Source organism: Protobothrops mucrosquamatus, unplaced genomic scaffold (genome assembly GCF_001527695.2).
Source record: "Protobothrops mucrosquamatus isolate PMUCROS unplaced genomic scaffold, P.Mucros_1.0 scaffold351, whole genome shotgun sequence".
NCBI classification, from domain to species: domain Eukaryota; kingdom Metazoa; phylum Chordata; class Lepidosauria; order Squamata; family Viperidae; genus Protobothrops; species Protobothrops mucrosquamatus.
The window spans coordinates 154,907-274,910 of NW_015386686.1; the positions used below are offsets into that span (position 1 = coordinate 154,907).

Consider the following 120,004-nt stretch of genomic DNA (forward strand, 5'->3'; position numbering starts at 1 on the left):
CCCCCCCCCCCCCCCCCCCCCAGTTTGGGAGACTTTCTATCTTTTGTTCTGGATGGAGTTGCACTACCTCAGGCAAAGCCTATGCACAATTGGGGGTCTTCCTCCTGCAGCTCAAAGAAAAGGTGACAGCCATGGCTAGGAGAACCATTGCATAGCTATTATGCACCAGTTGACATCCACTCCTCAGCCAGGAGGCTGTACTCACAGTCCTTCATGTCTTGGTCACCTCCCAATTGGACCACTGCAAAGAACTTTAAATGGGGCTGCATTTTGAAGGTTCAGCTCTGGGGTGTCAAACTGGCGGCCTGTGGGCCGGATGTGTCACGCGCAAGCCATGCCCACCCCACTATGCAAAGGCAAAAACCGTCATGATGCGTCACGTGACGCGATTGAGTTTGACGCCTGTGGTTCATCTGATGCAAAATACGGCAGCCTGGGCAATTAAAGGTCCTTATTCAGCATGTGCTCTGCAAGCTGCATTAATTGCCAGTACGCTTCTGGCTTCAATTGAAGGTTGTAGTAGTTACCTATAAAGGCTTGCAACTGGGTTATTTGCAGGAATGGCTCTTCCCTATTGTATTTACTTTTCTGTTAGATCTCACAGGAGAGGGATGCTTTGGGTCCAGTTCATTAGGAAATGTCATCTGGCAAAATCCAGAAACAAAGCCATGCCCTGTAGAACAAGATTTCCCCAGAGCAGACCTGGGCATTTTATGGCTCCTGGGCCACATCCAGCCCTTTGACTGCCCCGTCCAGCTACATCAGTTGGAAGTTAGAAAATAAGTGTAAACAGTCATGCCACAGAGGGCAGGAAAAAAAGCCAAGTGTGCTCCTTTAGTCAGCTGGTGAGAGAAAGAACCTCTCGACATCTGTGGCAGAGCAGCAGCCAAGATGAGGCAAGGCTCTGCGCTCCCTCCTCTGTCAACATGTGAGTGCCTGCAGCAGAATTAAGTTCAGTCTATTGGTTTGGCCCTCCACAACAATCCAAATTTCTCATGTGGACTCTTGGGTAAAATTAATTGCCAACCTCTGTCCCAGAGATTAGACTTGCCCTGGTTTTGCTGAGTGTTCATAAAACCTTGAAAACCAGCTTTGTTATTAACCCTTAGATCCCAGGTGTGTGGTTGAGCTTGTATCACGGTTGTATTAACTGTTGGTTATTTTTTAAATCTTGCCTGCTGTGTATATTGGAATTGGAAATGTACTTTTGTGTTCACTGGGAGCTTTTTTTCTACTACTGAAAACAGAATATTTAGATTATAGGAACAATATTAAATTGCAGTAGTATTTCAAGATCTTAGAATTGTGCTGTTGTTTTGCGTCTTGGACAGACTTGTAGGAATTATGTAAAAAAATAAATTTGGTTTTGGCAGAATAACAGCATAACTGTTGGAAGAGACCTTGGAGGTCTTCTAGTCCAACCCAATTTCTCCTGCATAATCAGGAGACCCTATACCATTCCAGACAAGTGGCTGTCCAGTCTCCTCTTAAAAGCCTCCAGTGATGGAGCAGCCACAAGCTATTTCACTGGTATCTCTCTGTCGTTTCCATTGAGGTGTGCATAAAACATACAGTTTGCATTCATATTGACATTTGTATTCATAAAGTCAAATTTAGCAGTATTTAGAGGTTAAATAATTAACCAATATTTGTTAGTAGAATGTTGCTAATAAGAATACTGCATTTATATAACACATACTTAGCAGTAGGAGTTCAAAAAACTGATTTGGATCTAGATAATTATGAGCCAAAGAAACATTGGTTGTGTTTGATTAACTCTTCATGGGAAAAAATTCCCAGTCCATTAAAGCAAAATACATGGGGAGGTATTTCTAATGTGAGGACACTGAATATGGAAGCTAAGCTATAATGGATGTGTGGGCTATGAGGAGGTCTAAAGTAATTTATATAAATCATCTTACCTCAATTTTGGTTCACATTTCTCACGTAATGCTCTTCTGCTAGGTTGGAAACAGCCCTTCTGTGGAAGAGGCTTTCCTCTAGTGGAAGGGCTCCTTTGGATCCAAGCCACTGGCTCCAGTGGCCATTTGGAACATATCTAACACTGCACAGGCAGTAGAGTGAAAAACCAGTGTCATTAAATGAACAATGCAGACACAGTTATGAAGCTGAATTTCCTAGAAAGGAACTTGGTAGGTATAATTATTTGCAATTTTTAAAACTTGTCTTTTGTGACTGAGAAAACCTTCTAGTAAGGAAATAGAAATGTAAAGATTAAAGCAGCAATATATTCACTTGGTATGAAATATGTTTTTCACCTACATGGCTTTGCTTTTAACCTTAAATATGTTTCTTAATTGTGAGATTTACAGGTAGTTGTATAATTGATTGCTGTTATTTTCATTAAAATATGTAATATTTATTTAAAATTGACAAATATTTTTCAAGCCACCTAATCTTACTTCATATGGCCTAACGTTAATGTTTTTTCCTCTTCGAAAACATAACTGATTTTTTAAATCTGTTCTATTCAGGAGGAAAAAAAGCAAGAGCAGAAGTCGTAGTCATGATAGGAAGAGAAGCCGAAGCAAGGACCGCAAACGAAGCCGTGAACGTGAAAGAAAGAAAAGCAAGAGTCGAGAAAGAAAGCGTAGTAAAAGTAAAGAACGGAGACGCAGCCGTTCAAGAAGCAGAGAACGTCGATTCAGAGGCCGTTACAGAAGTCCCTAGTAAGTTGTGTGAAACTATTGTTTTAGGTTTCTTTAAGTGTAGGTAAATAGTAAAACTTTTAGCTTGAATATTTTAGAAAATTCAGTTGTAATATAATTATATCAGTGTGATAGTTTTACAATCATTCAGTTTAATGGTTATGATACTACTAAGAATATATCTCTTAATGATAAATGTCAAACAGAATGATAATGGCTGTATATAATACTACTTTTTTCTTTAATCCTAGTTCTGGACCCAAGTTCAATAGTGCCATGAGAGGAAAAATTGGCTTGCCACACAGCATGAAAATAAGGTTTTGGTTTTTTTTGTTTAATGAGGGATTTAATGGTTTATATTGATATTTATTCCCTTCATAATTCCGTATGTTTTTTTTTACAGCAGACGTCGATCTAGGAGCAAAAGTCCTTTCAGAAAAGACAAGAGTCCTGTAAGGTAGGCATTTGAATCTTGCTTAATGTTAAATTTCCATAGCATATTGAATGTTCTACACATTTGCATTCTACACTGATATGTCATTTAAAAATTCTGTTCTCTGTAATTGGCTGCTCTTGAAATTTGCAAAGATTCTGCTAGAAATCAGACATACTGTGAGTGTAGAGATAATTGGCAGTGGGATTCTTCTAGACTGGCGTTGCTAATATGCAGATACGTGAACATTTCGGAAAAGCAGTTTAGAAAACTTTTGCTGAGAATGGGAGATCTATTAAATAGTACATTGAAGTTAAAAGTACTTTTATAATGCTGTAAATAGGTGAGGTGCCTATACTTGAAATATATATCCACTGAAACTGCAAACATCACTTTAGGCATAGGGCTAAAGAGAGTCAAAATTTCTTGTTATATCCAGTTCCTTGTCCCATGCTTGTATGTCATTTTATATGCACATTTTGCATGTTGAATATTTATTTATTATATTTATAGGTCACTCATGTCAACTGAACAGCATATAAGCAAAAAGAGCTAATCAATCAGCATGTTAATACATTTCCCACAGAGAGCACATAGTTCATAAACTAGTACCTGGGGAAAGCTAGGGCTTCAGAGTCTTAAGATGGCAGGATCAGGGCAAGTCAAACCTTCAGGAAATTGCTATTCCAGAGGCAGGTCCTGCAATAGAGAAGGCATGAGAGCTTAGCATTGGCTATAACCACATTCCAGTGCAAGAGTTAAAAGCATTCAAGTGAAGCTAAAATAGGAAGATGTCCAGGAAATCTCTTTCACTTCATTTGCAATATAGTCCATGTGAAAATACAAGGGAGATAGTTATGCAAACCTTGGGACAGAATTTATATATTGCTCAGGGAAAAAAACAGTGAAGACTGAAATGATTATCCTGATTCTGAAAGGAGGAGGGTAGATCTTGTGCTTTTGAAACACAGGGTACTTTCCCCCCGTCTTATAAAAGCAATTTAATGAATATCTGTATTTGAATATAGGTGATCTTAAAATAAAAATTAAATCTGGTCAAGCTATCTTGTTTAAATGTGTTTATATTGATAATAATATTAATAATAATTTCTTTTTTTCAGAGAGCCTATTGATAATCTTACTCCAGAGGAACGGGATGCTCGAACAGTATTCTGTATGCAGCTTGCTGCAAGAATTAGGCCAAGAGACCTGGAAGAATTTTTCTCTACTGTAGGAAAGGTGCGATATGGAGAATTTTTGACACTTTTTAAAATACCTTCTGGATTGTTCTGAGATATTTTATTATTTTATTTATTAATATCTACATCACCCATCTCATCTAAGTGACTCTGGGCATTTTACAACAGCGTAATAAAGCCATATTAATACATGAATGAAAGCATAGTTTAAAAACAGTTAAAATGGGTTAAAACCTGCAAGTGAAGATAAATCGGGTTAAATATTCAAAGATTAGGAGATAATCAAGCCAGCAGAAGAATCCTTGAACCACCAGCCATCACCAGGACTGCATCTTACATCTATGTGTAGGAGAAGGAATGACAGAAACTGGTGGCAGAGTGAAAGAAGAATCCCCCTAAAGTGTGTGTGCAGCCACATTCCGACTAAGTTCACCTTTTCCTGAATTCTGTTGGCCTTTATCTAGTACAGTGGTTCTCAACCTGTGGGTCGGGATCCCATTTGGGGTCGATCGACCATTTCACGGGGGTCGCCAAGCAAGGCTGTCCGCCATTTTTTTGTCTGCCATTTTTTCCCCCTTTTCCGGCGGGCGCCTTACCTCCCTTGGGCTGGGCCAGCTGGTGGTCGGCCTGCTCCATTTCTGCCGCTTGCCAGCTATGCCTCGGCCGGCGCAGGGGGCGGAACCACGCATGCGCGGCGCTCCCGGGCAGGGAAAGTCCTCGACTTTCGACCGGTTGGGTAGTCCTCGACTTACGACCGGTTTAGTCCTCGACTTACGACCGGTTGGGGTCGCGGCATTAAAAAGGTTGAGAACCACTGATCTAGTACCAAGATAGTGCTAATCTTAGATTCCTGTGCATGGGCATCATTAGCAATAAATCAGTTTAATTGGAACTTCATTTTTGGTCTTGATCTTTTGTGCCTCACACCATGCTAAGCCATGTCTTAACAGTCTTCTAGAAAATTAGAAGAGTAGCAGCTCACCTCATTTCTGGGGTAGGATGTTCCATTGGGTGGGAGCAGCAGCTGAGAAGGTCCTTCTGGATCCCATTAGTTGACTGACAGGACATGCAGCATGCTCTCCCTTGCTTAACCTGATGGCACAGGCTGATGTAATCAGGAGGAGACAGTTTCTCAGGTATTCTGGTCCCCATATCTTGAAGGGCTTTAAAGATGATAACTAACACATTGAGTTGAACCCAAAAGCAAACTAGCATCCAGTGCAGCTCATTTACATCCGTCATCCTAGAGGCACAAAAACTGCTCATGCTGCTGCTTTCTGCATCAGTTGCAGCTTCTGAATAATCTTCAAGGGTAGTCCCATATAGAGCACATTGTAGTTGTTCATCTGGGAACTGAGTAGGGGCATGAGTGACTGAAAGAACAGCTTTTCAGTCCAGGAAAGTGCATAGCTGGTGTACAACCTAAAGTTGAGCAAAGGCCCTCCTAGATATGATTGCCATCTGCTCCTTGAGCAGAAGTCATGAGTCCAGGAAGACCCTCCAGATTACTTACTGGATTTTTCTAGAGCAGTGCTATCCTATGCAAAACCAAGGATGGTAAACCCCCATAGCCACTCTGTTTTACCAGGTTCAGTTGAAGCCTGTTGTCCTCCCCCCCCAGGTTCGCAAAGCCTTGCTACAAGCTGTGTTACTAGCTCCCAGCTCCGGAACCAACCCAAAAGGATACCATGGTTGATGGTATCAAAGGCAGCTAAGGGTCAAGAAGAACTAGAATGGATGCACTGCCCCCATACTGCTCTTGCCAAAGGTCATCCAAAAGCTTCTATCCCATATCTGGGTCTGAATCCTTCCCTAAAACGATACAGTGGGAGACTGGGCGAAAGTTGTCCAGAACAGTGGGATCCAGTGCCAGCCTCTTGAGAAAATTAGAGTCTTCTATGTATCAACGTATTTATTTTATATATAAACTAGCTTGTATAATGTAACTGTTACGATATTATTACTTTTACTACATGGACATGGTTCTTCCATTTTATGCATACAGTATAGTGTATTCTTGGAAGCTCCCTACTGTGCATATATAGTGCAAAATAGATAAGTTATCTGGATGGAATCTTTTGTTAAAATCTCAGAAAACTAAGTAATTCTGTATCAGATATGAAAATTTCAGGTAGTTTGATTTTATATATAGTGGTATATACATAGCAAATCCATTAAAGCCTTCACTATATAAAACAATATTTCACTTTTTTTCTAGGTCCGTGATGTACGCATGATATCAGATAGAAATTCAAGGCGTTCAAAAGGAATTGCTTATGTAGAATTTGTTGATGTCAGCTCAGTTCCTTTAGCCATTGGATTAACTGGACAGCGAGTTTTGGGAGTGCCAATTATTGTACAAGCATCTCAGGTAAGTTTGACTTGAATTATTTTCTTAGTGCTAATAGATAAGACTTGATTTGATAAGACTAAACGATTCCTCAGATGTTGACCATATTGCTTAGTGTGTTGTTTCTATGTCTATAGTCAACATTATTAAAACTAGCTGTATTATTTTCACGATTATTCAAAACCTTAATTGAAACCCCAGCTGCCTGTTATGACTGATAAGGAATAGTTTGTCAGATCCTAGATTACATCATACATGCAAATTGGTGGAGATGTTTACTGCATCACTGATACTCTTAATCCTTTTCCACCTTGGCTGATTATATCCAATAGATCTGGCTTATGTGAGAAATAAGATTGTGAAAGGACGAGTGGTTTCCAGTCTCTTTAGAAGAGACAAGGAGCTGGCTTATTTTGAAGACAACATGAAAAGATCAGTAACAATTGTTTTTATTTGGTGGAAGTAAGGAGTCAAAGGTTGATGGAAAATTCTAGGAATTTTGGATTATCCTGAAATTGAGTTTAGTTTAATTTTGCAGTAGACACTTCCCTGCCAACTTCTCAATATGAAAGACAGATAATCCTTTCCAGTTAGAGTTCATGATTTTCTTTAACTTTTGATGCCAAACCAATCATAAAAGACTGTTCATATGACAAAACTTTTAGCAGAAAATAGAACCAAATTTTGAAAGAAAAATAAAAGTATCAGCTGTGTTAATTCTCAGATAGCTCTCAAATATAAATGTTTTTATTCTCTAGTTTGTTCTCTAGCTTATATAACTGAGAAAGATTTGGATTTTGCATATATTTAAGAATGTTTCATGGTAGAATGCAGCATAGTTTATATTACTGTATATAGTAATCTATAGTATTTCCTGTGTATATAATTTTTTTAGGCAGAGAAAAACAGAGCAGCAGCAATGGCTAATAATTTACAAAAGGGAAGTGCAGGCCCCATGAGACTCTATGTAGGCTCATTACATTTCAATATAACTGAAGATATGCTTCGTGGAATCTTTGAACCGTTTGGCCGGGTAAGATTTTTTTTCAGTTCAATATCTCTGTGCTTTAATATTCAACACAAACAAGTATCTTTGTGCTTAAAAATCCTCTTATAGTATCATAATTTTTAATGTAATACAAACTCATTATAGAGCCAAGACAGTCTAAGCCCAAAGTTGAAATACAATAGGAGAGTAGGGAAGCAAATATTCCATGCGAGAGGGATGTTTATAAATCATGGGCTTTTCTCGTGGTCCAAGTACCGTTAACCTCTAACGTAGAGAACCTGTCTTCCCTTATTATTTCAACTGAACAGGAACATGGAAAGGAATATAGCCTAGCAACTATGTAGGCTTCTGTAAGTGATTACAGGTACTTGAGGTTACGCCCAGAAGCCTATTTGGTTACCAGTTGAGCATCCACAGTGCTGGTGTTTTCCTACAGTACTGTGCCACCACCATTAGTAATCAGACTGCTACACTCTCTATCAGCTGCAGTTTCCGAAATATCTTCAAAACAGTCCCAAACAGAACACATTATAAATATGATTTTATATGATTAATAGAATTTTAACATCAGAACAACTCAGATATAAAGCTGAAATAGTAATAGGTCTGTTTAATAAGTGCATATTAATTTTTTTAACATTTCCCTATTAAATCTGGAGTTATACTGTACATGTAGGTTTAAAAGGTGACTTTCTGAAAATTTAAATTGAGATCTTTAAAAATTGATCTTAGAAGCTGATAAATCGAAGTAATTTTATAATGTTTGATTTAGGTTTTATTGGTCAAAATTAGCATATTGAATTGGGCATTTGTATGTACAATTAATGTAATTAATATAATGGGGTTGGGGACGCCTGTTATAGCTAAAATGGCTCCAAATAAACAGTTTCTCCATCTTTTACTGTTCCTAAAAAATAAAAAGCAATATTGAAGGAGGTAGCATGTATTTTCTGTGTTTAACTTTCACCCTACATTAATTTTTATATATATATAAAATACTAATGGGTAATCTTTATCTTTTTCAGATTGAAAGCATTCAACTAATGATGGACAGTGAAACTGGGAGGTCCAAAGGATATGGATTTATTACTGTAAGTTTATATAGTTGACATATATGGGTTTGGAGACAATAAACTAACAGTTACCATGATAGTGCATTTATTATCAATCATAACTAGAAAATAATTTCAATGCATATAAGTAGCTTTTATATTGCATAATATGTGTGTAGCCCATTGTTTTAAATGGAGGCGGCATATGTTCTTGAACAGAAATCTTTCTTGTCACCCATCAATTTGTTTTAATTGATGATATTGAGATTAATCTGGGATGTTCTACAAGATCTCCCATGTTTTTTAATATTTTTTTCTGCGTGCTGCTGTGAGCCTTTAGAAATACGACAGCATAAAAATGTTAGTATAAGAAGTCCTCACTTAATGACTATCCTATTTAGCTATTGTTGAAAATTATGATGGCACCGAAAAATAAATTTTATGAACATTCCTTGCACTTAACTATTGCAGCATCCCCAATTGTCATGATCACCATTTGCACACTTTATAGCTGGTATCCAGCACACAGAATTAATGGAAAAGCCGGCAGTGAAATCAAGAGCCACAGTCATGTAATGTCTCGCTTAACAATCTCATTGCTTAGTCCCAACTGTGGTCAAGCAAAGATTACATGTAATAAATGCATGAACAGACATAAATGTTTTTGTCTGTTTTCACCCTTTTTATACCCTTATCTGTTGTTTAGGCCACCTCTATTAGTTTGTATCTAAATTGAATGTAGATATTGTGCTGCAACAATTGCTTCAAATGATAATTATATATTTATTTCAGTTTTCAGATTCAGAATGCGCTAAAAAGGCCTTGGAACAATTAAATGGATTTGAACTGGCAGGTAGGCCAATGAAAGTAGGACATGTGACTGAACGTACAGATGCATCCAGTGCCAGTTCATTTTTGGACAGTGATGAATTGGAAAGGACTGGAATTGATTTGGGAACAACTGGTCGTCTTCAGTTGATGGCAAGGCTTGCTGAGGGTAAGTGAATTAATGTGTACTATATACTTCTTTTTAACCCTAACCCTAACAGTTCACGAGTTTGCATGTCATCCTTGCTTATTTCAGTATCTGACATTGTATCATATTTTTCAATATTTCAATGAAATGAAGAGTTTATTAATATGATTTTCATAGTAGATTTAAACACAATCACATTTATTCTCAGAACTTTATAAAATGCATGTCCTAGTTAAAAGTAGATCCAAAAATAGAGTCAATGTTTTTTTTATTCCAGGTACTGGTTTACAGATTCCTCCAGCTGCCCAGCAAGCACTGCAAATGAGTGGATCATTAGCATTTAGTGCTGTAGCAGGTAAAATTAATTTTTAAATTATTATGTGGATATTATTCTAGAAAAATATAACTTTAAATAACAGTTTTGTGTGCTTCTTATTTGGAAGCAGGCACTCCTTTTCTAAAGCGTTTTCCTTTTGCCGAGATATACATCATGAATTTATATAATGAAAAAGTTACTTCAGGCTAGGACAGCAGGTGGGACTGGAATTGCTGTCGCTAAGTGATGCAGTTGTAAAGCGGGATGTCCTGTGAAAGTACTGCTTAGCAACAGCAGTTCCGGTTACTGTCATTAAACAAGGACTGCACAGTTGTTAATTGAAGACCTCATGTGACCATGACTTTCTGCCCACTTTCCCATTGACTTTGCTTGTGGGAAGATAGCAGGGGATGTCAAATTGTGATTGTGTGACTGGCTCACTGCTAAATGCGAGCTGGGCACTCAATGCTTGGATCACAATCACATGACCATAGGGATACTGGTCGTGACTACTACTTGTTCAACACCATTTAAGTTTGAACGGTCACTCAATGGCCAATGGCCATAACCAGAAGACCACATGTACTTATAATTTTCTATTGAGTGTGAAGTCTCTTCTCAAGATGCAATAGTATTAAAATTTTCCAATGTTCTTTTTCAGATTTACAGACAAGACTGTCTCAGCAAAGTGAAGGTGAGATTTAATTTGAATATTGTACATCATTTAGGAACTGGTCACCATTAGTTTGCTTGCCATTTATTAGAAGTAATCTCAGAATTTCAGACATTCTCTTCTATTGGATAAGAAAAGGGAAAAGCATTTATTCTACCATTTTGCCAGTTAAAGGTTACAGATACGTGAGCCTTATTTATAATTATTTATTTGTGTCTTGCCTTCATAATTTTTACAAATAACTCAAAATGGCAAATATACGCAACACATCTTCCTCCTCCTATTGTCCCAGTCACTTTGGCATATTCAGGAAAAACAGTAACACAACCAAACATTTGTAATACAGCCCATGGACCTCCACAGTAACATTGCAATATACAAGCAGTATATCAGAATATGCCAGTGCATTACTGCAATCACTTGACCCTGAAACCCATAAACTGAATCTTGTGTAAACTGAAATCTTTACATGTCATCAAGAATGAGCCATCAAAGGTAGAAGCAACTGTCTGGGTTATATATCTGGTAGTATATAGTCAGACAGAATGCCAGCTACATTAAAAAATGAAAGAACACACAACTGAAGCAAAAAGCCAGGATCAGAAATATCTAACTACTTGCTTATTACTTTTATTTATTATTAATTAGTCAATTGAAAGCAGTTTAAATACAGTTAAATAAGTTAATGACAGCTTCATATTATCCTAGTTTGATCTATTAGAAGACTTCTCAGTTGGACGGTCTTAACTATAAACTTGATCATGCTGGTAACAGACAAACTTAATCCTTGGAGAAAATAACCCAATAATTTCTTTGGAGGAAATAAAACAGTTGAATGCAAGATATTCAGTATTTGTTTCCAAGAGTTTGCTTAAACATTTTATTTGCCTGATCTGAGGTTAAGTACTGAATTGATAAGCCATATTGTAAAATATTTTTGATATATGTGACATATCAATCTGTTGCTCTAAAGTATTATTTTGGATAATCTGCCAGATTAGAAAACATCCTCCACCAACAATTTCAATCTTTAATTATAGAACAACTTTGTATAGGATAGGCCTGTTTCAGGTCTAACTGAAGAATCTTGAGTATACTTGTCCCATTCCCAGATTTGTGATTGAGTAAGGGGCTTTTAGTAGATTCTGTAATTCTGCAATTTACATTAATACTGGTGCTTTTGCCTTATAAACCTTTAATATAGTACTCAGTGAGCCTGCAGACTTATAATTCATTAACTTAAATAAACATTTTGGATTGGCCATGATCCTCATTGAATTTTTGAAAAAGCTTGTCTATGTTACTAAAAGCCACCCATAATTATGGGGAGGAGTTTTATGGGCTACCCATCAGTCACCCATTCCCTCAAAATGAACCATATATATGTAAATGGGAAAATGTAGAAACAATTGACCACACAAAAACAGCAGAACGGCTAGAGAATTCCTTTTCGGAGGCAATGCCTTCACTGATACTATTTTTGCCTTTTGAGTTAATAGACTCCTTTCATGGTTAGCTTGTGGATTCAGAATGAAAATCTTTGCTTATGAGGAATTGCATTTCATAACAGAATTATATTGTATATTTTTAAAGCTGATAGGTAAACCAAAATAAAAATAACTGAAAAGTCATTCTATGTTTTCTTCTTCAGTCTTAGCTGCAGCTGCTTCTGTACAACCACTTGCAACACAATGCTTTCAGCTGTCCAATATGTTTAATCCCCAAACGTAAGTTAACCTAATGTAGTTTTCTAAAATATTTCTCTATTTGGTATAAAGGCATAGGTTTATTGCCTTCTTAATTTATTCTGCAGTGAAGAAGAAGCTGGCTGGGATACAGAAATTAAAGATGATGTGATTGAAGAATGTAACAAGCATGGAGGTGTTGTCCACATTTATGTAGACAAAAATTCAACTCAGGTATGCTTTTAAAATCCATATCTAACGATAGCATTATGCTCAGGCCCTTTATAAAGTTTTATAAAAGTGTTCATGCTATTAATATATCCAATATATAGATTCATTTTTCACTGTTATTTGACTAAAGTATTCTAACATGAAGTGACACAAACATTTGCTTGTGTTTTTTGACATTTCGATATGTAAACAATTCCCATTTCTAATAATTAAAAATTTAAGACACAAATATAATAAAATAGCATGCAACAAAATATCATTATGACTGCCACATCCTCTCAGGATTGGGAACAGTGAAATCATACATTGATTACATCTACAAAAGCCTTCCAGATGGAGAGGTAACAGAGTTATAGGCCCTGTATAGTTTTATAGTGATAACTAGCACCTTGAATTGCATCTGGAAGTTTACTTGACAACCAATGTAGCTCTCCCAAAGGTAGCATAAGTACAGCCTGGGCCACACAGTATGTGTCTGCATTTTGAATCATTTGTAGCTATTGAATAATCATCAAAGGCAACCCATGTAGACTGAATTGCAAAAATCTAGATATGAAGAAGTCATGACTGTCAACAAACCTCTAATTTTAGGAAAAGCTGCCATAAATCCAGAGGTTTGACCATGGCTTCCACCTAATCTGCCAGCAGGAGCTGTGAGTCCAGGAGAACATTGGATGACTCTATATAGAAGTCAAAGAGTCAAAGCTTTTGAATCAACAGCCACTCTAAGTCTAAGCCTGTTTCTTCCCAACCAGTATCTAACTACTTTCAGGCACAAGATAGAATTTTATTCACATCTAATGTCTAGCCTGGAGCAGAGATGTATGTCTAGGGATCATCAATGTACTGACAGCATCTCATCCTGTACTGGGTGGATATCCCAAAAGTCCTTTTTCAAAAGTGAGCTGGACTTTTTTGTATTTTGTTGAAGATGTTTTGCTTCTCATCCAAGAAGCTTCAGTTCTGAAGAATCTTGGATTAGAAGTGAAGCCTCTTCAAGGAAAAGTCCAATTGCCTATTGAAAAAGCACCTTTGGGACAACCATGACATGGATGACTGAGAATCTCCATAGGCATATACTGGTGGATAATTTTTCCCAACCGCTTCATGTAAATATTGAATAGTAAAAATAATTTACTGTTCAATAGTATATATTAAATAAAAAGCCACACTTCATGATTCTTCATTTTGGAGTGCCCTGGGGGTATGATCTTTCCTTCCCTAACTGACTGGAACAGCCCACTCAAGAGAAGAACCACTGCAACATATGCCTTAAAATCTAAGTGCTCACAGTTGATGGTACCAACAGCTGTTAAAAGGTTCAACAGAACCACATCATACTTCCTCTATATAGGTCCTACCACTAGTCATTCATAAGAGCAACTTATATCCAGACCTGAATCCTGATTGATAGGAGCCTGCATAATCTCCTCATTGTAATTTATGTCCTTCCACCTTTTGTTGAACATTTCCATATTAAGGAAGGGTTGAGCAGATCAGTATATCAAAAGAGTTTGGGTAAAGGAAAGAGATATTCAGGAAGATATCCACTAAACCGTGGCTTTTGGTTTTAGGGCCTTCTGTGTTTGGGGACTTATCATCATCAGTGCCAGATGGTGTTACCCTGTCCAAACAGACCTAGGGCACAATCTGGGAGTTCTACTGGTCTCACAATTCCTGCTTGAAGAATTGGGCATCAGTTGTGCCCATTCCTGGATCAGGAGGCTCTACTCTCAAGCCTCACCGTGTTTCCCTGAAAATAAGACCCGGTCGTCGTCTTAATTCTTTTTTGCCTCCAAAAGAAACACCAGGTCCTATTTTCGGGGGATGCCTTACCTGCTTAGGACAGCTGCAGCCAGGCCTCCCACACCCCGACACCTGCCTTGCCGGCCCAGTTCTTCTGCGGCCGCTTGCCACCAGTTGCATGCGTTCTCCCCCCCCCCCCCCCCCCCCCCCCCCCCCCCCCCCCCCCCCCCCCCCCCCCCCCGTTTCGTCATCAGAGGCCTTCCAGAAAGGCTGGGGAGGTTGGGGCCTGTGCGTCAATCTGGAGTTTGTTTCTTGACTGCAGAGGCTCAGCCTGGTCATCTCCTACAGATATACTCTAAGATATATTTTTTTGCTTTTACTTTAGTCAAAAAATTTTGCCAATTGTTTTAACCTTTACTGATTTAACACAAATTCTTTTTAAAATTAAGCAATTAGCAAAGTCAAAGTATTAATAATAATAATAATAATAATAATAATAATAATAATAATAATAATAATAATAATAATAATATAAGTTGGAAGGAACCTTGGAGGTCATCTAGTCTAACCCCCTGCTCAGGCAGGAAACCCTATACCATTTCAGATACATGGTTGTCCAGTCTCTTCTTAAAAACTTCCAGTGTTGAAGCATTCTGGAGGCAGGTTGTTCCACTGATTAATTGTTCTGTCAGGAAGTTTCTCCTTAGTTCTAGGTTGCTTCTCTCCTTGATTAGTTTCCATCAGTTGCATCTTGTCCTACCTTCAGGCGCTTTGGAGAATAGCTTGACTCCTTCTTTGTGGCAGCCCCTGAGATATTGGAACACTGCTATCATGTCCCCCCTCGTCCTTCTCTTCATTAAACTAGACATACCCAATTCCAGCAACCGTTCCTTATATGTTTTAGCCTCCAGACCTCTAATCATCTTTGTTGCTCTTCTCTGTACCCTTTCTAGAGTCTCAACATATTTTTACCAATTGATTTTTTTCTTAAAATTTCTATGCCAATATCTGTTGGTTTACAAATAAAAAGATCAATTAAATATGTTTGTCTAAGCATTTAAATAGAGAACAGCAACTTGTTGAAGAAAATAGATTACTAGGTAGAATGAATCTATATTGTACTAGGTTAAAGGCATTGCAGGGCAAAACATTTTGAACCAAGATACCTCACGTGGGCTAACTTACCTATGAAATCCAGGACCCATGATTCCCATGAAATTTAAATTTTATAAAATGTTTTATGTTTTACATTGTTTTAAAGCATTTTATGACATAGTACAAAATGTCATAAAACGTTTCCTGTGGTCAACTGCTGAAGCTTGGCTGCTATACAATTCAACATGGGCTACTTTCCAAGTGGAAGCCTATTGTCTGCCATCCAGATATGGAGAGAGGACATCAACAGCATTGCTTAGTTCACCAGGATGAAGATATACTGTATAACTGGATAACATGAGCATACTGATGTTAGTTCACTTCATGGTGACATGATCTCACCAGGCTGAGATGGTAGACTAGATTCTTGTGAACACTTCATCAGGACAAGGGGGATAGTATCTGCTGTGACATTACTGAAGGCATTGAGGAAATGGTTAATGGGCTGTCTAGTAAATACTGTTTTTTTTTTATACTTCAGGGCAACGTATATGTCAAATGCCCTTCAATAGCTGCAGCAATTGCAGCTGTCAATGCATTACATGGAAGATGGTTTGCAGGTAAGTCAATATTTACTATTTTGCTATAATATAACTAATAGGTATGAATTAGGGATGGAAAATTTGCTCTTCCAGATGCATCTTCCATCCTCCCATCAGTATTTGACCTACTATCACCAACTCATTTGGGCCGGGAGTGGGAGTCTATAGGAAAAGGTGCTCTTAACTGGTGAATGCTTCTTAAAATGATGTAAAAGTATATTCCCCAAATTTGGTTTTCAGTGTTTTCAACTCTTAACCATATAGTGACTAACACATGTACGACTGTCAGGAGCCAATGGAAGTTGCATTTCAAAACAAAGGAAAACTTTTTTTAATAAACATAAAAGATTATTTGATGTGATTTCTGCTAGGGGTTAATTTAAGAGATGATAAGTTGATAATTCCAAATTTAGGAGTTAACAAAAGTAATGAATTGATTTGAAGAGTATCTTTGATCGTGCCTATTTTGTATAATGAAACCATTTCTTGTTTGTGACAAATTGCCCCGAGGAAATTTAGTCGATAGGCAGATGTTTCTCATTTTACATTTGGCTGACACTTGGAGAAACATGAAATCTGCTTGCTAATTCCAGAGTTCTACACAAGGGCACAGCAACATTACCTACTGACCAGTGTGACCTACGTTATCTTTGCCATACTTAGTGCAAATTGATTTATCTTTATGGATGGGAACCAAATGTCCAATTGTTACAAGCATTATAAAATTCTTTAATTATCCTATGTGACATTTTATCTCCTGAGGGATTGCTTTTTAAATAAATGTTTCATATTGGGTCTTGTGACTGTAATAAACATATTGAATATGTTTTGGTTGTAGTTGAGTCATACTGAATGATGGATATTCATTGTAGGAATGAAATGTGAGTTATCTAAAATAAATTAAAGCTGGAAGCTATTTCCTATATTTTATCGGCATTGTACTTTGTCCTATTAGATGTTAAGACACTTTGTTTTCTTCTTTTACAGGTAAAATGATCACAGCAGCATATGTTCCTCTTCCGACGTACCATAATCTTTTCCCAGATTCTATGACCGCAACCCAGCTCTTGGTTCCAACTCGGCGATGAAGAAGGATTGAGTCAGTTTTGTACATAGCTATTTTTGAACGAAGACTTGAGTTACCTTTATTTAGATGAAAACAAAAGGAAAAAGATGTAAAGTCCTTTTGTGTACATTTCCTGTTACCTTTAAAGAAATATATATAATAAGCAGGAATGCTGTGATTATTCTCATGATTAGCATTCCCACTGTAAACAAAGCTGACTACTTGTTCTGCCTTGTAATTCTTGTACATTTAGACTTTTGGCTAAAGTATGGTGTAGGAACAGACATAGGTTATAGAAAAGTTTTTTTCTGTAAAAGATGGAGAGGACATTTTTAATGTTTTGCGAGCCTTCCTTTTAATGCAGAAATTGCATTTTACATTTATTAAAATGAATATGCTCTGCTAAAGGTTAAAATCAGATTTAACTGGACATATTTGGTGTGTTTTGTATGGATTGAAATTTGAAGAGGCTACTGAATGATTTTCAGTCATCTGATCTGCCCAAGTAATGTTGAACAGCTGGAAAGATTGAGAGGATTAGAAGATTTTATTTCTAGATGGTAACTTTTGATTGTCTCTGTAAAAGTTTCTTGTAAATAAGGTGTAAGGTGTGTTTAGAATTCCAAACAAAGCTATCTCTGCATTTCCAGATTAAAGTTCCAATGATTGCAGGGAATGTACTTAATTAAAAGTTGAAGTAGGAAATGCAGGAATATATTTTGTCTGGTTGCATATAATCTCTGCTCTTTTTTAAGCTCTGTGAGCTCTGAAATATATTTTTGGGTTACTTCAGTGTGTTTGACAAAACAGCTTAATATTTCTATCAACAAACAACTTTCATATTGCAACAATCTTTGTAAGAACCACTCAAATAAAATTCTCTCAAAGGCCTCCAGAAGAATTATTTTTTATAAAACTGAAGATTAACTTTAGTCAACATTAAATCTCTTTAGGTGAGCCAGAAGCCTGATTTGTAATTTACATTTACAGAATGAATCAGCAGTATAGTTAAATTTTAGAGCAATCCTTACGCTTAACAGAAACATCTCCTACATATATTTCCTTATTAAGACTTTTCAAGTATCTGTTTGAGGAAGTCTCCTTTGGTGCTTTTCTTCACTTTTCTTTTGCTGCACAGAACCATTCAAAGAATGTCTTGCATTTTAAGAACAATTACAGTTTTCAAGATATGGGGGGGGGGGGAAACCTGCATATTTTTATGGCCAGTTGAGGAGGACTTCCTTTATTTCCTTCTATAGCTGTTGGTCAGGTAAACTGATTTCATTTCCAAGTTGAATTTGATTTAGATGTTTTGAGTCTTAAAGAAGGAAGGTTCTAGTGAATCTAAAAGTCAAAAGTTGAAAAATCCTGATTCAGAAGTTTTATTAAAAACAATATATTGTTTAAAATAAGATATGCCCATGACAAAAATAATAAATTTCTGAGCTCTATTGCTATATTTTGTTCATTGCATAAGGAAGATTGCATATTTTAACTAATTACCCACTTGGATTTAAAAAAGTTATGGGTGTCAGTATAAGAAAAAATAACATTTTGAAAAACACTTGAAACATACTTGAGATTGACAGATTTAAATTTCTGACATACCTTGCAGAATATGTCAGTTATTTTTGGGGAACAACATGGAGTAAAGTGCATTATTTGTTCGAAGTTTGTTTTGGGACTGAAAATCATTTTCAGATCGCATTTTTATCCAAGAAAGTGCATATCTTACATATTTGGTGGGCAGTATTCTGTTGCTCAATTCTTGGTACAAGTTGATCGTGAGCAATTGAAACTATATTATGTAAATAGATAGTATAGGACATGATAAAATTATTTATTTAAACAGGTTTACCACCAAAATTACTGCTGTGCTAAATTACAAAAAACTAAGTTTGTTGGAAGGACTACCCAGTTTGAAGATATATAAGAAATGCATGCAGTTATATATCCAATATTCCTGCTAGAACAGTCTGTTTCCATCGCATACCATTGACATCCTTGCCTTGAAAACCATTGAGGCACACTGTAACGCAAAGCTTTCTAAGAGACAGAAGAATCAATAGCTGACTATTTTAAGACCTATACAGTACTAATTTGGCCTGAGCTCATAGATACCAGTGCTGTTATGAACCCGTCTCATTTTCTTTACTACCCACCAGTCAGCTCATTGCAGATACTGTAACAGCTTTGTTTTTTATGGTGTAAATATTAATAGTTAATATTAATGACACGGAGAGATAATGAGAATTTTATTCCAATTTTCATAACCCTTGCCCTTTAACAACATATTTCTTTTATCTAACATGATTCTCCAATGTTTTTCAAATTAAGATTATTCTTGTTATTTTCTGGCTCATGCCCATAATTTTGTAAATACCTCTCCTGTTTGTATAGCTCAGTAATAAGCTTATTGAAGGTCACATGCTTACCAGAAAAAAAGAATAATCTTCAGATAGTGGGCCTGAATGTCATAGTGTCTGAAATGTTGATAGAATGAGGTCTAGCTTTGTAAATACAAGAATACTGTGAACGTTGAGTTTGCTGTAATCAACTTAATATTCCTACTCCCAACTCTTTCAAAGGGAAGTATTTTTCTAAAAATGTGATCACTTATCTTGCTTTCATTTTAAAAAATCTTTTCATTCAGTTACAAATGTTGCTTCCTTACACCTTACTGTCTTACGACAATTATTTAATAATAAATAATTAGTAAGTTACTTATGACAGATTCGTCATTCTGGTGACTTCAAAACTAGAATGAGGACAGACAACAACTGGAACGGAAGACATGCATTGGGAAAACTAAATAGCAGTGGCTGATTTACAGCAAATGTGCTGAGGACAACCTGCATCGCTAACACAATGTTAAGACTTGTAGACTATGACATACTTGATTAAATCATAATATGTCAGTGTGATCTTAAAAAACATCACCATCAATCATGTTGTGCAAGATGCTGAGTGCTGGGCAGGCTAATTTAGTCACTCTTCAATCTAAACATAGTCCCTTTGCATCATAAACAACCAAAGACTGTCAAGTGTATCAAGCATGATTTGATGAAAACTACAAGACCAAGAATAAGGCCTGTGCAGATTAGTAGAATGATCCATCATTTGTCTCAAAGACATACAAGTTTAAGCACCTTCAATCCAAAGTATATGTGCTGGCGCCATGCACATGGGCAAACAGCTATGCACCCCCGTGGCAGGTAGCAGCCTGTTTGCGGATGTGCAAATGGACCATGGACACCCATCCCGCGCTAGCGTCGTTTGCGCCCACACATGGGCAAACGGCCATAGGCACTAGCCACGGGGGGGGGGAATGCACACCCACACGTGCACGCACCGGCCAGTCATCTCCGTGGCCCGCTGGCCAAGAGCCCACAGCCGGTCCCGGGCGCAGCCCATAGGTTGGGGAGTCCTGCCCTAGACCTCACAGTATTGATGAGATCAAGAAAGTGATCTTGCAGCTGAACTCAAAACAGGACAGATTAGCATTCCTGCTGAGATCTACAAAGCACTAACCCGAAACGCCTTGTAGATGTTTCAAAACATCACGGAAGGAGATGCCTACAGTTCTACAGCATGTGTGATGTAGCCTCCACCGATGGGTTATCAATGCCTCCTTGCTCAGTTTAGACTAAGATCAAACTTTGGCCACGCCTCCCTGGGCTGTCCTTCCCCAGTTCTTAGTCTCGGCTCAGTTAGGACACACTTTGATACTCCTCTGATAAGCAATTAGATTTAGGCCTTAGCTTCAGTAGAGATATTTTATTTCATTATTTACTTTGTTTTCTTCCCTTTGACTGTTTATTATTACTTTTAAAAATTAGACTGATTGTGGTTTTTTTGTAGCCTTTTGGGGGATTCCCGGCAAGGACGCCTCACTGAGGGCCTCACCTTCGCCGTTTTGGCCTCCGATCGGTCGCCTTTGAGCGCTGCGAAGGGGGTTTTCCCCGAACGCTCCAGCCGTTTTTCATCTCGGGCTGGCTGCCGGCTCCGTGAGGGAAAGTTTCCCTCAGCGTGGGAGGTGTTCGACTAGGCCGGCGTCGCTGGGGGGGGGCGTTTTTTTGCCCCGAGAGCTTGCAAGCCTCCGTTTCTTACGATCGGAGCCTTGCCGTGGCGCTGGCCTTTCCCCGCCGCTTTTCGGCTCGCCATTTCGTCAGGCGCACAGAGAGGGAATCCCCGGGCGCCAGGAGCACGCCGATCGTCAGGGAGTAGGCCGCAAACGGAATCTCCTCTCCTCGCGGCCACGAGGCTCCAGAAAAGGACAGGAGCGGGCCGTTCGACAAAACGCAAGTTTTTTGTGGCTTGTTCGGAAAGGGGGTGAAGACTGGGTGGCAGAGGCCCTTAGGTGCCCTTGTCCACCTCACATTCCTCTCAGGTCGCCATTAAGACGGCCACGAGGCCTGCGTCCGCCATTTTGTCGTCAGGCTAGGTGTGGCCGCCATTTTGTTGAGGCCTTTACTCCGGCTGAGGCTGGGCCTATTAATACAAGTCATAGCCTACTGTGTTAGGCTCTCAAGGGGGTGTTCCACTATCATCCTGATCCTTGTCTGGACCTTTGCCTGGAATAAGGGAGCCCCTTATCTCCTCACTCCTGGTATAATTCACTAACAGTAATCCTGGTATTTCCATTGGGAGTTTTCATTCCACCTGTTCCCATTAGCTCGCGGCGCTGTGCCTGCAGGGCCTGAACAGGCAGTTTTACTAGGCTGTCTGGCTATTTGCCATTGTGGTTGTCTTAGGGCGCGGGAAATATTCCCTCCCGGACAACTTGATCTGCGTGTTTACCCCCACTGCAGGGCTTCTCCTATTTGGAAGGCCCGGCTCACAATGGCAGATAGTGTTTCTCCTCAGACTTTGCAGGGTTCGAGTGCCCCCCCCGCTCAATCAAAGCGCAGATCATCTGAGGTAGGCGCGGGGGGAAAGAAGAAAGCCAAAACCAAACATCTGTCTACAGAACCCTCCAAGGCTGCTGAGCGAGAGGCCTCGAGACATCTGGCATTGGAGAAAGAATTCTCCAGAGCACAAAGACTCATGTCCAGTGAGGCTGACGTGGTTCCCCCTGCCTCTGGGTAATTCACCATTTGAGATTCCGCCAGTACCTTCCTATCAAGCCCCTTTGGCTTGGTCTCCTCAAGGGGGAACTGAACAGGTCGGTCTCCCTTCTCCCCAGCCAGGGGTACCGATACATCCTTCTGGCCCTTCGGTTCCAGTTACCTCAAACACCCCTCAGCCCACTGAGGCCTCTACTTCTGGTGTTGCCCCCACAGACCAAACCTTCTGGGCACAACAATTTAACTCATTTATGCAACAGGCCTTCACCCAATTTGTAGCATCTTCCATGGCTCAGGGGTCTGCCCAGGTCCCATTCGCCTCACCTCCAACCTTACCAGCAGGTCGCGCTGAGGGTCTTCAGCCCACGGGCTCTTGTATTTCGGAGACCTCCTCTCACCTTGGGGAGGCGGAGTCGGTTGACTTAGACGCTCCTGACCTGCCTATGTCTGAGGATGAGGAGGGGACTTCGGATCCGGCTCCAATGGCCGGTCTCTTCGATCCTTCTCTCTTCAAGTCCCTTTTACTAAAGGCCTGTGCTACGGCCAATTTGGTCACAGAACAGGAACCTAAACCTTCAACATCGACTCCGCAGGAGTCAAACCCCTTATTTGTGGTGAAGGTTGCGGAGGAAAAACATATTCCTTGTCCTGTAGTGTTCCACGACACGGTGGAGGAACAATGGGCATCACTGTCCACTTCCACTCATCCAAGCAGCACTGAGAAGAAACTAACGTTTCCCCTAAATTTTCTTCCCTCCTTGAGGTTCCTAAGGTAGACGCCCCGTTGACGTCTTTATACTCCACGTCCACGGTTCCGGGAGACATGGCAGAGAACTTCAAGGCGGAGGACAAAAGGTTTGAGTTTTCTCTCCGCAGAGCTCATCAGGCCTCTGCCTGGGCCATCAAGGCGGCGACTTCATCCTTCTTTGCGAGGACCTCCATCATGTGGCTCCATGAGTTACAGGCTTTACTTTCCCCCGATCAGGTGCGTGCACAACAAAACCTGGGGAAGCTGCTGGCTGCTGCGGAATATATGGCAGACGCGTCCCTCCACGCGGTCAAGCACTCTGCAAGATCTATAGCGGCCACGGTAGCGTCTCGTAGATTCTTGTGGCTTAAGCAGTGGAGGGCAGATCTCAAGTCGAAATGGCGTCTGTCTACGGACGCGTATAAAGGTAGTCAACTATTTGGGGCAGTTTTAGAACCACACCTGGTTGAAGGTAAGGATAAAAGGAAGACATTGGTTCACCCCTCCAAAAAGGTGGACAGGAGACCTCAGCAGGAGTTTCGCAGGCAGTCCTTTCGGGCTGGAACTTCCTGGGACTGGCGCCAGCCCTTTTGAGCAGGGCAGCCCTGGGATGGATCCAGAGGTTCCCGATCCTTTTCCCTCAGACAGGATCGACAACAGGGCCGCCAGAGCGCAGGAACCAGAGGACAATTCCAGTATAAACGCCCATTTCGGGGAACTGGAGGACGTTCTTTCAAGAGGCCCAAGTGACGCCATTGTGGATCCTCCCATAGGCGGTCGGTTGTCTCTGTTCACCGACGTTTGGGAGGCCACCACCAACGATGCTTGGGTACGAGAGACCATAAGGCTAGGACTAGCCTTAGAATTCCACTCCATTCCCCCAGACAGGTTTGTCCGGTGTCCAACCTTAAAACACGCAAACAGGGCGGGACTAGTCTCGCAGGCCGTCTCCCACCTGTTAGAAATAAAGGCCATAGAGCCGGTTCCTCGGGATCAAAAGGGAAAGGGGTTTTACTCCATCCTCTTTGTGGTCCCCAAGGCATCGGGAGGTTGGAGAGCTATCTTGGATCTGAAGGGACTGAACCATTTCATAGCCNTAGGCTGTATTTTCAGGAGGAGTGTTGTGTCAAATCAAGTGTGCTTCGCCTCGTCAATCAACAAACTGGGGAAGGACAGCCCAGGGAGGCGTGGCCAAAGTTTGATCTTAGTCTAAACTGAGCAAGGAGGCATTGATAACCCATCGGTGGAGGCTACATCTACATGCTGAGAAATGGCGTTCAGGTAAGACAACGCCCAATCTCTATGGAGGAGGTGCCTGATGACTTCCGTGATGCCTTCATTAGGGGTTTCTAAAATCATTAACCTGACAGGCATTTGATATTGCAATGGAGGCTTAAGGATCATCCTGAAATGTTATGAATGCCCAAGAAATTTGTGAAATCGATTCAGCTATTATTCCAACGGAATGATAGGATAGGTTCTCTACAATGGGAATTGATTGGTTGCATACACCATTTCCAATGAGCTAAAACAGGATTGCCTGCTATTTCCAGTCCTATTCAATCTGTTCTTTGCTTGCATGTTGTCAGATGCTGTGCAGGATTGGTCAGTTCTCTTACTCTCACCACTCGAACACATGGATTACAGCCAAGGTAATTAGAAGCTACAGCTGTTGACGACCACTGGCAAGTCCTGTGCTTTGAAGTCTCCACTGGCTTTGAAGATAGGTGGTACCAAAAACTGATTTAAAACTGAATGGTGTCAAAGAATAACATCCACAGCTACTATAATAATGGACTTTCAGTGCCCCCATTCTTATACTCGTGTTTCCAGATTGAGACTGCAGAGCCACCTTTGTGCCCACAGATAAACTACACAACAGCATGTCTTCATAACGGATCTCTGATGAATTTTAGAATATTTAAAGATATATATATATCTTTATAAATATTCTAAAATTCATTTTCCAAGCCCTAGATGATAAGATGCAGACGTTCCAATCTGCAGAATTTAGTAACAACACTTTTCTTCTGTTTTCCACTGAACAGGAATAATTCCTGAAAAAGTGTTAATTCCCTATTACATTTGCTGCTTGAAATGATTTTATATCTGCCACTGTTAAACATAGGCAGCTATATTATCTTGCCAGCCATCACACACTATATGGACATGGAGCAAGATTACTGCATTTACTATCTGCAGTAATAAAAGGAATTAAAAATGCTAGGCAAGCAACCCAACATTTGATTAAACCATAGTAGTTGCAAAACAAACCATAAAAATACTATTTTTGTGCTATACCTGACGTGTTTCATTTTTTACATTGAAGAAAAGTTGTTAATATTAACTTTCAAATTTATAAGCGGTAAATAAAATCTAAATATTTGCAGCTTCTTCAGCAGTCTATGGTGCTACCTGCTGAATCTCACTATATTCACATCTTGTATTAAATTGCAAGCTAGCCAGTCAGCCATGTTCAGCCTTGCATGTTTTATAAATCTATCATGTGAAATTAGTTCAGTGTCATGCATACCCAGAAAATTGTGTTAAGTAAACCATTGTTAATGATATACCAAAAATCTTATGTGACATCTGTTAGGAAGCTATGGTATTTAAATTGCTTACCATGTACTTTGGACTTGCATACAAACTTAGGGTGAAAATCCATGTCAATATTAACTTGAGTCCAACCCAACCAAAAAAGGGAAATTATTGGGACATGTAGTTCTTCTATACTACATAACTATGCTACTTATGCTCACATCCAGGGTTTGTTATAGAGAATTCTTGCTCAGAGAAATAATAGCAAATCAGTACAGCAAGAAGGGCTGAGATACTTTTATCTTATTCCTGGTACAAAGTTTTATTTTACATAACAGGATCTGGACTAACAGGGGCATTAGTCTTCATGGTAAAAAAGAATAAAAGAAATTCAAGTTAACAGCGGATTCCCATGCCAATAGCCATAAAAGTCCCAAATGTTCCACCACTCTGCATCATGGTTTTGCCAACGCCACCCATCAGTTCTCGTCCTCTCATGCCAATCCTAAAAAAGAAACAATATTGAACAGAAAGTTATTTTTCAAAATAAGTAAAAGAAAATCATCAGTAGAAGATTAAAAAGTATCAGGATAAAGAACATCAAAGTTGCCTGCTGGATGTGGATGCCTGCTTCCTCCCTAATCAAAACATAGTTTCAAGGACAGACCACAGACAACCAAGCTATACAAATTAATGTTTTTCATGATTTCCTTTAGTCATTATATTCAATACTTCGTAAACATAATGAAACATAGGAGTATTTAATAAGTCTTAAAAAGTACATCCAAATATTCTACAAACCAATGTCAAGTTTAAGATATTAAGTTATTAATATACTATTAATATACCTATTGTAGTAAGCTGGCAGCATTGTTTGCCATAAAGAAGATTGAGTGTGTCATACTGCATAAAACTATGGAATTTGGTCTCCAAACATACCTGACACAAGAAAACGTGCCAAACAGTGCACCTGCTGCCATGCCAACAGCAAAGCCCATCATAAAGCCCATTTTTACTCTGTCAAAACAACTGGGCTGGGACTGGCCATAAGATCCCACTGTCACAGGCATCTAGGAAGAAAATTGAGCACAAATGTAATAAGTATTGCTTCTAAAAACACCAAGAGGATCCCATTTTCAATTTGAAGGAATATTTATTTGTGTTGCTAACAATATTTGAAGCATGTTAAAATCATCGGTGATCTATTTAATGAGAATTTTAGCTAGATCTTTATAATTTCAGCCTCATATTTCTAATAAAAATACACAAATATGCATGGCTATATCCATCAGACCTTCACAACAAATCATTGTGGATAAGCCACAATTTCTAATAAAATATTGTAAATGGTTGCCTAGAACCAGAAAGAAATAGCTATTCTTTTCCTGTGGTTTATAAAATAGTGCACAAATATGTGCCAAAATAGATACAGATATAAAAATTAAGTTATATGTCCCAATCATGATTAATGAAATTTGTAAGTTAACCTTTGGAAGTGTAGGAATGTCAATAATCAACTACACATTTTCAGCATGATTTTCAAGATGTATTTTAGATAAAGCCAATTTTGGCTTCTCTATGGACATTAGGGAGAATAACATGGATAGCTACTCTATGAATTTTTTCAAAATATTTTGGTTTAGAATTGTAAAACATTAAGGTTGCAAGTGATCATTGAAAAAAACATTCGGAGGACTAGTGCAGAGGGTAGTACTCAGTCAACCTTGGCCAATTTCAGTAAAAGCTGTTTTACTGAAAGAATCTCATATGATTAAAAATAGTACAATAGCAACAAGGAGAAGCATAGAAACTGCAAATCACATTCATATTGTTGCCAAAATTGCATGAAGTCCTGAGAATCAAATTAAATTCAGGAAAGATTTTAAGAACATAAAAACTTGTTAAATTGGATCAACAGTTAATCAAATCTAACATTCTGTTTTCCCCAGTAAACAATAAAGCTAGAACAAGCGAATCTTCATTTATCTTTCCCTAGCAGCTGGTAATCGAGATATATCTCAATCTAAGGTAAAGAGCCATTTTGGTATACTGGTAAAAACATCAAGCTAGAAACTAGGAGATATGAGTTCTAGTCTGGCCTTGGGTATAAAGCCAGCTGGGTGGGCGACTTTGGGACAATCATTCTCTTAGCCCTAGCAAATAGGTAATGGGAAACCATTTCCAAAATCTTGCCAAGAAAATCGCAGGTAATTGCAGGCTGTTCAGGTAATCATTAGCAGTTAACATTGACTTGAAGGCAAAAAACAACAGACAGTAATAAGCAGCCATCAAAATTACAAAGTATAAGCTATTTACAGTCCGTTCCTCCATGAATTTGTCCTGTCCCATTAAAGCAGACTAAACCAGTGTTAAAATGATATTCCGTATCAAGAATTCTCAGTCCTGGGAGAGTATGAGAAACAAACTCAAAATAACTGTTATTCATAGACTCTTCATAAACTCTTAGTGACTCATGTTTCATGATTATCTGTAGGATAATAAGTATGATAATGAGATAAACAAGGATAATATGGAAACAAACATATCCCAGTTATGCTGGATCTCTAGCAGCCTTTGATACCATTGATTATGGTATCTTCTGCACCGACTGTGAAGATTGAGAATAAGAAACTCTTCAGTAGCCCCAAAGGTGCTTTTTCAAGAGGAACTGGACTTTCTTGGTTTTCTTTGAAGATGTTTTGCTTCTCGTCCAAGAAGCTTCTTCAGCTCTGAATGGAAGGATTCAGACAGCTGGTCATTTGCATTCTTTTAGAGAGTCGTTGATGCCACTTGGGGGTTTGTCTGTGTCCTCAGAGTCACCTGAATAGTGCAAATGGGTGTGGAGCCCTCTTGGAGCTGGTGAACTGCTGAAAGGACTGTGTTGTGGAACTGTGCTTTCTGCAGGTTGTTTTCTGCCCTGTGTCCCTTCACTGTTGAACACAGGTGCAGGCTGTTGGGGATGATTCTGTGTTGTCTGCATCTCAAACTTAAGTGCAAATGGTTTCTGTAGTCTGCAATTTTTCTGAAAATCAGTTCATACTCCCGTACCATTTGAAGGGCATTTATCCCAAAGTGCATAGCTAAATGTCTATGTAGATTCTCAGTCATCCAAGTCATGGCTGTCCCAAAAGTGCAAATTTCAAGAGGCAACTGGACTTTGTTTTTCTTTTAAGAAATTTCCAGAAAAATTGCAGACTACAGGATACATTCAAACTATCCCAGTTTAAGAACCACTGCTTTAATGACTCACCTATAACACTTTGCAGTTGGATTATAGAAATAGGCTCTACATGGGGCTGCCCTTGAAGACCATTCAGAAGCTTCAAATGGTGTAGTATGCAATTGGCATGGCTAGTAATTCTCACGTAATATCACTAGTATGGGAGTTACATTGCTGCCAATTAGCTCCTGAGTGAAATTCAAGCTGCTGTTTCCTTACATGGGTCAAGTCCAGGTATCTCTATGACTGCATTCTCTGAGTGGAACCTGTTAATCAAGACTTGCTGAGAGTCCCAGTACTGAGGGAATCCAGTTACATTGGATTGATGTTTTATAATTGATTGTATTATATCTCATTATATTAATACCATTTTGGGGGGAAAGTAGCATTTATGTAATAGGAATGCATGAATTATCCTTCTGAAAGATTCCAAGCATGAAATTTCCTTTTTTAAAAAAATTACAGCATCTAAGTCAGTGATGGCGAACCTTTTAGAGACCGAGTGCCCAAACTGCAACCCAAAACCCACTTATGCATCGTCGGGTGCCAGGTGGATGTGGCCCATTGGGTGGGCGTGGCTGTGATGGTAACAGCAGATTGGGTGGGACTAAAAAGTTCAATCAATCAATTCCAACTTTGCAAGATCTTTTTTTTCCCGTGAGAAGTTGAAATTAACTGATTGATTGAACCTTTTTTTTTGTACACGGCAGCGGAGGCTTAAAGCGAAAAAGTTTTATAAAACCCAGCTGAAGGCCTAGGACTGGGGCGACGGCGCGTGTGCCCACAGAGAGGGCTCTGAGTGCCACCTCTGGCACCCGTGCCATAGGTTCGTCACCACTGATCTAAGTAGTTAGTTAACATTTTCACTAATACGCCACCATGAGTCCCTGATTCAAGACTGGTTCCATTTTGTCCAACAAAATGTGTTCCACTACAACAGGGGTCCCCAGTACCGTGGACCGGTACTGGGCCGCGGCATGCCAGCAACTGGTCCGCACAAACAAGCAAAACCCCATCTATGGGATGCAGGCAGCACACAAAACCACACACTCTCTGGTCCATGGAAAAACCTTTCTCCATGGAACTGATTCCTGGTGCCCAAAAGGTTGGGGACCTCTGCACTACAAGATTGTGAAGAATAGGATGAAGGGGTGGGACTGAAACTCGAGGCTGACAGAAATATGTTTAAGAGAAACATATTTAATTTCAATAATTTCCAAGACTTAATAACAAATAGCTTCTTAAGAAAGAATTAATAAAAGAAATAGCCGTGCTCTGGCTGAATCATATATTATCTTTAAGAAATCCTACAGAACTGATTACCTAAATGACTGAGGAATGGCAATTGTTGTCCCTATCTTCAAAAAGGAGAAAAAGGAGGATCCAGGGATCACAGATTCAACACTGACATCAATAAAGGGGAAGACTCTCCTAGAGAATGGTTTTCGATTCTGGGAATCATGTTATAGGAAGGATTTATAAACTCAAAGAATGATTTGGGGATTAGAAATTAAGATCTATTTAGAAAGATTAAAGGAACAAAATATATTTAGGTCTTGAGAAAACGCAATTGAAGGAAAGTAGATCAAGACCTATTCCCTTTTTTTCCAAGGCACAGAACTTGGAATAATCAATCTAAATTGCAGGAAAATTGTTTCCACTTCAACACTAATAGAAATTATCTAAAAGTAAAAACAGTTCAACAGTGAAACCAATTATCCAGAAAAATAGTATCTGCTTCACTAGATATATATTCAAAAGGAGGACTAAAGATAATCTTTCAAAGATACTTTAATATGGATTTCTGCAGATTGAACTTGATGCTATAAATGATCCCCTCCAGCAGATCTGTTTAGCAAAAATAAATTAAAAACTTTAAGCAGCTTCTAAATAAAACGATTAACACATTTTAATATTTGTTGGAATGCAAATACTAATAAACTAATTCAGGGAGCCTAATTTAATTATTTTAATTTACTATCCCCAACATTCAGATATGTATTTTAAATCTGCAGATGTGACACTGATATGCAGTATTAAACAATTTATAAGACAGTGATACAACCTACTGTATAATTACATTAATATTTGTACATATTATGAGCATCAAATTTGTTCTTAAGTTTATATTCAATCCATAAACAAGCAAATTTCTTTTCTCAGGAAAAATTATCAACTTCTAAAGCTCTTCTTTTAAAAGGGACAGTGAATAATTGTTAGGGGAAAGAAAGCTAGATGAACTACAACGGCCTACTACATTTCTGCAAACTAGCCATACCATCTTGAGATTTTAAAATATTATGAACCTGGTTTTTTCCCCGTATTCTTTCACTGTGAATTCCTGAACTCCTATGTCTTAAAAGTGATTGGGTTACCTATAGTAAGCCACAACGACCATACATATATAACTGACAAAATCGGGATGATCACTAGGTTACCGCCAAGACATATAGAAAACCAGGGTTTCTTTAACCATGTTTTATAGGCAAACGTTCAACTGGCTAGCACACTAAGATATAACTATGGCTGAGTTCATAAAGCATTAAGCCCGAACTAAGTAAAGAACTTGATGCGTATTTAGGCCAACACAGCTAAGGCACTGGTAGCTGTGACTTCACATTATTGTGTATACAATAATATTAAATTTATATGCCGCCCGGCTCCTAGCGTTTTTGGTCGGTTAGCTTTAATTAAGCTTGGTAAAATAAACAAATACATTTAAAAGGCCTCTCCTCAGAAACTGGGGCAAAAAAAAATCAACCCGGAAGCGCTTCAAATGTTGAGCCGCCTGACATAAAATCTTCGGCCCAGTTATCGGCGAGGCCGTCTCTCACCTCGACCCCTGAGAAGTCTCTCCAACGACGATCTCTTACCGTTCGATCTGCTTCCGGCTCAGTCTGATGACGAAACAGGAAACAACCTCAGACTAGGGTGAAAGGTTAACTGTAGGCGCTGCTGAGCTTTGAAGCTGCGTTGTGTTATAGTTAAGGAGCGTATAGGGGAAAAAAACCCGAAAAGAGGGGATGATGCTGATATTACGGCCGACGGCATTGTGGGTCTCGAAAGGGCGGGTGGTTTTCCAAGGAAGGAGGTTTTCGGGGGCTGTGCACCAACAAGGTAAACTCATTCTTTTGAAGGGCTGACCTAACTGGAATTCAGCAGATCTGAGTTTGAAGCAGCAATAATATACAGGCATCTTCTTTCTCAGATTTAATTATATCTGCCTGCTGCGCGGCGTTTTCCTAAGCGTATCCCCTGCAAGGATAAAGTAAAAAAGATACGACACTCGCAGGGTGTGACGTTTGAGCAGCACTCTTGCATTTTGGAGGCAGGTTGTCATACAGTGAGAAGCTTAAGAAGTTGGGGTTCAGAGTCGTTTCCACTCCCATCCCCCCCCATTCCCCATTTCAAAGTGCATTTCTTAGAATTGTTTTGTTGTCTTTTGCTAGGTAAAGACCATGTTGATGAATCTTTACTCCGACCACTATATATGGATGTCCAAGCAACTACCTCTCTGGTATGTCAACTAAATTCTGGTTTGGGATTTTGTTCTTTACTAACAGAAAAATAAAACTAACCTGTATTTGCAGGATGGTTTATGCACACTTGTTTAGGGACCTGTCCCATTGCAGTCAAATGTTCTTTAGGAATAGACAATATTCTCATATTTTTCTCCAAGAGTTTAATGTGGATTATGTAAGAATCTCCCTTTATTCTTTTACACAATGGCAACTCTGTGAGGTAGTTTGGATTTGGCTATCCCAAAATCAGCAGAGTTTCCATTGCTATAAATGGCCTTGAATCTGAAGGTCCTTGTACAGGATTTTTATCACTATATGGCACTGGCTATTTGGTGACTTCCATATGTTTTATACAAAAATTATCATCATAAATCAGGGTGGTGAGAATAATAGTTGTAATCCAAAATATCTGGAGGTCTCCAAGTAGCCTACTCTGATTCGTAATGTTTGATTCATACACTCATCTACACATCTATGCTATATTAAACCTAATTAATGAATATATGTATAAATTTGAATGTTTACATCTTTATGTTAATTTTTATTTTAAAAAGTGCCTAAGGCTATCTCAATATTATACATCAAAGCTGAATTCAAAGGGGAAAAATGATTTGGAGAACAGAGACTACTAATATTACATCTGTCAGAAACTTCTTAAACTGGCCATGCAGTCTCAAAATCTTTTCCCTTTTGAATTAGGATTACTACACTGCCCTTTTATATATGCATCTACATGCACTTATGTATTGCATCTCTGTTAAAAGAACTGGATATATTCCTGACATTCATGGGAATCAAATAAGAGCAAAAACAAAGTAAAATGGCTTGCTATATATCTTATATTCTAGGACCCAAGGGTTTTGGATAGCATGCTGCCTTATCTTGTGCATTACTATGGCAACCCACACTCTAGAACTCATGCATATGGTTGGGAAAGTGAAACTGCAATGGAAAAAGCCAGACAGGTGAGAATATTATTTTGTTCTTAAAATTAAATAATACATCTGTTTCTGCTGTATTGTTAAACAGTTTCGTTCTGAAAAATGTTACAGATTTTTTCCAAACAATTCTGCTCTAATTTACATTTGTGCATTCCTTTGTTTCCCTCCAGCAAGTTGCATCATTAATAGGAGCAGATCCTCGTGAAATTATTTTTACCAGTGGGGCCACAGAATCAAACAATATAGCAATTAAGGTAAATTTATGTGTATATGTATGTAACTCTGGGCGGCTTACAGTTACACCTAAGTTAAAACATAAAAAGTTAAAATCAAACCTTAAAACCAAAGACCCATGGGGTGGAGTGGGGGGGGGAGGTGGGATTTGTTATTACTCAATCAACCACCTCCATTGCTCTGGTTCCCCCCTGGGGCCCCAAGCCAGCTGGCAAATCCAATATATTGCAGTATTAATTGAAAATGTTATAAAAATAGTAATTTCTCAGTACTATGAGAATTAAACAATTGCTGTGTTTCCCTTTACTTGTAAGGAAAGACGTATTTGAGTAAAGCAATAGCAACTAATGACATACCCATATTTTTTTTTCTGGACTATAAATAAATAGGTACTCCAGCTTGAACTGTATATATAGAAAAGATGGGATAAAAGTCTAAAAAAATATTTTTTTCTTTTTTCAGCAAAAAGCCCATAATGGGTTTCCAGTCACTAATAAATGTAATAATCTTTTCTCTAAACAACAAGTTCATCTTTTGGAATGGAAGCATACTTTATTGTTGATGTTGCTGACATTATACTTACTAATTCAAAAATCTCTTCTAGTATTTGAACTGTTAATAGCATTTTGTGTCATTTTATAAATTCCTGTAATAACTAAAAACTGAATGCAATTTTTCACTTTTTTTTCTTTTCTGCCTCAAGTCTTTAGTTCCCTCTAGTGTCCAATTTCTGAAATCATAGTCTCAGATACACATTATGCCTTAGGATAGTAAATAAACAATTTCTGAAAGTGATTAGAAACTGAGGTTAGTAAACTTGGTGTTCAAAAGACTCAGCTGCAGCTGATGCCTTTATCTCCCAGAGTTCTAATCCACAGGAGACCACTTGCCTGCATCTTATCACAGGGAGCAGCATTCCAGAGCACCTGTGGGCAATCTCTCCTCCTCTCCTTGTCTGGAGAGGTTCCGAAAAACTGGTCTAATTGCCAGTTCAGGTTTTGCCACAGTTGTTGTTTCTGCTCTTTCCAAGATATACTAGTTTGCCTGGAAGTTGTTTTTTCTGTAGATGAAATATTCTGTGATTCATTTAACTATTCGTCCTATAGCTTCATTTCCCGGCCTTTCATCATCTTGCTAGCCTTCCTATAAATTTGTTTTAATTTGTCACTACCGTTTTTGAACTGAGGCCCAGAATGATCACAGATCATCTATCATCTGGATTCTGTGAGCTTGTTAATACATCCCAACATAGCATTTGTTTTATTAATGCTAGCTGATGTTTAACTTATGGTTAGCAAAAATACCCAGCATCCCTTTACATATATACATCTAGCCAGTCTCATCCTGTACTTCTGCCTTGTATTTTTCTTGCCCAGATACAATGTGTTTCATGTCTCCCTGTTAAATTTCATCCATTTAATTCCATACATTACTCAGATCTATCTGTATCTTCTTTTAATCTTCTCTCTTTCATTTAAATTATTACCCATTCCTTTGATTCATCTACAAACTTTATAATTTTCCCCTTTATAAGTTCCTCTTCTCTCAATCAAATCATTGATAAATCATTGACACTAGAGACACTCAATGGCTGAATTGAAGCTATTAATGAACTCCATTAATAAGTACTCTCTGGGTATGATCATTGCACTAACTGCAAGTTCATCTAACAGTATTATCATCTTGTCTGTATTTTACCATTTTGTTAAGGATTATCATGAGGCACTATGTCAAAGACTTTATACTAAGGTTCAGATTTACTGTGTCTGTGGCATTCCCCGATTTACTTAGCACGTACCCCTGTTAGAAAAAAATCGAAGTTAAACTGCATGATTTATTTGTGACAAACCTATGCTGAGGCTTAATCATAGTTTGCCTCTCCAAGTGTTCATAGACTCATTATCGGTTCAAAAACCTTGCCCAATATAGATACCATGCTAACAGACCTGTAATTTTCCTGGTGATCCTCCTTGTTGAAGATGGGGATAACATTTGCTCTCCTCCAGTATTCTGCTTGACTAAATTAAAGCCAAAATCATAATTTTATACTTGAAATTATACTGAGTGTAATTACTTCCATATATGTGGAGAACTGCAGCATGGATATTTCATTGGAAACAAACCTTATTAATGTCAATAGAATTTATTTCTGAATAGGCAATTTCAAACTTTTGGTTACAGTTGCCTGAAGCCTTAAGGAAAACGAAAATTTTATATTTCTAATTTAATATTCATGAAAACTATCACTTGTCATCACTTTTGATCAAAATCTTGTTTTTTTCTTGTATCAATTTAAAAGGGTGTTGGAAGATTTTATAAATCCAGAAAGAAACATATAATTACAACACAAACTGAGCACAAATGTGTGCTAGATTCTTGTCGTGCCTTAGAAGCTGAGGGCTTTCAAGTCACCTACTTGCCTGTAAAGAAAAATGGCCTTATAGATATAAAGGTAAATGATTTTCTTTCAAATATTTGTACATCTGAAGAATAGAGTGCTCTTTCAATTTTTTGCTGTCCTCATTAGCCTTAGTATAGCTTGCTGGAGAGAATTTCCTCAATAAAAACAAACAAAATGTTTGTAAGGTAGAAGGTTAGAACTGATGTTCAGACTGTTAATCATTTCCAGTAGATCTAAATACATTAGTAAATGCAATTTAAAACATAGTAACCTTGTTGTTCTCACATTGAGGTAGTTTGATTAAATGGTAATAGTTTACTTGTTAAGGTGTAATTCTAAGAATACTAAGACCATAAAGTACTCAATTTAATGGAACTATTGAGTATGCATACATAGGATTGTATCAAATAACATTCATTTGTTTGTTTGTTAAAACTTGCTGCTTTTTAACCTCAACAAGAATTTTGACCTGGGATTCCATTTAAAGATAGAAATTATAAAGTCACCATAATTTTAAAGAGAGTAGGAAAAGCTTGAAGAAAATAGCTTCTTGACTTGTTTCCATATCCTTACCAGGTAGCCATAGGAGGCATATATATTTTATTTGTATAACAAAGTAATATTCTGCATGTGTCGGTATGTATATTTCTATTGTCTTGTGTTGTCTCTGTATTTGTGTATTTGCACATTGGGAAGGCTACTTATGCTTTGTTCTAAGTCCTATGACTAGGAGGGAAGGGGGTTAGAATAGCAATCACCAACCTTCTGAGCCACTGCACAAATACCTCTCCCATAGGAATATATTGGGGGGATTTTTTTTTCCTAGCCTCCAACCTTTCAGATTTTGTCTACTGTTTCCTACATACAAGTCTTTACCCTATTTTGTTCAGCTTTCAGAGAGGTATCCTGCTGAAAGGCAAATAAAGTCCATAGATCCTTTATGCAATTTCTTTCCAGCTTTAAAAATTAAAGTAATCAGGATTTGATGGGCTATATGTGGTCTTATATATTAATACACAGATTTGTAGCCATCTTTTATCTTTTTTAATATAATTCTATGTAGTGTATGTTACGCTTCTAAAATAGTTGTTAACTAATTGAACAAAATCCATGAAAGCAAAAGGTCTATCAAGCAGTAGAATATTGCAATGTGGGAAGAAATATTTTGTTTTCCTTGATTTTAGACATTACTTGACCACTCAGAGGCAATGTATGACTAATTTCATCTATATTGGGATTCATCAGGTATACCAACCATTACAGTTACTTTCTCTCTTGTGGAGTGGTGGAATTGTGGGGCCTGTATTATGAGGGCATGACATAAAATGATAGCTCTGTCTCTGTAGTCTGAGAATACAAATAAGAAAGATAAGATGTATACAATGCATAATTTGTTTTCCTTGGATTGCCCAAGGCTATGCAAGGCTATATCAAACTTGAACTGATAGAATGAACTTAGAATAAGCTATTTTAACATTTTAGTGGCCAGTTCTGATGATGATGGTGGTGGTGGTGGTGGAAGGGACCTTGGAGATCATCTAGTCTAACCCCCTGCTCAGGCAGGAAACCCTATACCATTTCAGACAAATGGCTGTCCAGTCTCTTCTTAAAAACTTCCAGTGTTGGAGCATTCATCGCTTCTGGAGGCAGGTTGTTCCACTGGTTAATTGTTCTAACTGTCAGGAACTTTCTCCTTAGTTCTAGGTTGCTTCTCTCCTTGATTAGTTTCCATCCGTTGTTTCTTGTCCTGCCTTCAGGTGCTTTGCAGAATAGTTTGACTCCTTCTTTGTGGCAATCCCTGAGATATTGGAACACTGCTATCATGTCACTCTAGTCCTTCTCTTCATTAAACTAGACATACCCAATTCCAGCAGCCGTTCCTTATATATTTTAGCCTCCAGTCCTCTAATCATCTTTGTTGCTCTTCTCTGTACTGTTTCTAGAGTCTCAACATCTTTTTTACATCGTGGTGACCAAAGCTGGATGCATATTCCAAGTGTGACCTTACCAAGGCATTGTAAAGTGGTATTAACACTTCACATGATCTTGATTCTATCCCTCTGTTAATGCAGCCCAGCACTGTGTTGACTTTTTTTGGCAGCTGCAGCACACTGCTGGCTCATATTTAAGTGATTGTCCACTAGGACTCCGAGATCCATCTCACAGTTAACTACTATTGAGCAAGGTACCACTTATACTGTACCTGTGCATTTGGTTTTTCTTCCCTAAACATAGAACTTTACTTTTTTCACCATTGAATTTCATTTTGTTAGATTGCACCCAATGTTCAAGTCTGTCAAGATCTTCCTGTATCTAAAGGAGTGTTGGCTATTCCTGCCAGCTTGGTGTTGTCTGCAAATTTGATGAGTTCCCCATCAATCCCCTCATCCAAATCATTGATAAAGATGTTGAAGAGCACTGGCCCACTACACACTTCCCTCCATGTAGATGCAGTTCCACTGAAGACCACATGCTTATGGCCAGTCAGCCAACTATGAATCCATCTGGTGGTGATGCTGTCTAACCCACATTTTTCTATCTTACAAAGTAGTAGGTTGTTATCTATTTTATCAAATGCCTTACTGAAGTCCAAGTAAATTATATCCACAGCATTCCTCTGGTCCACTAATTTTGTCACCTGGTCAGAGAATGCAATAAGATTTGTCTGACATGGTCTGTTTTTGACAAACCCATGTTGGCTTTTGGTAATGACTTTGTTTGCCTCTAGGTGTTCGCTGATTCGTTGCTTCATTATCTTTTCCAGAATCTTCCCAGGTATTGAGGTCAGGCTGATAGGTCTGTAGTTTCCTGGATCCATTTTTTTCCTTTTTTAAAGATGGGAACTACATCAGCTCTTTTCCAGTCCTCTGGTAGTTCCCCACTGCTCCAGGATCTTTGAAAGATATAGTTCAGTGGTTCTGAGATCACATCTGCCAGTTCCTTCAAAACATTGGGGTATAATCCATCTGGTCCTGGTGATTTAAACTCATCTAGGGTGGACAGGTGCTCACTTACCATTTTCTTGCCTACCTTAACTTCTGTTTCTAATCTGTTTTTTACAGGACTGTTTTTGATAGGTTGGACTGTTTTTTCCCTTTGTGTAAAGACAGATGCAAAAAACGAGTTAAATAGTTCTGCTTTCTCCCTGTTGCTTGTCACCTTCTTGCCATTTTCTCCCACTAATGGACCAATAATTTCCTTAAACTTTTTATTGTTTTTTACATGTTGAAAGAAGCTTTTTTTTTGTTATTTTTGACTTTTGTCGCAAGCCTTAGTTCATTTTGAGCCTTAGCTTTCCTCACTTCATCTTTGCAGGCCTGGGCTATTTGCTGATATTCTGCCTTAGTTATGTGCCCCTTTTTCCACTTTTTATACTTGTCCTTTTTGTCTTTCAATTTATCAGAGAGTTCTTTATGCAGCCATGCTGGTTTCTTTTGAGAGCTGTTATTTTTCTTCTTAGTTGGTATTGTGCTAAACTGGGCTTTTATAATCTCACTTTTCAAAATTTGCCAAGCTTCTTGAGTTGTTTGCCCCTTGAGGATTCTCATCCATGGAATCCTTCCCAAGCTCTCTCTAAGTTTATTGAAATTAGCTCTCTTAAAGTGCAAGACTCCAGTTTGACTGTGTTCTATTGCTTGTGCTTGCATAATGTTGAATTCCAATATTGCATGATCACTCCCTCCCAAGATTCCTGTGACTTCAATACCTTCTATCATTTCATCTCTGTTAGTGAGAATTAAGTCCAATATGGCTGATCCCCTAGTTCCCTTCTCTACTTTTTGGGAAACAAAGTTGTCTGCTAATTTGTCAGGAATTGTTTGATCTTCCACTTTGTGCAGAGTTTGTCTCCCAGATGATGTCAGGATAATTAAAGTCCCCCATTACTATTGTGATGTGCTTCCTACATCCCTTAGTTAACTGACTAGCAAAAGGTTCATCTATTTCCTCTGCTTGGTTGGGTGGCCTGTAGTATACACCTATGGCAATGTCATTTCCCCCCCCCTTTTATATTGACCCAAATGCATTCAAGACAGTTTTCATCATTGTTGTGCTCTATTTCTGTAGAGATGTAGTTATTTCTTATATAGAGAGCAACTCCACCTCCTCTTTTATTTGGTCTGTTTCTTTTAAATAATTTAAATCCCTGTAGCTGTGTGTTCCATTTGTAGGTTTCAACCCACCAAGTTTCCGTAATGGCAACAATATAATATCTGCCCTCATTTACCTGAATTTCTAATTCACCGTTTATTGCTCATACTCTGTGCATTGGTGTATAGACATTTGAGTCCTTTATATAACTGACCCTGTGTTTACTTTCTACATAACCTGTATGGTGCACCTGTTTGATTAGTGCACTTTGTGTGGCACTCACTATTAAAAGCTTGATTTTGCTTGACAGCAAGGCTGATATTCTTATACACACACACATCTATGTTACATGCACCGATAATTTTTAGATTGCCGGGGACAGGAATGTTCTCTATCAATTAACTCACTGTCCCCATTGTTCAGTTTAAATATTTCTCCAGAAAATCTGTGAATTTATTGCCAAGTAACTCAGTCCCTTTCTTTGATGGATGCAAACCATCTCTTTTGTACACTTTGTCATTGGACCAGCTGCAGACATTGTGACTAATATAACCAAAGCCTTCCCCTTTACACCACACCTTTAGCTACTACATATTGAATTCTGCTATATGCTGGCCTTTTCCATTTTGTTCCTAATACACTGGTAAAACCTCTGAAAAAGTAAGCCTACAGCCCATTATATTTCACCTTTTGAACTTGAACTGGTTTGTATATATGTAATTATTTCCCTCTTTTATGATTTTTGCCAGGAACTGAAAAATGCAATACAACCTGATACAAGCCTAGTGTCAATAATGACTGTGAATAATGAAATAGGAGTGAAACAACCAATTAGTGATATAGGTATGTAGACATGAATTGTGATCTGTGCTCCAAGTAATGTCCTGTGTAAAACAATGGAGGACTCATCATATATAGGCTAACCTGGATTAATTGGTTAAAACTAGTCACAGTTTTATTACATACCTACAGACACAGTATAGGTAGTCATTGATTTACAATAGCAAAAGGGCTTGGAATTGTTGTCCTTAAATAATGCAGTCACGAAGCATGACCACATCACTTAGCAACAACGATCCATGCAGCCCTAGTTAATCCCATGGCCATTAGCTAAGGCAGCTTCTGGCCAGCTTCTCACAACAAAGTCAGCAGGGAAACAGACAGGAAATAGCAAGTTTAGGCAGCTGGCCGTCTGCAAGTAAGTGGGTACTGCTGGGTAGGGAAGGAGATAGGGCTTGGGGAAGATACATAAAGGTGCAAGGGAAATGCAGTGAGGATTGGGGAGGGTGCAAGGGAGATGCAACAAGAGTTGCAGAGAGTGCATGGGGATGCATGAGGTATGAGGAAGGCACAAAGAGGCTCATGAAAGATGCACAGGAGTATGCAAGTGGCTTGCACAGTACAAGCGCAGAGGAGTTGAGTGAGTGGCATGGTGGGGGAGATTTACCCTAACAACTTGCGATCTACCTGGCTTCCCCATTTACTTTCTGGGAATGACTTTCTCCATAGAGAGGGAAAGGTTGCAAATGGGCATCACATGACAGCAGGACCCTGCAACTGGTCATAAGTACAAGCTAGTTGCCAAGCATCCATATCACAATCATGTGTCTGTGGGAATGCTGGAATGGCTGGAACTCTGCAGATCGATCATCACCACCATTGTAACTTTGAATGGTTGCTCAATGAATGGTGACAAGTTGACCATTAAACTGTATCAGTTTATTGCCTCCAGCTTCCGTCATGAATTCTGCCAGTAAGTAAAATTTGTCTATAGCCTTACTGTCTAATGGCTGACTTCTCTATATAATACAAGAAAGAGTCTGAGGTTTATGAACTGTAGGTAGGAGAAGTTAACTTAGAAAGAACCAGGGGATATTTCTTTCTTTTCTTTTTTGGTAGCCTTTCTTTTAGAGCTTCTCACTAGCTTCCAGGGCAGATGCTAAACACAACATTGAAGAAAGTGAATTAGTTAGTGAGCTGCCTACCTCCCTATATTAGAGACAAACACTTCCTATAAATGTGAATCGAGTTATACATGAGGAAAAAACAATTCTTTTGATTAATCCTCCAAATTATCCTTTGAAGATAAAATATTCGTTTGTATACTTAAAATACTTATTTTAAGATGACAGAAATAACTATACTGTGGTGTGTGTTTTTTTAATTCCAGGTGACATTTGCAGTGCCAATAAAGTATTTTTTCATACAGATGCTGCACAGGCAGTTGGAAAAATCCCTCTGGATGTCAGTGATATGAAAATTGATTTAATGAGCATAAGTGGCCATAAAATTTATGGTCCCAAAGGTATTAATATTTTGTGGGTCTCTGTATTTAAGCAAGAAAGAGTCATTATTGTATTAATGTTTTAATTGCTGAACTGTACTTCATTATAATTTCCCTAAGATTATGGAGTGATTAATACTGAAGTAAGAGCTTATTGTTCTTTATTTACTTTTTTAGAAATATTTAAAGACTTCTTTTGAAAAAGACAATCACATATTGAGGCATTATTTTAATTGAATTGTAGGATTTTCTTTGTTATAATTCTTAAGCTTTTTATGCAGGAAAAGTATGTAAATATTTTAAAATTATGTGGAAGCATTATTTATTTTAAGATAGCATTGATCCAATTATTCTGTATAATCTAGGAAGTATTTAGATTTTCAGCTCTTTTGGGTCCATCAATGCCTTAGGATTTAGCAATGACTGAAAGCTTAAAGGAAACAGACAAAGAAGAATGGTTAAATAATTGAAACAGATTGCCACTTTATAAACATAACCTGTCCCTATGGTAATTAAATTGAAACTGCTAAAGATTCTTTGTCTCCTCTGTAATTTTGAGTGTTAATTTCCCCCACTGATTTGTAGCCATGAAATTCAGTGTGAAGTGATTATACAGTAAAGTCAGTTTGTTAGAAGTCCAATTTGCATTTGAATGTAACTGAATTTCTTCTAAGCAGTACAATATTTCTGCAACAAGCATAGCTTGATTTTCTGCATTATGGTTTTGTTATACAAGTAGTCCTCAACTGATAGCAGTTCATTTAGTGACTGTTCAAAGTTACAATGGCATTGCAGCATCCCTGAATGGTATAAGGTTTCCTGCGTAAGCAGGGGGTTGGACTAGAACACCTCCAAGGTCTATTCTATTCTATTCTATTCCATTCCATTCCATTCCATTCCATTGCATTCCATTCCCCTGGTCACATGATCAAAATTCAAATGCTTGGCAACTAACTCATATTTATGACAGTTGCAGTGTCTCACAGTCATGTGATCACCTTTTGCGACCTTCTGACAAGCAAAGTCAATGGGGAAGCTAGATTCTCTTAACAACTAGGTTACTAACTTAATTACTGCAGTGATTCACTTAACAACTGTGGTAGGAAAGGTTGTAAAATTGGGCAAAATTCACTTAAATATTTCCCTTAGCAACAGACATTTTAGACTCAGTTGTGGTTATAAGTCGAGGACTGTATTAGGAGAATGAAGCTTTCTAAATCGGGGTAACAGTTTGAATTCAGAAGTTGTGTTAGTCTGCCTATTCACATATATTATATCAGATAGGCTTTTCTTTTTCCAATCCTTTTTTTCTTTTCTTTTTTCTTTTCTTTCCAAAGTGTCTTAATATTCGTGTAGTCGGAAACTAAAACGTACCTAACTACGTCATTATGTGAACTTAAAATCTAAAGACTGTGATACGAATCTTTTGCAGACGATCAATCTTTACCTTAACGATTCATTTTAATTCTTAGGACTAATTTTTAATATAAAACGTGTAAATATTCGGAGACTTTATATAACTTGACTTTTTTTTATTGTGTGTTCAAGGGGTTGGTGCAATTTATGTCCGGCGGCGACCAAGAGTAAGAGTGGAACCTATACAGAGTGGAGGAGGTCAAGAGCGAGGATTACGTTCTGGAACTGTGCCAACTCCATTAGTAGTTGGCCTTGGGGCAGCTTGTGAATTGGCACAGCAAGAAATGGAGGTAAAAAATGTGATTCAATTTCTCTGTACAGGTAGTCCTCAACTTACAACTAGTCACTTACTTACCATTTGAAGTTACAACCTACCCAAAGAAAAGGACTTATGACCCATATCTAACATTCCAACGGTCTGCCCCCCATGATCACATGACCACACTTCGGGCACTCAGCAACATGGCTTCATTTACAGCTATTTGCAGCATAGCCTGGTACTTACTTCTGGCTTTCAGCAAAACTGTGTCCATAGCAAGCAATGGGTTCACACTTATGATTGCCACATTCACTTAATGACTGTTGCAAAAAAGTTGTAAACTCAGGCCAGTCATGTGACTGACCCATTTTATGACCATCATGACATACAATCATAATGGGCAAGCTCCACTATGGCCGTATGTTGAAGACTACCTGTGTAGTCTACCCACAGCATATTTAGGACTCTCTGTTTTTGACATATTCTTAGCATGATGATTTAAATTGAATGTCTACAATATTGTTACCAGCATGTAGTGATCTAAAATTGGATTTAATATGTCTTTTACCTATTGAATTATTTTGATCTATTTTTCATTCTTAGCGTTTTTTCAAAAAAATGTGCAGTGCAATTTGTTTTAATAATAACTAAAATTCAATTATTTGTTGAACTGTCTTAATTTGTTTAATGTATCTATTATATGTCTTGTGACCCCTCCCATTTTAGTTCACAGGCCTTTTCTTATGAGTCTCAGTCTTGATACTGGTAAGAAAAGAGGTTTGGCAGTTTTTGTGATCACCAGTATTGAGGCAAATTCTATTGGATTTTTTCTTTTTCCTTTTTTTATAAGTGTCTCTGTTTTGCTTAGCTAGTGAGAAGCTCTAAATAAATCAACATTTATATTTACATTGCCCTTTGGGTAGTCTTTATTATGCAGAAGCAAACGGCATACAGGTAGTCCTCAGTTAACAACCAATCATTCAGCGACTATTGAAAGTTATGACACTGCTGAATGAGTGGTACTTACAACCAGTCCTTGAAGTTGTGGCCAGTGTGGCAACCCTGTGGTCACATGATCACAATTTGGATGTTTGGTAATTGACTAGCCCTTACAACAATTGCAGCATCCCATAAAGTCAAGGGGGAAACTGGCAGATAATGTTGCAATTTGCTCCCACTCCTATCACATTTTCTCAAGGATTCCCACTTTGGAATATGAGATCCTGGGGATCTTGTACTCTGTAGCATTTTCCTGCCCTTGCTTGCATTCCATTGCTTATCCCCCACCCAGTGGAGTTAATGCTGGACCATAGCACCCACCTGTGTACTTACCCACACTCTATAGCATGCACATCCCTGCTCAGCCACAATTGTGCCAGGCTACAGCACCTACCTGCCCATCCATACTCTGTAGAACATACCCACCCACCCATTGTTCTGCTTGCGAACCACCTAAGGAATGGCTCGTGACTGGGACCTGCAACTTCTTGTCAGCTTTTCCATTGCCTTTTCATGTTGGAAGCCAGCAGAAAGTCACAATTTGTGGTCATGTGAAATATTTAATTGATTGTTTGATTGATTGTTTATATGCTGCCCATCTTACTATCAAGCAACTCTGGGGAGTATATACATTTAATAAAGAAAGAAATAATGACACATAATCCTTGTTTAACAATAGCAACTGAGAATTGCTGTCACTATGTGATGCAGTGACATACTTCATGCTTTATAACTGAATTGCTTAGTGAAAGAAATTCCAATCCCAAATACTGTCATTTAGCAAGGAGTATACTAAAGTAATATTACAATAATAACAAAACTTTTATGGTTAATGTATATGAATTTGGATGAAGAAATGTATGTGTTATTATTTCTAAGTTTTGATGGTGTCAGTGTGTTCTGTTTTCTACTCCTGTTTAATAATAAAACTAGAAATGATTGAGGTAATTAGAGTAAACTGGTCAAAGTTCAAATCCATTGTGATAAATTAATTAGTTTTTGTTTCTTTTCTAGTATGACCATAAACGAATTAGCTTATTAGCTGATAGGCTAATCACAAAAATAATGTCAGAAGTTCCTGATGTTGTAATGAATGGAGACCCAGTGCATCGTTATCCAGGTATAATTAGCAGAATGTTGACTTTTGTCATTATTCAGTTGTTGACAAATATATATTAATCTTTAATCTTAATTTATTGAGGTTCACCATTAAACACCCTATAAACTATAACTTTGTTAAGACATCACTATAGAGGAAATTATGATTGATCGACAACGAGACATTACAGGTTACTGAATACCTGACGTGTAGCAAAATTAATACAAAATATAGAGGTTTTTAATGAAAATTTATCCCACGATCTTTAACTCCAGTGTGTGGAAATGAAGAGCAGAGAAGAATCCTCTTATAGTCAAGGAAAATCTTGTTTCTTTTTTTTTGTGCCATCTTCATAACTGACTGACTCTGAGGGTCTTATAATGACAGCTGCAGCATAACAGATTGCTTGAGTATATAACCACATTAATTTTCATAGCTGCTGTATGGCACTTCAGAAGACATAAAAAATAAAATTCCTGTAAAGAAGAATAGTTCTAAATACTGGAAGTTTAAGATTATTAAATAATCTGACCTTGCTCTGTTAACAATGCAGGCTGCATCAATTTATCATTTGCGTATGTGGAAGGGGAAAGCTTGCTGATGGCCCTGAAAGATGTGGCACTCTCTTCTGGAAGGTATAACTTTATATGCAAAATGGCATATGATTCAGCTTAATCTGTTTCTAGAGAAAAGATTGCTTGGAATTTCCAAAGAAACTGGAATTTTGAAAGAAAATCAGAATAAAAGAGGCATATAACCTAAAAATCTAGGTTGCATCTGTATTCATTCTATTCAGAATCGTCTTCTTAATTATGAATGGCATTGACTGGCTTCCACTCATTTCACTTAAAAAATGCTGTTAAGATTTCAGGTTCCTTTTTAAAAACAGTAGATATGTGCTAAACTGGAGAAACTAGCAATGAGGTTTTACTATTGAGAATGGAAGCCATCAGCTAATTCTTTTTGTTTAATCTTTTTTCTTCTCAATTATTTTAATAATTTGAATGTGCCAATGAATTCATGAGATACTTCCAATGATCCAGTTCACGTATAATCCTCTTGACTATATTGTCTTATATTTGGCTCTTTTTTCTTTTCTTTTTTTTTCCTTCTCCATTCCTTCATTGATTTTGCAAAATAAATCCTCTTTTCAGAGAAACATGCCACTTTCATTAGAACCAGGTTTCCAAAGTGATTAAAAGAAGGTTATTTATTTATTTATTAAAAGAAGGTATATTCAGAGTATACCTAACTGTAACCTGCTGCTTTCATGCTTACTCTTGCTTTGCATTAAAACAAGTATCATATTATTTTCTTGTTAGTGCTTGTACATCTGCATCTTTGGAACCGTCATACGTATTGCGTGCAATTGGAACAGATGAAGACTTGGCTCACTCATCCATAAGGTAAGGGTTATTTTGATAAAAGGAAAATTGCATGTCATCTTTGTATATATGTTTTGTGCTTGATTTGTGTTTTACTTTATTTCAGATTTGGAATTGGACGTTTTACTACTGAAGAAGAAGTAGATTATACTGTAAATAAATGCATACAACATGTGAAAAGATTAAGAGAAATGAGGTAAATATTTTTTATTAAAAATAGCATTTTTATTTGTTTAAAATTAAATTTAGATAAAGATTATGAAGAGAATTAGATTATTTGTTATCTCCTTCAGTTGTGCCTGCTGTGAAATTATCAGATCTATATAGCTAATTTAAGTGGCTGTTATCTAGGGCCTGTATGTATGCTTTGTCATTAGAATTATACTAATAGTATTATATGTTATATGTTGTATTCAGATCTAACATGGGTAACAATGTTTTGGATGAATCACAGGTATCTTTGCTGTATCTGTCAGTAGCTGTCTGTAAAAAAAAAGTATTATTTGTCTTATAACAAATATAATTTATAGTTCTGAGGAACTGAAATTTAATTTTTCTTCTTATTTTACAGCCCACTGTGGGAGATGGTACAGGATGGAATTGATTTGAAAAGCATTAAATGGACACAGCATTAAAATACATACAGTATATATCAGACTGCATGGTTGTGGATTAAATGTTTCTGTACATTCCTGAGAAAAAGTATATAGTTTCAAGTGTGCAATCCGTGGGTAACCAGTGAAATGCTCTTTTTAAATACAGAACCTGAAAACTAATTCTAAGGCAGAGTTTTGTTTTGTGCATTAACTTTCACATAAAGAAGTATAAATGGACATAAAATATGTTGACACCAAAGAAACTGCAGTACTTTTATTTTTAGGTGATTTTGTTGCAGCTTGGTATAATGAGATTTCAGAATTGTATCATTGTGGAAAAATGATTGATTTTGTTTCTTCTGTAAGTATCATGAGGCTATTTTGAATGTATTTTATCAACATATTACTTTTCAGAAACATACATTCAGGAATAATGTTTCTTATAGAAAGTTTACTTTACTAAATCCTACGTCTTATGCTTACGCACTAGTGCTTGTTATATAGCAGTGAGCATGCTAAACTAAGTAAATCTATAGGTAGATTTTCCTATATAAAATTCAAGTGAAAGTGAAAGAATTAATGTTATGTATTTCATACAGTTATGTATTTCATGTAGAAGCTGCACAGATGCAATTTTTGTGCTTAAACAACTAATAGAAAAAAATATGGAATACAATAAGAATTTCTTTGTTGCATTTGTAGACCAAGAAAAAACATTTGGTAGAGTTCATAGGAAACTGTTATGGCAAACACTGAGCCAATATGGAGAATGCAAAAGCTTATATAATGATTGCAGAACTGTAGTCAGAACAAACCAAGGAACATCAGAACCCTTCATATCCGGAGTAAAACAGGCATGTGTACTATCACTACTATTGTTTATCACCTACATTGACAGCATAAGCAAAGAAGACAAACCCAAGAATGGAAATAATAACAAAGTACTCTGCAGACAATTAGGCATTGATAGCAAGTACATCTAAGAAATTGCAACAACATCTTATGGCCTTGAACCAAGAATGCCAGACAAATAATACAAGAATCAGCAAAGAGAAAACAGAAGTAATGCAGCTGGAAGAAAAAAGCATATCCTAAACATAGTAATAGAAGGAACAAGCATAAAACATGTATCAAAGTTCTAATATCTAGGAACAACATTCACCGAAGATGGTAAAATGGACAAAAAGATTAACATAGGATGCACTAAGGCAAACCAAGTATTAGGACAGCTTGCTCTGGTCCTACAATATAAGGCAGTACCGATCAACACAAAGAAACATCTCATGCAAAGCATATTCATCCTCACCCTATGTTACCAGTGCCAAACATGGACACTTCCAACAAAACAAACGAAAGTTAGTCACCACGGAAGAGGAGGAGGAGGAGGAGGAGGAGGAGTTCATGCAGTCAACATGTTGATTTTTAAAAGTAATATAAGAGGATGCTGGGTTAAAAGAACAAATTTGTTTGGAAATTGCCTGCTTTTGTTTTCTCACATTCATTAAAAATATTTGTTCCTTTCCTTTCTCACATTCTGAGATTCTATTTGCCTTACACTGAATCTTCTATTATTCTTCCTCCAATAATGCTGCTCCACACTATCTCTGGAAGCTGAAATATTCTAGCTACATGGATAGCAGTCATCCTGATTGGATTCCAGGATATTTTTATGGTGCCATTCAAGTTATTACATCCATGTTGTGACAGACAGGGAAAAAAAGAAGAAATAGTGGATTAGTTTTATGGTCGTGTTCTATCTGAAATAAATTGAACAAATATGATGTATTGCTTATGGTTGGAAATCAGAATGTCAAAGATGAAATAGTGGGGAAGAAAAGCAATTGGACCATATGGCCTAGCAAACAAAAATGAAGCAGAAAAATAACTTATCAGTTTCTGCTAATTGAATTATTCCTTCATTGCTAAGTTCTCAAGAGGAGGTGCTAACCTCGAATTGGTATGTTGAAGGACACTAATGAAGAGATAATAACTGATTTAAAGATCAAGTAAAGATGGAAATAATAATGTAATTTTGTACAGTAGAAAAATCAATATCTAAAAAAAATCTTAGAAAATATTGCTTATATACAAGAACCTTTGGTGTTAGGATATGAAATTAGATTAATATACTATTCATAAATTTAAAAGACCACAGAATTTGATGGACTCTATAGAAATATGGCAAGAAAGAGGAGAAGAATCAGAAAAAGATTCCAACCAAACTATATACCAAATCTGGAGAATGACACAGTGACCCCCAGATTGAAGAAGTCAATCTACATACCAATATCAAATAAATATTTAATGAAGTATTCAAAGTATTCTTAATTTCACATCCTAGGAAAACAATGGATGGAATCACCCAATGCAGATTAGAGAACTACATGGTAGAGATGCCAAATGTTCAAGATGGGTTTTGCAAATGTTGAGGGACAAGACTCATTATTGCAGATGCATGCTAGACAATTGAGAAAACCAAAGAATAGAGAAAAAAGACAAGGCCTTTGATCGTATTGACCATTTCAAGCTATAGATCATCCTTAGGAAAATGAGAATTCCAAAATAGATCATTGTCCTCTTGTGAAATCTATATCCAGAATAGGAAGCCGCAGTCTGGATGAAATATGGCAAAACAGACTGGCTTCATAATGACAAAACAGTGAGACAAGGCTTATACTATCTCGTTAATTCAGTCTGCATGCTGAATACATATTGAGATAGGATTGATTAGAAGAAGATGCACATTTAAAATTGATGGAACAATGTAAATAACCAGCACTATACTGATTATACTACTCTCATATGTAAAAATGCAAATCATTTGTAAGGTCTAATGAATTTAGGAAGCACAGAGAAAAATGGATATAAGATTAAATGAAGACAAAAATACCAAAGTGTTGACAATTTTTTCCTTTTAGGATCATCAGTAAAGGAAGCAGCATATAACAAATACGCTTTGTATTAATACATAGGATATCTATGAGAGCCTTGGAAAAAATGTTCAGATGTTACGACATACCTGTATCTACAAAGATTAGCACTGTGCAGGCAGTACTTTCCTTGTGATGCTCTATGGAAGAGACATCTTGGCTTTGAAGAAGCAGGATAGAAAGTATTGCTGTTTTTGAATTTTGGTGTTGGAAACTTGTGAAAATACAATAGCCAAGAAAATAAACAAATGGATCACAAAAACAAAACCCAAAATTCTCACTCAAGCCTCAGATTGTATTTTGGGTACATTACATGAAGATCTAGTTTTCTTTAGAAGTCTATAATGCCTTACATCTTGTGTTGTATAACACATATAAACAAGATTATAGTCCCAGTAATATAACTGCCTCCAGGCACTGAGTTATATCTTAATCCACATCTGCTGCTTGGCCAGATGTATTGGGATGTGAGAATAATTTTGAGGAACAAAGGACTACAACCAAGACAACAATAAAATAAAATAAATCTGAGGCCAAACAAATGTAATTTGAGGAAATATCTGACTTGACTGCCTAGTTCTGTTATAGTTAAAGGCAGGGAGGGCAAAGGCACTTTCAAACTTGAAAGATTCTGTTACTATAACTCCATAATAAGTAGTTTTAGTTTTCATAACTTTAATTTTCTAGTCTGGTCTCTACCTCAAAGGACTGACATGCTAGCAGGATACAGTTATGTACCAAAAGCATATTGATGATATCTTATCCCATACTATTGGATGATCTCTCCCAATAGCTTCATGTAGATGTTAAATAATAGAGGCGGAGGACCCAAGGGTTTGATCATTAGCACAGAAATCAGCTCTTCAGAAAGGATTTCCAGTGGGGCATAGCACATCCCATCTCCAGCCGAGTTAACACATTTAATGGCATTGAAGACAGCAAGATCAGGATAGTCAGCCTCTCCTTTATTCCAGACCTTATTACAGGTCATCCATAACAGCAACTAATGTAAAGGTAAAGGGTTCCTCTGTCCAGTTATGTCTGACTCTAAGGGGCGGTGCTGATCTCCTTAGCCGAGGAAGCCAACGCTGTCTGAAGATATTTCCATGGTCATGTGACAGCATGACTATACACCAAGGTGCACAGAACACTTACCTTCCTACTGAAGTCGTACCTATTTATCTACTCGCATTTGCATACTTTGAATTGCTAGATGGGCAGGAGCTGGGTTAAATAACAGGAGCTCACCCCTTGTGCAGCTGTCAAAGGGCTGTCAGTTTTCCATCTGACAAGCTCAGTGTCTTTAACCACTGAGCCACAGCAACTCATGTAGTTCTGTCCTATACTCAAGCCCGAATCCTGATTGAAAAATTCAAATCTGTTTCATTCCAAGCTTTCTGTAATTGTAGACTTACCATCTTTCCAACAACTTTTAAGATTTTAAGGTAGAAGGCCATGTGAATAAATTGCATATGGTTTCTAAAATCTGGAAATGTCTATTTAAAAAATGTGTACTGTCCTGCAGCTTGTCAAATATCATTAGTTTTGCAAGTTTTAACTTTTTTATATTTTTTATATTTTTTATATTTTAATCCTTAGAATTTGTGGACTCAGCATAAATACAACACTTGCAATAAAGCCCAGAGATTTAGCCCTAGCTACTGGTGGAATTGCATAAAAAAGCAATATTAACAACTCTAGTTCAACCATATATGTATCAGATCCCCCCCACAAAAAAAAATCCAAAAGTAAAACCCCTAAGGATTTTTGGAATTAAAAAAGGATTTAAGAAAATAAGGATTGTTCCAATTGTGAGCTGCCTGGGATTATTAAAAAATAAAATTAATACACTGACACGGAATGCAAAAATTACCTAACTGTTCAGAGTCTAATACCCCATCTTATTAGAAAATAACATTTATTTGTGTATGATGTGGTGTAATTATATATTACTGTTATCATGTAAAGGGGGTTTATATCCAACTGAACAAGCCATTGGGGAATACCACTGGATCCATGAAATGCACAAATCCAGAAGGCGATCTGAAGGCAGCACCCAACCAAGCTTGGCTGATCCAAAAAGCTAAAAAAGATGGTACTGTTACTGGGCTGAGAGATTGGACCTAGATTTCAGAACTGGAAATGGATGGGGCACTCAGTCACAAAATCATTCTCAGGAAAGCACCTGCAAAGGAATTTTTTTCTTACGAAAAAAACAAGATGTGTTCATGCGCTTGGCAAAGAGTCAAGCTGGACTGAGGGAGGAGGATTTTATTTTCACCTGGTGCAATTAGTTTGGTTTTGGAGTAGCGTGAATTCCTCCGCTAGTTTGAAACATGTAGCTTACTACTGTTGAAGGAAAAGTCTTCACCATGGTTCAGTCCAAGCCGGGAATAAACAACATAGCGACTGCTTTAGAAAGAAGGTTGCAGTTTATTGAGCAGGGCTTTTCAACCTTTTCACCCATTGTACCACTTTTAGGATATGGCAACATCTGAGTACCACCAATTGCCTAGCAAGGTGTCAAAAACCTGATGACCAAAAAAAGGAAAAAAGTTCGCTTAGTGACTGTTTGAAGTTACAATGGCACTGAAAAAAGTGCCCCCCAAGCCACAGCCGAGCAAGACACCTGCCTGCCCGCCCGGCCGCGCTCTTCCTCCTGTCCGAGGTTTTCATCGTTGTGAGCATTTCTGTTGAGGATTGGCGGTGGGGTGGGGTGTGTTTGTTTTTTATTCCCCCCCCCCCGTCTGCTGGGTGGTTGCAGCAGGTTTTGGTCACTTCACATGACCCTGGGACACTGTGACCGTCATAAATATGAATCAGTTGCCAAGTATTTGAATATAAATCACAAGACCCTGGAGATGCTGCAACATTTCAGCTGATCAGTGCTTCTTCTGGGCTCAGAAGCGTCAGGATCAACACCGAGCTCCAGCTGGAGCCTGGCGCTGATCCTGGTGCTTCCGCTGAGCCCTGACAGCCCTGCAGCTCCAGCCATCTCTGGCTCAGGCTTGTGCGGTGCTGCCACCGGTTCAGCTCATTCCCCTCCCCCGCTACCACTTTTCTAGGATGGTCATGTACCACCTGCCAGGTGCCAATGTACCACAGGTGGTACCCGTACCACTGGTTGAAAAGCCTTGCAAGTCTAGAGCCTTTTGTTTGGAGTTGTTCCCATGGCATGAACTTTGACCAGACTCTGAGTGTGCCCTTTGACATCTGTGGATTAATCCTATTATGTCCTGTCTTAGAGTTTGGGTGGGGTATGTAGATTTTAGGTGTCTGTCTTCTTAAGCTTCTAGCTGGGGGCCTCCAACCTTCCTGGATTATTTACATCTGCATTTCTACAGATACGTTTCTGCTTGGGGGAGGGAGACTTGGGGCTATTAAGAAAAACTGGGCATGCTTTTCTGCCTCTGGTGGGGCCTGACTTCCCACACTACTTTATTGGAGCACAATGTGGAGGCAATTGTGGCTCATTCAATCGACCTTGATGAAACGAGTCATGCTTTAGCGTGAAAGCTGAATGTGTCTATGTGTAAAACGGGGGGGGGGGTCGATATCGCTGGGATAAGACCTATTGGTACCTGTTAAGTGTTGCATTTTATGCCCTCTTGGTTCTAATGTTCACAGAATAATTACCGGTACTGTGCAAAATGGTGCTTCGTGCCTTTCGTGAAGGTTAGTAACCGAAGCGCTCGGCGCAAAGGAAATATTAATTTTTAGAGCACTTAGCAGCTTTGCACCACACTTCAGCAGAAAACAGTGTTTCTGAGGAGGCGCTTTTAGCGCGACGCCTCGGTGCCTTTAATTTTCCCGAAAAGTCTCATCGCATCACCTTGGTTTGCTTGGGGTGCCGCCCATTATAGACCCTCCTTCCCTCTCTGTCTCCCAACAGGGGACGGGCAGGAAGGCGGTGCGGTCGGGCAGCCATTTTGTGGCGCTGCTCGGTGGCTGGCGCCGGGCTCGGCGGCGAGTTGGTTTCACTCTAACCCTTTTTTCCCCCGTACAGGCTCCTCGGTAAGAACACGGAACTCTCCTGCCTCGCTGAGGAGCGGGAGGGAGACCGGGCTTACCCACCCCGGCTGCAAGCGAAACATGGCTCTCTTTCACTGCGGCTGCACAAAGGCGGCGGCTCGGAGAGGGCGGGAATTAGGCCTGAGGGAAATTTCAGAGCCTCGTTGCCTTCTTTAGATCCATAATGCGGGATTCTCGGTACGATTTGTTCGGAGGATGTGTAACGTCCCCATAGTATATTAGCCTTGGCGCGCAGGTTTGTGTTGTTTCTATGAATGGCTGAGCTGGCTCCGGGCAGTGAAGATTTGCCTATGGGCCTCGTCGTTTTGTAACCCCGTTTTTTGTGGGGTAGGTGAGTATTAGTGCTGTTACCGTAAATTGGCTGCGTGAAGCCAGGCTTCTCCGGGGCCTCCTCGGGCCTAATTTGATGTCGCTGGTGGCCCAGCCAAGGAAAAGTGCAAGCCCCCTTGTTAAAAGGGGGAAGCGAAATGAGGCTGTTTTTGGATTTTAAGCCAAGATAGCCTTGGCTGCGGAAAACGCTGCAACGATCACAGCTACTACAATACGTCTGCTTCTTTCTGGGTTGGAGTCGAATAAAATTGCTCTCTTGCGCATATTCGTAGTGATACTTGGCTTAATCTAAAAACGCTATTGCTACTTTTTGATCTTTTCGGACTGATAACGAGTGTCATTTCGTAAAGTTCCGGTATTGGTGTGTATTTGTTTTTGTTTTTGTTTTAAATCGTGAATGGTCTTAAGGTATGCATTGACTGCATTTTTTCATTACGTAAATGCGAAATCTGAAACTGGTCCTTCCTGGATGCAATTTTGTGATGTGATAACAGGTGAAAACTGAATGTCAGTATTGGTTAATGTGATTTAAAGGAATTTTTTTCATAAGGTTTGGTGTATATGTTCAGCGTGGATATTTTTTTTTTAAAAAAGATCTATGTTGAAAAAGAGATAAATCAATTTGTTCTGGAGAGATGAGGGCCAAAGTAATTATATATAGAATTTAGTCATATGTTTTGAAATCTTGATAATATAGAGCTGTATTGGATACTTTATTATGTTGATTTATTTTTCATGTTGGAGAATGGTATAAATGCAAAAAAATCCAAAGCAGAAGCAATAATTAATGTGAATTCACTAGATACTTTAAAAAGTCACAGAAATTTAAATTTGTTGAAGTACAAATGGTTAAAATAGCTTTATAAACGTTTTCAGAAATAAGATTTGGTATTTTGAGTTTGGTTAACTTCAATTGGAAAGCTTGGCTGTCATTTGTCTTAATATTGACTTTTCAGCTGTGTGAATTAATTTATTTTTGTTTTCTTATCCTGTTCTCTTCCCAGATGTTGGGTAAGCAATTATAGTGTCTAACCGAAGGATCCAAGAAAATGTTGAGAAGCTGTTTTGTACTTAAGAATATTTTACTTTGTCATACTTCCACAAGTATCTTAGTTCCTTAGGACTTTGATGTGTACTTTCAAAATTAAAGTGCAGATGTTGGAAGTGATATTTGTGAAAATAATTAGCCCAGTTACCAGCTTTGGAATAATGAAGATCAGACACAAACAGACACTGCAGAAAGTTTCAGCATATTAATTTTTCTATACACACGTGCACGTCACATATTCTGATGGTTTTAATATGTAGTCATGCATGAAGTTTATACAAAATAGAAAAAGGGGAAACAGCATGTTGACAGGTTCTTTTTAGTAGAAATATCAACAAGTAAACTGCAGCTTCTAACATGTCTTATGGACAACTTCTGAATGTTATATGAAAATGAAATTATTTGCAAAAAGTTCAAGATTTTCGTTTCAAGTGAACAAAAGTACAATTTGTGCCAATATATTCTTTCATGAACCAACACAAATATTTTACAGCCTTGTTTAGAAAGCCAGTGAATATTCTTTTCAGTTTTCTAGAGTTGGAGGCGTGTTTTTTTCCTTGCTAATATTTGAGGGTTTAATTTGAATTTGGTGGAAATTATTAATCATGTGATTATATTATGCCAGTTTTAAACTCTTGATAAATTATTGGAATACAGGTCACTAAAAAGTTCCATTCTGTAATGCTTAAATACCCTTGGTTCACATCACTACTTGCTGAGGCATTCATGACATTTTTATTCTATTGTTTGTTTGTTTAGTTTTCTTTTTTTAAATAGGATATTTTAGATTTTGTAATTAATGGGTGCCAGATTACAGATCTTGTAGTAAAGGAGGTATTCCTAAGGTGCCAAAATGGACAATCTTGCTGAATGTTTGGTATTTTTTTGATTGTGGAATAATATTTTGGTTTACTCCATTGAGAATGGAATTGTCCTGTTTCTAATTTGTATTGGATTATACCATTTTTTTGTAACTTTGAATTGGTCAGTGATAGTTTTATAGAAAAATATGTGACGGGAAAGTTGATGCATGGTATTGAGGATTTAATATGATTTCTGCAACTGTGGCAGAATCTCAAAGATTATTACCGTATGTTTAGAGAGGTTTTTCCTATATAACTGGATGAGAAATTACTTCTAGTTTTTCTTGATAGGGGAAAAATAATCATCTTTTTGAAACCAGTATTGGCAAATTATATATCTAATGAGAATACAAGTTTGAGAGAATACAGTATGTTATGGTTTTTAGTTTATTTTCATGTTTATGTTTGTACTTTGATATAAAATAAATACTAATTGCAGTTATTGTGAACTAGTGTGAGGGATAAACAGAAGTTTTAATTTGGGCATACCCAAACTTGTGGTTTGCTGTATGTTGGGAGTACTTTATCATGGTTTTGCCCCCAAGGTTTCTTTAATGCACAGTTCAGAATGGACTGTTAACTCTAGCTATATGTTGCTTGCATTGATTCTTGCCTCCATTTATTCTTTATTGCAGTCTAAAAGTTGGTTTTAATTGGTTGCCCACAGGATTGACTTGGCTTCTACTACTTGTTAAGGAAAAAAAAAAGTCTCACCTTGCAGGTAAGATGCTCTCAAAATATATTTATCATTAATGAGCACAATTTGACAATTAAAGATTATTTTGTGGTGATTTTGAATATATGCATTGATTTTAAACATTTCAATCACCAAAACAGTACAGATTTTTTCTCTACGTCCCAGTTTAATATTTATATTTATTTACTTTAACAGATTTTTAGAACATTTCTTGAATATATGGACAGGCTGTTTTTCTGGAGAATGCAATATGCTGCTTGTATGTGCTGGTGGTACTTTCAATATGAAGAGGCTGATTATGTACAGTCATTATGCTTTGCATTTCAGAAGAATGTTTTTTTATTTCTTTACATTTTAAATTGTTCTAAATAGGTACCCTATGACAAAAAACCAGTGGTTTTAGATATTAGAGCTTTATAAAGTTGGTTTATCATAGTTCCCTTTATTTTTATTTTGCTCTATCTGAAAGGTAGAGTAGCTATCAAAATATAAAATATTACTGCATGCCAATAGCATAGTGAAGATATTAAAACTAGTAAACGACTGAAGTTAATGTACAATTTTTAACTATCGTTATGAAGACAGTCGTGTGATTTTTTTAAAGCTATATATGTCTCTCATATCTATCCAGTATTCATTTTGAAGTATAGACGAAGGTAACTAATGTCTATTAGTACAGGTAGTCTTCAACTTACAACCACAACTGACCAAAAATTTCCTTTCCTAAGCAAGATGGTTGTTTTGCCCCATTTTACAAACTTTTATGCCACGGTGAATGAATCACTGCACTTAGTTTAGTAACGTGATTGTTAAGTGAATCTGGCTTCCCCATTGAGTTTGCTTGTCAGAAGGTCACAAAAGTTGATCACATGATCCTGGGATAACGCAATTGTCATAAATTCATGCCAGTTACCAAGAATCTGAATTTTGGTCATGTGACCATGGAGATGCTGCAATGGTTCTAAGTGTGAAAACTGGTCATAAGTTACTTTTTTCAGTGCCTTTGTAACTTTGGTCACTAAATGAATGGTTGTAAGTCGTGAACTACCTGAATTTTGAGAAAATTTATTTTACCGAATTATTTGATTACAAAGATGCACCTATCTGCATTGGTCTCAAAATTGTTTATGGTTGCAGAGAAAGTTTTGGATATAACTCTTAGTAATTGCTTTTTTAGATGATAATTGCATTTTGCTTAGTAATTGTAAATGTAGAGTAATTTATGTGTTACATCAAAGGATATAAGTATGATGTACTTATATGGATCAAAGCAGTATTCTTCAGGTCTTGAGAAATCTCCAGCTTATCTTCAGCCAAAGCCTGTATTTGGAGATGTATTGTAGAGTTCTTACATATATTTTATATATTTTTACAATAGTTGGCCTGCTGTTGTGACTTTCCTTATATTTGACCTATCAGGTGATGGCCACAGAGAAAGGCAAATAGCTTTGGCTAGGTTGTCAAACCTGTAATTTGTTTAATAATCAGAATAGTTCTTAAAAACTGAATAAAAGCATCAGTAGGATTTGAATATTTATTTGATTGTTAATACCTGAATCTTTGGAAAATGAATATTTATTGGATTGTTAATGCAAAATAAACCCCTTAAGTCTTTATAAACACAAGAAAAGGCTAAGGCAATTATATCACCTAAAAGACTGAGTAGGCCACTTGGTTTTACCACTCAACTTACAAATTTATTCACAGTAGGTTCTACATTGAATGTATGGTTGGTTCAAAGCCATATATGTCTAAGCATATGTCTCTTTTATTCCTGTTTGATCAATGATGATCAATGTTATAGTAGGTAATTTTCTAATTTCCTATTAAATGCTCACTTTTGATATTAAATACATTTAATATTGAAAATTGGACTGCTTCTAGTGTTTTTAACTTTTAAAGCATTAGGCATATTTACATGTGACCATTACATAGGAACTCAATTTAAAACTCATTCCTTGTTTATGATATACATTAGCCTTAAATTATAATAATTATAATTTATAATTAATATAATATAATATTATAATTATAATTAACTAGTTTGTGTGGATTTTGAACTGTCTTCCATTTGAGTAACTTATATTTTTTGGATACAGTATTTCTCCCATTGCAAACTTGGAAATACATTTTTTACTAATATCTGTTATGGCGTTTGGAAGATTTTATTTGCTTTCTTTAACAGTATTGGCCAATAGTGATTTTAATACATATAAAGAATTTGCTAGCAGGAAAAATTATTACATAAAATAATCTTACATTATTACATAAAATAATATATATTTTTATACTAGATGGTGATTTTGGAAATAAAAAGCAAATATCAATCATGATTAGGTGAAAAAATGGTTTAAAATTTATTTGTAGGGTTTGGCATTAGCTTTAAGTAAAGAAATTACCCACAGTACACTTACGATGTGGCATTAGCTATAGTTTGCCAATCATTTTTCTCCCAAGCTGCCTCTCTTGACAGTTTTTACAGAGGGGAACCAGTAATTCCTGATTTTTGAAAACAATAGGTGTTCATAACGCTAGTCAAATTTTAAATCATCAAGTATGAAGTAAGAGATTGCTAATTCTTCATCCCTTTGTTTTCACAACGAATATCCTTCAATGTTAAAGATGAAGAAATAGATATGGTAGGAGTATCTCTGTTTAGCATATGCTTCACCATTCTAGCTCATTTTCCAAGTTATTTGTAAAAATAATAAAAGCAGGATAGAAAAATAATTACATCTGGCTTATAAGTCTGGGTAGATATGACATGCTTGACATTCTGATTAGTGGCCATGTGAGCACCATCTGGTGTCACTCTTTATAATCATATAGCCTTCATGTAGGAAAGCATGCTACCAAATCCAGAGCAGTTGCCAATTCCAATTTGACAAAAATATGAAAAACTAATTACTGTTACACATACCTATTGTTTTAAAAATTAAGAAGATGCAGGCTTGCCTCTGCATTATCAGTTGGCAGTTTGATTAGTGTTAAAGAAAATGGCAGGTACTTGAGAATTGAATTAAATACTTAATCATAGAAACTAACTGGGAGCTGCATTCAGTGATAGTAGCACACCCATTCACCAGGAATCTGACTAACTTTTAGAAAAGGCAGATATGCTCACATGGGTTTATGGTTTGATGATCTAGCCTGAAGAAAACCATAGTAAGGTTCAGATATGATGTAGCTTATGTTGTGAATACAATACAATACAATACACCCCAAATAAAGATAAGATAACCTTTATTGTCATTTTTTTTACTGTGGGCACAACGGCACACATCAAAAATGAAATTTAGTTGCCTGCTCTCAAAGTGAAACACATACATGACACACACCTAAACATACTATGAACAACATATGAATGCTTCTGCCGTAGTTCTTCTGATTTGGCACAACCTTTTGTCCATAATACAAGGAACCCCAATTATGTTGTATAAGGTGACACAAAATTGCCTCTCCAATTTTGCCTTGTCATTAAGTTTATTTAATTATTATACATTTTTCAGGTATGGGAGTATTAATCTTTTAATAGCAGAATTTATGATATTGCCAGTGATTGTGTGTCTACATATTCTGCAGAATTTGTAGATCATCATAGCCCTACCACTCCCAATTTCAATATCTTCTCAGTGTATCCTATACAGGTAGTCCTCAACTTATGACCCCAATTGAACCCAATTTTTCTGTTGCTAAGTGAGATATTTGTTAAGTGAGTTTTGCCCCATTTTACGAACTTTCATGCCACAATTGTTAAGTGAACCATTGCAGTTAAGTTAGTAACATGTTTATTAAGTGAATCTGGCTTCTCCATTGACTTTGCTTGTCAGAAGGTTGCAAAAAATGATCACATGACCCTGGGATATTGCAACTTGTCATAAATATGAGTCAGTTGCCAAGCATCTGAATTTTGATTATGTGACCATAGGGATGCTGCAACACTTGTGTGAAAAATGATCATAAGTCATTTTTTTCAGTACATTGTAACTTTGAACTGTCATTAAATGAAATGTTGTAAGTCGAAGATTACCTGTATTGATGAATGGATGGCTTTGTTGCATCATTAGTTTTAGTATATATAGAGATACAAATGCATACACATATTTTAAAGGAGAACTAAACTAAATTTCTTTTGAAGATTCTAGCAGCATGACCTTTTATTAATTTCCTGTTTTATTTTATCTGTGTTATAAATTCTAAGGCATTGGTTGAGCTTTCATTCTTAGAACTATTAGTTTTTGGTGGTTTCAGTTAAAATAATATTCTCTGCAACCATAAGGAGACTTTAGTTTTATTTTTTTGTCTCAGTTTTCTGTCTATGTAAAATCCAAGGCAAATTGCAGCAATTAAAAAGTACAATATTAGAAATGCAAATTATAAAACATAAAATAATTAAAAACAAGGCAAATTTAAAATCAAAACTCAGTCAAGTAAAAGCTTGATGAAAGATGGGTTTTCACACTGTTCTTAAATTCTACGGTAATATGGCCTGAACAAACCTCCTTGGAGAATGTATTCGATAGCTACGGAACTGTGCAGTAGAGGATTCTCTCCTGTGTATTGGATGGGTAAACATTTGATAGTTTTGGAGGTGGACTTTCAAAAGATCCCTTTCTGCTTAATTAAGTAACCAGGCAGGCAGATGGATACAGCAAAAGGCAATCCCTTTCATGAAAATGCTTTTAAAAAATGGGATTTTTGAAATAATGAAAATCCTAATAGAGCAGATTCTTGGAATCCCAGCATTCTTTTTAATGTTTGGGAAGATTTTCATGTTAAATCATACGTTAAATAATAATTCTTGATAATGTATTCATTCATAGATATTTCAGACCTTTTATTATGGAAATATTTGTATCATTGCTACTTAGCTGAATCAGAGATGTTGATGACTATATTTTAATACTGTCAGTAGTAGAAAGATCTAACATTGGTTTTATAGAGACTGAGAAATAAGAGTGAACTGCTGGTTTGTAGCCTATTCCTAAAAAAGAGAAGGTTCTATAGTGGCTAGGAATTCTAGAGTTTTTTGTCCAAATACAATGTCAGATCCTCTAGCTTACACAAAGAAATTACTGTAGGAGAGAAAAGGAAACTTTAACAAGGGATGAAGAGGAGCCGTGATCAGGATGCAAAGATGCAAAGTGATTGGATATCTAGAATTGTGGTTTTAATGCCCACTTATCTTTAAAGAGTTATTTGTTATAGTTTGGGCCTGAAATATAAACTTTGATTATAATTTTTCCAGCCTGCTTCAAATACAATTTGTGGATTGGATTGTGTAAAGTTCTGATTTGATACTCTCTTGGAGGGTTTTTTTTTCTCCTGGTGCCAGTTCTTGGCTGGATTCATGCTAACAGCTTTGGCACTTCATGTTGCAGTTTACTTGAAAGACTTGTTACGATCTTGCTTTTACATTAGTCTTTGTAGAAAGTACCATGTAAATAGATGTAGAAAATAGAATTCTCATTCAAGACCTTCAGCAACATTAAAAAGTAATAATTTCTAGGTTAAACATGTGGTGTCATGAATAGTCTGACCTAGTCGTTGCTTTTCTCATCTGCAGGTGTGTGTATTTCAGCGCAGCATGGCTGTGGTCATCCGCTTACAAGGTCTCCCAATTGTGGCGGGGACTATGGACATTCGTCACTTCTTCTCTGGATTGACCATTCCTGATGGGGGCGTGCATATTGTAGGGGGTGAGCTGGGTGAGGCTTTCATCGTCTTTGCCACTGATGAAGATGCAAGGCTTGGTATGATGCGCACAGGTGGTACCATTAAAGGGTCCAAAGTCACCCTGTTGCTAAGCAGTAAAACTGAAATGCAAAACATGATTGAACTCAGTCGTAGGCGTTTTGAAACAGCAAATCTAGATATATCGCCAGCAAATGCTAGCAGATCTGTTCCACCACCTAGTTCTGGAATAAGTAGTAGGGTGACTCTTTCTACTACAGTATCTAATTTTAACAGCCCTTCTCCTAGTGTAGTAACTGCAGCTACTTCAGTTCACGAAAGCAACAAAAACATACCAACATTTTCCACTGCTAGTATGGGAACTGCACCTCCCAATATGGGTGTTACTTTTGGAAGTCCCACTTTTAGCTCTACTATATCTAGTACTGCATCGCCAATGAACACAGTTCCACCTCCACCAATACCTCCTATTCCAGCTTTACCATCATTGCCCCCAATGCCTTCTATTCCTCCCATACCTGTTCCGCCTCCTGTTCCTACATTGCCTCCTGTGCCTCCTGTCCCCCCAATACCTCCTGTTCCTCCGGTCCCACCTATGACATCTCTGCCTCCTTTATCAGGAATGCCTCCTATGAATCCCCCACCTGTTGCTCCTTTGCCTGCTGGAATGAATGGGTCTGGAACAGCAATGAATTTAAGCAGTAACTTGAATCCAATGTTCATGAATCCTATAAATGCTATTCAGATCAATTCTCAAAGTAGCATGAAATCTCTTCCTATCAATCCAGACGATTTGTATGTCAGTGTTCATGGAATGCCATTTTCAGCAACAGAGTCTGATGTCAAAGATTTTTTCCATGGACTCCGTGTGGATGCAGTACATATTCTGAAAGATCATGTGGGACGCAATAATGGAAATGGACTAGTTAAGTTTTGCTCTCCTCAAGATACATTTGAAGCCTTGAAAAGAAACAGGATGCTGATGATTCAGCGTTATGTCGAAGTTAGTCCGGCAACAGAGAGACAGTGGGTTTCTGCAGGAGGTCATATAACGTTCAAGCAAACTATGGCTCCTTCTGGACAAAACCATCCTCCTCAAACTCTCTCTATGTCCAAATCTCCTAATGGACAGAAAAGATCAAGATCCAGGTCTCCTCATGATCAGGGCTTCTGCGTTTATTTGAAAGGTCTTCCCTTTGAATCTGAGAACAAACATGTAATTGATTTCTTTAAAAAACTAGATATTGTGGAAGACAGCATTTACATAGCTTATGGACCCAATGGGAAAGCACTTGGTGAAGGTTTTGTTGAATTCAGAAATGAAACTGACTACAAAGCAGCTTTGTGTCATCATAAACAGTACATAGGAAATCGTTTCATTCAAGTTCATCCCATAACTAAAAAAGCTATGTTAGAAAAAATAGATATGATTCGGAAAAGACTACAGAATTTCAACTATGATCAGAGAGAAATTATGATAAATGCAGAAGGAGAGACGAACCCATCTAAACTCTGTGCACATATATCTAATATCCCCTACAATATTACCAAAATGGAAATTCTTCAATTTCTTGAGGGGCTGGCCATAGAGGAAAATTCTATACAGATACTTGTTGATACTAATGGACAAGGATTAGGACAAGCACTGGTCCAATTCAAAACTGAAGAAGATGCTCGTAAGTCAGAGCGCCTACATCGAAAGAAACTGAATGGGAGAGATGTTGTGTTGAGAGTGATTTCTCTTGAAGAAATGAGAGAAATTGAGAGAAATCCTCCCTCTCAAGGGAAAAAAATGTTGAAAATGCCATTGCAAGGGAGTACAGCAATGCCAGGAATACAAAATGCTGGTGGGGATGAGCATTCTTTCATAAGTGGTAGTTCAAAAGATGCAAAGAGTGGTCCTCCTTTTCATTTTCCTGGCAATTTCAGTGGTTCTAATGTATTTGGTCCTCCTCTTCCACCACCAGGAATAGGGGGAGGTTTTGGTGACTCCAGGCCAGGAATGCCTGCTATCGGAAGCAGTGGCTTGCCTGTTCTGCCTGGCACAGGTATTGATGTCCCAGGTTTTGGAGGTGGGCCTGGTAATTTAACAGGACCCTCTAATTTTGGAGGAGGTCCTCAGAATTTTGGGAATGGTCCTGGTAATTTAACTGGTCCTCCTAGTTTTGGTAGTGGACCTCCAGGTCTTAGTAGTGGGCTAGGACATATAAGTGGACCTCCGGGGTTTGGACCTGGACCTGGAAACATGCATATTACTGGGCCACCTGGGTTTGGAGCTGGCTCTGGTAAGCCTGGGCCTACTGTCATTAAAGTTCAAAATATGCCCTTTACTGTATCAGTGGATGAAATTTTGGATTTTTTCTATGGTTATCAAGTTATCCCAGGTTCAGTGTGTTTAAAATACAATGAGAAAGGCATGCCTACCGGTGAAGCAATGGTTGCATTTGAATCTCGTGATGAAGCAATGGCAGCTGTTGTTGATCTGAATGACAGACCAATAGGCTCACGAAAAGTCAAACTTGTTCTAGGTTAGTTGGAGTATAACATCCTTGTAGACTAGATATTAGTGCTGTGATTTACGCATTCAGACTGTTTTATAGTAGCTCCAGATAGAAACCATAATTTGTTTAAATTACAAATTTGTTTTGATAAAAAAGAGAACACTGGTTTAACTGTTTACAGAACAATTGCTGCAAGAGAAAATATGCACCAGAGTGGATGTGCAGTTCTGCCAGTACAGATACATGGAGAAAGATTCTCATCAATAGAGAAGTTTTTTAATGTCAATTGACCATGAAATATTCATCATGGAGTCCAGATTGGTTTCTTGAAAGTTAGGAAAGTTGAAGAAAATTGTCATGATGAAGATAGTGATCTCTTAGTGGGTGCTGTTGAAGCCATTGTAAAATAGAAACTAGATATTCCTAGAGTTGGTTAAAAGCTGACTGAATTTCTTTGTCTACACAAGTCAAAGATTTTTCTGTTTTTAAAGTCTTACTTTGCAACTGAATAAAGTCAAAGTATATACAGATTGTTTTTGTGCTTGTTTTCAAAGATTCTTGGTGTATGAACAGTGAAATTACAGAGATAGGCGGTTTTCCTATATATGAACAGAACAATCCGTAAAATTCCAGCTTTTTTGTGGAATAATTTTAGTTTTTATTGCAACTGATTATATAGAATATAAGATATTTGCCACAAGTGCAGGTACCCTTGTTGTCGTTCTGCATTTTTATTCACTGTATGATTAAAATGAATACGTGAAGGTGCCATGCAATGCCATAACTTGAAAAAAAATTGTTTGATTAGATGGTTTTGTTAGGATTGTATGTTACAGTTGGAATAGGATGCTTATCATTTGGTTTTTGTATACTGTGTATGTTGTGTATCTTTTCGAATCACATTCTTATAAAATCTCTTGGTTTAATACATGAACATAAGGGACTGATGCGAAGTGTTAATGTTAGTAATCATTTGTGTTACTATTACTTCTTGAACTCTTGTGAATTATTACTATGGATCACTTAAGACATTAAAGCTTTGCAAACATATCCCAGTACATTTGAGTTCTTACAGTCTTTACAATGGCTTATATTTTCACTTTCAATCTCTATGTAGTGTTGTTTTTTTTAGTAGGATTTTCTTAGGAAAGAGAAGATACCATTATATAGAAAAATCAAAGTAGAAATTTGGACTATTCATGATTAAAGTTTAAAAATAAAAAGATTGAAATAAGTTGTTTGAAAAACCCTTTGAAAATCATTGTATTTTAAACAACTTAAAAGCTATTATGTTCCTAGTTAAACAGTGTCTTTTGAGTTGTGTATGATAGAACATTTGAAGTGCACAGCCTGTTTTGATATAGAAATGCAAGTGGCGACTGTTCTATTCATCCAGTGTGTCAGATGGATGCAAAAGCCTATTGAATGCTACATCAGGGGAGGATTTTTGCAGTTCAGTAATTCTTTGAAAGACTGTGTGAAGGTGTTGCAATGAAGAGGTGGCTGCATTACAACTATTGTAATTCATGGATTTGAAATTGCTTTGACAGGAACTGAGATGGTGCACTCCTGAAAAAATGACATGATTGATTGTACTACACTGTTAAACGTACTAAGCCTCTTGTTAATAAAACTGTCTTTCTGAAGATTTGAGCTATCTATTTTTAATTGTTTGGTGTACTTCAACAGCAAAGGCCAATAAAAATACAGAGTTTTGGTTGGTGATATGACTAGGAAATGAAAATTTCTTTTTATTTTGAAAATCGTTAATTATGGGAAGGGGGGGAGTGTTTTCTGTGAAGCAAAAAATCTCAGTTGAATCCAGATTAGATGTTCAAGAAATAAAGCCCCATTTATTTATGGGTGAAAGGGAATGGAGAGACAGTTTCATTGATTTTCTGTTTTGCTACACCTTGAATATGGTCTCTGGTAAGTTCCCATGTCTTCAAAGACACATTTTCAGGAGACAAAGGAATCATTCAGAAATTGCCTCATTGTTTCTTTTCAGTACATGGGGGTCCAGCTCACTGAACAATAAAATTGAGAGGTTGAATCAAAAAAGTTCCTCTCCATGAAGAAAAAGACTTCAACAACTCATAAAACTTACATGAGCTGCAGTTTCTGCTGTGAGTGGAATGGTATCTTTGGCTCCAGCTAGATATTTTAATTGAACAATTGGTTAAGAAAATAGTGTATGACTTACTTGATACTTAAAATTTACATCTCAGCATTGCTTTTCATGGTGTGAAATGCAATTAAAGTGCTCAGTTTCTTATTTAATAATTATATAACTTTCTCATAGTATTTGAGATGGGATTATTAGCATTCTTCTGCATATTCTAGAAAATATTGCAATAGTGAGAGATTCTTGTATACAAGTTCTTTAATATTGCTTTCCGAATGGTGTTGGATATCTCATCTCATTGTTTCAGTAATTTTTAATACATTAAAAATAATACACTAGTATGATTTATCAAAAATGTGTTTATATATATATATAAATATATAAAATCTCTCGAAGAGAAGATAGAAATCAAGAATAAACTGTAACATATGCTTCTGGTTTATTAGGAACCAGAGCGTTTCTTCACACATGGACAAGGATGTCCAGTTATGATTAACAAAGACTGCATCTTAATGGCATAATAATGCCTGATATCAGCCACAGAAAGTTTCTTTTTCTGCATAATGCAAGATAAAGTGGAGTTTGGAACCTGTTGTTAAAGGTTCAGTAAGGTTAAAAGTGTCCTGGAAATTTGTGTAAGCCGGCAATGGGGAGTAGACCTTATCCTTTTCTTCACTAGTAATTTTTGAGAAGCCATTTCTTTGAATCTTGGAAATGATATGGGGATATTGTAAATAAAAATTAAACTTGCTGGAAATAGAAGAATCCACCTTCCAGAGATACGTTCCTCTTGTGCTGGGATCCATTATAGATCTAATTGAATTGAATGGTTTTTTTCTGTTTATTTTTATTGAAAAAATTTAATTTGATTAACTTCATGGAACTTTCTGGATTGAAGGACAGAATATCCTTTACGTAAGAACAGAGGGCATCAGAAGATCAAACCCTCATAGAAGTGAGGCATATACCACATATCAGTATACTAAGGATAATAATGATTAAACTTATTGTCACTCTGAATTTTTTTTAATCATGTATTAGTTGAATAATGCTATTCCTTGCTAGTTTTAATTTTACACATTTTGATATATATACCTGCTTTGAATTGATTGTTAAAGAGCAAGCATACTATAAAACTATGATACTTTCGGAACTGGAAATATGATAATTTTGATAGTTGCAATGATCCCTTACAGAAATAGATTACTTGCTTTGAAATTGTTACTAGTAATTAAGAGTAAGCCTTGTTGAAAATAGTGAGATTGAATGAATTTACATAAAGAGGAGGCAACTTTCCAGTGTATTTCAAAAGTATTATTGGAAATTAGCTAATGGGAGGAAATTTACTTGCTAGGCCACCCAACTTCCAAACCACTCTTTCCTCCAGTCACAAACCAGCATATAAAAATACAGCTGACCAGAAAAACAGAAACCAAACCAAGAGATCAAAACATAATAAGACAAAAAAGGGTGCCACAATTACCCTATCCCTTATGCCTGGGAGAACAGCCAGGTCTTCAGTAGTTTCTGAATGATATAACAATGAGACCCACCCAAATCTCGGGGGAGGGCGCAGGGGGAGAGATTATTTCATAGTGCAATAGAGTATGCTTTCCTTCAGAATGACATTCTTTAATCAACAGGATCCAAAGTGCACTCAACCTGTTGGATCAGACAGGCAAAGAGAACTTGAAGACAAACAGTCTCTCAGCTAGCTACGCCCAATAACATGAAGGACTTCGCAGGTGTTAATTAGCACCTTGAATTGAACAAACATGGAAGCCAATTGCTAACCAGTGCAGCTTGCAAAGTAGTTGGGTCATATGTACATACCATGATGCCCCCATCAATGTCTTCCCCATGCATTCTAAACTAGCTGTAGCCTCAGAATGGTCTTTAAGGGCATCCCCGTGTAAAGCATGCTACCTTAATCCAATCATGAGGTACTATGGGTACAGATGACCCTGAAGGGTCTCCTGGTACAGCTGGTATATATTAGATGTACCTGTTCAAAGGACCTTTTGGCCACAGCTTCCACTTGCTCAATAAGCAGAAGCTAAGAGTTCAAGAGGATCCCCAGATTGCATATAAGTCGTATATAGGGAAATGCAGCCTGATTTGAGAGTCAACAAAGAATACTTTCAGATGGGAATGGGGGCAAATAGACATAGTTCATGGTCAGAATTTGCCAGGAGTGACCTTTAGTCTGTTCCTCCCCATCCAGACCTGCACTTCTTCCAGGCACTGGGTTAGGATTTCAACTGCATCTCTTGGCAAGCCAGGAGTTAGAATAACACAGTTGGAAGGGATCTTGAAGGTCTTCTAGTCCAACCCCCTGCTCAGGCAGGAAACCCTATACCAGGGGTGTCAAACTGCCGATCCACGGGCCAGTTGCATCATATGGAGGCCGCACCCACCCCAGCTCCGGCAATGCAAAAAAGTGACACGTCACATGACGTGGCGAGTTTGACACCCATGCCCTATACTATTTCAGACAAATGGTTGTCCAATCTCTTATTAAAAACTTCCGGTGTTGGAGCATTCATAACCTCTGGAGGCAAGTTGTTCCACTGGTTAATTGTTCTGTCAGTTGACAAGCACAGATAGATATTATGTCTCTGATCCTGTTACTTTATTGTATCGTGAAGAATTGCAGAAAACAAAGTATATTAAAATATGGTTTAAAACAGATAAAAAATTAATGATATTTTAGCTGCACCACATGAATGTGGTTCTAAAACAATTTTGTAAATTTTAATAAGTTTATAGCATTTTCAAAATAGTTCTACTTAAAAATATTCTTGTTGGTATAGAGCAAAAATGTATAATGTTACCCCACGGTATACATGATGATTTACTAAATCACATAAAGAAAAATGAATTATTCCAAAGTGATTATGGATTATATTCCAGTGGGGAACAAACATGATCAATCTGTTAAATGTGTAGTTACAGAAAGTTTTATTTAGAACCAAGATTTCACAACAAATGTAGGATTTAAGGAGAAAACAGGTAATAGTACTGATGCATAAAAGAGAAAAAACAATTTTAAATAGCTGGCAATAGTTGATTCTCTTCTTTTAGGTCATGTTTTGAGAATTATTGGTGAAACCTAGAATATAATTTAACTTTCACTACGTATTAAATATATTCTAAACATGAGGTGCTGACTGGTTTCTAATGTGCTTTGTTTGATTTTGACTCGAGGGGTCCTTAGTGGTCTCTGAGCTTGGTTGTTTTCTTGCAGACGTTCCATTACCCAAACTAGGTAATATAATCATCATTTTGACTTGGTTTTTATGAACCCAGCTGTTGTTTGCTTAATCAAAGTTTGTTTATCACTGATATACAGATAGCCCTTGGCTTAGAATCATTTTTTAGCAACTGCTCAAAGTTACAATGGCACTGAAAAAAAGTGACATGACCAGCTCTTGCACTTAACTGTCACACTGTCCCCACAGTCAAGTGACTGGCGCTTGGCAAATGTTGCATACTTACAATGTTGCCATTTCCTATGGTCACCCGTTTGCCATTTGTGATTTTGTGACAACCAAAGTCAATGGGAAAGCCAGCAGGGAAAGTTGCAAGTTATGGTCATATAATGTCTTGCTTAATTACCATGGTGATTTGCAGCAAATGAATGCAGCAAAAAAAAAGTTGTAAAATTGAGCGTGATTGTGTGATGCTTCACTTAATGAGTGTACCATTTAATAAATGTTCTGGTCCATATTGTTGTAAGTCAAGGACTACCTGTAATGTAATATGTGAACCCAAATAGTTATGAAATTAAGCCACCACTTGGTATCTTTGACTTGGTTGAAGGTTTCTTTGTGTGTTTCAATTATTACATCAGAAATTTCAATATGAGTTGCGTGTATCGAAATTATTATTGGAATGTTATCCAAATCTGGCAATTAATCTCTGGTTCTTTTATTGGAGTAGGGATTTGGGTACTTCAGACACAATTATCCATAAATAGATTTAAAATGCATGCCCAGTATTGGATCATTACAAACATTTTAGAAAATATATTTTGTAAATTCTTTTTAGATAATATTTTAAGGCAGTCCTTCAATTGTAATTATTACAAAGCCATAATGGGTGGGGGGGGAGTGATATATGCAGTTAAACAGTAAGGCACTCAATTCATTATATAATGCACACATTAAAATAACAGAATTCTTATTAGATTTTTATCTCAACTTTTTATATTATATATAATTCTGCTTCCTATTTTTCTACAACAGCAACTCTGTAAGGTGGGTTGGGCTCAGTGAGAGTGATTGGTCCAAAGGCACTCAAGTGGCTTTCATGCCTAATGGAAGTCTGGAACTCATAGTTCCCTGGTTTCTAGACCTGTACCTTAACCATTACACCTAATTGGCTCTCTAAACCAGAGGTCCCCAACCTTTTGGGCGCCAGGGACCAGTTAAGTGGAGAGAGGTTTTTCCGCGGACCGGAGGGGGAGTGGTTTTGTGTGCTGCCTGCATCCTGTGGATGGGGCTTTCCTTGTTTGTGCGGACTGGTTGCTGGCATGCCACGGCCCAGTACTGGTCCACGGACCGGGGGGTGGGGACCCCTGCTCTAAATTATAACATAGATAGGGAAAATTATGCAGCAATACTTCTAGAAACAGTGCTTGCTTCATAAGTGATTCTGTCTAAAGAATATATGTATTGTGTCAAAGCTGAAAAAAGTTTTTTTCTTATTTCATTAAGAAATGACCCTCTAATTTAATTTGTATATAGAATAGAGTAGAGTAGAATAGAATAGAATAGAATAGAATAGAATCGAATCGAATCTGGAAGGGACCTTGGAGGTCTTCTAGTCCAGCCCCCTGCTCAAGCAGGAGAACCTATACCATCTCAGACAAGTGACTGTCTAGCCTCTTCTTAAAAATCTCCAGTGATGGAGCACCCATGATTTCTGGGGGTAAGCTGTTCCACTGGATAATTGAGGGAGAGGTTTTTTTCTTCTATATCAATTTTGACAGTTCTTTGGGATTAACAAATTAAATAGAACTGGTAAATTATGAGAGGTATTTTGAGCTGTGTATAATGTGTAGATCAGCATTGTGAAGCTGGTGGCCAAGATCATCAACACTGGAAAATACCTGGTCTCCCAGTGGGCAAGATTGTAACAAAAGACCTAAAAGGAATAACAATGGTGATACCTGTTTGGGAGATCTTATTTAGGGGTTTTATTAGAGTAGCTTTGTTAAGACAAGTAGTGTTAACAATTAGTTCCCTCTTCTTGATGTTGGTAAGACTAGTTGTACTTCCAAGTGTTAGTGAAGAGGTCAGACTTAAATGGGAGATGGTACCAAACTTTACATCTTAGTGAAAAATATAGGGTTTTTTTTTAGTACTTGCAGAAATGTGTGACAAGCCCAAATCAAATTTATGGTCATTTAAAATTTGAATAACTTTTAATCTTACTTGTTTTTGCTTGTCATGTTTACAGTCAAGGTGCAAGACATTATAACCATATCTGCCTAGAGATTTTAATTAGTCTCATCCCATCAATTACATTACTTCTGTGTATTTGCATTATTTTCTGTACTTTTTGTGCACAGAAATATGACATATAGTCAGTGCTAGTGTATTCTTTACTATGTTTTGTCAAGGAGCTTATGACATGCAGTATTAAACTCAAAGTGTACATTAGTGAAAATATCTTCAACCAAAGCAAGATGTCAGTTATGAGGGATGATGGTTTTCAAAGTTTCTCAACTAAAACTAGGATGCAGTACTTATTTACTTATCCATCCTACAATTTCAGTTATGTCATAAATTTTATTAATGTTGAAATAAATATATATACAAACACACAATTCAAGAAATCACAAACTCTTTTAAAATATTTATTTATTGGATTTATGTGCTGCCCATCTGGTCCGAAAGCAACTCTGGGTGGCTTACAAACAATAAAAATAATTAAAATATTGCAATTTTGGACTCTTAAGATGAAACCTAGCATGGGGTTTTGTTGAATTATTCAGATTCTAATAAAGTTTTTGCATTCATTACAGTAAAACTATAATTATAACTTTATGTACAGTGCTACACTTCAGACATTGAAGCATAAAAGAATAAAGAAAACCAATTAACATTAATATTAAACTACAGACCTGCCAAAATGCATTGTACAAGAAATATGACTACAAAATATTTTACAAAAATAGTATGATCTGTTTTAGAAAATTGTGTTATACTAGTTCATCCAAAAAAATTTCTGATGTTTTTAACCTAAAGGTTCCAGAGGATAGTACTATTGAATATAAATCAGTTTCAGGTAGGTGAAACTTCTAGTGGCAATTGGTATTTTTCAGTTGTGTAGATTAGCTTGCCTGCCTGTTTAACAAAGCATTTTCTTCCTATTTGTATTGTATTGCAAGTGCTACCTGGTTTTGAGAATTTCTTTCAAAGGAATATCATTTTTATAGACATCTAAGGCACTTGAATCTGTACATATGGTGATCCTCATAAATTATTTTGTGAATTGGACAATTAAACTTTGCTCGAGTCCAATAAAATCACTGGCCTATAATTTATAATAGGTTTAAATTATTTAGATTTAAAATTAATAAAGGGATTTCTAATAATTGTCTGTCATCAGAGCAAATCCAGTTGTACTAGTTATAAATATTCCTTGAGAAGAAGAAATTTGAATTGCAACAGGAACAAAGAATGTAGTTTTCCAGTTTCCCGTGAGTTTCCTGTTTTGAATGTTCTGTACAGTAGTGATATTGGATTCATTTTCTTCAAGTACTGCGATCTAAAAAGTTAACAAGATTGTTGGATTTTGTCAAAAATGCAAATTAGACAAAACCAAAGATTTGTTGGCATATTATTTCATCCCCAACAAAAAAATTGAATAGTCAGCAGGGGGCACAATGAAAGATATGTTGTAACTGTACTGAGAAAATATGAGAAATTTACACATTTAAAGATTTGTCATGACCAGCTACAAACAGCCATTGCCTGCTTATGTATTCTAGTCACTTGGGACATTTTGCCACTCCAACAAAGATTTCTGCCTTGGCCAGTGGGAACATTTTTAAACAAAACTCTTAGGTGTAACCACTTGTCATTTATATTTTCTGTGGCTGTATGTAAACCCAAAAGATGCTTATAACTTTCCATTAACTTTTATAATCAAAATGGCCTCTACATGTGCATTAATCAAATCTGAGCTAAGTTGTGTAGTTTTATTGATACTATAAAGAAATTATGTGTTCAACCACTGAGTTGTCATAATTTGGTCAACAAAGGTAATACACTGCAATTGATACATACCCAATAAAATTATTGCAAAGCTATGTAACAACATGCTAAGAATAATGGCATTTTAATTTTGTGCTTGCTAAGGAAAAATCATTTAGAATTTAACTCACAAAGAAAGAACTGATTGATTTGAGCTAATGCAACTCATCAACTATTACTTTTGCAAGCCTTTCACGGAATTAATACAGTATATGCCAACTGTGTGTTAGAGTTCTGAGAAATTACCCAGTACTTTATCTGTATTGGACAGACACATTAAATTGCATTTGTCTTGCATCTGAAAAATACAAGGTTTATTTTACTTTAATATAAGCATTTCAGTTATCAAGCTTATCCTACTTCTAAGTAACAAGGTTAGCTACTTACCTTTCTTAAGTACATATAGATCTTACTTACCTTTCTTAAGTACATATAGATCTACCTTGTGTTGCCTTTAATGGCAGCTTTCCATCCCAACCACAAACTGTTTATAAGAACATCTAAAAAGTTGTTTCTTGCCCACCAAGTAATTGGCAGGAGAGGCATTTTTTTTGTAGAAATGTCAATTCTTATTCAGATATGAATGATGAAATACTACAGGTGTTATCTCTAAAATAAAATATGGTGTGGTATTTGAAATATGACTTTACAGAGAAAACTAAAAAAGAACCACAATTTATGGAAAAGATATGCTAAAAATACATTCTGGCTTTATTTTATTTTTTTTAGTTAGATGGGCCTATGTAATATTCTTTGAGCTTTTAAATAGTAAACATTCAACATGAATCTAAATTGAGCAGCAATCATTTTCTTCAGAACTAATGGAAGTGGATATACTCACCTTCACAAGTGGAAACTGAAGATGTCATTGACGCCCAGAAACAACATATTGATGTTTATTGAAAATATTTCTCATGTAGAAATGTGTCTAGAAAGCATTCTTTGTTGATAGTCTTAATGGGGTGCAGAATATCTTGTTTAATGCAAAAGTATGTGTTCCAATATATATTATGACCTTGTATGTGCAGTTTATAAACTGTTTTTAGGGGAACATTAAAATGCAAAATAGCTCTTTGTCAAGAACTTTTATTTTGGTGATGTCCTATTTATTCTTTTAAAGGCTATTTTTTATACATGCTTTGCAAAAAATAACACTATTGCAGGAGATTAGGATGGAGAAAAATGGACAAGACTCTCAAATATCCAGAAATGCATATTCAATATATATAGCTTTTTCACAGTGAATAAATAATTTACATGTCATCGCAGGGAAGATAGCTTTTTTTTTAACGTTTTTCACAGTATTTATTATTTAACCTAGAGCTAGAGTGTCGTAACAAGGGAAAACGTATCAAATAGTTTTGTGTTTTGCCCAGGAAAGGGGCGTTGTCTTACCTGAACGCCTTTTCTCAGCATGACGATGGAGAATCCACTAATGGATTTGCTTCGTCTTCTGCCCGAATAGACTAAGTCAGCCAAGTTGCCACGCCTCCACTTCCTGGAGCAGGACCCCAGTCTCGACTGAGGTGCAGCTGTTTGGCTATGTGTTGGCTCAATTCTTTCTGACACAGGATCTTGATAGGCCCTAAGGGTGGGAGTGGATTCTCCATCGTCATGCTAAGAAAAGGCGTTCAGGTAAGACAATGTCCCTTCTCCAGCATGACGAGTGGAGAATCTACCAATGGGACGTACCAAAGCTTCACTGTCCCTGTGGGTGGGAAGCAGTCTGGACCTGTGTCCCACTCTCTGATACTACGCATTGGAGGACCCTCCTGCCAAATGAGGCCTCCACCAATGCGAACTTATCTAACTTGTAGTGTCTTACAAAGGGGGAAGGCGCTGCCCACGTCGCCGCCCTACATATTTCCTCAATCGGTGCCTGAGTCGCCCATGCTGCTGATGTTGCAGCACTGCGAGTGGAATGAGCAGTGATTTGTTTAGGAACTGGGAGCACTTGCCCCTGGTATGCTCCTGCTATGCAATTCCTGATCCATCTGCCGATTGTGGATGCCGTGACCCTTCGACCCTTTGAGTGAACCTGGAAGGATACGAACAGCCTCAGACTTGCGGAAGGGTGCTGTTCGCTTTATGTAATGTCTTAGAGCTCTGCAAACGTCTAAGGTATGCCAGTTGCGTTCCAGTTCATGGGAAAGCTGTGGGCAAAAATTTGGTAGCACCACCTCCTGTGTTCTATGGAACAAGGAATTGACCTTGGGAATGAAGGAGGGATCTAGATGTAGGGTCACCCTATCTGCGTGGAAGATGCAGAGGTCTTCCCTAACTGATAGAGCTGCCAACTCTGAAATGCGCCTGGCCGAAGTTAACGGTGACCAGAAATGCAACCTTAAGAGTCAGGTACTGTAGGGTGCAAGTCCGGATAGGCTCAAATGGCGATGAGGTGATGGCCTGTAGGACCTTGGATAGATCCCAGGAGGGATATCTGTGGACTACGGGTGGTCTGTTGTTTGTTGCACCCTTAATGAAGGAACGCACCTTGGGGTGCCTGGCCAGAGGCTCAGAGTTGCCATACGTTAGGATAGTGGACAGTGCAGCCACCTGTCTGCGAATTGTATTGGGTGCTAAGCCCCTCTTAAGCCCCTCCCACAAGTAGTCTAAGATCCTTGGGATAGCAATTCTGGAAGGATCTAAATGCTGTTTTACACACCAGTTACAGTAATTTCTCCACGTGGAATCATAAATTCTGTTAGTTGTAGGCCTTCTTGAGGCCTGGATCGTGTTAATGACGTCAAATGAATAAGACTCCCTTGTCAAGAGGCTCCGTTCAAGTGCCATATGGTCAGTTGGAGCCACTGTGGCTCTGGGTGTTGTAGGGCCCCCTGATTGAGGGAGATTCAATCATGTGGAATCTTCCACGGAGGTGATACTGAAAGACTCACTAGGTCGGCAAACCATGGCCGTCTTGGCCAGTGTGGAACAATGAGTATTACCTCTGCCTGTTCCTGCAGTACTTTTTTGATGGTTGCTTGCATCAGAGGAAGAGGGGGGAAGGCATATAGCAGTCCCCTGGGCCAGGGCCCCCGTAGCACATCTGCTCTCTCTGTCCCTGGAGACGGGAAGCGGGAGAAAAACCTTGGGAGCTGGACATTCATGGGCGAATAGATCCAGCCCTGGATGGCCGAACCTCTCTGATGCCTCTCTGAAGAGATCTGGATGCAGGCTCCACTCTGAGTGGTCTACTGTTGATCTGCTCAGGAAGTCTGCCTGCTGATTTGCCTCTCCTGATATGTGTTCGGCCCTGAGGGAGGCGAGGTTGCTCTCCGCCCAGACTCACACCGATTGAGCCTCGGCCATGAGAGATCTGGATCGAGTATCCCCTTGTCGGTTGATATGGGCCTTTGCTGCCACATTGTCCGTGAAAACTAGGACGTGCTGATTTGTCACTGAGTTGCGGAAGTGGTGAAAAGCCAGGTGTATAGCTCTGAGCTCTAACCAGTTTATGTTGTGTCTCAGATCTGCCTTGGACCATTGGCCCTGTGCCAGCTGTGATTGCAGGTGTGCTCCCCAACCAAATAGGCTGGCATCCGTAGTTAGGATGACTCGGGTGGGTTCCTTGAACATGAGTCCCCTTCCCACCGCTGTGGACGACCACCATTGGAGAGACTTCAGAACTTGTGGTGGGACCCTTACCTTCTGGTTGGAGGAGCTGCTTCCTATCTTCTGAAATGGGAGCAGGAACCATTGAAGGCTTCTGGAGTGTAGCCGTGCCCAGGGCACGATAGCTATGCATGAGATCATTTTTCCCAACAGGTGGGAGAGTGTGGTCAGTGTAGTGGTCCGTTTCTTTTGAATCTGACTGACGAGGTCTTGAATGCTGGTTCGACGCTCTTGAGATAGATAGACCTCGTACTTCAGTGTGTCTGTCACGGCTCTCAGATGAAAGAGGTGGGTTGACGGAACTGTTTGACTCTTTTGAAAATTTACTGAGAACCCGTGGTTTTGAAAGGTTCTTAGGGTCAATGCCAGCTCTGACTCTGCCGCCTGTACGGATGAGGATTGTATGAGAATGTCGTCCAGGTAGCACTGGATACGTACGGGGATGGCTCGTAAGTGTGCGGTGAGCATTGCCAGTACCTTTGTGAACACTCTTGGGGCCGATGAAAGTCCAAAGGGTAGAGCCCTGTATTGGAGATGTTGGCCTGCATAATAGAACCTGAGAAACTTCCAATGCTCGGGAAATATGGGGATGTGAAGGTAAGCCTCCGTCAGATCTATGGATGTCAGGAGGTCTCCCCTTCTGATGCCGGCCAATATAGACTGGAACGTCTGCATCTTGAATTTTCTGTATGCCAAGTGATTGTTCAGACTCTTTAGGTCTAGAATTGCTCTCCACCCCACCCCACCCCCGAACTCTTTGGGACTATGAATAAGATGGAGTAGAATCCCTGTCGCCCCTTTGGTACTGGCTCTATAGCCTGGATGTCCAGGAGATGCTGTATGGTGCCTCTGATGAGGCCCCTTTTGATTGGATCCTTGGGTGATGAGCAAGGAACAAAGTGGTTCGGGGGTTTGGAGGTGAATTCCAGTGAGAGGCCGTATCTGACGGTGTTTAGGACCCAAAGATCCGTGGTGGTGGCTTGCCAACTGTGTGCGAAAAGGGCCAGCCTGCCACCAGTGGGGGAGCTTTCCCCACTGTCACTTGGATTTACGAAAGGGGCGTCCCCCTGCTCCTCGAAAGGGCCGCTTCGACTGGAATTGCTGCCTATATCTGTCCCTGTTACCGGATCTGTCGACCTGTTGGTCTGATCTGGGCTGATAGGGACGGGAAAAGGAAGGAGGCTCTGGACCTGCTTCTGATCGGAAGGGCTGTCTGCAAGGGTAGGTAGAGACTCTCCTCTCAGTCCTCTTCGAGAGGTGGGCCAGGACCTTGCGTTTGTCCTTGTTTTCTATTAGGTAAGGGTTGAGGGCTCACCGAAGAGTAGGCCACCCTTGTAAGGCGCAGTAGCCAACCGCCACTTTGCCTTGATGTCGGCTCGCCATTGTCTGAGCCACAGTAATCTGCGTGCTGTGATGTTGGATGCTATTGCCCTGGCAGAGTAATTTGCGGCGTGTAATGATGAATCTGCCATGAATTCAGCTGCCGCCACCAACCTCCTTAAATCATGGTGGGTTCTCTCCTCCTCTGGGAGATCCTGGCCTGGAGTTGGCACAGCCAGAGCAACGAAGTCCTAGCGAAAAAGATATGGCTGCCTTGATTGCCCACGCTGAGGCCTGGTGTGTTCTGCGGTGAGTTCCGCCTTTCTGTCCTCTGACTTCAGGGCCTCCGCCGTATCCCCGGATACCATGGATGGTGAGAATAGAGCCGCTAGTGGTTCATCCACTGCCGGGACTTCTATTACCTCCGATAGGGCAGGGTCTATGTTGAACAGCTTCTTATCTGTCCCCCCCCTCATTGGAGGGAAAGACCCCGGTGCCCCCAAATTTTTTTTGAATTGTATCAAAGAGAGGAGGACAAGGGATATATTGCTGTGTGTAGGTGGGTTGTGAAAACACCCTGCTGTTTGTGTCCTGACATGCGGAGGGTCCCTCCTGGGGGAGCCTTGGTCTCTTAACCTTTGCGGTGCTGCTGGCCTTGTGGAGCAGGGATTTAAATAAGGTCAGATTGAAGAGGCCTACAAATGGTGGAGGGTCAGGGGATATATCGTCATCCTCTGACAATCCCTGGTCCGTTTGTTCATAATCCCCCGGGGGGGTCCTTCTGCTTCTGGAGGAACAAGATGGTGAGACTGATTCCTGGTATGCTGAAACTTTCTCTTGGGAGAGGTAGGATCGGCCCTTTGAAATAACTGACCCGGTTCTGGACCTATGATGTCTTGTAGAAACCATGGCCTGCACGACAGCCTGAGGTATTAGGGACTGTAAGTGTTCTGATGATAGGGCTCCCTGATTGTTTGAGGGCCGGGGCCCTTCTGCTGAGTGAGTACCGGGTGCCCCCGGACTCTCAGGCCCCTCGCTTAGGGGGAATCCTGACTGTTCTGCCTCGGCCTCTGTTTCCAGAGGTTCCTGAACAAGCTGCTGCGGGCCGAAAATCTCATCCTCTGTGTAAGCAGGGGGAATTAGTCCGTCTCCTGCTGTGTTTAGCCTCTTTTCGGCTCTTGAGAATTGTTTCTCCAGACCCTGGTGCCTTCGTTTGGTCTCCTTATCAGCGGTCTTGGAAGATCTTTTGCCCGATATTGCTTTGGCCTTGATCCTTCCCGCTGCATCCTGATTGGATGATCTTGGCCTCTTACATCCAGGAGGACTAACGGAGGAGTCCTGCGCTGCCTGAGCAGCAATGGTGTCTGCCATTGACACAAGAAATATCTCAGCGTGGGGACTGAGAGGAATCTCAAGATGAGAAGCCTGGTGATAGGCCGGCTTAAATTACAGAGCAACCTGGTTATGACTGGAAGCAGTCCAAAGTGGCAAGGCCAATAAATAGTACAGCCACACCTCTGTGCTCTCTTAATCCAACACTCTGTTGTGTTGTTGTTAGCGGCAACATCAAATTAATGATACGACCCGCACACAATTGTTGGGCAGACAACTCAGGTTGTTATGATTCTTCCTCTTGCCTTGCCTCCCTTTTTCTTTCTTTTCCTTGTTTTTTTTATAAACACAAGGCATGGTGATTGAAGTTGTGTAGGATTGATTGGTGATTCAGTAGGTACAGGGGAATGGTATTGTCCTGTATAATGGGGAGCTTTGTAGCTGGGGAAAGGTGACACGCGTTTCCCTTTCCTCCCTCCCCCCGTTCGACTTGATTCGAGGGGAGGGAGAATCTGAAATTCTGTACCCTGTGCCAATCCAAGCCAGCTATTGCTTATCTGTGCTAAGCCTCAGGCGGCAGTTGAGCCTGTTGAAAACTAGCTGTTGCTTATCTGTGCTAAGCCTCAGGCGGCAGTTGAGCCTGTTGAAAACTAAGCGATCTGGCTAGCCGGTCTCTTTGAATTTCGCGTCAAAAATGGCACCCGCAATTCCTGTATTATTAATGGCGGCCGCTGAAAAAAGGTGCTCTCTAAAGCTGGGATGGGTGTGAGCCGATATCAAGCTGTCCGGCTGTATCGTGGGGCCCAGGAATGGTCTCTTTTCCCCCCAGGGGGAGATCCCTCCCAGTCTGAGGCCACATGGTGCTGAAAATGGCGACCAGCTTTTTGTTTCCTCTCTGACAATCAGCTGAGGCTGAAAGTAACCCTGCAGCCCGACGATCAGCTGGGGCTGAAAGGAACTCTGCAGCCCGACGATCAGCTGAGGCTGAAAGTAACCCTGCAGCCCGACGATCAGCTGGGGCTGAAAGGAACTCTGCAGCCCGACGATCAGCTGAGGCTGAAAGTAACCCTGCAGCCCGACGATCAGCTGGGGCTGAAAGGAACTCTGTGGTTCGCTCAGATTAGCTGGAAGCAACGGCGAACAAATGCCTGCTCGTTTTCCACCCCTCCACTTTACTAAAAGTAAGAAAAAAGAGGTTAAATACGACCTGATCTAGGGATCTGTCCTAGAGCCAATTTTGTGTGTCCTTACGGGCGAGAGACTAAGTCGAGACTGGAGTCCTGCTCCAGGAAGTGGAGGCGTGGCAACGTGGCTGACTTGGTCTATCCGGGCAGAAGACGAAGCAAACCCATTGGTGGATTCTCCACTCGTCATGCTGGAGAAAAATTACAGCTGCTGTATTGTATCTTTAGGTCCTGTGTTCCACTTAGTATCCACAACTCAGTGAAGAGCTTTCATTTATTTTAGTCCAGAAAATATATTTACTGTCTTGTTTAAAATGAGATATTAAGGGAAATGAAGTTTAATTTCCTTGGTGGGAAGAAATAAAAGCCAGAAATAAATAATATCAGATATTTTGGCATCATCTAATTCTTAGCTATCAAACAGTTATTATTAGAAATTCAAAGTTGCAAAGCTTCACTTGTTCCATTCAGTGAAGGTATGGATTAGATAAATGTCTTTGGACCCACATTGGCATATATGTTCAATAAAACGGCATTATTCTCTGTAATACTGTTGATGGCAATTTTGTAATTTATTTTTTTTTTTAAAGAAATTTTATTTATTTTTTCCATCATAAAAAACAATCATAAGTAAACACAATAACCAATCAATAACCCCCCCCCGGACTTCCCAAACCTAATCCCAGGATAATATTCATATAAAAGTAAACAAATACTAATTTTGTAATGTTAATACTGTTTTCAGTTCTCAATTTTGTTGCGTTCATTCTAGTATACTGCTGCATTCCTTGTTTGTGGAGAATAAAAATCTAGAATTGATGAGTTTTGGAACATTGCACAGCATTATAGCTGTCTTACTGAAATAAACAGACCTGTTTCTTTCCAAATTCAGCTGAGATATGCATATATTCAATGCAGGCTTTTGGTTTTATTACCGCAAAATAATGCCAAGCTAAATGGCTAATGCTTGGCTGCAGTCAGGATGCATATACTAAATTTTACAATACAGTAATAGATTCTTATTTTTAAATGAAGAATTATCTCCAATATAGAAAACGTTAAATATTTCTAGATAATAAAAGTGGATTTATAGCTGTCTATATTAATGTATCTTATGTAGAATAGTTTTTTACATGGGGAATATCTTCTTAATAGCTTCCCTGCCTCATTCTCTTAGAGATACGTAATTACCTACATATTAATTACAAAACTCTAATTATATTAAAATTAATTATTAAACTATGGATTAATTATAGAACTATATATGTAACATGTAAAAATGTAATATGTTCCATACTTATCCTATAAAAGTTTGGGAATAACAGAAAATAAAAAAAAATTGAAAGATCAAAAGAATAAACAGTACCCTATGTAAAAACTATTTTTCAAATAAAAACCACAAATGTAACCAAATGTTAGGTGCAAACAACCAGATCCACATGTGAAGAGTTCGTTAGTAATTTTATTGCTCGTGCTTATTTCACAGGAATCTTCCTGACTTGCGGTCTGCACCTGAATCAGACTACATAAGATTCAACAGCATTTGGGGGATGGGAAGAAATGGACCTCCCTTTGTGCTTGTGTAACAATTCTAGGCTAATTCCTTGCTTGACTCCTCCCTGTGGCTTAGCCAGTCTCTTTCCAACACAAGCGAGTGAAGGATATTTAAATACAACGTACACACCCACACACCATACAAGAGCACACTATGTACAGTGTGTTCTTGATGTTACTATAATGCAGCTAGACAAACTAAAATTCATTCTAAAGTTATAAAGGAAATAAATATAAAATATTAAATTCATTGCAAAAACGTAACTAGATTTATTATTTATTTATTATTTATTATTATCATGTGAGAAGTAAAAACTGGTCATTTTTGGAAATTAATTGAAAATCAGAATTGAGAAAAGGTATAAGGAGTTTAGTAAGAAATATTAATTGTAGGATGCCCAGCAGGTGGCAGTTAACCTGGCTGATCTAAAAGAAATCCTACAATAGGATGTAGTTAAGGAAAGGCTTGAGTAGAATCCAGTTAATGTAAATATTCCATTTTTCATATCTCTGAGATAACCAACAATATATCTGTTGTAAATTTATTTGGAAGTTTCACTCAGGTATAATGGAGAGAATCTACAATAGTGCCTTGTTTTGCTAAATAAAGCTGCTTGTCCATATTTTATGCATCTCACATCCTGGAAATTTGTTTAAAGACTCAAATTTCTGTAAAATAAAAGTATGAATTGAAGTATCTTGAGATAAGTATCTATAAGCATTCTCGTTATATCAATGTGGGTAATAATCTGTCATTGATAGATCTTATATTCTGATGATACATGAATGCATAGGAAACTTGGAATTACTATGCCTTTCCTGCTTTTTAATTCTGGAAAATAAATGCAATACAGGAAATATGTTTTATATATAAACCAACATTTTAAAAATCAAATAAAAGTTGAATAAAGACAATGAAACTTCTGATTAGTAAATGTAATGCATAACATATGAGAAAGAATTACCAAGCATGCTGGATTTGTTAACAAATTCGTTAGAAGCAATGCACTTATTTCAGAAAATATCACATTTCTGAGGTCAAGCAATTCAGTAACATTACTGTATTTATATGAAACTAAATCCTCAAATAAAAAGGTTTAAAGGAACTGAAGTTTCATACATTTTATCCCCTTAATACATTTTATTCACAACAATAAACAACCAACCTACTATGTGTGTGTGGATAAGCTGAGAATTTTTGGTACCAAAATAATGCCCCAAAAAGTCATGCCCCGAATAATGCCCCAAAAAGTTTTGCTTTTCTATGTATTAAGAAAAGTGGAACAGTTAGAAATGGGCATACAAATTGCCTACTGCATTGATTGGTTAGTACTTTCCAACATTTTAAAGTATATTGGTCAAATTCCATAAATATGTGCTATTCTAACATAAATTATAGCCAAGCCCTCCAATAAATGGGCTTATTTGTTTTCTGAAAACAAGTTTTAGCAGTCAAGAAATTGCTGTCATGGTAGACTTGACAATGCCCCAAACGGGTAGCAGTGCTGTTGCTGGTCATGAAATACCAATTTATTATACATTCATTATAGACTCTCCTGCCTTTTTTGACTCCCAGTATCTGCTGATAAATCCCAGGGGTTTTTTCCCCCCTGACAGGTGAGTATATTTGCAGCCACTCATTTTTGAATAACAGGATGCAGCATGAAATTCAGAATTTTTTTTAAAGAAAAATGAATACTGGAGTTTTGCTTTGCAGTATGGTATGCCAACTTCATTTTTACTTTTGCTTAAAATATAACTCAAAGTGAAGCAGGGGCTTGATATACTGTACACTGAGGAATAAGTGTTGATTGCAACTGCCATGGTGGGGATCCCAAACTTTATAGAATGCATCTTTTCCAGTATGTGTCATCTGCATAATAGCAGCACAAGATGGGGAAAAAGTGTAAACCTTGTTTTTTTTCTATCTCCTATTAGGAAACATCCTGCTGCTTAAACTATATATGTTTAGATAATACAGGAAAGACTGGGTAAAGAGGAATAAACAGTGCAGAAATAGCTTGTTGCTTGTGTGATGTTGGAGTCTGCCCATATTTCTAAATTTTAAAATTTTTACAAACTTTTAAGGATGTTTTAAAAATACATTGGTTTATTCTGTCATCAACAATTTATTATCATCCTATTTTCATGATAATGTATTATATAACTGCAATCCCATCTGCAGAAGTCTCTCTAGCTCATTGTATAGAAATAATCTAGTCTTCATACAATTAACAAACTCTTAAGATTCATTTGGAAAACCCTAATCACATTGTAATAATACATCGTGTGGAGTTTCAATATAGAATAGGGAATGGACAATTTGCCCATTTCTTTGTATTAAAAGGTAACTGTCCTGTACCTATGAGCTAAGAAAGAATCTGTTCCATAGTTGCTGGATAGAATAGCATGCTATAACAGAATAGTGCTTATTTTTCTTTCACAAAATTACGGTTTCCTGTGTCAAATTTCCTTTTTTTGATCATTTTTCTTCTTTCTGTTAATTGATTGAGACTTAGAAATAGTGGCTAGAAACATAATTATGGGAGACCATGATATTCTTAAATATAAAAAAGAACTTAGTTTTTAAACTACTGATCAGAAATCTCTTTGTGTCCTTATTCCACTATAAAATAGAATCATTTTATTCACAAGAATTTTTTTTTAGCTCAGCAGTTGACCCACCCTGCTAATTTATTACTCATAGGGAATACCTCTTCAAATATCTGAAATTACCTTCCTTTCACACCAGACTTCCCAACATAATACTGTAGAGCATATCGCAAAATACATCTGATGTAATTGTGGTTATATCCAGTGCTTTTTTTCTAAAAAAAAAAAAAAGGTTCCGGAACTCACACACGTCATACAACCCGCCTTGCCTACCCTACAAGGTTCCATCCAAAAATGGTGCCAGAACTCCGTTCTGGGCGTTCTATGAGAAAAAAAGCCCTGGTTATATCACTTGTGGGTGGGTGGGCAGGAGGAAGGAAGACCTGACCAGATCAAACATGAATCAAGAGATTGCAGCCTGCTATCTTAAAAAGGTTTAATATTAAAAGAAAACAAAAAAAAAACCTCTTCTAAAATCCAAGTTACAACATGAAACAACAGGTTATTTTGCATAATTGTTTTGGCGTCTGTTTGGGAGCACCAAGTAGTCTGCTCTGTTTTCCAGTATATAATTGATGAAGCTACAATTATGACTATAATGAAAAGCAATGCCAGCTACAGGGATGTGTATACTAATCATGCAAATAATCCAAATAATTATTATCCCTAGAAAACTATTGAGAAAGCAGAATATTAATGTAATTGTGACTTGGCAATGGAATACCCAATCTAAATGATTGCAGCCATTTTTTTCTAGTTCAGATACTATTACTATACTTTTTCCGCATTGAGTTCCTAAACATTATATAAATCAAATCAAAACAAATCCTAATGTTTTGCCCTGGATTATTGGGATGGCCCTGTGGCTGAACATAAGTTATGTCATCCCCAAGAACTAGTTCAATCTTATCCCCATATTTCTGGGAAACAATATGTGACATCCCTGTAGTCTAGTAGTAGTATTCATGTTCTAGCTTATGTGGCTTTTTTTTTTAAAAAACAAACAAACACACATTTGAGAGTTTGAAAGGATAGAATACTATGCTAGTGGGAGGTGAGGTGTAGAGGAGGTGGCGGCATAAAAATGTAATAAATAAAAATAAGTGAAAGGATTTAAGTTACAATTCTGTGCATTTTTATCTGAGAGATACTGGATGCAATAGGAATTTTTTTACAGATAGTTATAGGATTGGTTGTGATGCTTCAGTTGCACGCACACTTAATTGGTCCCATTAAGCCTTGTATATTTACATGAATACAGGTAGTTCTTGGTTAATTACCAGTTGCTTAGTGGCCATTCAAAGTTATATCCCCCCCCCAAAAAAGCTAATTATGATCCAATTATGTTTCTTTACTTCTCTTTATACTGTTTGCAGTTTACATGTATAGTAGCAGTCAGACCAAAACAGCTTCTCATTTGCTTGTTCATATACTTAAATCTCTCTTGGAGTATTGTTGCATATTCTGATTAGCATATTAGTAAAATCTTTTTCAACTTGACTTTTTCAAAATATCTTGAACTGCTCTTGGAGTGTCCAGGATTATATCTAGAAAGGTTCATATTGGAGAATATTATACTAACAAGGCAAATGAAAAACATTTTGATAAGGATGGGTCCATTAGAGGCTTAAATATACACCTCCTTTCCCATCCCTTACAATCAAAATAGGAGTGGCTGGCAGTATTGGTAATCCCAAAGGCAAACGTTTCCTGAAAGGATGATGGTGAGTATTTTAATTGGTTAGTTCAACATGAGGCAAACATCACTCAGTCTACTCCCATCAGGAGGTGCAGGGTAACATTTCCTCAGAAATGTAAATACTGTAAAATGTAAGTTGAGCCATTGGGCTTTGAGACTTACAGAATAAATTAATATACCATCTAGCTGATCTTGCCTGAACTGAAAAAAAACTCCAACTCAGTACTGATTAACACTTGAATGGAAGACTATCGGGAAACCCTGGGACTAGCCTAAGAAATTGAGCAAATTTTCCAGAAGACAGTGGCAAGCCACTTCTGTACAGCTACCAAAGAAAACTACATTTTGCATCTATGAGTTTTCACCTTTTCAATATGCCGTGATCTTATAACAACGTTCCATCTAATATTTGTTTTTTTGTGGTCCAGATATATACATACTGAGATGCAGAGGTATACACATTTTGTAGGCCTTACCATGATGTTCTGTATTTGCAAGGTCACTTTGACAAAACTACCAGGTGGTTTAGTATAAATATCTTAATTTCCTGTATTCTCTTGACAAATGCTCTTAGACAAATGATGCTGTAAATTAAATCAATGTCAAGTCAGCAGCATTGCAATTGCAGGTAAACCCATTGATACAGATGAGGTGGGAGAGCAATTAAAGGATCCTTTCAAATGAAAAGCCAGCACTGATTATTGCGTTTTCTGCTTCCTCAATGCCTCCCTTATGTTACTCCCTGTTTCTCTCACTTTTAGCTAGCATCCTGCCTGATCTTTGCTTTGCTTTTTCTCATTTTCAAGGATCATCCCTATTAATGCTATAGCTTCCTCCGTTGTCAATATGTAGCAAATTCTATTGCAAGAAACAATAATCGTGGACTTGATGATGTTACCACACTATTGTAGGGTAATACTATAATCTATGCATTGTTGTAAATGTAAACATATGTTATTGATTTCATAGTGTGGATAGAGAGAATTAGGAATGCACACCAGTGCATAAAAGAATGTCAGAAGTTTCATTTGACATGAATATATGTAACTCAAGGTTATTCTGAAATCCTTGTTGCTCTCAGTTTGATTGTTGGATTGCAGATGTTTCACTAGCAGACTGGGTAACATCTTCAGTGCTAGAAGGGAGAGTAAACTCCACTCTCTTCTAGCACTGAAGGTATTACCTAATCTAGTAATGAAACATCTGCAAACAAGCAACCAAAGCTCAAAAAGCAACAAAGACTCTATTGTTAGACATTTGTTACTCAGTAAATAACAACTTTAAGTATGGAGGATATATATATTCTTGCTTTAAGTATAGAGGATATGTACATTCCACTGATTGCTGCTGCCCTTTTTTCAATCTTGCTTTTCCATACCTGATAATTAATGTCATAAATTAATGTTTATCTGGTTTGATCTGAATTACATCAAGTTTGTGGCAGCAAAGCTTTTGATAATAAACTGATTCAGCATAGAATGTTCATGGACATTATAGTCGCTCAGGAAACAAAGCCTACAGCAAGAAATGCTGACAGTTGAGTTCCTTTATAGGAATACTAGCTTGGTTTCAGTCAAAACGTTGCAGACTATGAATGCAGTGGTGTCTTATATGGGGATGCTAGGGAACTAAGTCTGGGGGCAGATCTACCCAGCAATTGGGTTTTGTTTTTGTTTTTTCATTTTTGGTCACTGTCTTGTTATTTGTTGTTGACTATGCAATTGAGAAGGCTTTAGCTAACAGGATCCATTCCATTGATGCTTTTAGTGAATAACATCCAAAAGTGAGTTGATAATGATGTGACTCAAAAACCATGGAAAGAAACAGGGTGAACTGCCCCAGATGCTAACTATTACTAAGTCCTAAATTATGGGTCCCCAACCTCTTGTCCGTGGACTGGCATGGGTCTGCAGCATGCCAGCAACTGGGCTGTGAAGCCCCATTTGCGATATGCAGGCAGCATGAAAAACCACGCCCCCTCTGGTCTGGGGAAAAATCTCCACAGAACAGGTCCCTGGTGCCCAAAAGGTTGGGGCTACTGTCCTAAGTAAAAAGTCATGCTGTCCTCAGAGGTTCTCCTTATGTAAGCAGTAAGTACCACTAACAATGGTAGCCTCCTGTGTGACAACTACTTATAATCAGCAGTCACAAGGGAAAGTTGACTGAAGGTAGTACAGAAATACGCAATGAACTCAAAGCAAAGTTCAAAGAATGATTAGAGAGAAGAGAATTCACAGAAAAGGGAAAAAAATAAAAAATGTGTAAGGAGGACAGAATAGCCAAATATCATAATTTAAAATTGGCAATGGATTAGTAAACTAGCATCCATTGAAATGGAGGAAAGTGGCAGAGCAGGAACGTACCCAACTGGCAAGAACAAGTACACTGATTGAACTATAGTGGGAAACCATGCATTAAAATAACGAGCTTTTAATTTGTAAAGCCAAATCTTAAACAGCTGAATTTTAAATTTCTGGATCTGACAGGGTGTTTCTTGTTTGCTCTGACTTCCACTGCAATATGATTTTGCACTCCCTAAAAAAACAAATATTTTTTCTTCATTCTAGTACAGAGTATTGTTAGCATGTTAGTTCAGGCTCTGTTATATAAGCTGGTTGATATTCAAGTTTACCGTTCACACTGCTTTGGGAACTACATAAAGCAGTTGAATGTTCATATCTACCACTGTGTGCATGTAAGTGTAGTTTGATGCTTTAGTGTTTGAAAATAATATTCATTGGCTTATTTTTTTTTCTTGTGCTAGAGAGGAATGGGATATTTGCATAGTTTTCAGATATCAAATTAGTTATCTTCTAAATTCTTTGATTTTTGCTGTTATTGTATTAGACATTGGAGTGCACAATTATCTAGCGATAGGATTTTTAAAATTAAATACGTATTTTCAAAGTAAGTGATAAACTATTTTAACTTTTTAAATGCTTTTTTCAGTTATTCATCAATATACGGTTATTGTAAATAATTATTGAAATGCCACCAATAGAACATGTGTGACAATGTGTTACACAGTTTTTATTTGGAGACTACTGTTGTCTGTCTCTCCAACTGAAAAGAATATATAGCTATATATATTAATATTTGAATTGCTGAAATTTTTGTTTTTTAAGTATGCAGAAACTGTTTGATATTATCCTTTCTGTGGTTGTTCAGATTTAGAATTCAATGTAGACAAATCATACTTGCATTTATATTTTAGGTGCCCGTATATTCAAGAGGCAGTCTGCTTTATATTGGTTTACCCAGTCTAATGTGTCTGAAACTGATGTTGTATCAGTATTTTGAGAATCTGGGAGTGGAATGACAGAACTGTCACAACAGAAACTGAATAGATTATAGCATTTCATTTATTATTGATATAATTATACATTTGGCACTCTGCAGCAATGAATATTTTTTTTTTGGTGTTGTATGGGACTGCTGACATGGTTGCTATCATTTAGTTCTCTGTTGCTTTTGAAATTATTTACATTAGGAAGAAAAACTTAGGAGTTATGTTCTTTGAATTATCTTTTTCTGTGAGTTTTAAAAAAGTAAACTGAAGTGGAATCTACTGTTTTGTTTTATATTGTTTTAAAGGAATAGTATGAAAACAATATTAAACAACAGATTAGGCATCTGCCTGTTTAAATACATATTTATCTTGCTAAATATAGTTGCTGCATGATTATTTTCATAATAGTAAAAATATGTTGTGGTGAAAAAGACTTGGTTGGTATTCAGCCAAATTCATTCAGCTTTGTTAATATTTGTGTTCCATTCTTTGATTGGTTTAAATGCTAAAAGAATAGCAACAATAAGAAACCAATACAGAACTAATGAAGTACATTATCAACAGATACATTGATATATAAATCAATCCAGATTCCATACACATAGTACACTGAATTTATCTTTTAATGACTATTCATTATTTTGTTTTCAATCTGTTTATAGATGGCTCACTGCGTGACCAAGGTGGAACTGTCCATTTCTTGTGACAACCTGATTGATAAAGATGTTGGCTCAAAATCTGATCCTCTGGGTGTCTTGCTTCAAAATGTTGGTGGTGATCAGTGGACTGAAGTAAGAAATTTTTGATGGTAATAAAATTACCAGATGTAGGTAAAGCCTGTTGATAGAGATTGGTTTTAAATATGATTAAATTAACTTCAGCGGAAACAATTCCAAGGAATTATTTTTGGCAAATTTTGTGGTAAATCCACTGAATTTCAGTTCCCATAAACAACCATAAACACAATTAAATGATCTCAAATTGAGTTTTATTAGTATATTCAATTGTTAGTTATTTGGCATAACCCATTCAATTTTAAAATTTATTTATTGTTAAATAATTTTGCTTCTTGTTATTGAATAGTTTGAAATGGGAAAAAGAAATAGACTAAAGAAGAAAGGAACACTTACTCATTTTTTTGGAATGCATACACAGTGGCTTTATCTGTCTACAGATACTATACATTTTCTTTGTAATATTGAAAGTATTATTATTGCATTTAATTAATTCCTTTTAATTATTTGAAGCAGCATTTGGATATAGCATGTTGCAAGAACTTTATTTTTAGCAATTACATAAATAAACCTTCTCCAGGATGATCTGACCCTAGCCAGGCTGTTTAGATCTTCCCAAACCTAACTGTATACCCAAGTAGGTTTTAATAGAATCCATTCACCTTGCTGCTGGTTGTACTTCTTTGCTTTCCTTTTACCTTTCTCAGCATTTTGTAGAAAAATACTGGACACAATATCTCAAAGACTATGTTTTATCTTTTTCTTCCTTTTTTTTCTTTTACATTCATATACACTCAAACATTTATTTAATATCTTGTTTGAAATAGAATGGGGTGGGGGTGGCGGCTCAGCAGTTAAAATCCTGGGCTTGTCAGCTGGAAAGCCAGCAGCCCAGGTTCGAGACCCAAGCACCACATGATGGGGTGAGCTCCCATCCTCGTCCCAGCTCCTGCCAGCCAACAGTTTGAAAGCCTACACATCCTCCTCCTCCTCCTCCTCCTCATCATCATCATCATCATGATCATCATCATCATCATCATGATCATCATCAAAGTTGGAAGGGACCTTGGAGGTCATCTAGTCCAACCCCCTGCTCAGGCAGGGGGAGTAGATGAATAGTAGATGCGAGTAGATGAATAGGTACCACTTCAGTAGGAAGGTAACAGCGTTTCGTGATGTCATGCTGGACACATGACCGTGGAAATGTCTTCAGACACCACTGGCTCAATGGTCTTGAAATGGAGATGAGCACTGCCCCCTACAGTCAGCCAATGACTAGCGGAGTAAAATTCGCAGGGACTCCTTTATCTTTTTTACCTTGAAATAGAATAGGAAAACTCAGCATTTTGTTCAATCACAAGTTGGTCCTATTCAAAATATTTCTGTTCCATAGCATAAGTTTTTATAATTGTCCAATATAGTTACACATAGTTCTGTTAATTTGATTAGATGAAATCCTACTTTCACCTAAAGATTAAACGTTTGGAGGTGAGTGGTGTATAAAAATCCAGAATATTCATTATTGATAGTGAGGTATGGTTTCTAATTATGTATAGAAGAACAGCATCATGTTTTTCTGAACACTTTTACTTAGAAAAAAAGCAGACAAGCTTCCTTGGAGGTCAACTTGCCTCATACTACTGATCTCCTGAAGTGAAATGAAGCCCGGGGGAATGCTATATATGAATCTATTTTGTTCACACTGCATTGTGTGTTAAGCAGCCCCTTTTGTTTCTTTTTGTTTTCCTAGTTGGATCGAACTGAAAAAATAAAGAATTGCCAGAATCCTCAATTTTCAAAAAAGCTGCTAATTGATTATTATTTTGAGAAAGTTCAAAAGCTGAAATTTGGTATATATGATATTGATAATAAGTCATATGACTTAAGTGATGATGATTATCTTGGAGGTGCTGAATGTACCCTGGGTCAGGTACTGTAAACAACTATGATCATTACTATATAAAATGTTAAGTAAAAGTTTAGATTTATTTTTTGTTGGTAGTGAATAAATAAAAGGAGATATTAATGTTCAGAAGCTTTAAGTTAAGCAAAGAGATAGCAAATTACTGTTCTTTCTTCCGTTTTGTTATTCTTCTTGAGAGGAAGGAGATTTCCTGGGTTTCTTGGACGCTATCTGGCAGAATCCTTAAACAACTGTATTTCTCTATTTCACTTGGAGGATTGCATTCGTAAGAACAGTAATTTTATATGTAAAATTGTTTGATCTCAAAAAATTCCCAAAATCTGCTATGCCACAAACCCCTAAAGTGCTAAATGTATTTGGATATATCTCCCATGAATAAGTCAAATTATTTAATTGGAGTCAGCTAAAAAATACATCACTTATTTTAACAATAAGATTTAAATTTATATGTCACAGAGGTCCTCAAATTTAGTAGTACCAGTTACTGCCTTCTAGCTTGCACAATTAAAATGAACACAACCTAAAATTAATTTTGACAGTTCTCCCATGTTGACTGTCCAAGCCTAAATAAGTGTTTTAAATAAAAATTGTGACTGTCCTTCTAAATTACTCATACCCCCTGGACATCTGAACCCATAGTTTGAGAATCCATGCTGATTAAAAATTGTCCTACTAGGGACCCCAAGAAGCGTTTTCTTATAAAATAACCATGCAGTGTAATCTTTTATTGGGAAAGATTAATGATTCAGACTTTTACAGTATAAATAATTATAAGGCACATTTTCATATTTTTCTTGTATAATTTGAATAATGTATGCAATTTATATTTTAGATTGTATCAAGTAAAATACTTGTTCAGCCTTTAATGTTGAAGAAAGGAAAGCCTGCAGGAAAAGGCACTATTACGGTAAAAGGAAAATTCAGTTATAATTTGTTGTGAATATATGAGTTAAGTTAGACATCTGTTTCTTCTAGAGTTTAATATATCTCAAGCATTTTTTCCTTTCAGTTGTTAACCTAATATGATGTATCCATTCTGGTTTATAATTTCTTTTAACCAAACTAATTTTTAAATAAATATTCTACAATAATAGGGTGTCTTCCGAGATTACTAAAACAACATTTCCTTCAACCTGCAGATTTGTGCAGAAGAGATTAAAGATACCAGAGTTGTTTCTATTGATGTTGAAGCTCGGAATTTAGACAAAAAGGTAAAAATAAGTATAAGAACATATTTCTAGTAGTTCAGTCATGTTTTAATTTTGAAATCACTTTAATCCCAAAGCTTCAGTCTCCATCTGAGTCTCCACTTCTGTCCAGGAACGAACCTCCAGAACTTACTGAGTCAGAATCCCTTATCTTAGAACTGAGTTCATCTACATTGATTCACCAGTGGTGAAAGTTGGAAACAAAGTTGGAAACAACTCCCTATTTTTCCACCAGAGCTTTCCTGCTTTTTTTTTCAGAGGAGGCAATCGATAAATCTCATTCTTTGAACGTGGAAGTGGGGCAACAGACCTAGACCTAGTGTTTGAGGCTGTATGTATGCAGTACTCCTACCATATATTATTCCAGTGCTATTAGTGTTTTAATAAAAGAGGCCTCCTACCATGCTGCTGGCTTACCACATATCAGTATCCTTCCCTTTATCTGGTACAGGACATTGTCAGCAGTATGGGCAAAAGGCACTCCCAGGAGTCCTTGGGCACTTCCAGCTAAGTTTTTCCTTCCCTAAGTAACTAAAGCAAAATGGAAACTGAATTCAGTGGGCATAAGTGTTACATATCTAGTACCATAGTGCCTCTGGCATGAGGTAGCTTCCTTCTGTAGACTTCCAGTTCACAAGCAACAACTAACCCAAATACTTTTTGCAGAGATTGCTTGCATGATGAAACAGCAACTTAATGTGTGACAGTACTTTTAAATCCACAGCTAACATTAATCAAGCTGCAAAAAAAAGAGAGAGAGATTCTGTCTTTTGAGGAACAGTGGCATGTAACTCTGCCAGGGTTCCATTCACTGCACCTGCACCAAGAACAATCAGCACTGGGTGCTTCAATACCTATGGAAAGTCCAGGATGAACTGTGCTAAATATTGCAGCAAGAATAGAATAGGTCTGCCATAATTTAGAATTGTGTGTCTTTTTTACTAGGAAAATCGTCCATTTGGTATTCTTCCCCCCCCCCCCCATCGTTATCCTGGATTGTAGCTAAAGAAAGGCTCAACTCAGTCTCATTTAGGGGGCTTCCTTCACTTTCTTTCTCTTTGTTTTTTATGCTTCACAATACATTTAGGAGGCAAAACACATACAATTGTGCTTAATTGGATTATCTTTATATAGTTCTCTTTATCTAGTTTTAGGACTTGTGTGAAGACCAGTTCATATTTTAGGTCATATTTGTACTAAAATATTGAACATTGCAACGTTAAAGCATCACTGTATGTTCACTGTCTATGGCCACATTTTTGCATTCAATTTTATGAGTCCATAATTTTAGAATTTCTTAAAAAGAATAGTGCAGACTTTTTGTCTTATAAACTAGCTAAACAACAATGCCAAAGGACATTTTACTAAAGTAATCTCAATGCCTTCTGCATTCCTTGAGAATATGTCAGTCTTTTTAATTATGCAGTTACATAGGACCAGCTTTTTTTTTTTTGAGGCATTATATACCTAACCTTTGGGTCAGTAGTGCTGCCCTTAATAACGTCTGGTCTCGTCACATAAGCCATCCTTTGGAAGTTCTTCTTGAAGCCACAGTAGCAGTCATTGGGGGAGATGTCTCTCTCTCTTTCCACTCCCAGAAATCTTAAGAACTTGAACCTTGTTCTGTGCCAAGTGCAGATTACACATGTATGAATTCACAACTGGCCACTTGAATCTCAGTGGTAGATAACTAACCAGTTTTTATACATGGTTATAAAAACTTGAATGTCCCCTAGATAGATAAAGATTGAAATAATTAAGATGTGGAAGAAGACAGAGATAAAGGAAGAAAAAATGTACATTGAGTCTACTAAAATATAACATAAGCTTAATTTTCTTAATGTTTTCTTGAAAAGAATTAACTCCTAAAGAGTATAAAAAGCCATCATAACTATGCTCCAATTCCAAAATCCATTTCAAATTTTAATATCCATAGTCAAGTAATATTTTAAGTGGGATCAATCAAAATAGAGCAAAAGAATATGAAAATATTTAAGGTTTCCTCTTTCAAACAAGAAATCAAGCAAAAGTCCAGAGGCAAGGAAAAGTGAAAACTAATGAGCAAATAATTAGGCTAGATGTTACGAACATGAGCTTCTGCAATTCAAAGTCAGACAAAGGTAGAATTGACAATTGACTGAAACTGTTAATAGGAAATTTCATGATTCATTGATGAATATTGTAGGTAAATATAGATGGCTACCTCAGTCTATAGGTTTCCTAAAAAAAGAATAATAGTTGTAACTCTAGTTAACTTGCATTTAGTGCAAATTACATTAAGCATATTCCCAAGGCATGACCATATAATATTTTCAGGCTCTTAAATGAGAAATGTGCTGAAATCTGTAAAAGAAAATGACCATTACAAGTCAGAACTTAGGAGTATTTCATTGAATCTGTGAAAGTTTTTTTTTATATTTTACCATAGGTTTTGTATATAATAGAAATAATTAGAAGAGTAGAGATAGTCCTCGACTAATGACCACAATTGAGCCCAAATTTTCTGTTGCTAAGCGAGACAGTTGTTAAGTGAATTTTGCCCCATTTTACGAACTTTCTTGCCACAGTTGTTAAGTGAATCACTACAACTGTTAAGTTTGTAACATGGTTGTTAACTGAATCTGGCTTCCCATTGACTTTGCTTGTCAGAAGGTTGCAAAAGGAAATCACATATCCCAGGACACTGCAACTGTAATAAATATGAGTCAGATGCCAACCATCTGAATTTTGATCACATGACCATAGGGAATGCTACAATGGTTGTGTGAAAAACAATCATAAGTCCCTTTTTTGGGGAGGCTTTGTAACTTCAGATGGTTACTAAATAAACTGTTGTAAGTCAAGGACTATCTATACATTGCTTTAGATGAAACATTTTAGTTTTCCTATGTCTGTATAAAAAATATTTTCCCAATACAGGACTTCTTAGGCAAATCAGACCCATTTTTGGAATTCTATAAACAGAGTGATAGTGGAAAATGGCAACTTGTATACCGATCAGAGGTAAGATTTCCAGCGATTCCACCTTCGTTCATTAAGAGTTGTTATATATTAACGGGGAGTTGCAGGCCTATGTTTGAAGTTGGGTGGTATTTCAATTTGGACAAATAAGATTGATCTGGACAAATTTTTGTTTTCCAATGATGTAGGATGGGTTTCTCTAATTGCCATGTCTTTCTTCAAAAGTTTCTGCAGAGCTTCAGACTTGTTTTATTATTCTGAAGCTTCAGTCTCTTGCAAATGATGGAGTTATGACAACAAAAAGAAGAAGGAAGAGCAAAAGTCCTTGGAGCATGCATTTATATAAAATGCCTCTCAGGGAGGGGAAAGCGAGTATCACATTCAGTGATACTAGGGCCTGTTCTCAGATCAAAGTGACCTCTACTATCTTTGGTTATCTCACTTGCACTCTTTGGTGCAAGGTGAGATTATGGGGACAGGGATTCTTGGCCATTGTTGGACAATGCAAGGGCAGAGCAGGAGTGCTTGGCTATGGGAAGGACAGGGATAAGTTTCGGTCAAATTGTAAGTGCAAAGAAGCTTTAGAAATGATGCCGTATAGATTCCAGGTAAAGTCTGGACTGTTTTGGGCAGGCTATTTCCAAAGTATTAGGTCAGCCCTTAAAAGTTATTCAGCTACAAAACTGAACTCTTATTTGCAGAGGTCAGACATAAGCACTTCGTGCAAGCAGAGTTCCTACCTCATAAAAAGATATTTCATTTCACTTAATTCTATACTGGCCATCAGGAACAGCTTTTCAGAGGCAAAGTAATTTCTGCCTGTAATTTTTGGGACTCTGTTAATCATTGGATAACAACAAACAAGTCAGTTGGGATGTTGATAGAAGAAGGCTTCACAAACTGGCTCTAGGAATCTTGTAGGCCTAGCCAACTTAAACTTTCATCCATGATGGAACTGAAATATTAATTGAAGCACATATTGAAAATGTATTTAAATAGGACTTAGGAAATGAAACAAATTCATTAATTTAAGGAATGCTAACTTTCATTCATTCATTCAACCAACTTATATGCCACCCATCTCACGTGGAGGCTTACAACAAATACAATTGTTACTTCAGAAAGAAGTGTAAGACTATAAGGTAACATTGTGGTTGTCTTGGACAAATGTGACCATGACTAAAAAATTTTTTTGGGAGAGATATAAAAATATGAGAAAACATGTGCTTTCATAATATACATTGATTATAACTATTTAAAATAATATTTTTAGGTAATTAAGAACAATTTAAATCCTTCCTGGAAAAAATTCAGCGTACCTTTGCAAACATTTTGTAGCGGTGACTTCAACAGGCAAATCAAGGTGAGGACAATGATTAATTTCAGACAAGTTAAGAACTCATTTTATTCAACTCATTTTTAGTTGTGATATGATGCCTGATTTTTAGATGAGTTAGAATTAAAACTTATTTATGTATGAGGATTTAATTGGCTTATTATTTATAAAGCAAACTGCTTCTCTCTCCACCTTCATCTGTTTATTTTTCAGAAATAATTTCAGAAATTACTTGATACAATTCCCCTTCTCTCCCCTATGTTTTTGATTGCTTTAAAAGACCTTTCAGTATAATTTGTAGTATCTGTAATAGATCTATGCTGAACAGCAAAAATATAGGTAGTCCTCATTTAGTGACTGCAATTGGTTCCTGTAACTCAGTCATTCAGTAAAGTTTTGCTAAATGAAAATCACATGACTGTGACCTGCACTTTCAATTTTATTTCAGCTTTCCTTTGATAATACAGTATCAGAAGGAAACCACTCTAAAAAGCTAGGTGAGCCCAAACATAGGGAAGGTTTCTGAGTATCAACTCATTAGGAAAATAAATGAAAGGGCAAATTCTATAGCCCTTCACTCCCCTCTCTTTTTTTTCTCCCCCACTGTATGAATGCTCACATACTACTGGGATAATTAACAAAAAGTGAATTAATGTTTGTGTTTAGATTCATTGCAGAGGAAGGGATTGCAAGAGAACAAGCAGGCATACAGCAGTCCTTTTATGGCTGTAAGCAAGAGCTACTTAGGAAGCAAACAAAAGCTTTTTAGTGTGAAACTGATTAGGGTCTTGTCAGTATCAGGCAGCAGTGGGAGGGATCTAATCAACTAATTAAGGTCAGAGAACTGAGCATGAGATTAGGACAGTTGTGCCTGGAAAGATAGCTTGTTAGATAATCTCTCTGCAAGAGTGAGTGAAAAGAAAAACAAGTCAGTCACAGAACAACACTAATATTTAGTGACTATAACGGTAAACATTTGACAGAGAGCTTCTGTGAAGTTGCAAATATGGGCATTGGTTATAAAGTTATTTTTTATCACAGTTGTACTACAAACAATTGTTGTCCAAGGCAGTTGCTAAATGAGGATAATCTGTATATTTAAAAATTATGCTATTATTTAGTATTTACACTTAAGAAATGTATTTTTCTTGAAGACCAAGATTATGAAGATATAAAGTATGAGCTTGCATTTTGCAAAGTAAGTGTGACATATTGTTGATTGTGGTAAAATATGAAAACATGACCTGAATGTACCAGAAATACCTATTTGGGGGTTTTGGAATAAGATTTATAAAACCAGCATGCTCATGTCAAAACATTCTAGAATACAATGATTACAAAAATTCTCATAATTACCGGTAATCTCTTTTTAAAATTATATTTCAGATTGGTGCATGAAACTGCCTAATATATTTATTTTGCTGATGTTCATAAGAAAAGTTACCTAATGGCCTAGTCATTAATTGTTAGGTGCAAACAATCAGATCCATCAGATCCACACATGAAGAATTCAACTAACTGTTTTATTGCTCAAGCCTATATACAGGAATGTTTTTAGAATGACGGTTTGTACCTGGGTTAGGATAGATAAGATTCAACACCATGGGGTGGGAATGGGTGGGGTAGATTTCATTCTCTTATGCTTACATAGAGATTCTAAACTAATTCTTTGACTCCTCCTGACTCGGCCTGTCTCTCTGAAATTAATATGACATTTCAACCTGTTTGATTTTAAGTTAGATTTTAAATACCATCACTCAACTTTCACAACACGGGGTTGAGTGTAAAAAAGCTTCAGGATAGGATCTGACATTTTATGTACTAATAGATATTAATACAGCATTATGAATCATAATGGGTTTATAATTAACACATAAGCATTATAATTAACACATAAGCATAAGTTGAAATAATTAAACTATAATGATTTCTTCCTTTGTTGGGAGAAAAGTTTCAAAAATATGACAAAATTCAGAAGAGTAGGCATGAAAAGGTTGAATGAAATAAGAAACTGATGGATTAGAAATACATAGCAATCCCGTGCTAAGATAAGCTCATACTAAAAAAATACAGTGAATTCCTTCTTTTTGAATGGGTAATGACCCTGAACTAAAATCTTTTTTTCTATAGTATTTCCTTCTTGCAACAGCATGTTCTTTGTTTGTCCTCCTGTAGAAAAAACTTAGAAGTATGTAGTTTCTCCAGTTTAGTTAAGGCTGCTTGATAGAAGATAACAGACAAGGAAAAGTAGTTGTCATTAAGAATATTCTCAGTTGTTATTTATTTCAAATGTTCCATATCATTTATTCTTAGATGGTTGCTTCATAAATGGAAAAGGGCCTTTTTCTTAATTTTATAATAATCATGAAACACAAAACTATTATATCCTACCACAATCCAAAGCAACCCTATCCTGCTATTCTTAGTAGTATTAGTAGATTGATTGAATAAATACCATCAAATTGGTGTCAACTCTTAGTGACTACCTAGTAGATTCTCCAGTATGATCTGTCTTTAATTATTAATAAATTAGCTTTCTTTAAAGGTTAATGGAGGAATTTTGCTCTTATGGCTGTACAGTCAGTTTGCAGATGTTAATAGCACAACTCTATTATTCAGCAAATTTTGAAATATTAATAACTCAGCATCTGGAAAATGCAGTGACTACCCAATTAAACCAGCAATGTAATTTCTACATTACCATCTATAGGGATATTGGAGTTAACATTATTTTTTGGTGAATAAGATACAGTTGCATTTTTATGCTTTCCCAACCTTATCACTGTAAGGGCCCATTTAAAACTAAATTTTATATTCCAAAATATTTATTCCCATGTTTTAAAAACAGGAGAAAGTTGCTGGTGAAGAATGATCTTCTGTTTACTAGGAATCTCGTGAGTATTCTGAGTCAGTCAACACTGACCTGGATCTCCAGCCTTAATAAATCCCACTTTTGGATACTCATTATTGCATTTCCTATGTATGTACTTACTTTTGGGATTATTCATGGGAGTTGTAGTTCCACTAAGCATAACATCTGCAGACCCACAGTTAGGAGTTGTATTTGAAAGTGGTTTACCTGTCAACTTTCTGAATTTTAGTACAGTTGTCATAGTGCTACTTGTATTATTATTTGTCTCTTCAGTGAATAAATTTTCAGCCATTCTATGTGGGGCACATAGAAGTGATAAGCAAATTTTTGCTAGCTGACAGTTGGCACATGTGCCTTATGACTACAAGTGTGGCTCAAGAATATGGAGAAGCTGGAGAGAACCACTTGGTGGATGTTTACAGATCACTGATAGTCCACAGGCCATATTTGAGAATCACTATTATTATTTTATAGGTCCTCCAGAGATTTTGTCTTCCACTTTATTTAGAGGAAAATATAATTGTTCATAGGCTTGGAATCTAGCATCATTAGTAAGCAGATCATTAGTGTAAGGAGGGCTGTATGTTTTGGGCACTAGATAAAGGCTAGCAAAGAGATTAAATCATAATGAATGATTGCTGATGAATTATATGATACAAAATGCAATTCTGATGCAGATGTTGTTGTAATTATTGAGATGCATCACTTTTTTCTTGCCAGAAAAATATCTTATACTTTTGCATTTTGCTTTGTTATTAAAGTAGTAGCAAATAATACTTTCCCCTTTTGTATCTAGTGAAAAGTCTCTGGTCTTTTCTATCAATGTGACTGTCTTAAAGGATTTTGCTTTTAAGTTTTGGTTCTTAGGCTTCTTTATTTCTGGTCTGTGATATTTTCATCTATAAGTTTTAGTCCAAATATGTGTCATTAAAAGTTTATTGCAAGCAAATATATTTAAGATTAACATATTACACAATATTTACAGCATATTCATAAACACCACACATAGCCCTGTATTGTTAGTGTATCACAGATGAGCAAGAACTACAAGAAGATGAAAGGCATGTTTTCCTTAAAAATATCAGCATTATTCAAATATCTTTTAAGTCCTGATACAAAACAATATCTGTGTGATTTCCAGATTATTATATTTTATGCTGAACATTTAATTTAACATGAGCATTCAGGTCATATTTTGCTTGATTTCTTTTAGAATGAGCCTTGCAGTTTCCGCATGAATGGATGTTCTCATGAAACCTCATAAAATAGAGAAGAACTGTGTGGTTTAGTCTTGTCATATTTTGTATAATTCATGCACCTACTTGCTGTTGGGTATCTTATATTTAAGTTCTGTTTTAAACTCATCTTGACCTTATGTTGCCTATGCCAGCCTTCTCCAATCTGATATGGTGCTAGCAGTATTCTGAGAAGTGTATATCAACATATCTGAAGGGCATCAGATTAGGAATTACTGTTTATGCTGGCATATAAAGCACTTAAGGTTTCTGTTTCTGTTTCTCAGAATGCTTGTCTTCTGTAATTGAGTTATTTTATCTTTGGATCATTGATACATATTTTTTAAAATCTGCTTTGCATCTGAGTTGTCTTTCCATTGCATATTGAACACCTAACTATTATATTACATAGTTGTCCTTGAGGACTCATTTTGAGGTTTCTTTCTTACTATTAGGTTACAGTTAGTGATATGGATGACAACACCAGTTCAGACTTGATAGGGGAATTCATATGCAACGTCTCAAAGCTGTTGGAAGTGAGAGATCAAGTGGTGAGCAGTAGTCATTCTCCTTGTCTATTGCCCTCTGTTTCTTTCCTTTCAGGTGCACTGTTATGATTATGATAGTGATGGGTCACATGATTTAATAGGCAGTTTTGAAAGTACCCTGTCCCAGCTACAGAAGGCAGGTGACAGTTCTCCGGTGAGCTTTTAATTTTACATTATTTGATTCGTTTAATTTTTGTATTTTTCCCCAAGAAGGATAATAAAATATTATTTTCATTCTCCCAATATCTTTGTGTGTTTATGGAGGAAAAAACAAGTTATATATGTTTTACAGCTATATTTTTCTTTCTTTTGAGCCTACCATGAAGATAACATTCTGATGCTTATGAATCAAAACTGGTAGGCTTTGGAAGGCAGCTATATGGCTGAGTTGGTCTTAGCAGTAATATAAGTAAATTTTCTCTAGTTGAATGCAATTGTTCTGCTCCATGCTGGTTAATCTTCTGCTGAATTGAAAGATAGCATAATAATCAAGTAATTTATAATACAGATTTAATTTTCCAATGACTAACTTCTCAATAATTCTTAGTTTTCTGCTACACCATTTGGGAGTCCACTATTTAATTCTTTGTCTCTATTAAATTTCTCTCCCAAAGGATTCACAAACTGAGATGATAGCTGTAGAAATTCTCCATTGAAATTTAGTTTAAATGCACATGATTTGTTATTTTTGACATATGTTTGCTTTCCAACAATTCAATATTCTGTATCTCAGGAAAATTCTGTGTCAGATAAAAATCCTTTATTTTTCTTTTCCATTTAAGTAAGAATATTGTAAAACAAAACACTGTGCTTCATAATGTACCTGTATTTTGGAACAGGAATCCACTGGTCAGGCAGATAGTTTAATTATAGATCCTAAATGATGAATGATAAAGTTGGAGAAATTTTTGAAGCCTTTATATCACAATACATATTTAAATTAATTCCTTTTTATTTAAATTGTTACAAGATGCACCTTTAGCATATTCTATTATAACTGGATCTCATTGTGCCTCACTAGTACAAAATTTCATTCTTTCAGAAGTGTCAAATTCAATATTCTGACTTCACTTTTGCTAGTTATTTCAGCTAGTTATTTAATGTCTTCATTAATAAATATTAGTTATGCAGTGTGGAAAATCTGGGGGATTCAAGCTGATGCTGAATGACAATTTCCAGCAACCCATGGAAGCATGGCCACTTGTAAGCTGGCAGTTGTAACTTGGCACTTTCTGAAGGACTTAGGTTCCCCATTCTTATGCTCATATAATGATTTTAGCATCTGTACTTTTCCACTGTCATAATGTTTGATACAAGTCAAGAAAGAATAATATAGTAATTCTTCCTGGTTATCTTTTTTTTCAAATTAATTTGGATTTACCAAAGGAATTATTACTAATTCATCTTAAAGTGTTAGTCTTGATTACATTGCTTAATAAGCTTGGTTTTGTATGTATACTTTTCATATAGGTTGAATTTGAATGTATTCACCCTGAAAAAAAAAGAAAAAAGAAGAGTTACAAAAACTCTGGCATTATTAGATTGAAATCCTGCAAGGTATGAATAATTTCATTTCATGCAGTTGACTTCTCTGTCATTATAAGGTAAAAATAATAATGTTGCAATGGTTTTATTTTTCACAGATTGAAACAGACTATTCGTTCCTGGATTATATCATGGGTGGTTGCCAAATTAATTTCACTGTGAGTATCAACTCATGTATTTGATTTCTAGATTAAATGTAAGCTCCAGCATTTATATTTTTCTAAATAGTAATTTGCATGCTAACATTTGCTAAGATGCTTTTAAAAAAAATAAAGATAGAAATTATTATGATTTACTAAATTTGTTTTATGTATTTAATAAAATTAAATTTACTTTTTTGTACTTTTTAATTACTCAATAATTAACCACAATTATTAAATACAATGAAGAATAGGTTTGACCTGCATTGAAGTTAGTAACTCATCTTAATTTGCCTTTGACTTTTGAGAAGCCATTTTCGCAATATTCTGTAGTTGTAGCTGGGTTTTCCTGAACCCAAAGTTAATGAGTAAAAATCTGTTTCTTATATTATCTAATATTTAATTTATATTTCTTATTCTTCTATCAGGTGGGGATAGATTTTACTGGCTCCAATGGAAATCCAAAGTCACCAGATTCTCTTCACTATATTAGTCCAAATGGGATAAATGAATATCTCAGTGCTATCTGGTGTGTGGGTGGCGTGGTCCAGGATTATGACACGTATGTTAAATTTTCCATCTTTAGCTTATTTACTTACTAAGGCCAAGAAAGATTCCAAAAGGTCCAATGTTATAAACTTATTTCCTTTGAACTGGTAGTTTATTTCATGGAACTGGAAGTTGCTGCCAACATGTTTCGATACTAAAATTAATTCATTGTCTACTGTGCCTTTGACATTTTTATTAGTTCCTTTTGACTGGAAACTGTTAATCCACTGTCCCATAAAATAACACTGTGTGTTTAACATTCTATTATAAAAGTTATGATGAAGCATATTTAAAGAACTGCTATTACTTGTTTGATAAAGAATATTAGAACACCATTCAGTTTAAAAGAGACTTGAACTCATAACCTAGCTTTCTGAACATTACCACTTTAGAAAAGATCATGCTAATTACAGCTAGCTTTGGTCAAGTTAGAGTTAAATGTGATTTATTTTGTTCAACCTGCAGTTAAAATAAAAATATCTGAATACTTTTGTGTTTATTTGGTTTGTTTTTCAGTGATAAGCTGTTTCCTGCCTTTGGATTTGGAGCTCAAGTTCCTCCAGATTGGCAGGTGGGCTTCTCACTTTAATCACCATTACACATTTTTAATTGCCTTTGATCCCATGTCTTAATATGTCTGTCTTTCCAGGTTTCCCATGAATTTGCATTGAACTTTAATCCTGCAAACCCTTATTGCCAAGGTAATCATTTATTTTTCTTATAAAAATAACAAATTTTATAAGAGAAAGAACAAAAAGATTCAAAGGATCTTTCATTAAAATTATAAGAGGAACATCGACAGTTTTGAGGACAATTGGTATTTGGCCATCATCATTACTGTAGCATATCTAAAGATCTGAATTTTAGAAATCTTTATTCACCATTTAAAAGAGTGTAAGTAGTATTATGATTTCAGTTTATAATGAACTTTACTATAACATTCAGTTTGGGCTTAAACATTAGTGTAAATGAGGGATCAAAAATTAGTTTATAAGAAATAAGACAGGAACTTGCACTGCTTAGGGTGGAAGTCACAAACAGCTCCAGTTTATTATACTCCTTAGCCAAGAAATAGTTTGTTTTTAACTCATACCTAACTTTTTTTTCATTCTTTATGAAAAAATGAAATAAAAAAATTACATTTGAATTTTATTAAATAACTTAACACTGGGTGTATGTGGTATATGTATTGATTTCAGTCTAACCCATTTTAATACAATAACTTTTACCCAAAAACAAAATCTTTCAAATTTTCTGGAATTCTTTATGAGGCAAAATGAACTTGGTGTTTGTTTGTTTACATCCCACCTTTATTATTTTTACAAATAACTCAAGGTGGCAAACACATCCAACACACCTTTCTCTTCCCACAACAACTCTGTGAGGTGGGTTGGACTAAGAGAGAGTGATTGGTCCAAAGTCACTCAGCTTCCCTGAAGCTTTTATTGATGCTTTTATTGAAATTTTTGAAGTATTATTGAAGCTCATTTTTATGATGGTCAATACAACTGCTTTTTTGTGTTGCTCTTTTGCAACACAAATATCTTGTTTCCTTTAATCTTATCCAATCTAATCATTGGAGGCCTTTTCTAAATCACTTTGCCATCTGAAGTATGGCTGGTATCTGTGAAAGAATCCTTTTTATTATATAGCAAGATGCCGAAATTTCCTCTCAGAGCATCTTAAATTCCTTGATACCTCACTTTTTGGGATTTTTGGAAGTCAACTTTTTTTAATGATGTCATAAACAAAGGTATAAAGGCCATTCTGTTAACAGTTTCACCATAAAGAAGGATAAAATATCTAGAAATAAAATGAAAACTATCTGAAGTCTGTTAAACTATATACTTTGGATTGGAGAATTTTTTTAAAATTACCTAAAAACTTTAGGTAAGAACTTAATTTTTAATTTTGAATGGCGTGTTTTTAGTAACATTCCTCTAGGCAAGATAGCCACCACAACCTCATAGTACAGTATACTATTGTTAATATTTTTCTTACCTTCACTTTCCTCTTAAAAGATTAAATATTTGGTATTTTTACTACCATGCTAATCCGGGTGAGTGAAATGAGAATACAGATAGTCCTCAGGTTGTAACCATTTGTTCAGTGACCATTCAAACTTACGACGGCACTGAATGAGGCTGACGTATGACATGTTCTTGGAGTTCTGACTGTTCCAGTTTCCACGCGGTCATATGATTGCGATCGGGCACCTGTCTCTTGATTACATCACAGTGAGCTATGGCCATGTGATCACAATTTTTGATGTTCCCTGCCGCCTTCCCACAAGCAACATCAATAGGAAGCTGACAGGAAATCAGAAATTGCGATCATGTAAAGTCCTTGTTTAACTGCACAGGCTTCATTTAATGACGGCAACCAGGACTGCCAGAATTGCCTTTCCTAAGCAACATGGTCACATGATGTCATGCATTGCTTAATGCAGCGTCTCCCAACCTTTTCTATATCCCGCATCCCTAGAACATTCCTGATATATTCTCGCATCCCTTACAAAAGTTCAAAATAAGGGCAGCGAATTATGCATATATACTATAATTTTGAAAACCCAAGTTTTCGCACCCCCTGGAATATCGTCTCTCACACCCAAGGGGTGCGAACACCCCCAGTTGGGAACCCCTGCCTTAGCGTTAGGAATTCCCAGTCCCAATTGCTTTATAACTCAAGGACTACTTATAAGTAAATAACCAAACTGATTCAAGTAGACTGCTATCCCATTTCTTTATCTGTACATTATTCCTAGGTGCTCTTCATATTGAAACATTTGAAAGATGCATATAATACTTTCTCCAAAGTTTTTAATTAATTCTGCTGTTTCTTTGTTTTAGGAATCCAAGGAATTATAGATGCCTACCGACAGGCCTTGCCTCAGATTCGTCTCTATGGTCCAACAAACTTCTCTCCAATTATAAATCACGTTGCTAGATTTGCTGCTCATTCAGCTCAAGAAAGGACTGCTTCTGTGAGTTGGCTTGATTCTGTTTTGTTTTACCCATTTACTTTTCATTTAATCTAGGCGACTCAAATTCAAGTTAATCACAAGTGCTTCAAAAGGATCATATTGTTTGAGGGCCACCACACCAAAAATATTTCATTCTTTGATACAGAAGTTACTTGCAGGTAATAATTATGTTTTAATCCTTAATCTTCTGTATGGCCATCCAGATGATGATGAATTGCAACTTTCAGTAACTTCAGTGCTGGCTATTGTAATTCCACAACATTAAAAGCCTTCAGACTGTCCAGAGAAGACAGATCATTTGAAGAGAAGCTTCAGTTTCCAAAGAAATCACATCTGTTCTTCCTTCCTCCACAGCCTCTGATTAAACATATATGTCTTTTGCTTCCTATCCTTGGCAGAAATCTCAGCCAGTTATTACAGCTCACTTCCCGATAAGGATTTTCTCAACTCTCCTCTTGTAGGAACAACTGCTCACCTACCTGCCTCTTCCACAGAAAGCTTCCTAACTCTTATTTTCTCCTATCCATTTCTGCACTTCTTCTACAAGATTATATATGAACCCTTATGCACTAATTGAGTGCCAATGCCAAGCAGCTCAGCTCAGTCCCCATTTGCCTTTTCACCATTCTTGCTCTTCAGGCCTGAGGAAGACAGATCCAGAGAGAAGAAAACAGGGTGATATCTGTCTGCGTTCAGGATCCATGTCCATTTGTCTCCAATTTCCGCAAAAAGCCTTCAGGCTTTCTTGGAAGGCTTGTAAACAAGGCATTGGAGGCAAGTGAGTGAATGCATGAAGGCAGATTGTTCAAGGCAAAGTAGGATGAATGGGTGAACCGTAGGTTGGCTACAGAAAACATGATTGTATCTGTTTTTTGGGTCATGAGTTTGAGATCTCTTGAGACTCCCTTTCCTCTGTTTTAGAAAAAATATCCATAAAATAGGAACTACTACTGAATATCTTAATGTACAGATTAATGTACAACAGTTCTGTGAGTGTTTTCTAAAGGCAGTTCTGTGAGTGTTTTCTAAAATAGGCAGTTCTGTGAGTGTTTTCTAAAATAAATTAAACAAAGCAAAACCTGAAAATAACTCTTTGAGATCAGAGCTGATATTTAAAAATAATTGCATTGTTCTTTTCAATCCATTTTAGTATATATGCTTTATGAGGTTATCCTATCCATATTGTATTGCATTTCAGTCACTTTTCAACACTGCATACTTGTTATATTTATTTAATTTTTATTGATTCATCTATTTTTTTGCAGCAATACTATGTTTTACTGATAATCACAGATGGGGAGATAACTGATCTGGACCAAACTAGGCAAGCCATTGTAAATGCCTCCAAGCTGCCCATGTCCATCATTATTATTGGTGTTGGCAGTGCTGAGTTCAAAGCCATGGAATTTTTAGATGGGGATGATGGTGTCCTGAAGTCGTTGGCAGGGGAACCAGTTGCACGAGATATTGTCCAGTTTGTGCCTTTTAGACAGTTCCAAAATGTAAGTTCCAAATTTATTTATTTATTACATGTTATTTTATGCTGCTTCAACCATTTTGCTTTCAGGATGTTAATCTAGCTGTAACTAAAGAATATGACCCTTAGAGGTTAAATTGATCCATTAGTAAATTATTAAACTCTGCAGTAAATTAAAATTGGAAGCCCCCCATTATCTGGAAGGTCACAAGTTTCTCCACTCCAGTTACAAACAACTATGTTGATTGTGAATCAACATAAATAATTGTGTGAGACATTTTATATCAAGAAATATAAGCTTAACTTGGTATGTTTTAATAGGTTAATTTGAACATACTCTGGTTAATATCAACATCTGGAGCTCTGATCTGATGTAATCGCTCAGAGTTCTAGAAGTTATTGAATTTTTTTTAACACCAGATCCTTTTTTTCAGAGGCAGATTTAATTCTGCCCACTTCTTAGCCATATTTAACAGCATAAATTTGGATCAGAAATTTGGCCTTCTCATCTGTATTGATTATTCTGTTTCACTATGGGTTAGTGTCTAATTAGGTCTAATACACTGCATGTATTCCAGTGTTGTTCAGATTTAATTTTGAATTCTGCTTAAACTCCGTCTTTTAAGTCTTTGGATTAAAAAAAAAACTTAACATGCTCCACATTCAAAAGGGTGTGACAAAATGTATGGGAGGCAAGATACTGTATATTCTTTTTATGCTTTCTTAACCAATTATTTTAAGAAATATAAAAATCTTCATATGCTGGTATGGTAAAATGTAAAAGATATTTGAGGCAAACTATAGTTTTGGAAATGCATAATTAATCTATTTTTTAACTGAAATGACTCAGTTTTACTAATTCTGGGTAGCAGCATCAAAACTGGGCATTTCTCCATTGCTTATTCTTGTATGGTATTTCCTGTTTTTATCTATTTTTTCTGTTAAGTGTCTTCTTATATTGTGGAACATAATATGGAAAATGATATGTTTTTAATATCTGTGTAACATTCTTGTCTTTACATAATACATTTTCTTTTTCATAGGCTCCTCGGGAAGCCCTTTCCCAGGCAGTATTGGCTGAAATCCCTAGACAACTAGTCTCCTACTTCAAGAAAACTGGCCTGACTCCTCTAAAATTGCCTTCCCAAAAGCAACCATAAAGCAGAGAATATTTTTATTGCTTAAATATACAGTCAAGAAAATAATGCTGCAGACAGAAGATTTTTTTAATAAAAGCATTTATCTTCTGGCATCTAGTAACACTGCACTCAAAAACATTTCTGTGTTTCTGCATGTATTGCTCATGTTGTATGCAGAAAATGTATAGGAACTGTACACATATAGGAAATATATAGGAACTCTTATGCCTATTAAGAATCTAGTGGCTATCTCAAATTGTAGGATTTGCTTATCAGTTTGTATTCTGTATATCTGCATACACTTTGTACAGCATGGAATCAAATTGAAGAAACTTGGGTTTAGAACAAGATTAAAGCTTTGCGATATATTTTTTCTGTTAAAGTTATATAACTTGAATAGATCTTAGCAGTGGTTTTGGAAAGGTGATGATACTTAACTAGGTTACTAAATGGTTGATGGTCCCTGTGATCATGCAGAAGTTGTTGTAACCTCAAAACTATATTATTTTTTTAGCACAAGCCTATATTTTATGCAAGATAATCTGATTACAAGAACTTCACATATGTTGCATATATCAGACATTCACTTTAAAAAATAGTTGATATGCATGATTTCTTTCTCTAATTTAGAATACTATGAACATCTAGCTGCTGCAAACTTTTTCACTGGTACAGAAATATGTGTGTGTGTATAATACACAATATATATTATAATATATAATGATAAATGATATATTGTATATATACATATATACATCATTTATTATATATTCCTAGACAATTTCTCATCTGTAGAAAGACAAATCTTCTTGCACTGTTATAGCATTGCCTTAATTTTTGTGGGTCTTTATGAAATGACAAATATTAAAACTATTTTCTTTATAAAGGAATTGTACTATACATTACCAAAGCCGAATACAAATCATTGTTTAATGTTTTAAATAATGCTGTTTACATTCAGACATGTTTCTTAAGGGCATTTTGGTTCTTATATTTCAAATTATGTTTTAAAGTATATTTCATTCATGTATTTCACTGATACTAGTGGAGAAGTGACAAGTAAGAATTGGAACCCTAATTCTAACCCTAAGTTGCAGGAGCCTTAGATGCTTTCTGCTACAGCAATACTAGTTTACATTAAATACTTTCAGTTATAGTTTTGGACAGTTCATTTCATATTTTCTATAACTTTGGAGTATGAAAGCTTTTTAAAAGAAAGTTCAAATCTTATTGCTCTAAAGGAAAATGTGTTTGAATAAATTTAACAATCAATAATATCAAATATTATTTACAAATCCAAATATAAGGAAATTAAGTCTGTGCTTAGATAACGAAATAACTTGTCTAATGCTGAATTTGCAGTTTGATCCAAGTAGAGCTGCTTTGTTAATGAATACATCAAGCAAATATACTTTAACTAGAGTAGTTCTTGATTTACAACCATTTGTTTAGCCACTATTCAAAATTATAACAGCAATGAAAAAGTAACTTATGACTGATCCTTGCACTTAGGGCCATTGCAGCATCTCCATCGTCACATGATCAAAATTTGGGTGTTTGGCATTTGTGATGCATTTACAATAACAGTGTCGTGGAATCATGTGATCACTTTCTCATCTGGCTTCGAACAAGCAGAGTAAATGGAGAAAGCTGGATTCGTTTAACAACTGCATGATTCACTTAACAGCCACAGTGATTCACTCAACAACTGTGTCAGTAAAGGTGATAATATTAGGTGCAACTCAGTTAATAACCACCTTGCTTAGCAGGGGAAATTCTAGCCCCAATTGTGGTCATGAAGAATACCAGTATAATCACATTATATTTATCATATTACATCTCAGTTGAAATTAACTCTATAGTAATAATATTGTGTCCGTTTTCAATCCTTGAGAAAAATTGCTTTTGCTGTATTTTTTAGACAGATTTAGACTTGTTCTCTGTCATGATAGAATGCAGGATACACATAACAGATTTAAATTTTAGGGAACCACTCTGAAGAAATTACATCCTTTCTGCTTTTGAAAGTTTTAGGATTTCTCATTCAACAGGAATTTGGATTCAATTTCCAGGGCCTACCCTATACTCATACCAGGACGATAACAGTTGATTTCTAAGATGGTAAAATAAATAATACAAACTTAGACTGTAGTTGAAAAGCACTCAGCAACTTTAATACTTATTTGTATTAAATATATTTCTCAGAAATAGAATATAGTTCTTTTGTATTTGGAAGAATATTAGAAGGAATTTGTACCCTTTATATTTTTTGATTCTGCCTTTATTACTTTTATAATAAAAACAGAGAACATATACAGTTCTCAAAACAGAGAACATATACAATACACCTTTCTATTTTCCTCATAACAGCAATCCTGTAAGGTGAGTTGGGCTAAGAGAGAGTGCCTGGCACAAAATCATGCAGCTGGATTTCATGCCTAAGGCCGAACTAGAATTCACAGTCACCTGGTTTCTAGGCCAGCACTTTAACCACTATTCCAAACTGTTTAAAATGTTTAAACCACATTTTTAAAAGGTATGTCCAGCCTTTTTGAAAATTGCCTGTTTGGACAATCTTCTATTGCACTGTTTGATTAAATGTTTAATGGAAATAATGTTTCTAATGTAAGAATTCCATTCTGTATTAAATCTTATAAATCTTAAGTCTCTTATTTGAATCAAACTTCTCGGATGTGCCTGAAAACAATTTTCAATGAATTACATGGGGAACTTTGGGAGATGCCTAATATAGACATACCGTAATCAATAGGAAAGTATGTATATTTGAGCATTAGTATAAATGAATCTTGAATGCTCTTTGAATCTTTAGCTAACATAGCCAAAGGCCATACTGATGACAAATTCTGGACGTTGGAATCCCAACATGTGCCAGGCTAAAGAATCTGATCTTCTGACTGAGAAATTTCATGTTGTGAGCCATTTTCAAGCCTTCAAGACAACTATTTCAGTGGTTTTGCAGGATATTTTGTCACCTACTGTAAAGCCCAAGATTCTTCAGTTTACACACTACACAAACTGACAGATCAACTTACTTCCACAAAGGTAACAGTAGAATCCTTCGTCAGTGGAGTGGGTCGGAGAGGCTGTGGTGCTCACACTTCTTTGCTTAATTTAAATGTCTAAGATCAAGCTGGTCATTTATGCCTGAAGTGAGAACTAGATGACCCATTTAGTTGTTTCCTTGGCTGCCAATGATATTCTCAGGCGCCTTCTCTAATCCCAAAGTTCAAAAGTCTCAATATTTCTGCCTCAATTATTCAACTTTCACTTCCATAGAGTGCACAGAGAAAAAAAATATTGCCTGCATAATTTGTAGGTATAGACACATTTTGGCATCTGTCTTTTCTAAAGTATTAATTGATAATTTACCTACAGCTTATTTTTAGCTGCTGATTCTTTAACATTAATCATAACAGACAGAAGCTGTCTTAACCCTTCAGTATCTTCCTTTTTAAAAAAAAAATTGTGTTACTTTATTCATGGTTAAAATACAAACTCCAAAAAAGGGAAAAAATTCAAAAACAAAGTAAAGCTAACAAGACATTAAAAAGTGCATTTAAAAAACCACACATAGATTGCCCCCCCCAGATGAATAGTGCTAAATACATTTCAATAGTTCCCCCCCTTGTGCTACAGGCCCACGATTTATGAACTTCTACAGCTGTTTACCCAACCAATTTGACCTGGCATCTACTGTATAAGAAAAAATAGTTAACAGGTAAAGCCAACAGCAAAGTTAAACTTAGAAGTTTACTGTTAACTGTTATTGTATGTATCTTGTAGAAAGTTCACTATGGCTTCTGATCTACCATAAACTACTGCAATCATTACCTCTGATCTGTTCAGGATCAAATATCCCCGAGTGATTCTTAATGATAAAATGTTTTCTTAAAATTTTTACTGGGATCTTTCCCAACAATTGCATCTTATTCCCCAAAGTCATAAATCTCTTGTAAATATCTCTGCAGCATTTGTTGTTTAAAGAATCTTGCTATAATTTGAAACTCAGCATCTCTTGACAATTGTTTTCTAATTGGATATAAGTCCATTCCCCAATCTCCATCAGTCTTCTTAAGAAAGTTCTTAAGAGCTTTTACAACAAAATGTAAACAGTTCCTCTCAATAGATGTACTATAACAGAATGACTTCAGAAAAAAATGAGATATTTCCCTTGGTAAAAAGTGAATAGAAAAAAAAGAAGTTCCCATTACAGTTTAAAAGAAATAAGACCAGAGCTTTTAAAAATATAGAATACAAAATCCTTGCAGTAAAAATCTGATATAAATGTAAATTGGATCAAATCACATTCATTACCCAGAGGAGAGTCCTCTTGCTATCAATTTCCATACAGTGAAAGCAGTAAAAAGATGCATAAAATACACATTAAAATTCAGCAAGAGGTAGAATAAATCAGCATTCAACCAGTTGATTAACAGTTGAAAATGAAAGTTAAAAAGAAATAGTAAACTTCAAAAATGTGCAGTTAAAACTGAGGTGTGCTTTTAAAAAAAGCAAAGCTGAAAGGAAAAGATGGAGACCCAAACCCTTGGGATATTTCTATCAAGAATTGCAACTATGGAGATTCCTCTTCCCAGGTAGATACATAGTCATCTGAGGATCATCTTAGGTCATTCCTAATTGTTCCTATTCAAATCTGGGAACCATGCCACTAAAGAACCAGCTTTGGCAGCAAAATCAGTTGTCGCAGGAAGAAAAAAATGCCCCACTGCTCAGCATGCCATTTTTGGAGGAACTGTTGCTGTACCTGTTTTTATGAGTTTGGCCTCCTTTATATTTAAACTTGGTCCCATTTCTTGACTGTACTTCTTAACTTTAATTGCTAGAGCTTGCAGATCATTTACATTTTGGCTATCAGAACAATATCATAAGCATAGTGCAGGCTATTGATATACACTTTTCTCCAATCCATCCCTCAATATTTATTTAGCATATAAGTTAAACAAATAAAGGAAGGGCTTATGCAGCCTTATGTTCATGTGGTTTTCTTGTAAATACTGTAGTGGTTTACTATTGCCTTTTTCTGTACAGTATGATGCCTTTACTTGTGTCACTCGAGATCTTCCACTTCCAGCAATTCCCTGTATTACTGCTGCCCATGATAAGTGTCTGCTTGCTTTAGCTGGGCAGTTGGGTAGCCTTAATGCCTTGGATGAACTTGCTGGGATAATATACTCTTGGCACACACTGCAGACATTCTTCGCTTATTCCTCCCAAAACATCCTTACCCCTACAACAATAGGGCAGCAAAGCAGCACTTGCTGGGCGAAATAGAAATAATGTCTAATAAGAATTGCAAGTGGATACACCTATAACACATTGTATCTATCAAGAAGGATCTGACTTGTATCTTAGTAGTCCTACAAACCAAAATTGGTTTACGGTACTCTGTATCAATTAAGTACTGTATAAGCATTTTACTGCCCTCTGGTGATTCTCAATTGAAAGGTTTATACGGTATGAAATACAATTTACTAAGGGCTGTTCCAAAAGGTGACAAACCTATAGCATTACATTCAAATTAGTCAATCAGATGTTGATTATTGTTGTGTGCTTTTGATATGACGCATGTAGCTTTTCTTTTGGCATAATGCTCTATGGTGATTTGGGGAGTGGTTGGAATGTAGTTCCATAGCATATTTCTGCTATAAAGTCTCCATTAGTTGTTTTACCTGTCTCCAGTAAGCATAGGAGCTATTAAACTCACTCGATTTTCCAATCAAGTGTGATGACTTTGGCATAATATTCGGTTATTGGTTGCAATGACATTTGCAGGAATTGGGGGTGGGAGGAGACAAACTGTCAATAAGGCAGTCAAGGTTCCACCCCTTTTGTACATATATCAATGTTATATGTGTGTACAAGAAATGGGGCTTCAATTGTTCAGCTCTAATTACTACCTTGTTTTTTTTTAGCAAACGAATTGCTCAAAGACTTTCATAAATAGCAAGTGATTACTTCAAATAATTTCCCAAATATGTTCAGAAGTGTCCAGAAGGCTTTTTTTCACTCCTTCAAATGTTTTAAGTTCTAATAAAGAGTATTAGAATGGAAAAAGTTCACAATTGAACTATAGCAAGAGTAAGAAAACCAGTTTGATCTCGTGGTAAAGATACCAGGCTAGAAACCAGGAGATTGTGAGTTCTAGTCCTGCCTTCGGCACAAAGACAGCTGAATAAACTTGAGCAAGTCACTTTCTTTCAACCTAAGAAGGAGACAATGGTAAACCACTTTTGAAAAACCTTGTCAAGAAAACTGCAGGGACTCATTCAGACAGTGTTCAAGAATTGGACATGGTTGAATGGAACACAAAATATGAATAAACTTAACCTAGCACCTTATCTACTCCCACAAGATGTGATGGCAATGTTTAAAAATGAGGTAAGCTGAATTTGTGGAGAATAGTTGTGTCAACAAGTTACTTAAAATTATTAAATGGAATCACCTTTTTAGGCAAGCAAAATCCCACTAAACAAAGCACATCTGACCAAGGCCGTTACTTTTTTTTTCTTCTAGATTTCTAAGAAGTAGCTGGGCAGACACTCTGAGTATCAAACCTCTGAATCAGACCACTTTTTGGTCTAACCCAGAAAAACTCTTACCTCCTTTCAATATCTCTCCTGAACTTACTCAATTTTTATAGTCTTATTGGATAAAAAACATGCTTTTGCACATACAATCAATTTTTAAGTATTTAAATATGTGGATATTTAAAACAAATTGCTTGAAGGTAAACCCAATGTCTTGTTCAATAGCCCATACAGGATCTTAAGAAAGGTCAGTTTATAATAAATTGATATTATCATGACTTCACTAATCAAATGAATCTTGTTATATGTACATAATTAAGTGTTAGATATCAGGGTTCTTCTAGACCAGGCATATCAAACTGCCGGCCCGCAGGCCGGATGCATCACGCTGAAACCACGCCCATCCTATTGTCGGCAATGAGGAAAAAGTTGCGATATGTCACGTGATGTCACGAGTTTGATATGCCTGTTCTAGACTTTGACTAACCATGATATAATGATAAAAACATGGAAAATAAGGTTGTGAAAAACATTAGAGCTACTTTGCAAACAGTATTAGTGCAAGCAAAGTATTTCTCAGGGTATTAAAGCAACTATGTCTTTTGATGGGCTTGTATAGATGCTTCTAAGAGTGTCATGTCTGAGAGTGTGTCTGCCTGCATAGCCACTTCACTCATTGGTGGTTTCAGGAAAAATGTTGACTGTGCATGCAAAGCATGGGAAGACAACTGGGAACAACTGGGAGTCAAGCTATTTTCCAAGGCGCCTGAAGGCAGGACAAGAAGCAATGGA

At 37.0% G+C, this 120,004-nt stretch overlaps 4 protein-coding genes across 9 annotated transcripts in view; 3 read left to right on the forward strand and 1 right to left on the reverse strand.

The window, feature by feature from the left end:
• RBM39 (RNA binding motif protein 39) overlaps positions 1-17,993 on the forward strand; it is a 29,255-nt gene extending 11,262 nt beyond the window's left edge. For all 3 annotated transcript variants that reach the window (XM_015815556.1, XM_015815557.1, XM_015815558.2), the window contains exons 4-17: positions 2,496-2,690; positions 2,921-2,986; positions 3,073-3,126; positions 4,224-4,341; positions 6,520-6,672; positions 7,547-7,684; positions 8,686-8,751; positions 9,505-9,709; positions 9,966-10,043; positions 10,666-10,698; positions 12,329-12,404; positions 12,491-12,596; positions 15,976-16,054; positions 17,024-17,993. In XM_015815556.1, coding sequence (XP_015671042.1) covers positions 2,496-2,690; positions 2,921-2,986; positions 3,073-3,126; positions 4,224-4,341; positions 6,520-6,672; positions 7,547-7,684; positions 8,686-8,751; positions 9,505-9,709; positions 9,966-10,043; positions 10,666-10,698; positions 12,329-12,404; positions 12,491-12,596; positions 15,976-16,054; positions 17,024-17,124 — 1,468 coding nt within the window. In that variant the 3' untranslated portion in view covers positions 17,125-17,993. The remainder of the gene's footprint in view (positions 1-2,495; positions 2,691-2,920; positions 2,987-3,072; positions 3,127-4,223; positions 4,342-6,519; positions 6,673-7,546; positions 7,685-8,685; positions 8,752-9,504; positions 9,710-9,965; positions 10,044-10,665; positions 10,699-12,328; positions 12,405-12,490; positions 12,597-15,975; positions 16,055-17,023) is intronic.
• A 7,746-nt stretch (positions 17,994-25,739) lies between these two features.
• Positions 25,740-31,591, reverse strand: ROMO1 (reactive oxygen species modulator 1). Its single transcript, XM_015815560.1, has 3 exons — positions 31,512-31,591; positions 26,397-26,527; positions 25,740-25,962 (listed from the first exon to the last, which is right to left on the reverse strand). Exons 2-3 carry the CDS (start codon positions 26,525-26,527, stop codon positions 25,854-25,856), a joined length of 240 nt encoding a protein of 79 aa, XP_015671046.1. The 5' UTR covers positions 31,512-31,591; the 3' UTR covers positions 25,740-25,853.
• NFS1 (NFS1 cysteine desulfurase) lies at positions 31,587-48,158 on the forward strand. Its single transcript, XM_015815559.1, has 13 exons — positions 31,587-31,794; positions 32,127-32,194; positions 33,047-33,163; positions 33,310-33,393; positions 35,673-35,825; positions 40,613-40,706; positions 42,034-42,168; positions 43,696-43,853; positions 45,836-45,941; positions 46,474-46,555; positions 47,243-47,326; positions 47,412-47,501; positions 47,877-48,158. The coding sequence occupies exons 1-13, from the start codon at positions 31,701-31,703 to the stop codon at positions 47,938-47,940; spliced, it is 1,329 nt and encodes a 442-aa protein (XP_015671045.1). The 5' UTR covers positions 31,587-31,700; the 3' UTR covers positions 47,941-48,158.
• A 6,567-nt stretch (positions 48,159-54,725) lies between these two features.
• Positions 54,726-115,303, forward strand: LOC107287099 (RNA-binding protein 12). 4 transcript variants are annotated; one of them, XM_015815562.1, is made up of 16 exons: positions 54,726-54,845; positions 92,655-92,783; positions 94,477-94,656; positions 95,483-95,557; positions 95,790-95,861; positions 98,778-98,861; positions 100,093-100,182; positions 104,866-104,964; positions 106,281-106,367; positions 106,454-106,513; positions 106,924-107,057; positions 107,561-107,615; positions 107,694-107,745; positions 109,894-110,027; positions 111,293-111,529; positions 112,548-115,303. In XM_015815562.1, exons 2-16 carry the CDS (start codon positions 92,655-92,657, stop codon positions 112,662-112,664), a joined length of 1,605 nt encoding a protein of 534 aa, XP_015671048.1. In that variant the 5' UTR covers positions 54,726-54,845; the 3' UTR covers positions 112,665-115,303. The 4 variants fall into 4 exon arrangements, with proteins under 4 accessions (XP_015671048.1, XP_015671051.1, XP_015671049.1 ...); XM_015815565.1 differs by lacking the exon at positions 54,726-54,845 and adding an exon at positions 63,366-66,016; XM_015815563.1 differs by lacking the exon at positions 54,726-54,845 and adding an exon at positions 63,488-63,509.
• Positions 115,304-120,004: the final 4,701 nt, after the last annotated feature.

What these genes read in the sequence shown, in the direction of transcription:
- LOC107287099 (XM_015815565.1), top strand. Translation starts at nt 63,389, where the DNA reads ATGGCTGTGGTCATCCGCTTACAAGGTCTCCCAATTGTGGCGGGGACT. An exon ending in ACTTCAACAGGCAAATCAAG is followed by an intron (nt 100,183 to 104,865) that starts GTGAGGACAATG and finishes CTTTCCTTTCAG; the next exon opens with GTGCACTGTTATGATTATGA. An exon ending in AGGCAGGTGACAGTTCTCCG is followed by an intron (nt 104,965 to 106,280) that starts GTGAGCTTTTAA and finishes CTTTTCATATAG; the next exon opens with GTTGAATTTGAATGTATTCA.
- ROMO1 (XM_015815560.1), bottom strand. Translation starts at nt 26,527, where the DNA reads ATGCCTGTGACAGTGGGATCTTATGGCCAGTCCCAGCCCAGTTGTTTT. An exon ending in GGCACGTTTTCTTGTGTCAG is followed by an intron (nt 25,963 to 26,396) that starts GTATGTTTGGAG and finishes TTTCTTTTTTAG; the next exon opens with GATTGGCATGAGAGGACGAG.
- NFS1 (XM_015815559.1), top strand. Translation starts at nt 31,701, where the DNA reads ATGATGCTGATATTACGGCCGACGGCATTGTGGGTCTCGAAAGGGCGG. An exon ending in ACAACCAATTAGTGATATAG is followed by an intron (nt 40,707 to 42,033) that starts GTATGTAGACAT and finishes TTTTAATTCCAG; the next exon opens with GTGACATTTGCAGTGCCAAT. An exon ending in TGGCACAGCAAGAAATGGAG is followed by an intron (nt 43,854 to 45,835) that starts GTAAAAAATGTG and finishes TTTCTTTTCTAG; the next exon opens with TATGACCATAAACGAATTAG.